Source organism: Chenopodium quinoa, unplaced genomic scaffold, assembly GCF_001683475.1.
Source record: "Chenopodium quinoa cultivar QQ74 unplaced genomic scaffold, ASM168347v1, whole genome shotgun sequence".
Taxonomy (NCBI): domain Eukaryota; kingdom Viridiplantae; phylum Streptophyta; class Magnoliopsida; order Caryophyllales; family Amaranthaceae; genus Chenopodium; species Chenopodium quinoa.
The window spans coordinates 620,307-764,485 of NW_018744583.1; the positions used below are offsets into that span (position 1 = coordinate 620,307).

The 144,179-nt window shown below is 41.4% G+C and overlaps 3 protein-coding genes and 2 long non-coding RNA genes across 9 annotated transcripts; 4 read left to right on the forward strand and 1 right to left on the reverse strand.

The window, feature by feature from the left end:
* The first annotated feature begins 16,143 nt into the window (after positions 1-16,143).
* Positions 16,144-21,874, forward strand: LOC110699493 (kinesin-like protein KIN-14Q). Of its 5 annotated transcripts, none has more exons than XM_021876984.1 (16): positions 16,144-16,849; positions 17,048-17,101; positions 17,220-17,321; positions 17,409-17,614; positions 17,707-17,917; positions 17,996-18,072; positions 18,151-18,250; positions 18,352-18,450; positions 18,554-18,730; positions 18,840-19,125; positions 19,744-19,905; positions 19,995-20,210; positions 20,311-20,348; positions 20,465-20,628; positions 20,710-20,835; positions 20,971-21,874. In XM_021876984.1, the coding sequence occupies exons 1-16, from the start codon at positions 16,768-16,770 to the stop codon at positions 21,751-21,753; spliced, it is 2,883 nt and encodes a 960-aa protein (XP_021732676.1). In that variant the 5' UTR covers positions 16,144-16,767; the 3' UTR covers positions 21,754-21,874. The 5 variants fall into 5 exon arrangements, with proteins under 5 accessions (XP_021732676.1, XP_021732677.1, XP_021732678.1 ...); XM_021876985.1 differs by having other exon boundaries at positions 17,241-17,321; XM_021876986.1 differs by having other exon boundaries at positions 17,069-17,101.
* A 31,291-nt stretch (positions 21,875-53,165) lies between these two features.
* On the forward strand, positions 53,166-55,982 carry LOC110699507. The gene is made up of 4 exons (XM_021876998.1): positions 53,166-53,316; positions 54,046-54,368; positions 54,448-54,510; positions 55,318-55,982. Exons 1-4 carry the CDS (start codon positions 53,304-53,306, stop codon positions 55,399-55,401), a joined length of 483 nt encoding a protein of 160 aa, XP_021732690.1. The 5' UTR covers positions 53,166-53,303; the 3' UTR covers positions 55,402-55,982.
* Positions 55,983-68,773: 12,791 nt separating this feature from the next.
* On the forward strand, positions 68,774-70,908 carry LOC110699495. Its single transcript, XR_002506909.1, has 4 exons — positions 68,774-69,508; positions 69,601-69,694; positions 69,780-70,295; positions 70,455-70,908. It is a non-coding gene; the product is annotated as an uncharacterized LOC110699495 (long non-coding RNA).
* A 2,130-nt stretch (positions 70,909-73,038) lies between these two features.
* LOC110699494 (glutathione S-transferase U22-like) lies at positions 73,039-75,942 on the reverse strand. The gene is made up of 2 exons (XM_021876989.1): positions 75,641-75,942; positions 73,039-73,742 (listed from the first exon to the last, which is right to left on the reverse strand). Exons 1-2 carry the CDS (start codon positions 75,815-75,817, stop codon positions 73,452-73,454), a joined length of 468 nt encoding a protein of 155 aa, XP_021732681.1. The 5' UTR covers positions 75,818-75,942; the 3' UTR covers positions 73,039-73,451.
* Positions 75,943-107,647: 31,705 nt separating this feature from the next.
* Positions 107,648-119,538, forward strand: LOC110699497. Its single transcript, XR_002506910.1, has 3 exons — positions 107,648-107,860; positions 115,629-115,689; positions 119,325-119,538. It is a non-coding gene; the product is annotated as an uncharacterized LOC110699497 (long non-coding RNA).
* Positions 119,539-144,179: the final 24,641 nt, after the last annotated feature.

The window sequence follows — 144,179 nt, forward strand, 5'->3', positions numbered from 1 at the left end:
GCCATTTGTGCCGCAAACTCACTACTTTTTGCCACCTCCTCCTTTTGGAGGTCAGAAAGCTAAGAATGTCCAGCCTTTAGACTGGCAGTTACGATTGCTTCAACTTGGAGAACAGCCAACCACCTTCTCCAAGGAAATTTTACAAGCCGCCCAGCCGGCTAAAGTGAAAAATGTGTTAGTAGGCGCTTATGATGGCACCACTAACCCAAAGGATCACCTGATGGCATTCACAAATCTAATGTACCTTCAAGGATTGGACGATACCACATGGTGTAGATGTTTTCCTACCACTCTGAAGGGAGTCGCCCAACAGTGGTTCGGTAACCTGCCGGCCGGCTGTGTTAACAACTTCAGAACATTGGCTTATTTGTTTGCATCAAACTTATCCATGAATATACCTGCCAAGAAGACGACTCTTAATCTAGGAGCCGTCCAGCAGGGAGAAAAGGAGGGATTACGCTCCTACATAAAGAGATTCAATCTGATGAGGATACAAATACCCAACCTGCCGGATGAAGTAGCCTATACTGATTTCTTCAAGGGATTGAAAGACGGGTCGAACTTCAAATTTGATTTAGTCTGAAAAAGTGTGGCTACTCTCCAAGAGGCAATGATGGAGGCCGAGACCTACATACAGGCACTCGACCTCTGTCACATGAGAAAGCAAGGGGACCAGAAGAGGTCCGAGAAAAAGGAGGGTCGTCCACAGAAGTCGGCCCCAAAGGAAGAGAAAAAGAGAAAAGATGTTTGGATGGCCGACTCCACTAATCAGCCGTCCATTAAGAAGAGAAAGGAATTCACTCCTTCCTCCCCCAAGTATGAGTTCAACAAAGATAATCATACCACTTTCAAAGAAGTTAAGGGTTGATTCTCACTTGAGAAGCTAGCACCTATGAAGGGTGATCCTAGCAAGCGCAACCAAGGCAAGCAGGCGACTATGCAGGGGGAGGCGCGACTGTTCGGGGAAACAAGGATAACATCAGACAACTGGATGTTAACTCTGTTAATCAGGGTGAGACCTCTGGTACCTCGTTTCCTGAGGTTATTATTTCTGAGAAAGATTCAGGTTATGTCCGACGGCCGCATGACGACCCAATTGTCATCGAGTGTAAAGTGGCAAATCAAAGAGTCGGCAGGATACTTATTGATACAGGGAGTTCGTCGGACCTCATCAATCATAAGTGCTTGATCAAGCTCAAGTACAGGCCTGAGAGTATACAGCTTGTCTCCCATCCTCTCATAGGATTTGGAGGGGGAGTCGTCCATCCGATTGGTCAAGTTGACTTGTCCGTCCGTCTAGGTGAGAGAGGTGAGGCCCGCCACATGGTCATTCGTTTCCTGGTTGTGGAAGAGCTCACTGCCTACAACATGATCCTTGGGCGCCCCACCCTTAATGACTCTAAAGCAGTTATCATTCCATCCCTTATGTTGCTCAAGTTTGAGAAGGATGACAAAATAGTCGGTTCCATAAGGGGGGACCAGAGAATGGCCAGAGAATGTTACCTCACTGACATCAAAACAACAGTAACTTCAGACGGCCTAACTGGCAAAGCCATAGAAGAAGCGTTTGCCCAAGAGGTAGGCGGCAGGAAGAGAAAAGCCTCCAAGACTGAGCTCAAGAAAAAGCATAAGCAATAGCAATCACTGGCTGAGGAGCGGCCGGATGAATTCCGCCCTTAGCGAGCTGGAGAGCACGTAGATATCGCCCTCGATGACAGTCGTCTTGACCGAACTGTTAAGGTGGGGACGACTGCTCTGACTGAACTTGGCGATACACAAGATATACACAAGATATTTTTTCATTTGAGGTGCATGAGATGCCAGGTATTAGTCAAGACCTGGCGATACACAAGCTAGCTGTCGACCCTAAAAAGAAGCCGATACGACAGAAGAAAAGGTATCATGGTGAAGAAAGAAACCAGGCGGCCGCCGCCGAGGTAAAGAAGTTACTTGATGCAGGATACATTCGGCAATGTTTCTACCCAGAATGGGTTGCAAATGTTGTGCTACTAAAAAAGCCGAATCAGGCTTTGACTTTTACTCAGGCTTTCACCAGATCCCTCTGTGGAACAAAGATCAAGAGAAAACTGCCTTTATCACAGAGTAGGGACTCTATTGTTGCACGGTCATGCCGTTTGGTCTGAAGAACGCCCCGACAACCTTCCAAAGAATGATAAACACTGTGTTTTTTGAACAAATTGGAAGAAATGTGGAGGCGTTCATTGATGATATGATTGTAAAGTCCAAACTCCAAACAGACCAAGTGCCTCTACTTTTTCCAAGCAATTCAAAAGAAAGCAAAGTTTGAATGAGGGCCAGATGCTGAGTCGGCCTTCCAAAACTTGAAAGAACACCTGCACTCCCTGCCGAGGCTAGTTAGCACTTTGCCAAAAGAAGTACTTTACATGTATCTCACAGTATCAGATCATGCTTTAAGTGTCGTTCTCTTAGCTGAAAGAGACGGCTGCAAACTCCTAGTTTACTTTATTAGTCATGTCATGAAAAATGCAGAGTTGAGGTACCCACTAGTGGATAAATTTGGACTCGCCCTGTACATGGCAGTGAAGAAATTGAAGCCTTATTTCCTGGCACATCCGGTGGTCATATACACAGACCAGCCAATCAAATGGCCCCTGACGACCATGGAGTCGTCAGGACGGATGATAAAGTGGGCAATTGAGATCCAAAGCCTTAAGGTCACGTTCGAGCCCAAAAAAGCTGTGAAAGGGCAAGCCTTTGCAGTCTTTACAGTTGAGATGACACAGCCACCAGAATATGAAGAGATTTATCAACTCTGAAAAGTCTATGTTGATGGGAGTTCCACAACAAATGGTTGTGGGGCAGGTATTGTATGTCAGTTGCCAGAAGACGACAGGTATGAATATGCGCTTCGTTTCAAGTTTCAGGCGTCAAATAACGAAGCTCAGTATGAAGCCCTTCTGGCTGGTATCCGCATGTGCAAAGCAGCCGGGGCAAGAAAGATAGCCGTCTGTTCTGATTCACAACTCATAGTCAGCTAGTACAATGGGGATTATGAAGCTACTCATCCGGCTATGGTCAAGTACCTAGAGGCAGTGAAACAGGCGGCAAGCTCGCTTGAAGATTTCCAATTAACTTAGGTCCCAAGGTCTGAGAATAACTAGGCGGACGTCTTGTCCAAACTGGCATCCTCGGCCTCATGCGACACCCCTAGAACTTTATTTTGGGAAGTAATGGAAAAACGGAGTATTGAGGAAAACAACATTGCAATCCTTGATATAAGTTCAACATGGATGGACCAAATTAGGGCATACCTAACAGACGGAACCTTGCCGGATGATCATCATCAGGCGGCCTCACTGAAAAAGCGAGCGTCCTGTTTTGAAATGATAAAGGGTGAACTCTACAAGAGAGGGTGCCTTCAACCCTTCTTGAAATGTGTTACCCCAGAGAAAGGGCGAGAGGTCCGACTAAAACCTGCACTCTTGATATTGCGCCTCTCACATAGGCGATAGGTCGCTTGCTCAAAGAGTGAGGCGGTAAGGGTACTTCTAGCCGACTCTAGAGGCAGACGCCATGGATCTGGTTAAAAAGTGTGACAAGTGCCAGAGGTTTGGCAAATTGATTCATCGTCCAGCTACAAATCTAACGTCTATCCACAGCCCAATTCCATTTGCCAAGTGGGGAATGGATATTCTAGGACCCTATACGCTTGCATCAGGCGGCAGGAGGTACATCCTGGTAGTAGTCGACTACTTCACCAAATGGGTAGAGGCCGAGGCAGTCAGGGGCATCAAGGCCAAGTATGTAATCTCCTTCATTTGGAGAAATGTGATCACTCGTTTTGGGGTTCCTATCTCCATGGATTTTGACAACGGTCCCCAGTTTGAGACAAGGATAACTCAACACCATGAAATATACCGCCTGAGAATAACTCAACGGTCCCTAGTTTGGATTCCCTCCCAGAACATAGGGGCAATGCTTCCCTACACCATGAAATATACCGCCTGAGAATGACTCAAATCTACAACAGAAGAGTACACAAGCGCCCACTCAAAGTAGGGGACTTTGTACTAAGGAACATGGAATCAGTCGGCAGGGCCAACGAGTTGGGAAAGCTAACTCCTAACTGGGAAGGACCCTACCGAATCTATGAGGAGGTCAGGGACGACCTACCGTCTGGAAAATCAAGAGGGCCGACCCCTGCCTAGGACTTGGAATGTAGACAATCTAAAAAAATATTACTTTTGATGTAATTATTTAAAGTTTATTAATGAAAGTTCCAAGTTTACCTTCTTTTCATATGTTTCAAAAAGGAGTACACTTCGTCTATCCCAAGACAGACGGATACCCTCTAACACATATTTACTAAAGGGCACGCCTGTTTTCCCACCATACGGCTAATCAACCCAGGCACCAAGCCGCTTGATTACGCTTAATTTTTAAATTAATATGACCTGTCCCAATAAATAGCAGGCGCCCGACGACATGCCATTTGGATGAGATTTGTCGTAGAGAGCAGCTCCCATTTGGGTGGAATAATGCTCTATAAACTACTTACACGGCCCCTATACAGCTGTCCCCAAGGACATCGTATCCGTTTTGAGACAAGGATAACTCAACACTTTCATAAGTGTCAGCAGTTGAAATCTGCGTCGGATAGCCGCCTGTATTACTTGGGATAAGTACAGGAGGCGCCCTCTGAGTTAATAGTCAACAAAAGTTGACGAATTAAGGTGATTAGTCGGCCATTGTTGACTGATACCTCTACTACTCAGGATTAGGAGCAACCACGATTGGTTAACATCATAGTTAAACCATAGTTGGTCTTCCATTCTTGGTCTGGAATCGTAAAAGTTTGAGCAATCCGCCTGGTCTTTGGCAAAAAGGCACTCAAACAAACAATCCCACTAAGAAATACTAAATGAATCTGAACAACCTAGAAGGACCTCTCGGTGTCCGACTGGATGTGACAACGACTGATACACCCATCTGAATTGATAGTCGTCCAAACAATAAGCATCCTACTATGTTTCTCGTAAACATACCAAGGAACTTACGACAATTGATAAAACAAAAGCTAGCCGACTGTTCTCTAAGAACTAGGCGACCCCTATGACTAAGTGCATTTCACTCAAGACTAGTTATGTTTGCTACTGGGATCCGACTGTCTATGGCCGACTAGTTACTCTCTTTTCAAGAAGTAACCTAGTCGTCCAAGGGCAAGGGCAGTCGGCATCAGGGTCCAAAAGTTTAGCTAAAAAGCTTAACATGGATACGCCATACAAGCGGCTATTAAGTCACGACATGCAAAATGTTTGGCAAATTCAACAAAAACAAAAGTCAAAAAACAACAGCATATGTAACAGCAAAAGACGACTCAACAGTTGTCAAATCATATCAAATTAAAGCCAGACAAGCTGGCAAAGTTAAGTTAAAACCAGACAAGCTGGAAAAATATTCAGAAGCCCCGGCCCGCTGGCCAGGTAAAGAGATACACAAATACACGGCACGCAGGCCGGATCAAGTTTGCATATAGAAAAGCTTAAACAGTTGGAGGGACCTCGCCTTCAGCAGCCGCCTTCTCTTGTTGGGGAGGGGACACTTGATTGCTCTTAACAGTTTCCTGATCCTGTTCAGGCGCCTTTTTTGAAGATTCCCCTTTAGCCCCAGCAACCGCCACTTCCTCTTCAGAAGAAGAAGAAGACTCGGACTCCTCCTGGTCGTCGCCTCCTCCCATGACCGCCTCGTCATGCTCTCGAGTGCAGGCGAAAAACTGGCTCCCCCATGTTAAGTAGTCGATGTCTGGGTAGAGGCGGTCCTAGGTCATTTTCATGATGGCGCTACAGTCTTCCATCATGTCAGCGACCAGGGCTTTCTTCTCCTCTTCAAACCTCGACTTATACTTTTGGGCCAGCTTCTTTTCCTGGTTGGCCAGGTGCTGCTTCAGGCGGGCGTTGCTGGATTTCAGGCCCTCTTCCGCCTTCACAGCCTTGTCATGGGCGTTGGCCTTCCCCTAGTTCTCGGAGACTTTGAGCTTGAGCTCCTTTATCTTTTCTTTGGCTGCCTCCAAGTCGTCCTTCACTTGCTGATTAGCAGCTGCCTGTGCAAGCAATATGTCATTCGTCAAACTTCATTTTGAAAAATAGAAAACATGGCCTTGTCCATGGTGGAGGCGGCGTGCTCTTTGGCAAACTTTACCTCTTTGTTCTTTTCTTGGATGGGCCGACGGAGACCATGCACCCGCAGTATCGACTAATCAAAAACAAAAGAATAGTCGGTTAGCTAAAGGATCTTCTCTCAAAATTAAGCAAAGAGTTTGTGAGAACTTAAAGATACCTCGGCCAACAAGGTGACGATGCCATCCAGGTTAAGGGTGTCGAACCCTCTAACCGTTTCCTTCTCTTGGGAAGGGACGGCCTGCAGCATAGTCTTTGCTATGGCAGCAATGTCTGGTCGAGGAAAATGAGCACCTGCAAAAAGTGACGGATGGTTAATAGCCGACTGACAAAGTTAAAAAAATTTCCAAAGAATTCGTGAAAATAAAGTTACCATCAGACGCCTTCTCCTTGTTCTTTTCTGTAGGATACCTGTCCTTTTCCTGTTGCTGCTTGGCCTTCTCCTTATTCTTCTCTAAGGGGAAGTTGGCAGCAGGGGACGACCCAGGTTTGGTCGCCACATGCTTTCGAGGACGAAGAGGGGTGCTCGTGTCCCTTCCCGCCTGCTTCTTGGCCTTCTCAGGCGGCAGTTGAGGGGTCGACTGGTCCTACAAGAAAACATCATTCAATCAGTAAGGTTTACTGAAAAACAAAAGACAAGGAGACTGGATTCAATCATGAAGTCTTACCCCAGCCGACTGATTGGCTGGCGACTCCTCGGTTAGGCGCTTGCCCAAAACCGCCGAGTGGTACTGTGCTGCTGCCCTTTTTGAAGCAGAAAATTTCTCCATTGCTTCAGCTGCGTCAAAACAACCAAGAGTTAGAAAACTAAACAAGTGACAAATTCAATACGAAAAACAGGCTGACAGCTACCTTCAGGCATTTCGATACTTTGCCCACACGCGGCCAAGTACGTCCCATCATATAACCAATTGTATTTGGGAACATATTGTTGGGGAAGAAAAACCTTCTTCCCAGATTCAGGGTCCGCCTGAATGTCAACCTTAAACAAGCTAGCGTCTAAAATCTCGCGCTAGGCCTTGGAAGGAACAGGTGGCAGGTCTTTGCCGGCTACGAAGGGTGGATCCCTATTCCACCTGTTGTATTTGGCATTTTTGGCCTTATCAGGGCAAGTGATAATGTAGAAGGTGGTCCGCTAGTCCTTCCACTTGTTCTCCTTACCCTGTGCCATGGCATATCCCCTATGGGATGTCAACTGATACCAGTCGGACCCCGTTTCTTTTGGAGTCTGACTGAGGTAATTCATTTGAGCAAACGCCTCGAAACTGGCGTCTACTTCATGCATTTTGCACCCGGCCACATAGCCGAGTATGTTGAACCAAGAATAGGGGGCCAGTTGCCACAGCCCAATCTGGTATCCGTCTAAAATGGCCTCGACGGCCGGGTGAAGAGGAAATCGAAGGCCGGCCTTAATAGCCGCCTCGTAACAACCAAAACACTGGTCCCCATAGTTGGAACCAGTCGGCCAAACTACAGTATCCTCTCTATCGGGGACCGACACTAAGTACTCGTCCCCCATTACATGCTTGGAGATGAACTCTCCAAATCTCTCCATCATAACCTTCCGCCTCCCTTCAGGCACATGGTGAAAATAAGGGGCGTAGAAGTCTCGGTAGGAAGCCATGGGCTCGGCCCAGTCCTCCCCCATTTTCGCACTCAAAGATTCTCTAGCTGTGTGAATTCTAGAGTATAGCTCTTCAGAGTCCAAAGAGTTCCGGCTCTCATTACTTGTGTCTGACTCGTCACTAGAGTCAGACGAATCATTTGGCTCAGAAGGTCCAGCAGGAGCCGCCTCTGCCTCAGAGGACGACTCCCTAGAATCATTTACTGAAGGAGCCGTCTCTGCTTTAGAGGACGACTCCCCATGGTCATTCAAATTTGGGACTCCAGAAGTGCTAAGGGTACTAGATCTATTTTCAGGAAGGTCATAATGAGTATAAGAGCCGTCTGAGTTAGTTATTCGGCCAGTAGTCCTGATTCTTGCCATGACGTCCTACACAGACATGGAAACAGTCGGATGCTGTGAAAAGGACAAGGGTGGTCCTAGAAAAGTGGAGTCGGCACTCCTAGTCCTGGATTCAGCCGTCCCCAGTGACCGACTTATCAACAACCTAGGTCGTGCCGAGTGTCTTTGAGACACCATACTTTGTAAAATAAAAAAGGAAAAAGATTCAGAGAATGGATGTTTACCTGAAGTTGAAAGTTGAAGTAGACTGAAAGTAGGCGTCCGAGAAGACAGTAAGCGGCGGGGTACGACTGCTCCGTAAAATCACAAAATAGTTGGGGTCCAAGAGATCTCTTTCAGGAAATAATGTGAACAAATGTGAACAAAAGACTTGTTGGCCAGCCCTATTTATAGGGAAAGAAAGTGCAGAAGAACATTCAAATTCAAAAACTTGGGCGGGAAAATACTCGGCCAAGCTATTTTTTGACACCTGTCGCCTCCCCATTGGGCGACGCTTTTCACACGTCACACATGCCAGGTCACGTGCCACTTGTGAGGGGCAAATGATTAGGGGGGTTTTCCCTCTAATCACCCCTCGCCATGTGGACCAATCATGTCTTGACAAGTGTCACTCAGCTGGACTTATCAGAACCTACCACGTGGCACGCTTCAGCTGGTCCACCACGGACTTCCTACGTTATGCCATGTGGCCCGTCAGCCTTACCTAAACAGGTAGCAGATTAGGCCAAAATCCCAAGAAAGCCTAGTCAGTCCAAGGGTTGGCCAAAAACCCTAGAACCTTGCACGCTTCCCAATGCTATAAATAATGTCATAAATGCTCATTTATGACAGAGACTGTTCACAAGAAACACACGGATTGCACAAATCCCAAGACAATCACTCACCACTCGGTACCGCCTATTAGACCCGTCCTAGCATCCGACACCTATTTACATTCCGCATTACAACTCCTTCATTTGCTAACTTGATCGTTGGAGGCGGAGCTCCCTACCCAAGGAGTCTCTGTTATCTTGTAGGTACAGGTGCGTGGTTCCAGCCTTGAAGTTGTAACTCTCCCAAGGGACATAGAAAACCCTGAAACACCAACCGCAACGAACTTATTTGCTACTCAAAATCTTCCACAATTCGACACCAAAGCAGCAATTTATTCGCATAAAGGCAAAGGTATTCAAATTCCTTCGTTAATTATTCTCTTTTGATTAATTCTAAAGCAAGGATTTTTCTTATCTTAGGTTATTATCGAGATTTCGTTAATTATGTTGAAAATATTGCTGGATTTTGTTGAAATTGTTGTTGGATATATTCGTTGTGTTGGTTGGATTATTATTGCTTGTAGACAGGTACATTGTGGTTTTTTGGAGGCTAAGGGTGGAAATAGCCAGGAGTTGGCTTTGAAAAAGGAGTGAAAACAGAAGAAAAAAAAAGAGAGGTGGGTAGTTATGAGTCCAAGGATTGAGAAGAAGAGAAAAACCGCAAAGTCTGGACAATCGTCCCAAAACACAGAGTCGGACCAACCCAATGTCTTACCCACCTTAAAATTCTTAAACAAAAGCCACTCCTCTATATACTCTGACATGAAAAAACGAAAGTTGCGACCTTCTAGGCACTACCATCGTGGAGACATGATAAAACTTGGGATAAATGATGATTTGTGGATTCTTTTTGACAACCTTCGACTAGGGTCATTTGTAAACTCTTCATTCATGACCTACCAAGAACCCACCTTACAGTTTTTCTCGTCTTTTCAAGTTGACACACTAGAAGACAACGACTTTCGGATATCTTTCCAACTCTTCAACAACCCCCACACTATGTCACTGGCACAGTTCAACCAAGCCCTGGATTTTCACTCAGATGCAGACCTCCTCTACCCGCTCTATGAGAACTTTAGGGAGTATAGTGAGTACGCTTGGTGGCGTTCCATTTTAGGTAAAAATGAGTTCCATACTAGGACTTCCATAGCCAGTGAGATTTGGCACCCTATCCTTAGGATCCTACACCGTTTATTAGGGTATTCTATCATTAGTAAACAGGACCTAGGAAAACTGACTAAGGAAGAGGTCCTTTGCCTGTGGATAGCCACAAAGGGAGAGCATGCACTGAGGTTGAATTTGGGATTCCTCTTTATGCAAACTTTCCAACACATAGCAAAGGGAAAAAAGCCAGGGGAGATACATTGCGGGACGATGGTCACTAGATTGGCCACCAAGTTAGGTTACATTGACCTTCTACATCTATGCACGGCCGTAGGTAGTAGTGGGGATATTTACTCCCACGGCAAACCCAATGCTTTTAGGTGGCTAGTTAGAGGAGCCCACCATTGTTTCCTCCCTAAGCCTCACTTCACCTCCCTTACGCGTCAGTCCTCTAATGTGTGGAGAGTTTTGAGAGATAGCAGGCGAGAGACCGATGTTGATGGGGACGATGACGTAGGGATAGGTAATGAGGAGGAGGTTCAGGAGCAGCAGCAACAGCAGCCGGTTACCCAGCAACTCACAGGTACAGGTACATTTCAGCTATCTAACATAGCTAGACAGTTGCAAGTGATTTATGAGTCACAGCAAGGCCACCATCTGCAATAGCAGGCCCTCTTTGACTCAGCTGTGGATAGGCCCTCTATGATTTATGAGTCACAGCAAGCCACCATCTTTACATAGGTCACTACGGTTGGCCGCCGGGCTTTGACGGTGGTTGGGGCCTTTTCGGCCCCCCTAGTGGCTTCACTTATGACGAGCCGTCACGTCGGCCTGGCTCACCTAGTGAGCCCAGCTCTAGTGGCCAGTAGGCTACGTCCCTTGAGTATATCTCTCTCCCCTGATTTTGTATGCTTATTTTGATGAGTAGGAGATATACTCTTGGTAGGGAGTGACTTGGCTGGGATTCTTACTTGCTTGCCTGCCGGTCTTTCATTGTTTTACTTGTACCTTTATGCTGTTGATTCTACTGAGTTGCATAACTGTTTTCTTTGGTTGATTTTGCCCCTGTTCACTAATATTGTTGATGAGTTTTTTATGTGGTTTTGATGATGATGCTGTTTTGGGGACGCTTCTCTCGGTTTGATGGATACCGGTGAGTCCGCCGCCCCCCCCCCCCCCCCCCCCGTTTTTCCTGTTGATGATTAAGATTACTGGTATTCGCCGACATGGCGATTGACCAGTGCAGGTGTGTATATATGGTTCGATGATTTTTGAGGTAATGTTGATTTTGGAGGAGATCTAGAAATTTTGTCAAGGGTAGATTAGTTTATAGTGAAGCAAAAATAAAAGTTTACAAAAAAAAAAAAAAAAAAAAAAAAAAAAAAGCCAAATGAGAGTAGCATTTTATTTCTTTATTTTTCATTTTTTCAACCTTCATTCAGGCTAACCCTTTTATGTATATAGTTTTTTTTTCTCTTTATTTGGATACTCACCCCTTTTAGGATGCATGCTTTCACTTCGGATATGCTTACTTGGGCGTCATTTCGATGAGATATTTCTTTTTCCTTTTTTTTCTTTCCTTCACTCTATTTTTCGTTGGTGTGCTCTAGGATAGTTGTAGTTTAATGGAAGTTGAATGATTCGAGGATGTTTGCTATTAACACCTAGTGTGTTTGGGGCCGTTGATGTTGATATCTAACGGCCACTTGTTTTTCGATTGGGATATATTTGATTATGCTTACTTCCTCTTGTATTTCCAATTTCTTGGATTTCAAAAAAAAAACTTAATGGTCCTGCGTTCTTGAATGTCTTTATTCCTAAGGATTAAAAGTTTCCGCGTTCTTGGATTTCCATTGGTTGACTCTAAGATATGTCTATGCTAAGGTAGTTGTGCTAGAACTCCTAAGGCCCACCGAACCCAAATTCGCTTGTTTGTGGTAAGAAGGTGTTGCCCTCATTGGGGGATTTGAAGCCCTAAAGGTAGTTTTTGTAACCCGATGTGAGTTTTACTGTTCAAGCCTCCAACACTTATTGTATGAGCGGCATAGGATCCTTACCAAGGCATGCTTAGATCGAGAACTTGATGTCTAGCTACCCGAGATCGCGACCAAACTAAATCTAGGGAGGACAAAGGCATTTTCTTCAATGATTATTTTGCTTTTCTAGGTTTAGCTTTTCTTTTGTTGCTTCCTTGTAATTTCATTTGCATATCCCCCTTGCTAGCCATGTTGAGCCTACACCTCCTTGTTTGTAGCATATTACAAACCCTATGGCCCTTCTATTTCATTTTCTTCACCCGTAGAATTGTGAAGTTTGAGCCATGAAAGTTTGTTGTGATTTTGGTTTGATAAGTTGGAAGGTGATGGTTTGATATGAAAAGTAAGGTTGTTTTCGATATTTTTGGTGTTTATTAAAAGCAAATGTGAATTTAAGAAAAAGTCGTCCATAGTTATAAAAGGCAAGGACAAAGTAATAAAGGTTGATAAAAGCATGAGCTAAAAAAAATAATAAAAAAAATAAAAAATAAAAAATGAAAATAAAAAAATTTGAAAATTTGCAAAAAGATTTTGATGTAGTGTCCTCCCTAGTTTGCGCTTTGAGGACAATACTCAATTCAAGCTTGGGGGAGAGGTTCTACGGATTTTATTTATAGTTTTGTGAGATTGTGTTGAATAAGCTTGGGGGAGATGTATTTTTGCTTGAAAATTGGTGATATTCTACGTTATTTTCGGGAATTGGCGCCATTCTTTGCTTCACAATTAGGATTTACCACCAAATTTTCATATATTTCCTCACCTTTACCTCCTAGCCTACATTACAACCCCTTTTAAAGTCCTTTTGACTTGGATTAGTTGAGTCACTAGTCGGTGGAGGGAGCTAGATTTCAAGCATATGGAGAGAGCATGACTTGGTAAGATGTCGGGTCACCCTTGTTTCATTTGTTTCGGCTCCTTCGTGGAGTCATGAGATGCTACCTTGGAGGGTGGATTTGAATCTAAATGAGGGAACGCGGTAAGAATGTATGGAATGCGGGTGGAGTGGAGCATGTTAGAGTTCTCTATGCTTAGCATAACTTATCTTTCAATCAACCATTGGCATCCAAAAACGTGCTTACTCTTAGTGCTTAGAAAGATTGTCATCCATCTATGCTTATCTTTTCAATATGCTCTTCATTTCCATGTTTTGTTCCGTGTTTGTAGTTGATTTTCTTCTTTATTTGCTCCTTTGTTTGGGTTTGTTTTTAGCATGTTGCCAAGAGTTGTGGGTTAAACTCTTTGGAAACCCCCACGAGAGCATACTCGTCCTCATTGGCGACTTTGAGGTTTAAATGGCTTGTTGTTTATGCTAAAAACAACCGTGATTCCTACGAAAGTTAGTTAGTGTAAATTCCTTTCCCTCCTTTTCTATTTTTCTTGTGTTTGAATAATTGTTTCTTATTTTTCTTTGCCCTTAGCTTTGCTCGAGGACGAGCAAAGGTTTAGCTTGGGGGAATTTGATGAGTGACATTTATGTCGCTCTTAGGGTAGTCTTTTCTAGTAGTTTTAGTAATAATTCGGTCCATTTTAGTATGTTTTTGCTATGATCCGCCTAGTGGGAGTATTCTACCTTTGTGATGCGTAATGTGTATTCATGTGGTTTAGGTAGTCTATACTCCCCTCCCCTTTCGTTTTATTACTCTTTGCCTTCCTGTTCCATGATTGTAGGTGGACGCCGTTGATTCGGAGATGGAAGGAACAAGGGCAAAACGGGAAGAATTCCACACCAGACAAATGGCACGGGCGCGCCACCTATAAGCGCGGGCGCGCTGATGAGCTGGATCAACCATTAAATACCCACATTGGAGCGGGCGCGCATTTCAAGGAGTGGCCGCGCCATCATTTAATTGATGCGGATTCAAATCCCGAATTCAGTCCAATCAACAAAAGGGAGGCAAAACGGCTAAATTGGGACAACATTCTATCATTAGGATATTTTTTAGCATAGAAACCTTGGAGGAGAGCTTTTTAGGAATTTTTCTAGGTTATTATTTTAGCCACTTTTGTATTGAACAATCTTGAGTGTTTTTAGTGTAATTTCATTGCCCATCAACATTAGTTTTACTGTTAGTGTTGGAGAAGTATCTTGCAACATTGATGTATGGTCAAGCTTGGAGATTGGATGATGTATGGTTCTTTATTTGGATTTCAATGAACGTTTTGGTATATTTCTCTATTTTCTCTTGTTTTTATGATTAAAGTTTCTACCTTTGTTAGTTTAGTTGATAAAAACCTTGTCTTTCTTACTATTTCATTGGTTATAATGTTGCTTAGTATGATTGTAGTTGTAGTTATGGATAGTGAGTAGTTTCTTGTTGCTAGGGGTTTGGTGAAGATATGCTTTGAGTTTGATGTATGTTAGGCTAGGTTAATTTGGAATATTTGTGATTAAATCTTCCTTGTGCTTATACTTATTAGCCACTCCATGTTTATGGCCATATGCATATTGTGGTTGAGTGACTTGAACTAAATCATGACGATAGTGTGATTTAAGAATAGTCATTAGGTGATTGATTATTGCATGACCTTAGTTTGTATGCCTTATGACGATAGTGTAAGTGTATGCTAGCTAGGATAGCTCTTAATCCCGATAGGTGATTAGAGAGTATTCTTGACATTGCCTTGTATGAGTTGCTTGGGTTACATGTAAACCTATTTTCCGATGCCTAACTTCGTTGAATTCATAGCATGTTTGATCCTTCCCCCTAGTGCTTGTTTTAATTGTTATTCTATCCCCTTCAGTCATTACTTTACCCACCATACTTCTAGATCGAACTAGATTAACATTAGGAGATAAATAGCGGTGCTTAATTGTTTCCTTGTGTTCGACCCTTAACTTGCCTCTATACTCTTTTAGTTGCATGTTTAGGACTAGAAATATCATTTGATAGAGGTGTCTTAGTAACGACCTAAAATACCGCCTGTCAAATTGGCGCCTTTGCCGGGGAAACGGTTTCCATTGTGTGTTTATTTTCTTGTTAAGACTAGTTCTTTTCCGCTCTTTTTTTTTTCCATATCTTGTCAGTGCTCACTTTATTCTTAGCTTTGTATATGCACAGGAGGCTTAATTGCTCTAAGCCTTTGATGTCCTTAGACCTCGAGCTAGAGCGTACTCTGGCCCAATTGAGGATACAAGCAAGGGAGAGAGGTGAAGACCCACTTCAAGAGGAAGTGAGAAGTTCCCCTACCCCATCTTCACCCACTTCAAGTGAGGAACGTGAACCATCCATAGGCTCAATTCCCAACCTATTTGCCAATAACCATAATCAACAAAGCATGGCTGATCAAAGAAACATGGGTGATCAAAGGTCACTAAAGCAACTTGGTGTAGGGTTTCGTAGTGACTCGACACTACGCGGAAGGAAACCCAACAAGACCCGCCCCTTAATTAAAGCAATTAAACATGCATAAAAAACTTAATCAAACAAGATTAAGGACAAGAATTATACCTTTGACGCGTGCTTCGCTCCTAAAGAGCTCTTACTTCAAAATCCCGGAAAGACGAGATCTCCGACGGATCGTATCCTCGACCCGACCCGAGCGTCCTAAGTCTTGAAGGTTAGTCAAGACCCGGACAAAATAACTATGAGTTTTACGAATCAAAGGTTTACTCTTTTCTTAGAGTTGCCTTTTTAATTCCACTTAAGGTTGTTTCAAATCCCAATACCAAGCTTGGTATTTATAGGGAAATGATCCCTTGATTTTTCATCCTCCACCAATGTGGGAGAATGTATTTTGCTAATTAATTTATTTCTAAAATAAATTATTAAACAAAACTAATCACAATGCAACAAGTGTCAAATAGAGAGAGAAGGTTAGGTGAGGACCATGAACCTTGGGGGGGGGGACCATTGCCTTGATCCCCAAGGCATGCTCTAAGCCAATTGGTCCCCACTCCCTCAAACCGCCACATACAAGGGGCATGCTTGGCTGCTGCCACCTAGCACGCCAGCTAGCATGGTGCTGGCCAGCCCAGCCAGCTAGCATGGTGCTGCCCAGCAGCCTCGCATGCTTGGTGCTAGGCCATGCTAGGCGCTGGTGCTGGCCAGTGCTAGGCACTGCTGCTGCTCGCAGCCTAGCACTGCCTATCGCACCATGCACACTCTCTCTCGCATCGCATCGCTAGCACAGCCAGCATGCGTGCTGCTAGCGAGCCACACATGATGGCCGCACTGACCCTCGCATCATGCGCACACGCCTCCTACCCACACGCACTAGCTGGTCGCATATGTGCAAGCCTTGCACCTCAATAAATTTTTGGGCCGGACCAGGCCTAACCCAATTTCGAACCAAAAAATTCTGTCCAAAACCCGCCCAAAATCAAGCCGGACTAACTTTGATCACCTCTAGCCAAGAGCCCAAGTGATGCACTCAAATAAACCAATGCTACACATTTTTCCCCTTAAAAAAAAAAAAAAAAAAAAAAAAAAAAAAAACATCTCCGGTTTTAAGCAATGCAATGCTGCATTCACTGATTTTGAAATTTAAACATCAACAACGGTCATTTTTCACTAAAACAGTAAAACAACGAAATGCAATATTCTGCTTTAAACGTAATAATAATCATTAATAAAATTCACCCCTAAAACTTTCCCTCTCAATCAAATCAAATTAAATTTAAAGCATTTCTTCTTTATTTATCTTTTTCAGTTCAAATTAATCTAGCGCAAACTTCCATAGTTTCAACAACAATGGAGGACCACAATCAATGGCATGATCCACTTCTTCTTACTGATGTCTCTCGTCAACAACAAACCCTAATTTTTTCTCACGGTGAGCAATTCCCTGATAATTTTTTTTCCAATTTAACCCTAATTTTGATGAATTTTCTCAATCTGGGTTTTCCGAATTTATTAGTTTGTTATGAACCCTAAAATGCGGAAATCAGGATGTGTATAGAATAATTTATTTCTCCCCGCTAAACCCTAATTTTGTTGAATTTTTAGTCTGGGTTTGTTTCATTTATTGTAGATATTTCTTCGATTAATACAGATTCTCAATCAAAAGAGATGGAAAATTCAGAAGGTAATCACAGGAAATTTCAGATTATTAAGTAAATGTTACAGTATTTCATGAACCCTATATGTTTGATAATTTGCCTGACTGAGATTTCAACTTGATTGAAATGATGATTTTGAATTAAGCGTGAAATTTGATGTTCTAGGATCTACTGGGTTGCATCAAAGCTTGGAAATTATTAGTCCGCAGCGATTTACTGATCTGATTAAGGGTGATACAAACAATGGTAATGTAGGAATTTCCATTGTCTGTTTACAATTTACATGTGTGATGAGATTAGCCTCGGAACTTTGATTTTTGGTGATAACTGCAGGTAGGTCGATGTTGGGGTTTTCGTTAACGGCGCCTGATTTGGTTGTCTGTGCTGGTTCACCTGATATCCTGAAGCAGAGTTCTGCTGAGGAGAGGGCAGCTAACATTGTGTTGTCACTAGAGGAGGGTATAAATGGAGTTGAAGCAGAAGCTTCTCGGGGTAGCCATGAGTCTCCGAAGTTTTCATCATTTTGGCACTCGGCTGAAGTAATTATCTCACACTCATGGATTACTCTAGTAGTTAGATATGACGCGACACTTGGGTGTTAATTTGTGGTTTGACAAATGGTTTTGCACAGGATATATATGGGTCTGAGTCAACTGGAGGTATCAAGAAGTTGCAAGGAGAATATGATAATCAGAAGAAGCAGTTACTTGAAGCAAGGAAAGCTATAGAAGAGCTGAAGAAAGAGAATGAGGTCAAGAGCAATGAGTGCCAAAAGGCCTTAAAATCCCTGCATGATCTCCAAAATGAGCTCATGCGCAAGTCAATGCACGTTGGCTCATTAGGTAATCGAGTGTTCTATATGCTGTCTATTCTGCAAATGCACTTGGTTTGCACATTGATGAACTTTCATTATAATGCAGCATTTGCGGTCGAAGGACAAGTCAAAGAAAAGAGCAAATGGCTCTCCTCCTTGAGTGTCTTAAAGAGACATTTAAAGGTACTGATATCGATTTTATTGACCAAGTTTTATATATGGTCTGCTGAAATCTTAAGAGAATATTTTCCTTTATTTCAGATTCTGAAATTGGATCAAATTAAACTATCAGAAGAAGCAAAGAAATACAAGGATTGTCTTGGAGATATGGATGACTTGAAATCTGTTATGCAAGCCACATGTAACAATACTAGTGCTCTATCTACTGACAATTTGTACTGATGGTTTTGTAACAATAATTACTGATAGTTTTGTACTTTATTTTTTCCTCTTTGTTCATAGTAACTCAGCAGGTTTCATATCATGATGAGCTGAAGAGGAAAATCAGTGAAGGGGAAAAACAAAGAAAAGAACTTTATAACAAAGTTCTGGAGTTAAAAGGTCTATCATTGTGCCGAAATCTAGTAGTGACAAGACTAAGGAAACTTTATTGCTTAACTTTAAGTTGTTGAGAACTTAATCCTACCCTGTGCTCTGCTTGCAGGTAATATACGTGTTTTCTGTCGCTGCAGGCCTATGAACCCTGAGGAAATATCCATGGGAGATAAGGCAGCCATTGATTTTGAATCTGCTAGAGATGGAGAACTCACCATTAAGTCAAATGGTCATCCACGTAAGACATTCAAGTTTGATGCTGTTTTTGGTCCGCAAGCAGGCCAAGGTAGTTTGATCTTTAATAATCACCTTTTCTCTATATCAATCATTCAACTGTGATTGTTATTCATTGAATCTAATCCTCTACTATTTACCATCTATTATTCCTTTACCAGCTGATGTATTCGAGGATACTGCACCATTTGCAACCTCAGTTTTAGATGGATACAATGTCTGTATCTTTGCTTATGGGCAGACTGGGACTGGAAAAACATTCACAATGGAGGGCACGGAGGATGCTCGTGGTGTCAATTATAGGACTCTTGCTGAACTGTTTGAAATTATGAGTGAGAGACAGAAGCTATTTCAGTATGAAATATGTGTGAGTGTATTGGAGGTATACAATGAGCAAATAAGAGATTTGTTAGCCTCTGGAACTCAGCCTAGTGTAGCTTCAAAGAGGTAGGATGTTTAATATTCAGAAACTTTCAATAGATATAAGGTCAGAAATTGTTGATCATGTGGGATTCATGGTCCATCAAATATCACTATATAACTCGTAAATCATACGTGAGTTAATTATATATGTTTATAGTATGAGTGTACAGTGCCTTCAACTCAAGCAATTTACCCTGAATGGCACCTCACACGGATTTAACAACATATTTCTTGAGCCTCCAAGAGTGTGGCCCATAATCTTCTAAAGGTTACTCCAAACTTCAAGCAATTTGTAGGAGCTAGTTAGTCAACAAGATACTTTCCCTCTGATTTGATTATAATGATTTTTGGTTATAAAATACATGAAGTATATAAAACGTTGTATGCTGCTTCCACTTTCGACCATTCTGTATTTAGTAGATTTCACCATGTTATCGCTACCTGATTAGCTGCTCTAGTTAATTTATGAATGGCTTGTACTTCCTTCCTTTTAATTTTGACTTTTATTGCTTCGTCTGAATCATCATTAGGCATTACTATTGATAGAACTTTTTATGAGTGTTATTTACTGATTATCATGTTTGTGATAAAGGTATGATGTCGTACTAAGAATGGATATGTAATTGTGTATTGATTTTCTAGGCTTGAGATAAGGCAGGCCAGTGAAGGTGTCCTTCATGTTCCTGGATTGATTGAAGCACATGTAAGCAACATTAGAGAGGCTTGGGATGTTTTACAAACTGGAAGTAATGCCAGGGCAGTTGGCTCTACTAATGCAAATGAGCACAGTAGCCGGTCTCACTGGTTCGCTTCCGAGTTCATGCTATTTTACCCTCTTTCTTTCTTGCTTTTGACACCATCAATGTACATCATGCTTTTAACATTTGTTGCAGCATACACTGTGTAATGGTAAAGGGACACAATTTGCTGACTGGAGAATGCACTAGAAGCAAGTTGTGGTTGGTTGACCTAGCAGGCAGTGAACGGATAGCCAAAACTGAAGCTCAAGGTGAACGACTGAAGGAAGCACAAAATATTAATAAATCTCTTTCGGCTCTTGGAGATGTCATATCTGCTTTGGCAAATAAGAGTCAACATGTACCATTCAGGTGCATTGTCAATCATTTATGTGAATGTTGTCCTTGCAGATTGTCTATATACATCATAATATCAATGTGGTCCTGTTTTAACATTCATATTACTCCGCAGGAACTCCAAGCTTACCCATCTACTTCAAGATTCTCTAGGTAATATGAGATTTTGTATTATTTTTTATTGTTTTTGTTTTGACCATTAATGTATGAGCTATGGAGAAAACTGGAATCCCTCAATTTGAAATGGATCCTTCAAATTTTATTTGTAGGTGGAGACTCCAAGGCGCTTATGTTTTTACAGATCAGTCCCAATGAAAATGACTTAAGTGAGACTATATGCTCTCTTAACTTTGCTAGCAGGGTAAAGGGAGTTGAGTTAGGTCCAGCAAAGAAGCAATTGGATAATATTGAATTTCTCAGATACAAGCAATTGGTAATAATGATTCCACACTTCAGCTTTCTTTTTAATTATTAATATCATCTTTTAGTTCAACAAGTTTTAATTTGCTTGTAGGCTGAGAAGACCAAGCAAGAGGCAAAATTGAAGGATTTGCAGATTAAGAAGATGGAGGAAACAATCCACAATATGGAGTCGAAGATCAAAGACAAGGACCAGAAGAACAAGAACCTTCAAGAAAAGGTATTTTTTCTTGTATAGGAGAAAGTAAATTCCATTGAACAGTAGCAGTAAATGTATCTTATTGGCCTAATAGATCATTTTTGTATATTTGAGAATTTTAAACCGTTACTAAGAGTAAGAAGTCTTATATTTCAGCTGAAGGAACTTGAGGCACAGCTTTTGGTAGAGAGAAAGTTGGCACGACAACATGTAGACACAAAAATTGCTGAGCAGCAACAACAACAAATGCGGCAGCAGTTTGAAGACCAAAATAGTGCACCGAATAGACCTCCTCTAGTAGCTAAAACACTGGGAACTCTGAAGAATGCCAATGACCTCACAAGTGATTCACCAAGTCTTCCTCGTTTATTTTCTGATCATAACAACCACAAAACACCATCATCTTTTCTTCTGGCGGATAGCTTTCTCCCGGAGAAAGAAAATAATCCTGAGATAGGTGAGCTACTAATGCAGCCGAAAAAAACAGGCAGAGCTTCTCTTTGCCCGACTGCACAGCGGATTCCTGTAGCATCAAATCCAAGAAGAAATTCTTTAATTCCGTTACCCAGCACACCAATGACACTCGATCACCCTTCAACGTTGCCATTTCCACCACCTTTAGAAAACGAGAAAGAAGAGAGAAATGAGGTAGATAAGTGTTTGTTAGAGCCTGCTATATGCAGCCCCGTAGCTTGTAAGAGTGGCGTAAAAAAGTTGAATAGTGTACTGAGGCGAAGTCTTCAGAAAAAAGGGAAATCTCCCATGCAGCAACAGCTTAAGAAAGGAGGCGTAAATGTAGGACTTGAGAAGGTTAGAGTCTCAATTGGAAGTCGGGGAAGATTGGGACAGAGGGTGTTGTTGGGCAATGGTAGAAGAATGGCTACAAGGGAAGCTAAGAAGCAGAGTCAAAGGGAGAAGGAGAGGGGATGGAACTTTTGAATGGTTAAAATCTTTGTTTATATAATTTCTTGTTGATGATGCTTTTCATCTTAATTGATTATGTACACTTGTAACAGATTTCTTTGTGTATATAACATGATACTGGTTTGAGTTTATTTCATTCTAAGCTTTTCATCTCTTCTATTTCGCTAAAAAAAAAAATTCATAAGTTTAAAATTTTGTCAGGGGATTTTTGATCATCTCAGGTAGCTTGTTGCTTCCAAGAAACTGTTTTAAATTCATTTTCGTCATGGGACTTTAAATTACATCTCAGGATCCTTTAACTATCATTTTTTTTAGAGAAGAGAGAAAGAGAGGTGGTACCCATGCTTGATCCCTGGACCTAGACTTCAGAGCTTTCATTCTTTAACCATCCTTTAACTATCATAATTCAAGCTGTAATGCCATATGATAGTAACATTACCTAGAATACTACCGTCATGTGCGTGTGTTTTTTTTTTTTTGGTTTCCTTTTCTTATTGGTGTCTACTTCGCATTATATACTACTGTCTTTCATAGTATATACTGCTGAATAGATTATTTGTTAAATACGGGTTTGGATCGCCTTCCTTACCGACAGATAAAAGACAGTTTTTCAATTGTCGGTAAATAATGGTTTATACGACCACGAAATTGTCAATAATAAGGGTTTTAAGGGTTACTTATTTAACATTTGGGTTCCCTAATTATCAATTAAGGGGTTACCTGTGCAATTATATTGAAAGTTACAAAAGAAATGGTATAGGGGTTACTATGTTTACTTTTAGTAGATCACTAATAAATCTTTGATAAATTGGTAATTTTATAAACACAATATAGATGTGTTGGTATAATTTAGAAATTACTACCTTGTGATTCATTGTTGGCAGGTAGCCAAGTATGTTTTCCTCCATGTTTTTTTTTTTTTTTTTTTTTTTTTTTTGACAACAGCCTTCATGTGTTTTTATTACTCTCAATTTTCATATTCATATGTGAGTCTCCAATCTTTTTAAAAATAAAGAAACAAATTGATATAGGAGGATGTTAGTTAAATCTGTTTTTAGGTGGGAAAGTTAGTTAATTTTGCTGTGTTGTTATTTTTGCTATTTTGTCTTTTTCGAGTTTGTTGGAGAAGAATCTTTTCTGTTAGAAAAGTGGTGGCTTAGTGCAATGTGCTGAGGCATATTAAAACTAATTAAGTTGTAATTGAAATCATAATATCAATTACATTGAATCCAACCTCCTTCTCTCTCTATTTTGTTATTCTTCTCCTTCTTCCTCTATTCTTTGAACTTTCTCCCTCTATTTTCCGGAAACCTCATTCGATTTTTGCATTCAGAAATCAGATAAGGAACTTCAACCTTATCAGTGGTATCGGAGCCTACTGTCTCTCCTCTAGTTGATTCTGGCACCCACTTTAACGACTAGAGTGACTAAGATGGAAGCTCAACTAGCTGCCTTGGAAAAGAAATTTGAATCTTAGACTTCAGCCTCAACGCAAAAGTTTGATGTGCTGATGAGGATGATGCAACAACTCTAGGAAAGCATGGTAGTGAATCAAGAAAACAGGTCACCTCTGACTGGTGATCGTTTTAAGTAGCCAAAACTTGGGTATACTCCTAAACTTGATTTCCCTAAGTTTGATGGTAGCAACCCTAGGATTTGGATTAAAAAAATGCTATAAATACTTTGTGCTTTGCAAAATTCCTGATGATCGGAAAGTGGATTTAGCTTCACTCAATATGATAGACAAAGCTGAAAATTGGGTGTCTAGTTACTTGGCCAATAAGATTGTTGTTGATTGGAATGATTTTGTGATAGATGTGACTAGCAGATTTAAGGATGACAAGGGTTTGAATGTTGTTGAGGAATTTAATAAGTTACAGCGGACTAGTAGCATTGAATCTTACGTTGATGAGTTTGAATACCTCTGATTTATTATGCTACAAAATTATTATGTATTGCTTGAGAAGTATCTGTTAGAAAGCTTCATTGGAGGGTTGAAACTTGGACTTCGACCCTTTATAAAGGCTCTTAAACCCCAATCTATAGCCTCTGTTGTTGAGTATGCTCGTTTGCAGGATGAATTTATAACTGCCAATTTTTAGAAGCAGTCTAAACCTTACAATATACCCACAAAATCACTCCAACCCTTAACAAATACACAAACCTTACCTCCATTGCTTCCTACTCCCCTATTAAAGCCTTTCTCTAACCCTAAACCAAATACCAAACCATTTAGAAACCATAAATATGTTCCTACAGATGTCAGAGCTGAGAAAATAGCTAAAGGTTTATGCTATTATTATGATGCTCCCTATGATAGGAACCATACTTGTCAATTCGAAGAGCCACAATTGTTTGCAGTTGAAATACCAGGTTTAGATGTTGTAGATGCAACAATAGTGGAGTTGGAGGAACAGGATGAGAATCCAGGCTTGGATCCTTGCATCTCTTTGAGTGCTCTCACTGGAACTCATAACTATCACACTATGAGAGTAAAGGCTCTGGTGCATAATACTATTTTGCATACTCTTATTGATTTAGGAAGTACTCACAATTTCCTAGATATTCAATTAGCTCAGGAGTTGGGTTGTAAAATGGATACTATTGAAGGACAACTATTTTGGTAGCTGATATTAATCATTTAGTATGTCAATCAGTTTGTAAAGGGTTTACTTGGAGAATTGGGAATCATGAGTTCACTTTTGATGTCATACTCATACCCTTAGGAAGCTGTGACATGGTACTTGGCATACAATGCTTGAGTACTTTGGGTTCCATCTCTTGGAATTTCAAATAACTCACTATGAAATTCAAGGTGAATTAGGGAGAGGTGGAATTGAAAGGCATGCCTTCTCAAAAACTTAAAGTAGTGAAGGAAGGGCCTGTAGTCAAGATGATGAGTGAGGCAACTCAGATTTGTTTGTTGCATGTTACTGGTATTAATGATGTACCTAACCCTTCTTGTCTGATTCAATTGTCACATGAACATGAGGAACATGAAGAAATGAAAGCCCTAAAATAGCAGTTTGCTGTAGTTTTTGAGGAACCTACTACACTACCTCCAAGTAGGGGTATCTTTGATCATAGGATCAACATAGAGCCTGATAGCATTGCAGTCAACATCAGGCCTTACAAGTATCCTCTCAGACAGAAAGATGTCATTGAATAGCTAGTTCATGAGATGTTGGAGAGAGGGGTCATACAGATTAGCTCAAGTCCTTTTGCTTCTCCAGTTGTGTTGGTAGGCAAGAAGGATGGAACATGGAGGCTCTGTGTGGATTACAGGGAATTGAACAAAAGGACTATAAAGAATAAGTTCCCTATCCTTGTCTTAGATGAAATCATTGATGAGCTATCTGGTGCAATGGTGTTTAACAAGCTGGATTTGAGAGCTGGGTATCATCAACTTAGAATTCACCCTAATGATGTGTTTAAAACTGCATTTAAAACTCATCAAGGGCATTATGAATTCTTAGTCATGCCTTTTAGTTTGACAAGTGCTCCATCCTCTTTTTAAAGTTAGATGAATGCTGTTTTTCAACCACTTTTGAGAAAATGTGTCCTGGTCTTCTTTGATGACATTTTGGTTTACAACAAAAATCTAGCAGATCATTGGCAGCATCTCTCTGAAGTTTTCAAGATCATGGTTCAACACTCTTTGTATGCAAAATTGAGTAAATGTTCATTTGTGACAGCTAGAGTGGAGTATTTGGGCCATTTTATTTTTTGACAAGGGGGTGGAAATAGGTCCCAGCTAGGTAAATGCAATCAATTCATGGCATTCCCCTTCTTCAGTTAAAGATCTCAAAAGCTTCTTGGGGTTAGCTGGATATTACAAGAAGTTTGTGAAAGGGTATGCTATTCTTAGCAAACCTTTAATTGATTTGCTTAAAAAAGGAGCTTTTTAATGGTATGATACAACTCAAGGTGCTTTTAAGCAGTTAAAGGTTGCTCTGGTAAGTGCTTCAGTCTTAGCCTTGCTTGACTTCTCTAAGCAGTATTGGTAGAAACAGATGCTTCCAAAACTGGAATTAGGGCAGTTCTTATGCAGGATAATCATCCTTGCTTTTTTCAGTAGAGCTTTGGGTTCTAAATGGCAAAAATTGTCAGTTTATGAAAAAGAGTTGCTAATGGTGTTTGCAGTCCAAAAATAGGAGCAATACCTAACAAGAGCTCATTTTATTGTCAAAACTGATCAGAAAAGCTTGAAATGGATTTTACAGCAGAAAATCTCAACTCCTTTCCAGCAATTTTGGCTCTCCAAGCTGATGGGATTCAATTGTGAGATCCAGTTCAAGTTTGGAAAAGAGAACATAGTGGTTGATGCACTATCAAGGGTAAAGGCTCAGAAAATTTTGTTCTGGCTATGTCTGTCATTGAATCTAATTTGACTCAGCAAATTAGTGCTATTTATGCCCTGGATACAAACATTGTTGCTTTGGTGCAAAAACTAGATCAAGGTTACATAATTCCCGGGTTTACATACCAGGATAGAATATTAAAAAGGCATCGCAAAATTGTGATAGGTTCAGATGAGAACTTGAAAAGGAAGCTACTTAATTGGCAACATTCTTCTTTAGAAGCTGGTCATTCAGGCAAGGACCAAACTGGGAAGACAATGCAAGGTATTTTCTATTGGAGAGGTATGATGAAAGATGTGAGTCAGTTTGTAAGAAAATGTGTGATCTATCAAGCATCTAAGTATGACACTTCAGCAGTCTGGTGCCTTGCAACCTCTACCTATTCTTGAGAGTGTGTGGACTGATATTTCAATGGATTTCATTTATGGTTTATCTAAGTTAATGGGTAAAAATGTAATATTTGTGGTAGTTGACAAACTGAGTAAATATGCTTATTTCATGACATTGAAACACCCTTATACTACAGTTGAAGTTGCTCAGGTCTATCTGGATTTTGTGTTCAAGTTACATGGTTGGTCAAAGAGTATAGTAAGTGATCAAGATTCTATATTTCTCAGCCAGTTCTGAAAAGGGTTATTTTCCCATCATGGTTCAAAGTTTTTGCTGTCATCTGCTTACCATCCAGAAACAGATGGCCAGAAAGAGGTGGTGAACAGATGCTTGAAAGCTTACTTGAGGTGTTTTTCTAGTGAGAAACGTAAAGGTTGGTGCAAATACCTGCCTATGGCAGAGTGGTGGTATAATACAGACTTTTATAGTGCAGCCAAACTCACACCATTTGAGGTGGTTTACAACTAGGCACCTCCTTTACATCTTCCTTACTTACCAGGAGAGTGTAGCAATGTTGTGGTTGATAGAAGCATTTAGAAAAGGGAAGAAATGCTCAAGCTATTGAAAGAAAATTTGAGTAAGTCTCAGCATAGAATAAAAGTGCAGGCTGACAGAAAAAGGTACGAGAGAGAGTTCTAGGTGGGCAATTGGGTCTGGTTGAAGCTGCAACATTAAAGACAACAATCAGTCTCTCATAGAAGCAACAAAAAGATTGCACCAAAGTATTTTGGAACCTTTAGGGTAACTGCATTCATTGGGAAGGTGGCATACATGTTACAATTTCCTAGCTCAGCTAAGAAACATGACATTTTTCATGTATCCCAGCTAAAAGCATTCAGAGGCAGCCTACCTCCAGTTGCTATGGTTCCTATCTTAGAAGATTCTCCAGAATGCACTCCTTTGGTGCCCTCTATAGTGGTGGCTCAGCGCACAGTTCAGTTTGCAGCTGGACATGTGAGGCAATCTTTGGTGAAATGGTAGGGCAAACCTTCCTATGAGACTTCTTGGATGTCTGAGCAGGAATTTGAAGCTCTTTTCCTTGGGTTTAGTGTCCCTGAGACTTGAAGACAAGTTTGTTAAAGGGAAAGGGTATGATATAAGAGGATGTTAGTTAAATCTATTTTTAGGCGGAAAAGTTAGATAATGTTGCTGAGTTGCTATCTTTGCTATTTTTTCTTTTTCGAGTTTGTTGGAGAAGAATCTTTTTTGTTAGAAAAGCGGTGGCTTAGTGTAATGTGCTGAGGCATATTAAAGCTAATTAAATTGTAATTGAAATCATAATATCAATTACATTGAATCCAACCTCCTTCTCTCTCTAACTTTCTCTCCCTTCTCTCTCTATTTTGTTATTCTTCTCCTTCTTCCTCTATTCTCTGAACTTTCTCCCTCTATTTTTCTGGAAATCTCATTCGATTTTTGCATTCCGATTTCAGATAACGAACTTCGACCTTATCACAAATCCTTATAATGATTGATATTGTCTTGGACTTTATTCAACCCTATTGCAATTGAAAAAAAAAAAACATGAAATTAAATGGACAGAATCCACAATAACACAACACAAAGACCACACGTCCAGATCCAAGCACCCAACACGTTCATTATTAGCCATATAACGCACACTTCATTTCTGCACTACTACATAAATGGGCAAAGGGACCTATGATAAAAGAGCTATTGGTTAATACAACGGATCTCTTTAATATAAAAGATCTGATATTAGAGATAACGGGTCTCTTATATATCAAAGAGCCCTCCAATAGTTTATAAAGGATGGAGAAACTAAAATATGAGACTAGTGGTTTTACTTAACAGGTCTCTTATGTGTGTAAAGGCCCACCACTTAAGCAACTTTTTTTGGGATAACAGCAAAACCTTACTTCTTTCTCTTGTCCTTTCCCATTACCACCCCCATTCACGCCGCTCTCTAGCTTTTTCTCTTTCACTCTCCTCTCCTCTCATCTTATATTTCTCCAAGAGCAAAATCAAGCTACTGCCATGCACCTCCTGTTGGGTTTTGCGGTGTTCAACACCGCGCGGAAACAAAACCCGATAACCGCATCGCATGCATGATAATTACAACATAAATAAAAGCATGCAAAATAAACATAAACATAAGATAAGAGAGAGAAAGAATGTTCACCATTGTAGCGTGCTTTGCTTAACCGTTGAGCTCGGACTTAAAAGCTTTAAGTTCCGCAAGTGCGAGAACCTCCAACGGCTCACACCCTCGCTACCGAACCGTAACCGGTCCTTACCCTGAAGCTTAGTCGGGGCTAGACCAAAAATAACTTAGAGTTTATGAACAAAGGTTTTCTCGGTTTTGGAGATCCCTTAAAGTTCACCAACTCAAGTGCCTTTTCCCAAGGCCAAATGATTGGTATTTATAGGGAATAGTGCCCACGAATTCCCATCATCTTTCAATGTAAGATAGTTGGTAAAAAGGAAAAATTGAATTGAATTTAATTATAAATTAAATTAAAAGCCATGAAACAAAATCAAATGACAAGTGTTATCACACAAAGAGGGAGTAGGTGGGAGGACCACCTTAGCCTTGAAGAGCAAGGCAAGGGGCTGCCCCCACTTTCCTCGGTCAGCTTGGGCAGCTGCTCGGCCTTAGGCAGCAAGGCCAGCCTTGCGCCATAAGGCTAGGCCTGCTGGTCCATAGCCGCAAGCCCATGCCTAGCAGCAGCCAGACCATTTGCCTACCGCAAGCACGCAGCAGCACGCACAGGCCCAACAGTAGTGGCGTGGCCATAGTAGTAGCACGCAAGCGTCAGCCTTACTGCTGCCTCGTTATGCTGGTTGGACCTTATGATGGCTGCGGTGGCTTGGTGGTTTGGTGCTTGCGGCCCCTAGCCACTTGCCTTTGATCCGAGGCGTGGCTAGGGCTCGTGCTATCCTTGTAATTTTAGCATGATATGTCATTTGATTATTTTTCTTGTCTTCGTCGATTCTTAAAATTGACTCGACGTACTACGCTCGGTTTCGACGTTGTAAGCTTGGAATCCAACGTCTTAGTTTTTAAAATCTCTATCGACATATTTAATCCTTCGGATTCATTCGTCGCTTCGGTTCGGTTACACGATTGGGTGTGAACCGAAGGGTTTAGTCAAGATTAAGATGTAATATTAATTATTCATTAATATTACTGATCAATAGCGGCCTCCAGCTAGGCATTCTGATCACTTGACCTCATTGAATAATTAGCTTTCTAATTAATTCCGAACCCTCTATCGGAATAATACACTTGATCAAAGGACACTATTCCTTTCAATCTCCCACTTGTCCTTCCGGACAAGTGTATTGATTGTGTATAACCTGTTACCTATGTCACTTAATGTCTCTTCATGAACTATAAGGTAAGATTCATTGTCATCCTAATTATGTCCAATAGTGTTTCTCGATTTCTGAGTTCGACTGTCAATAAGCAGATGATTTCTAAAACCATCTAAGCACGGCGATGCATTTTCACAGTCTCGATCTTCGAGAGGCCTTGTAAACAATAAAGACATGTTCCCCACTGTTAATAAAGGGACATTCCCAGTCTTGCATTGTCAGCAACCTTTACTAAGAGGCCCTAGCCGCCCAACTGCTGCCTTTATAATCCCCTTGTATGGCAGACGTTTGACAACATCAAAGCGGACTAGTACTGAAACAAGAGAACTAACAATACGTACTCATGGTCTAGGAAAGAGGATCCGATAGCCATAATGAGTAATATACTTATGACGATTGTTAAATCTCCTACAGTATTCTCATAGGTCGATGCGGTATAGTTCCAAACTCATACCTTTTCAAATGATTTATGATAATTTTTTCCTTGTAGCACAAGAAACGGTGCTATAAATCATACTACACACTAATCTCATGCGGTCATTAGTCGTCCAACTTTCAACTTTCAAATGACCTTGATTAGGGATAATTTCGATATGATATTCAATGTTCACTTGATAGGTGTTTCTTTATCCAAGACATGACCTTGATACCCTATTTTGAATATTCTCAAATCGAATGTACTCACTATTTAATTCTAAACCACAATTAAATAGAAATGGAATAATAATTTACAGAAAAATTAAATTACTCCATAAATGAATGGTTTAACTTAGTGTTTTACATTAAAATCTCCACAACTTAATTAAAACACACAAATAAGGAAATCAAAGTCAATCTCCGATATGAGTGATTCCCATTGCCTTAACGTGCTTGTTGTGTTTCACTTGAGGCAAAGGTTTAGTGGTGGATCGGCTAAATTGTTGTCCGTTCCAATCTTGAAAATTATGATTTCACCATCGGATTTCCAGTCCCTTATCATGTGAAATCTCCTCATGACATGTTTGACTTTCTAATGCTCTCTTGGCTCTCTAGCCTGAGCAATAGCTCCATTATTATCACAGTAGAGGTCTATTGGTCCCTTTATTAAGGGGACAACAACAAGTTCACCAACGAACTTACGAATCCAAACTGCCTCCTTGGCTGCTTCTGAAGCTGCTAAGTATTCGGCTTCAGTTGTAGAATCTACAGTCGTGCTTTGCTTAGCACTCTTCCAATTGAACGCTCCTCCATTAAGATAGAACACGTATCCTGATTGTGACTTGAAGTCGTCTCTGTTAGTTTGGAAGCTTGCGTCGGTATAACATTCAACAACCAAATCCTTAGTCCCACCATAGACCAAAAATTTATCCTTGTTCCTTTTCAAGTACTTTAGGATATTCTTGGCTGAAGTCCAATGCGCCTCTCTTGGGTCTAATTGGTATTGACTTGTAGCACTAAAGGCATACAATACATCCGGCCTAGTACATATCATGGCATACATGATCAATCCAATAAGCGAAGCATATGGAATCTAGCTCATCCTCTCTCGCTCATCAGGTGTTTTCGGACACTGTTTCTTGCTGAGAGTTAAGCCAGGTGACATAGGTAGGTGGCCTCTTTTGGCTTCCTCCATATCAAATCGTGCCAGTACCTTATCGATATAAGTACTTTGGCTTTATCCAATCATCCTTTTAGATCTTGATGCCCAATATGTATTGTGCCTCTCCCAAGTCCTTCATTGAAAAACACTTTCCACGCAAAGCGGAATGCTGTTTCCAATGAGTAATATGTCATCGACATAAAAGACAAGGAATGCGATGTCACTCCCACTGACCTTCTTGTAAACACAAGAATCATCTGGATTCTTGATAAAATCAAACTCACTAATGGCTTCATCGAATCGCAGATTCCAACTTCTACTTGCCTGCTTGAGTCCATAAATGGACTTCTTAAGCTTGCATACCTTCCCAGCTTTGTTTGGATCTACAAAACCTTCCGAGTGTGTCATGTACACATTTTCTTCCAAAATCCCATTAAGGAAGGTGATTTTGACGTCCATTTGCCATATCTCATGATCATAATATGCGGAAATTGCTAGGATAATCCGGACGGACTTAAGCATGGTGACTGGCGAAAAGGTTTCATCATAATCAACGCCGTGAATTTTCCTGTAACCTTTTTCCACCAATCTAGCTTTGTATACATGTACATTTCCATATGTGTCGGTTTTTAACTTGAAAATCCATTTGCAATCGATAGGTGTGTAACCTTCGAGCAATTCAACCAAGTTCCAAACTTGGTTTTCAAACATGGAGTCCACTCGGATTTCATGACTTCTTGTCATGTTGCAGAGTCGAGGCTTGTCATAGCTTGTTTTATGTCGCTGGCTCATCTTCATCCATAACTAGGATGTCTTGATTCTCGGTTAAGACAACACCGAGGTATCTGTCTGGTTGAGATCTTGGCCTTTGCGACCAACGCAGGATAATAGGTTGAGCATTTGGTTTGTCATTCGCATCCCCAAATCTTAAGAAAATACAACCGTGGAGGTTTCTTCGTCCATAATTCATATGGAATCTTTTCGACAGCTTTTGACGAAGCGCGATTCAGTGTAAGTGCCGCGGTTAGAAGTGCGTGTCCCCAGAAAGAGATAGAAGATCCGCTAAGGTCCATCATTGATCGAACCATGTCTAACAGAGTTCGATTTCTCCTTTCGGACACTCCATTCCACTATGGAGTTCCGGGAGGTGTCAATTATGAGAGAATTCCATGTTCTTTCAGATGATTGTAGAATTCGAAGCTCAAATACTCGCCACCTTGATCCGATCGAAGTGCTTTGATTTTCTTGCCAAGCTGATTTTCCACTTCACTCTGAAATTCTTTGAATTTCTCAAAAGATTCAGATTTGTGCGACATAAGGTAAACATAGCCATATCTACTAAAGTCGTCCATGAATGTGATAAAATGGCGATAACCATTTCTTATGGTTGTGCTCATTGCTCCACATACATCCGTGTGTATAAGACCCAATAAGTCACTAGCCCTCTCTCCCAACTTGGAGAATGGCTACTTTATCATATTTCCTAGTAAGCATCCTTCGCAGTTTTCAAACGACTCTAAGTCGAATGAATCAAGAATCTTTTCATGAAGAAGTTTCTTGATGCGTTTGACGTTAATATGGTCAAGACGATAATGCCACAAGTAGGTTTGATTCGACTCAACGGTCTTAGCTCTTTTAGTGGTATCATTAACATTATAAACCTGTTTGTCTAGTGAAAGCACATAAAGACTATTTTCGGAATGTGCCGTACCATATAAAACATTATCAAGATAAAACGAACAACTATTGTCTTTTATCCGAAATTCAAGACCCTTGGCGTCCAACGCCGAAATTGAAATAATGTTTCTGGTAATGTTTGGAACGTGATAATAATTTTCAAGTTCTAAAACAAGCCTAGAGGGCAAAGACAAACTAAGTGTCCCAACGGATACAACCACAATCCTTGCTCCATTGTCGACCCGAAGTTCCACTTCTCCCATTAATAGCCTTCTACTTTTCCTTAGTCCCTGAGCATTGGAACAAAGGTGTGAGTTATTCGGTATCTAATACCCATGAAGCTTTGCTAGTAAAGTTAAGGTCTATAACATATATACCTGATCTAGAAGGAACGGTGTCGTTCTTCTTATCCTTCTTGAATTTGAGGCAATCCCTTTTCCAATGTCCCTTCTTCTTGTAGTAGAAACATTCGGAATTGGATTAAGAAGAGGCTACCTTCTTTTCCTTCTTACCCTTGGTAGCTTTTGACTTAGGCGAAAGGTCTTCTTACCCTTCCCCTTAAAGCCTTTCTTCTTGCCCGAGCGCTTGAATGTCTTTCCCTTCTTGACCATAAGCATATCATGCTTCCCTTCATCCTTGAGCGTTTGCTCGGCTTTCTTCAACATTCCATGAAGCTCGATGATGGTATTCTCCATGCTGTGCATATTATAGTTCATCTTGAACTGATCATAGCCTTTGTGTAGCAAGTGGAGAATAATGTCAATTTCCATCTTGGTTAAATACCCAGCATCAAGCCTTTCCATGTTCTCAAATAATCCAATCATTTTAAGTACATGTGGGCTGACCGACTCTCCTTTCTTGAGCTTGCTCTCAAGGATTTGCCTATGGGTCTCAAATCGCTCAGTTTGGGCCTGCTCTTGGAACATGTTCTGAATTTCAGAAATGATCTCAATAGTCGTCTCCTTTCCAAAGAAGGTCTTTTCGAGATCCGGAGACATTGTGGCCAACATGATGCATTTGACATCCTGATTTGCAGCGTGCCATTGGTTTAGGGCAGCCTGAGTGACCTCCTCATTAGGAGCATCGGGCATTTCCTCATCAAGGTATTCCTTTTGCTCTTGCATGAGAACTATACGCAAGTTCCTTTGCCAATCAAGGAAGTTTTTCCCATTCAACTTCTCTTTATCAAGAATAGAATAGAGTGAAAATTGGTTGTTGTTGGTATTAGTTGCAGACATGTTTCTTTAATTGAAAGAATTTGCAATGAAAAACCATTCATAAAACCAATAAGTTTGAAATTTAAAGCATACATGCAAATTTTTAATCTTATTAAGCTTTTTATCCACACATTTAAAATTGTCCATTTTAGGCGAGAATAAAACGATTCCAAGAAAATCACAAAGTGATTAAGCATGCTTTGGCCTGTCTTAACACTTGATATTTTAAGGTAAGCAATCCAATTGTTGATAGCTCTAAGCTACTCTTGGTTCGATAAAACGTTGCATCTAATGCTTTCTTGACGTTTATCTCCATTGCCACGATACCTAAGGACTCCATACTGATATCGTTGAGTTTAACCAAAACTCACGTTTATATGATGCCTTGCTTTAGCAAGCGCACTAACATACCTTAATTCCCTAGGAAAGTAGTAATCCTTGCTTTGGAAAAGCCCATTACTATTCTCATTAGTTCCGTAAGTGTCATTTTGGAATGGCAGATTTAACTCAATATTCTTTAGGACTTAGGGTTTCCATGCTTGTTGATTTAAGTGAACTAAACTAATCATCCAAAATTCGAAATCCTAAACATGCATCTAACATCGCAATTATATATTAGCATAAGCATAAATATACATATAAAACATAAATATGAAAGGAATGGTGTCCTTCCAACAAGTGTATTATTCCGATAGAGGGTTCAAAATTATTGGATAGCTAATTCTCCAGTAAGGTCAAGTGATCGGAATGCCTAGGTGGAGGCCGCTTCCGATTAGTAATATTAATGTACAATTAATATTACAGCTTAATCTTGACTGAACCCTTCGAGTCGAACCCAATTGAACAATCGATCCGAGACGACGAATCAATCCGAAGGATTTGATGAGTCATCAGAGTTTTACGAACAAAGACGTCGGATATCGAGCTTAGAGTGTCGAGATCGAGCGCCGCATGTCAAGTCGAATTTGGAACTCAAGGACTTTAATCAACACAAAAATGATTAAATCCAAAAATTAGTTCAATATGGAATTTAGCAATCAAAGTTCCAGCCAAATGCTGGCAAGCAGGTATGCAAGCTTAAGAAGTCCATTTATGGACTAAAGCAGGCAAGCAGAAGCTGGAATCTACGATTTGATGAAGCCATTAGTAAGTTTGGTTTTATCAATAATCCAGATGAGTCTTGTATCTACAAGAAGGTCAGTGGGAGTTGTTTCGGGGTTTTCTGATGTCCTGCAGGAGAGTTACAATTCCGAGACTGGAACCGGACGCCTGTACCTGCAAAATAACGGAGACTCCTGGTGGTGGGAGCTCCGCCTCCAACGGTCAAGTTAGTACTTGATTAAGGAGTAATTAATGCGGAAATTAAAGTGATTGGGTCTCTCTAGGTGAGAGTGTTTAATGTAGGTAATCTGCTTTGTTAGCGAGATCAGCCGGTTATTACTGTGTGTAATTAATGTGTTTTTTCGTAATCCCCCTTAATGAGGATTAAGGGAGGTATTTATAACCTTGGGAAACGTGCCCATCCTAGGTTTAGGTTAACCTAGGGCTGATTGGGCTTTCCTCGGAAGTTGGGCCTGGGTGGCCGGTTTCTCCATTAGGCATGGAGTATGCCACATATCATGAAATAATAGGTCCAAGGTGGACGAATAAGCGCGTGCCACGTGGCAAGCCCTGACAGTTCCAACTGGGGGACACTTGGCAGGACCTGATTGGCCCACGTGGCGCATTCCGATTGGTGGGAGAAAAATCCCCTAATCATTTGCCCCTCACAGGTGGCACGTGACTGGTCACGTGTTACCTGTGACAGGTGTCGCACTGTAACAGGCGACGACCTTCTACAGGTGTCACTCGGCGAAAGGCCGAGAGATTCTCCCGCCCAAATTATGAATTCTGAAAGTGACCCTTCGCCTTCTCACTTCGCCTATATAAGGGAGGATTGTCTTGAGTCATTTTCACACTTGAGAACTTTGAGAGAGAACATTCGGACCCCTGAACTTGCTCTGACATTTTGGACCTTTTCTGCCTACCGCCTGTTCTGACAAGCCGACTGCACAGGATTTTCAGCACTTCATCAATCGTCACTCGTTCAGGTAACTGTCGGTTCTCTTACTCTTAATTTTCTTTTTATTTTTTTGAAATGGCACCACGGAAGCACACGACACGACCTAGGTTAGTGATCAGCCGGTCACCGGGAACGGCTGAATCTAGGACTAGGAGTGCCGCCTGCCCCTTTCCGGACCCATCTTTGCCCTTTATACAAAGTCCGACTGTATCTGTGTCTATGCAGAGCAGGATGGCCAGAACGAAAAAGACTGCTAGGATCTCAAATTCAGACGGCTCCTCCCACAGGGTGCCGCTTAGTGAAACATCTGACCAGGCGCCAGATGTGGAAGTGAAATAAGGCGGCCTGAAAGCCGGCAATTCTGAGGGAGGAGTCATAGTGACCCCTTCCCATTTAACAGTTAACAATTCTGCTCCTTTTCAAAGAGAGGAGGCGGGCCCCTCCGGGAGAGGGGAGGAGTCGTCCTCTTCGGACTCGTTAGAGGACGATTCCGAGTCAAGCTCTTCTGGCCATGCTTCTTTGGACACAGAAGAGAAAAACAGCCGCCTGCAAGAGGCGAGACTTTCTCACGCAGTTGAGAAGGGGGACAATTGGGCGGAGCCATCCGCCTCTTACCGAGAGCTAAATACCCCCTACTACTGCACGGTACCTCGGGGCCGGATCACAGCCATGCAAGAGAAAGTGGAGAGCTTTATTGCAAACCACACCATGGGCCCCGACTTTCTAGTGTTTGTGCCGGATCCAGAAGACACAGTCGTCTGGCCGGCTGGTACCAGTTATGATAGCGCCTGCTTTGGCTGCTACGAGGCGGCCATCAAGGCAGGGTTGCGCTTCCCATTACATCCGGCTGTTCAGCGGATCTTGGATGGGTATGAGTTGGGGTTATGGCAGTTAGCCCCAAACTCCTGGGTCAACGTACTCGGCTATGTGGCCGGGTGCGAACTGCACGGGGTGGAGCCGAGCTTCGAGGCTTTCGCCCATATGAACTATCTCAGCCGGACCCCTAAGACAGGCGGTACCGGCTGGTATCAATTGACAAGCCACAGGGGCTACCTCATGACGAGAGGTAAAGCAAACAAGTGGAAGGACTGACGGAGCACCTTCCTCATCATTGAGAGTTCAGACACTGAGCTGAACAAGCGCTTCAATAGGTGGAACAGGAATCCGCCCCTTCTTGCAGGCGCCCGTAGCATGCCGCCTGTTCCCCCCAAGGCTAAGAAAGAGATCCTTGATAAAGGACTCTTTAAAGTAGAGTCGAGGGTCGACTCTACTTCAGGGGTACGAGAGCAAGTACCCCTGCACTGCGTCCCGAGCTTCAAATGGCTCTACGACGAGTACTTTTTGGCCGCCTGTGGCCTCAGCAGTCGGTGCTCAAGAGGTAGTCGGCCTGTCGAATACTCTGTTGTTCCATACATTTCTTGTTATGACTTTTATTAACTTTGCTGTTTGTTTTTGCAGCTGACGCCATGAGCAAAATCACCGCCTCCAAGACTGCGGCGGCCATGTTGCGGGCCTCCATCATGCAACAAGCTTCAACCGACTCCCCCAAGAAGGGGGCACCCTTGGTGAGCTCCGAACCTTTCACCCTCTTTTTGGAGTTGTGTTTATGCATATACTGACTTTTTTTTTTTTTTTAGACGGGTGCTCCAAGAGCTTCATCTTCCCAACAGCCGGACCCCAAGGCCCAGAGGACGACTGTTGCGAGCTCTCCTGGTTCTGCCAGGAAACAGGTGGCGGCTGAGAAACAGCCGACCACTTCTTCTAAAACTCCAGCTGGGCCGCCTAGAAGTATGAAGTTGTCCTTGTAAATTTTAGACTTGCTCCCTTTTTTACTAGGTCTAATCCGTTTGTTTATGCTTGATGCAGCCGGTCCTCAGGATCCTGACTTGGTAGAGATGGCCAAGTCTATGATCAGGGCAGTTCCTCCAGCTGAAAGGGAGGCGGTCAGGGGTGTCGGCACCCTTGACCTAGACGGGATTGCAGGGGTCCTTGCTGAGGTATACTTAGCATATTTTTTAGTATTTGATTTCCAGGACGCCTGTTTTCTTTTTGTTTGGAAACTGACGCCTGTTCCTTTGTACTTAGGCCCTGCTCCGAGTGAACGGCCTTCGCAAGCCGCTTGACCGGAAGAACAAAGAGGTAAAGGCTGCAAAAGCTATGGCCGCCTCTGACTGTGATAAGGCAATGTTTCAAATTGCCCAAAATGAAGTTCTGACCATTGATATTCTTTATTATCAGGCGCAGGCTACCGCCGCTTTTCGGGCTCAGTTAGAGGCGGCCCAGAAGAGGAATGGCGAGCTGGAGGCGACCATCACCAATCTCAAGGCCGAGCTGAAACCTCTTCGCCTAAAAATGTACTCATACGAAGCCTTGGAGAAATCCTTGGCCAACGTAAAGGAACGCCTGGTGACCCAGGAGAAGAGTCTTACTCAGGAGCTCTCGGAAAAGGCCGAGCAAGAGAAGAAAGAGTTGGTCTGGGAGATGATGGAAGACTCCGCTCAAATCCAGCGCATGACTTGGGGCCGCCTCTTCCCCAATGCCGACTTTGCCTCTTGGGAAAAAACGTACCGCCAGTGTTCTGATACATATAATCAAGAGATCCTGGCGGCTGCTGAGGAAGAGGCGTTGGAGGAAGCGTTGGAGGAGGAGGAGCCGGTAGTGGCGCTTGTGCCGCTTGGGGGTAATGCATCAAAAAAGGATGCAGCTGAAGCCGAGTCCAGCAAGAAGAGTGCTGACCTGGCGGCAGCTGCTAATATTGAAGATCTGCCCCCTTCTTAAGCTTTATGTATTCTTTCCACGGTCTGCGTGCCGTTTGTTTTGTATTTACCCGGCCAGGGGGCCGGGGCTTTGAATATTTTGCCGGTTTTTAATGACCGGCTTCTTTTTAATGAATTTTTGTTTTGCTTCAAATTTGTCTAAGTATTGAATATTCTAATATCCAATTGTTCACTAGACCGACTGTTTTACATGGCCGATAGTTGCAGACAGGTACGGATAGTTAGTCGCCAATGCAGACAGGAAAGTGGTCTGACCAAGTAAACATGAGTATTACCTAGTCGCCAAGGAACTGAGTAGTAGAGATAACAAGCGGCGGGTACCGGTTGTTTCCCTTTATTCGCCAATGTTTGTTGGCTTTTAACTCATAATTTGTTAACCTAGCAGGAGTAGTGGTTGAGAGCCCCTGTTTGCTAAAAACAGGCGGACGACTCATACCTTTTAGGCTCCATACTAAGTTTGAGGGAGTGACTATAAGTTAACATAGGAGTTACTTAGTCTCCGTCACACTCTAGATTGAGTAGTAGAGGTACCAGGCGGCGGAGGCCGGCTGATCCCCTTGATTCGCCAATGTTTGTTGGCTATTAACTCAATAGGTTACCTAGTAGGAATAGGGGTTTGAGTGCCCCTGTTTGCCAAAAAACAGGCGGTCTACTCAAACGTTTTAGGTTCCATACCAAATTTGAGGGAGTGACTATGAGTTAACGTTGGAGTTACTCAGTCGCCGTCACTCTTGCTTGAGAAGTAGAGGTACCAGGCGGCGGAGGCCGGCTAGACCCCTTGATTCGCCAATGTTTGTTGGCTATTAACTCAAGAGGTACCCCCTGCATTTATCCCAAGTAATACAGGCGGTCATCTGACTCAGATGTCAACTGCTACCACTGGTTTGGTTAGTGATAGAGTTATCCTTGTCTCAAAAACGGCTACGTGGTTGCCCTTGGGGACAGTCGTATAGGTGCCGTGTAATTAGTTTATAGAGCAATGTTCCACCCAAAAGGGAGCTGCTCTCTGCGACGAATTTCATCCGGAGGGATGCCGCCGGACGCCTGCTATGATGTTGGGACAGGTCGTATTAGTCTTAAAGATTTGATCAGTTGGCTTGGCGCCTGGTCTGATCATCCGGCCTGTGGCCTTGATTAGTTCTTGGTGAACGTAGGTGCTAAGTAAGAGGAGGGTAGCCGCCTGTTAGGAACAGGGTCGGCCAGACCCTAATCTTTTTTAGCTAAGTATAAGGGGGGTGGCTGTGTGTTTGGAACCAGTCGGCCCTCTTCTATGGAGAGTAGCCGACTATATGTCCAGACACCATGCCCATATGGTGAGAAAATGGAGAGTAGCCGTTTGTGAAGGTACAGACGGCATGCCCCTCTGAAGATAGAGTGAAAAACTCAATGGAGAGTAGCCGACTGTAAAGGTACAGACGACATGCCCTCTGAAAATAGAGTAAAATACTCAATGGAGAGTAGCCGACTATAAAGGTACAGACGGCATACCCCTCTGAAAATAGAGTAAAATACTCAATGGAGAGTAGCCGACTGTAAAGGTACAGACGGCATGCCCCTCTTAAGTAAGAATAAAAATTAAACATGGAGAGTAGCCGACTATTTGTTAGTAGGCGTGCCCCTTTTAGTACAAAATTGAATAGTAAGTGCAAACTTTTATTAAGTAGCTCTTGACTATTTACATCATTCAAAAGAAATATTTCTTAAGATTATCTACATTCCAAGTTCGAGGCAACGGTTGTCCGTCTGGTGTTTCCAGACGGTAGGTACCGTCCCTGACTTCCTCACAGATTCGGTAGGGTCCTTCCCAGTTGGGAGTTAGTTTGCAAGACTCATTAGCCCTACCAACTGCTTCCATTTTTCTAAGTACAAAGTCCCCTACTTTGAGTGGACGCCTGTGTACTTTTTTGTTGTATGATCTAGTCATTCTCAGGCGATAGATTTCATGGCGCAAGACAGCATTGCCCCTCTTTTCAGGAAGTGAGTCTAATGCCAGGCGCATGGCTTCCCAGTTTGTCTCTTCGTCATATAGCATTACTCGAAGAGTCGGCTCGCAGTGTTCTATTGGAAGAACAGCTTCCGCACCGTAAGTTAGGAGGAATGGAGTTTCTCCAGTCGCCCCTTTTTCAGTCGTCCTAATGGCCCAGAGAACATGTGGTAGTTCATCCGCCCATAGGCCGCCTGCTCGTTCAATCTTTTTCTTGAGACCGTCCGAGATGATTTTATTAAAGGCTTCTACCTGGCCGTTTGCTTGTGGACGGCCGACAGATGCAAAGTAGTTTGCAATTCCTTGGTCACCCAACCAGCTTTTGAGAACAGGCGTCTCAAATTGGGGACCATTATCAAAAACCATAGACATGGGAACCCCGAACCGAGTGATGACATTTTTCCAAATGAATGAAATTACATCTTTCGTCTTGATTCCCTTTACAGCCTCCGCCTCTACCCATTTAGTGAAGTAGTCAACGGCAACAAGTATGTACCTCCTTCCGCCTGTAGCAGGCGTATATGGACCCAGAATGTCCATGCCCCACTTAGCAAACGGTAGTGGGCTATGAATGGTAGTGAGGTCAGTAGCCGGACGGTGAATTAGTTTGCCAAACCTTTGGCACTTGTCACATTTTTTCACCATATCCATTGCATCTGCTTCCAAAGTAGGCCAAAAGTAGCCCTGCCTTCTTGCCCTTTGAGCAAGCGTCCTACCGCCTATATGAGAAGCACAGTAACCAGAGTGAAGATCGTCTAGTATCTCTCGTCCCTTTTCTGGAGTAACACACTTTAAGAAGGGTTGAAGGTACCCCCTTTTGTGAAGTTCTCCCTTTATCATTTCAAAACAGGTGGCTCGTTTTTTCAGTGCTGCCGCCTGTTGAGGATCATCCGGAAGTGTACCGTTTGTCAGATATGCCCTGATTGAATCCATCCAGGTTGAGCTTCTATCTAGGATTCCAATAGGGTTTTCCTCGATGCTTCTCTTCTCCATTACTTCCCAAAAAACAGTTCGAGGAGTATCAGAGGAGGCAGATGATGCTAATTTTGACAGTGCATCCGCCTGGTTGTTTTCTGATCTCGGCACTTGGATCAGATGGAAATCCTCAAGGGAGCCGACTGCTTGTCGGACCGCCTGTAAATACTTGATCATGGCCGGATGGGTTGCTTCGTATTCGCCATTGTACTGACTCACTATCAATTGTGAATCGGAACAGGCGTCTATTTTTCTTGCCCCTGCCGCCTTGCACATGCGGATCCCGGCTAGTAAAGCTTCATATTCTGCCTCATTGTTTGAAGCCTGAAAACTGAAGCGTAGAGCATACTCGTACCTGTCGCCCTCTGGCGACTGACATATGACGCCTGCTCCACAACCATTTGAAGTAGAGCTTCCGTCCACATATACCTTCCATACTTGGTCTGGAACTTGAGAGTCAGGAGGACGAGTCATCTCTACAATAAAGTCAGCAAAGGCTTGCCCCTTCACTGCTTTTCTAGGCTCGAAAGTAACTTCGAGGCTCTGTATTTCTATGGCCCATTTGATCATTCGGCCTGACGACTCCATGATGGTAAGTGGCCGCTTGATAGGTTGGTCTGTATACACGGCGACTGCATGTGCCAAAAAGTAGGGCTTCAATTTTTTAACAGCCATGAAGAGTGCAAGACCAAATTTCTCCACTAGGGGATACCTCAACTCGGCATTTTTCAGTACGTGACTGACAAAGTAGACCGGGAGCTGACAGCCGTCTCTTTCAGCAAGGAGAACAGCGCTTAACGCATGATCAGAGACGGCCAGGTACATGTAGAGTACTTCTTTGGGCAAAGGGCTGACCAGCCTCGGCAAGGAATGCAAGTGAACTTTCAATTTCTGGAAGGCGGCCTCAGCATCCGGCCCCCATTCAAACCTTGCCTTTTTCTTAATTGCCTGGAAAAAGTATAGGCATTTGTCGCCTGATCGGCTTAGAAATCTTCCCAAGGCAGCCAGACAACCTGTTAACTTCTGAACCTCTCGGATGGTACGAGGCGACTGCATGTCAATGACCGCCTGCACCTTCTCAGGGTTCGCCTCTATTCCACTCTGATTGATAAGGAATCCGAGAAATTTTCCAAACTCAACTCCAAATACACATTTCTTGGGATTGAGCATGACATGGTGCCGGCTGAGTGTGGCGAAAGTTTCTCGAAGGTCCGACAGATGATCTTTCTGAAGTTTAGTCTTGACAATCATATCATCAATGTATGCCTCGACGTTTCTCCCAATCTGATCAAAGAACACAGTGTTTATCATTCGCTGGAAGGTAGCCGGGGCATTCTTAAGACCAAATGGCATGACCGTGTAACAGTATAACCCCTGATCAGTGACGAAGGCCGTCTTCTCCTGATCTTTCTTCCATAAAGGAATTTGATGGAAACCAGAATAGGCGTCCGTAAAGCTCATCAAAGCATGGCCGGCTGTTGAGTCGACCAGGTTATCAATTTTAGGCAGAGGGTAACTGTCTTTGGGGCACGCCTTGTTTAAGTCTGTGTAGTCTACACACATTCGCCAGGTGCCATTCGGCTTTTTAACAAGCACCACATTTGCAACCCAGTCTGGGAAGTAACATTGTCGAATGAACCCTGCATCAAGTAATTTTTTAACTTCGGCGGCTGCCGCCTGACTTCTTTCTTCGCCATGGTTCCGCTTCTTCTGCCGTACCGGCTTCTTTTTCGGATCCACGGCCAGTTTATGTACCGCCAGATCAGGACTAATGCCTGGCATTTCATGGACTTCGAATGCAAAGATGTCCTTGTATTCTTTCAATAGTTTGTGAAAGTCGTCACCTAGGACTCTCAAAGCAGTCGTCCCAACTTTGACTGTTCGGTCAGGACACGAGTCGTCTAGGATCAGATCCGTATGCTCACCAGCCGGCTGAGGGCGGAATTCATCCGACCGCTCCTCTTCCAATGATTGCTATTTTATGTCCTTTCGTGCGGCCCCTGTCTGGGATGCCTTTCTCTTCTTGCCGCCTGCTTCTTGAACAGGCGCACTCTCCTTGACATTGTCAAGGTCTGTTTTTTCACCGCTTGACCCAGTGGCCATAACAGTGGGCTTGACATCCGAGAGATAGCACTCTCGGGCCATCCTCTGATCTCCCCTTAGGGAGCCGACTGTTCCATTATCCCTCTCAAACTTGAGCAACATAAGAGAAGTGATAACAATCTCAGGAAATAAATATTTGGACGGCCGTTCTTGGTGAACGGAATTTACATCTAACCGCCTGATATTGTCTTTGTTGCCCCTAATAGTGGGGCTGCCTCCTGAGAAGCCGCCTGCAATGGTGTAGACGACTGCATCATCTGTATCGGAGCTGTCGGCCTGTTGATTTTTTTGGCCGACTGCTTTTTTGAGGAAGTGTTCCCCGTAGATTTCTTGACATAAGTGTCAAGATCACCTTGCTCAGCCAGGCGGTCCAGATACCGCATGAGACTGATGCAGTCATTGGTGTGATGACCAACATCATCATGATAAGCACAGAATTTATCTTGGTTCCGGTTGTTTGCAGAACCCTTCATGGGGACCGGCTTCTCAATTGAGATCCGTCCCTTGATTTCTTTTAGGATAAACTGGTTATCTTTGTTAAACGCATACTTTGGGGAGTATGGTTTGAATTCTTTTTTCTTTTTCTGGGCCGGCTGTTTAGAGGAATCAGCCGCCCAAACCTCTTTTCTCTTCTCATCTTTGTTTGACGACTGTTTCTGTCGTCCTTCTCTTTTGTCGAACCTTTTCCCGTCCGACTGTTTTACCGTACAAAGTTCAGTCGCCTGTATATAGGCTTCTGCTTCAATCAAGGCCTCTTGAAGAGTCGCCACCCTCTTTCGAACCAAATCAAATTTGAAGGTAGACCCATCTTTGAGACCTCTGAAAAAGTCAGTATAGGCTACCTCATCCGGTAACCCTTGAATCTGTATTCTCATCAGGTTAAACCGCCTGATGTAAGAACGAAGCCCCTCCTTCTCGCCCTGCTGAATTGTTCCTAAATCAAGGGTCGTTTTCTTCGCAGGGATGTTCATGGCGAAGTTGGAGGTGAATAAGTAAGCAAGCGTCCTGAAGCTATTTACACAACTAGTCGGCAGGTTGCCGAACCATTGTTGTGCGATTCCTTTGAGAGTCGCTGGGAAACACTTGCACCAAGTGGGATCATCCAACCCTTGAAGGTACATCAGGTTGGTGAATGCCATCAGATGGTCTTCTGGGTTAGTAGTGCCGTCATAGGCGCCTACTAGTACATTTTTCACTTTGGCCGGCTGAGCGGCTTCAGTAATTTCCTTGGAGAAGGCCGACGGCTGTTCACCAAGTCTAAGCAACCGTAGCTGCCAGTCCATAGGTTGGACGTTTTTTTGCTGCAGGTCCACCAAACGGAGGTGGCTGCAAAAAATACTGTTGTTGCGGCACAAATGGTAAGTTTGGTACCGCCTGGTCGCTATGAAAGCCGGACTGACGGGAGGTGCCGCCTGACTGACTCTCATGATACGACTGAGTATGCCTCATCGAGGCATTTTGCAGACTGTCTTGAAAGTTTGAAGTAGAGGTCGACTCTGACAATCGGTCACTCTTCTTCTGCTCTAGCAGTAGCCGAGCGTCTGTGAATGTTTGCTTCGACCCGTCCGCCTGAATATGACGAACAGGTTTCCTATTTCCTGTAGGAAAACGGAATTTTGTGAAATCAAGGGCAGGTGGCTCCCGCTTCCTAGATTTAGGATGAGGAGTCGCCTCTCGCCCTTGAACTGGCTTCCTCTTCAGTGAAGTGAAGGGTTTCTTAGCCGACTGCTCCTTGACTGGAGCAGGCGGCTTCTTGTTGATCAACTCTTGAATCTCTCCCTTGAAGTTCCTCATGAAGGTCATGAGTTCGTTCCTTGTGATGGGAGCAGACCCATCAGTCGGCTTTTACCGAACAGGCGGTGCGCCTGCTGGCTCACTTCCAGTTTGAAGATGTTCCCGTTCCCTCCTTTCGGTATGACGGGTACGTTGGGCCCTTAGGGTCCCGTCTGAAGCTGTGTGAGCTTCAACTTCAAATTCACTCTCGGTATCATGGTCCGACTGAACTTGAGGGTCGTCTAGGGGACGCCTCTCTTCAGGAGTCGGTACAGACTTGGATGCTATCTCAGAAGTACTCTCCCCACAGACGGCGCCAAATGTTTCGGGGTTTTCTGATGTCCTGCAGGAGAGTTACAATTCCGAGACTGGAACCGGACGCCTGTACCTGCAAAATAACGGAGACTCCTGGTGGTGGGAGCTCCGCCTCCAACGGTCAAGTTAGTACTTGATTAAGGAGTAATTAATGCGGAAATTAAAGTGATTGGGTCTCTCTAGGTGAGAGTGTTTAATGTAGGTAATCTGCTTTGTTAGCGAGATCAGCCGGTTATTACTGTGTATAATTAATGTGTTTTTTCGTAATCCCCCTTAATGAGGATTAAGGGAGGTATTTATAACCTTGGGAAACGTGCCCATCCTAGGTTTAGGTTAACCTAGGGCTGATTGGGCTTCCCTCGGAAGTTGGGCCTGGGTGGCCGGTTTCTCCATTAGGCATGGAGTATGCCACATGTCATGACATAATAGGTCCAAGGTGGACGAATAAGCGCATGCCACGTGGCAAGCCCTGACAGTTCCAACTGGGGGACACTTGGCAGGACCTGATTGGCCCACGTGGCGCATTCCGATTGGTGGGAGCAAAATCCCCTAATCAGGAGTGACATCGCATTCCTAGTCTTATATGTCAATGACATATTACTCATTGGAAACAGAACTAAACTGTAAGAGTCCGTAAAGGGCTGGCTGGGAAAGTGTTTTTCATAGAAGGACTTAGGAGAGGCACAATACATAGTGGGCATCAAGATCTATAGGGATAGATCTAAGAGGATGATTGGATTGAGCCAAATTACCTATATAGATAAGGTACTGGAACGATTCAACATGGAAGGGGCATGTCCCATGGCATAACTCTGAGCAAGAAACAGTGTCCACAGACACCTGATGAGCGAGAGAGAATGAGTCAGATTCCATATGCTTCGCTTATTGGATCGATCATGTATGCCATGATATGTACTAGGCCGGATGTATCGTATGCCTTGAGTGCTACGAGCCGATACCAATCAGACCCAGGAGAGGCGCATTGGACTGTGGCCAAGAATATCCTAAAGTACCTAAAAAGGAACAAGGATAAATTCCTGGTCTATGGTGGCTGTAATGAGTTGGTTGTTGAAGGTTATACTTACGCGAGCTTCCAGACTGACAGAGACGACTCCAAGTCGCAGTCGGGGTACATATTCTGCCTCAACGGAGGAGCGTTTAGTTGGAAGAGTGCTAAGCAGAGCACCACTGCAGATTCTACAACTGAAGACGGATACTTGGCAGCTTCGGAAGCGGCTAAGGAGGCAGTTTGGATTTGTAAGTTCATTGGTGAACTTGGTGTTGTACCCTCAATCAAGGGTCCAATAGACCTCTATTGTGATAACAATGGAGCTATTGCTTAGGCCAGGGAGCCAAGGGAACATCAGAAGGTCAAACATGTCAAGCGGCGATTTCACATGATAAGGGAATGGAAATCTGAAGGTGAAATCAGAATTTGTAAGATTAGAATGGACGACAATGTAGCCGATCCTCTGAATAAACCTTTGTCTCAAGTGAAGCACAACAAGCACGTTGAGGCAATGGGAATCAAGCATATTGGAGATTGGCTTTGATTTCCCTGTATAGATGTTTTAATTAAACTCGATGCCTTAATGTAAAACACTATGTTGGACCATTCAATTTTGGAGCAATTAAATTTTTTGCAAATTTATGATTACTCCATATCTATTTAATTGTGGTTTAGAATTAAATAATGAGTCCATTCAATTTTGAGAATATTCAAAACAGGGTATCAAGACCATATCTTGGATAAAGAAACACTTGTTAAGTGAACATTGAATATTTTAATCGAGAATTGTCCCTAATCGAGGTCATTTAAACGATGGACGATTAACGACCACTTGAGATTAGTGTGTAGTATGATTTATAGCACTGTTTCTTGTGCTACAAGGACATGATAGTCATAAATCATTTGCACAGGTACTAGTTTCGAACTATACCGGATAGACCTATGAGAATACTTTAAGAGATATCAAATCGTCATAAGTATATTTCTCATTATTGCTATTGGAACCTTTTTCCTCGACCATGAGTATTGTAAGTTCTCTTGTTTGACTACTAGTCGTTTTGATGTTGTCAAACGTCTGCCGTAAATCAGGATTATAACAGCAGCACTCAGGCGATTAGGTCCTCTTAGTAAGGGAAGCTTACAGTACAAGACTGGGAATGTCCCCCTATTAACAATAGGGAATATGTCTTTGTTGTTTACAAGGCCTCTCGATGAGCGAGACTGTGAAAATGTATGCCCGTGCTCAGATGGATTTTAGAAATCATCTGATTATTGACAGTCAAACTCGGGAATCGAGAAACACTTCTGGACGTAATAAGGATGACGAAGAATCTTACCTTATAGTTCATGAAAAGACATAAAGCGACATAGGAAAAGGGCTATACACAATTTGCACACTTGTCTGGAAGGACAAGACCCATCGCAATGCTAGTCGCAAGCCTAGCATGATAGGCGTGCTAGGCCCATGCATGCTAGCTAACCACCGTAAGCATCGCAACCTTGCGTGTGTGCTAGCACGTCATGCGCCCAAGCATCGCAAGGCTAGGCCTTGAGTATGCTTGGCGCTGGCGTAAGGCATGGCCTAGCACTGCTCGTCGCACCATCGGAGCCACGCACCATTGTATAGCAGCATGCTAGGCGTGGTGCGCTATGCATGATGCTAGGCAACGGCACGCACCAGCCCTAGGCATGCTGCGCAGCATGCGTGCTAGGCATCGCATGGCAGCAGCCCTATGCCTCGCACATCGCAAGCACCAAGCATCAGCCAGCAGCGTGCTGGGATGTGCGTGTGGTGCGTATGCCTCGCATAACAGTGCCCAGCAAGCTCGCAATGCCTCGCATAGCAGCAGCGCCCAGCATGCGTGGCTCGCTAGCAGCATGCATGCTCTGGCTGGCTGCGCATGCGGGCTGGCTGTGCATGTGGGGTGCTAGTTGTGCTGGCTGGCTGCCCAGCCTTGGTGCTAGGCGCCAGCTGGCAGCCTTGGCAGGCTGCCAGCCAACCACATGGAGGGGAGTGCCGGCTTGCTAGTGGGGACCAAAGGGTGTGAGCCTTGCCTTGGGCACCAAGGCTATGGTCCCCCCCTTGGAAATGGTCCTCACCTAATCTCTCATCCTACTTGTGCCACTTTTAACTTATTGATTGCTTTGCAATTTTATTTTTGTATTAATTAAAATAAAATGGGAAAATTGCAGACCTCCCACATTGATTGAGTGTGGGAATTCAAGGTTCATTTCCCTATTAATACCAAGGTTTTGGGATTTGGGAAGAACACTTGAGTGGAACTAAAAAGGCATCTCCTTAGAAAAAGTGAGAAAACCTTAAATTCGTACAACTCTAGTTTTTATTGGTCGGGTCCCAACTAACCTTCGGGACTTGGATCGTTCGTGTCGGGTTCGTGGGTACGAGCCGTCGGAGACCTTCGCATTTGCGGGGTTCAAGTAAGAGCTCGGGATTCGAGCGAAGCACGCGCCAAGGGTAAGAATGTCTTTTCTTCTCTCTCTTAATTGTTGTTTAATTAGTGATTGTATGCTTAGTCGCTTTAATTAGTGTGCGGGTCTTGGGTGGGTTTCCCTTCCGCGTAGAGTCGGACTCTACAAAAATCAACAAAATAAAGATGCATTTGGCAGCTAGCATGACCCCTTGAAACTTGAGTCTTCAAATCTTCAAGGGCCTTCGTTGCATCTTCTTGGCTTCGTCTTTTTAGAAACGCCGTCTTCGAGACATCACCACCAATTATGCAACTACTAGAATAAGCTAGGACTAGTCTAAATAATTTAAGTACAAAAATACTTAACGGCATGCAGTCCGTATTTAGATTTACAAAAATACAAAACGGAACGCAGTCCGTATTTACTATCCTAATCGGGTCCCACTAGTTGCCGTTTTGTAAAATCTGCATTAGAATATCTATTCCATTAATCCATTCACTAACGTGAATGGCCCATGCATTTTACAAATAATTCAAGCAACAATTCAAAACGAGCGCAAAACTAGTTACTAACTTAGGTGGTTAATCCAATTAACGTGCCTAATAAAAACTAGTCAAAGTTGTTATCCAATTATGTGAATTAATGCAATAATAAAAGCTCAAACGATTAAAGAAGCTCCTACTAAATTCCACATCCCACTTAATTAAAATTAATCCAATTAAAATTAAATAAGCCGGTTAACTAAAATTTTGTCAAATAATATTTTGTAAGTGTCGGGAAAAACCGAGGCCTAGCCTCGTTTTAATTAAAAAAACAAAAAACCGCAAAATTAATAGATCCTTACAGCCGAGTGCCTAGCATCCAAGCCAAAAGGCTCGTCTTGCTAGGCACCAAGCCCCGGCTCCCATGCGTGGGTGCTGCCCCGCACAGCCACAGATGCGCCAAGCCACTTGCTAGAGGCTGACAGCATCGCTCGCGCGTTATGCTGGTCCTAGAAACGTGCTTGCAACGCACGCTAGTGTTGGCCGCGCAGGCCATGCGGCTTTGCGGGTTGGTGCTGCCTAGTAGCCACACGTCGCACCACACGCAAGCAAGCCATGCCGCACCAAGCTGGTGCTGCTCGCACACACCAATGCAGCTTAGTTGGGGCTAGATCACACCCTCGCTACTGAACCATAAGCGGTCCCTACCCCGAAGCTTAGTTAGGGCTAGATCAAAAATAACTTAGAGTTTACGAACAAAGGTTTTCTCGCTTTTGGAGATCCATTAAGTTACACCAACTTAAGTGCCTTTTCTAAATGCCAAATAATTGGTATTTATAAGGAATAGTGCCCAAGAGTTCCCATCATCTTTCAATGTGGGATAGTTGGTAAATAGAATTTAATTTAACTATAAAATAAATTAAAAGCCATGATGAAACAATAATCAAATGACAAGTGTCATAACACACAGAGGGACCTTGCGACGGATTTTCACCGAAAGTCAACAAAAGCGCCGACAGAACAAAATCCGTCGGAATAGACCTTTCTGACGAAATTTCCGACGGAATATCGCAAAATTCCTACAAAATGTCTTTCGACAATGCGTTCTGATGGAATTCCGTCGAAAATGGGCATTTCCGACGGATTTTTTCCGTCGTTGATTGACTGTTTTCTTGTAGTGTGAAACAATAATCAAATGACAAGTGTCATCACACATAGAGGGAGTAGGTGGGAGGACCACCTTGGCCTTGGAGAACAAGGCAAGGGGTTGTCCCCACCTTCCTCGGTCAGCTCGGGCAGCTGCCCGACCTTGGGCAGCAAGGCCAACCTTGCGCCACAAGACTAGGTCTGGTGTCCCATAGTCGCAAGCCCACGCCTAGTAGCAGCCAAGCCATGCACCTACCGCAAGCACGCACAGGCCCAACAGTAGTGGCGTGGCCATAGTAGTAGCACGCAAGCGCCAGCCTTGTTGCTGGCCTCTCTATGCTGGCGCACCAGTCTTCCTAGCAAGCCCGCACGCAACGGCCAGCCTAGCTGGGCCTTGCGATGGCTGTGGTGCTTGGTGCTTTGGTGCTTGCGGCCCTTAGCCACTTGACTTTGATCCGAGAAGTGGCTAGGGCTCGTGCTATCCTAGTAATTTTTGCACGATACGTCATTTGATTATTTTTCTTGTCTTCGTCGATTCCTAAATTCGACTCAACGTACGTCGCTCTAAGCTCAGAATCCGACGTATTAGTTTGTAAAATCTCTATCGACATATTTAATCCTTTGGATTAATTCGTCGCTTCGGTTCGGTTACACGATTGGGTGTGATCCGAAGGGTTTAGTCAAGATTAAGCTGTAACATTAATTTTTCATTAATATTACTAATCGAAAGCGGCCTTTAGCTAGGCATTCCGATCACTTGACCTCACTGAATAATTAGCTTTCTAATTAATTCCGAACCCTCTATTGGAATAATACACTTGATTGAAGGACACCATTCATTTCACCTCCTTAATGCCGGCTTTGCTTCCTCCTTCTTCTTAACACCGCCGTTGCTGCCTCCTCATTTTATTTTATCACCATCAATAAAGCATAAATTAAGGCTTTCAAGTTCAGTTTTGACCATGAAAACTCCAGATCTGGAGAATTTATGGTTAATTTGGCTGAAAACCCAAAATTAAATTGTTTAAAAAGGTAAATTTCCATATTTATTGTATTTTAAATAATTTTACAGGTTTTCGGTTGGGTGACTGATTTTTTCATGGTGCTTTTGGGTTTAGGTTTAGTAGTTTTGAGATTTTTTCGTGGGTGGCTGGGGTTTTTTTTTACGGGTGGTCTGGTGGTGTTGCTGGTATTTTTCTTGGTTTTTTTTGTGTATTTGAATGTTGAATTGAGTGAATTTATTTTTGGTTTAACTATAATCTATGGGTATATTTTCTATCTTCTTTGCAATCTTACTATTTGTTGAAATGCCTCTGTGAGAATTTTGATTTTTTTTTTAAATAAAATTGTAATTCAAAGGATATGAAACTGGCGATGAAGACGATGACAATAGTGGTGCTCCAAGTGTATCGACGAAGATAATGGCGAAACGTTGTTTAGTTCGAAGATAAGTTTCTCTCCTCCTATTGATCGTATGTTTTTCAATTAACTTTTATATTTACGCTTTAAATTTGTGTGCATATCTCATTTACTTTGTTTTTTTCTTTATTGAATGTGAATCTTTTGTTTTTTAGTGGAATTCTCAATTATAATCATTATGTATTTTAAATTTGTTTTGTCAGATCTACTTGATGTCATCACAAAACACAAAACTCCAAACCAAGGAGTAAGTCTCAAGCCTACACCGTGCTGTTTATAGCACAGGGGCATTTTAGGTATTTTACACTTTAGTGAGTGTATTCTAAAATTTAATACGTATCGAAATACACATATAAAAGGTGAATTTATTACCCGTTTGAATTCTATTTCTCCGTTTCATTTTCTTGCAGCTTTTCGTTTTCCCGCTTTCTGTAGAGGAAATCAATCCTCCATTGCAGTGGTATCTTCTTCTCCATATTCGTGGACGACAAAATTCGGCTTGTAAGGAGGAAGGCTTGGTAGTTCCAATGAAGGGAAAAGGTAAGTGTGAATTGGAATTTGGTAAATTAAGGTTTTTGCGAGAATGGAGTTGCGACAATGAAGTGTTAAATTTTAACTAAATTATTAAGTAAATGATGGATTGTGAATTGAGGGTTTTCAGTTGTGATTGAATCATGAATGGAATTGGTAATGAATTATTGTATAATATCGTGAAATTAGGGTTAGTATAAATTCAAATTTTAAAATAACGAAGTAAATGGGTAAGGATTGGTGAATATCGAAGTAAATTGGTTAAGGATTATTGAATTATGAATCATTATCGTGAAATTAGGGGTTTTATTGAAATGTTGGTATATTGAACTTGTAATTGGGGTATTGTTTCCCAGTATGTGTTCATTGTTGCTCTTTTTCAATTGTTTTTCTTTACTCTTCAAATTATGTAATTTTATTAATTAGATATGCAATTAAGAGGTAGAATGTGTGAAGTAGAAATTGCTGAATAGGTTGATATACTGGATTGCATGGGCTGAAATGCGAGGTATATTAATTTTCTGAGTTTGTTAAGTTTGTAAGTGATTAATTCAATGCATGAAGAAATGTGTGTATACAAGTGGTGTTTGTGTATACAAATGAAGTTTCTGAAGGTTTGTTGCGTTACTTGGAATAGGTGTATTGAGTTTGTGTAGTTGTATTTAGTTTATGATGCATTAGTTATATGTGTTGCTGAAGTTTACATTGTATTGAAATTAGTTATTTATTGCTGTTCAGGTAATGGGAAGGGAAGAAAGGTTATTGCTGGTAAAGTGTACCGTGGAATAACTGGTAAAGGTAAAGGTGTAAGTGGTGGTAAAGGTAAAGGTAATAGTGTGAGGGGTGATAAAGGGAAAGGTGGTCTGGGAGTAGGGGGTGCTAAAAGGAAAATAGTATATGAGCCAGAGTATTCATCGTGTTCATCAACTTCAGAATCATCATATGGATCAATGTCGGATGATGATTTTGAGTATTACCCTGAATCAAAAGGGGAAGTTGAATGCGAATACAGCGCTGTGTCTAGTGAAGAGGTTACTGATTGCTACAGTAGTGGTGAAGAGGTAATAAATGTTATTGGTATATGAGTGGTTGTGTAATGTAATATGGTTTAATATGTTTTTGTAATGTTTGGTATTGCAGGTGAGAAAGGCTGAACGCAAAGCGAAGGCCGGGAAACGGAAAGTTGTTCCGAAGGTTTTTGTGGTGAGTGGGTAGTTTGTATGAATGTTTGAATGGCATCCATAAATTGCATATGTGTTGGTTATTATGTTAAATTCTATGCTGATATCATTTTTTAGGCAATGAATGTGACCTGCCCTGTGGAGACTTTGGGTAGGATTTTAGGTAACTTTGAGGACAAGAAGCGTCTTGTTAGGGAAATGGGTTTTGGGGGCTTATTTTATCTTAAGGGCCTGCCACGACAATTGGCGTTTTGGTTGTGTACTAGAGTAGATGTGTCAAGAAGATGCTTGTTGTCTGTGGATGGACAAGTGTTTCCATTGGACCCAGTTCAGGTGCATTGGGTCTTGGGGATTCCATATGGTCCACGAGTTTTACCGACGAAGGTATAGTAGTGGACCCAGAGTTGGGGGATAGATTATGGAATACATATAGCACAACAATAGCATGCGAGACTAGAGGCATTACTAGGAAGACTTTGGTTGAATATTTGGAGGGTCCTTGTGTAGATGATAAGAAATTCAAGATGGTTTTTTTGATGTATATGTTGAATGTAATGTGTTCATCAACATGCCACCGTTTAAAGAAGCAATTTCTTCACGGTGTATCAGTGGCAGATAATGCAGCTCAGTATAATTGGTGTGAGTTTGTTCTGGCTAATGAAAGCATTAGGACAGTTTAGTAGAAGGTTTTATGGTGATAATTTTAATTTTAATGCTAGTAGTGGTGGATGTACTTTGTTTTTGGCGGTAAGTGTGAAATAAATTGCCTTGATTGTTAAGTAAATGTAACCAGATAGGAACTAATTACCTATGTATATGGTAACTACAGGTGTTTTATTTAGACCAACTTAATCAAGCTCCCCTTGAGTGGGGTGAGTTCCAAGAATCAAAGTTTGGTCGAGGAACGAGATGAACAAGGCAATATCTGTTAATCAGTTTGAAACTGGTGATTTTGGAGCCCGTGGAGTAAGTGTTTACAAAGGGGTAGTGTTTTCATTGGTTAGATACATAATGTTATTTTGTGTCCATTGATTAAAGGGAAATTTGTCAGAAACAACCTTTTAAAATGTCCACTTTATTTAAAACAACCTTTTACAAAAAAAATTTGTAACTTCAGACCACATTATAAATTTTTTTTTGTCAAAGACAACCTAATGCTACTTTCCGGCGTTGACTTTATCTTTTTCCGTTGTTGACCACAAGTGTGCAGGGACATGACCTCTTATATATATTGCTTAATACACCCCTTTTTCCTCCAATTAACTCTAATTAAAACCTCTACTTCTCTCTCATTCCTCTTTTTCGATCAATAGGAAAAAAATTCTAGGGTAAATTCCTCTAAAACTAAATAAAGTCAACACCGGAAAAAATAGGGAAAAGTAGCATTAGGTTGTCTTTGACAAAAAAAATTTATAATGTGGTTTGAAGTTACAAAAAAAATTTAAAAGGTAGTTTTAAATAAAGTGGACACTTTAAAAGGTTGTTTTTGACAAATTTTCCTTGATTAAATAAATAATATATTTCTTAAATGTAATGTGTGGTAATGTGTGGATGTGAAGTATGGGCGGGGGCACCCGTTAAAAGCTGAAGACATATTGCCTACTAGGAGGAAAAGATCAAACGATTGTGTTGATGTAAGTGCTTTGTTACGTACCTGTACATGCTTGAAATGCAGAATGTAATTAAAACTATTGAGTTTAATAATTTGGTGGTCATGTTAGGTGCTGAATGTGTTGAAGAGTGTATTGAACTAGGAAGGTGTATTGGAAGAAGAACCGGCAGACATAGATGAAGGTGAATTGGAGAGGATTACCTAAAATGTGAAGAGGAGAAGAATTGCTACTACGGATTGTCCATTTGGTAGGCAGAAAAACTTAGTAGAAGGTACTTAGTAGTGCTATAGGTTTGATTTATTTTGAAAAATGGCGTATTAGAATTGATTATTACAATTGTGACAACCTGCTTATTAAAATGGCTTTCAAATTTGTATGTGCAGGGAGTGTAGAGGATCATAAGGATGTGGACACGGCTGATGAGATGGATGTGGACGTGGCTGATGCAGGGTTAAGGTCAACGAGTTCCAACAGGCTGTTGATGAGGAGCTGAATCAGGACAGTGGTGTAAAGGAGATGAATTCTGATTCACTTGAAAAACAATTTCATCAGATTTAGAGTGAAGAGGTTAACTCAAATTCTGATATAGACGTTCATGCATTACTGTGGAGTGTCAATGAATCTGTAGATGCTCCAATGATTCGTAATGCATCTGTACCCAATCAACCATACACTGTAATTGATAATGGATTGGACCACCTTAGGTTTCTGGTGGTAAATATAGGGGATCAAAGTATAGGTTGGTAAAGTTATTTTTTCTGAGTCAAATGTTTTGATGGAATGATCTCTGCACATGTGAATATAGGGGATCTAGGGTACCTCATTTGAATGCAGTAGTACCTCAGGTGAATGCAGAGGTACCTGAGATAAATGTAGAGGAAATTCAGGATAATAGAGGAGTTGTTGTGAATGCAGAGGTACCTGAGATAAATGTAGAGGAAATTCAAGATAATAGAGGAGTTGTTGTTGATGAGAAGGGGGGGAGGAAAAAGGAGAGGGAGAAGGGTGATGGGCGGAGATTGGAGAAGGAGAGCAAAAGGAAGATGGAGAGTGTTTCGGGGTTTTCTGATGTCCTGCGGGAGAGTTACAATTCCGAGACTGGAACCGGACGCCTGTACCTGCAAAACAACGGAGACTCTTGGTGGTGGGAGCTCCGCCTCCAACGGTCAAGTTAGTACCTGATTAAGGAGTAATTAATGCGGAAATTAAAGTGATTGGGTCTCTCTAGGTGAGAGTGTTTAATGTGTGTAATCTGCGTTTTTAACGTGTTCAGCATGTAATCTCCCTTAATGAGGATTAAGGGAGGTATTTATAACCTCGGGAAACGTGCCAATCTAGGTTTAGGTTAACCTTGGGCTGATTGGGCTTCCCTCGGAAGTTGGGCCTAGGTGACCGGTTATCCCAGGTGTCATGGGAAGGACACGTGCCGTGTCGTAATTGGTCCAAGGTGGACGGATCATTGCTTGACACGTGGCAGGCTCCTATTGGCCCATGTGACGGACACATGGCGGAACCTGGTTGGTCCACTTGTCAGATGGTGATTGGTGGGAGCAAAATCCCCTAATCATTTGCCCCTCACAGGTGGCACGTGACTGGTCACGTGTTACCTGTGACAGGTGTCGCACTGTAATAGGCGACGGCCTGCTACAGGTGTCACTCGGCGAAAGGCTGAGAGATTCTCCCGCCCAAATTATGAATTTTGGAAGTGACCCTTCGCCTTCTCACTTTGCCTATATAAAGGAGTGTTGACTTCGGTCATTTTCACACTTGAGAACTTTGTGAGAGAACATTCGGACCCCTGAACTTGCTCTGACATTTTGGACCCTTTCTGCCTACCGCCTGCTCTGACAAGCCGACTGCACAGGATTTTCAGAACTCCATCAACGTCACTCGTTCAGGTAACCGTCAGTTCTCTTACTCTTAATTTTTCTCTTTACTTTATTCTTTTTTGAAATGGCACCACGGAAGCACACGACACGACCTAGGTTAGTGATCAGCCGGTCACCGGGGACGGCTGAATCTAGGACTAAGAGTGTCGCTTGCCCTTTTCTGGACCCATCTTTGCCCTTTATACAAAGTCCGACTGTATCTGTGTCTATGCAGAGCATGATGGCCAGGACAAAAAAAACTGTCAGGATCTCAAACTCAGACGGCTCCTCCCACAGGGTGCCGATTAGTGAAACATCTGACCAGGCGCCAGATGTGGAGGTGAAACAAAGCGGCTTGAAAGCCGACAGTTCTGAGGGAGGAGTCAAAGTGACCCCTTCCCATTTTACAGTTGACAATTCTTCATTCTCTCCTGCTCCTTTTAAGGGAGAGGAGGCGGGCCCCTCCGGGAGAGGGGAAGAGTCGTCCTCTTCGGACTCGTCAGAGGACGATTCCGAGTCTAGCACTTCTGGCCATGCTTCTTTGGACACAGAAGAGAAAAACAGTCGCCTGCAAGAGGCGAGGCTTTCTCACGCAGTTGAGAAGGGGGACGATTAGGCGGAGCCATCCGCCTCTCACCGAGAGCAAAATACCCCCTACTACTGCACGGTACCTCGGAGCCGGATCACAGCCATGCAAGAGAAAGTGGAGAGCTTTATCGCAAACCACACAATGGGCCCCAGCGTTTTAGTGTTTGTGCCGGATCCAGAAGACACAGTCGTCTGGCCGGCTGGTACCAGTTATGATAGCGCCTGTTTTGGCTGCTACGAGGCGACCATCAAGGCTTGGCTGCGCTTCCCACTACATCCGGCTGTTCAGCGAATCTTGGATGGGTATGAGTTGGGGTTATGGCAGTTAGCCCCGAACTCCTGGGTCAACGTACTCGGCTATGTGGCCGGGTGCGAACTATACGGAGTGGAGCCGAGCTTCGAGGCTTTCGCCCACATGAACTACCTCAGCCGGACCCCTAAGGCAGGCGGTACCGGCTGGTATCAATTGACGAGCCACGGGGGCTACCTCATGACGAGAGGTAAAGCAAACAAATGGAAGGACTGGCGGAGCACCTTCCTCATCATTGAGAGTTCACACACAGAGCTGAACAAGCGCTTCAACAGGTGGAACAGGAATCCGCCCCTTCTTGCAGGCGGCCGCAGCATGCCGCCTGTTTCCCCCGAGGCTAAGAAAGAGATCCTAGATAAAGGACTCTTCAAAGTAGAGGCGAAGGTGAACTCTACTTCAGGGGTACGAGAGCAAGTACCCCTGCACTGCGTCCCGAGCTTCAAATGGCTCTACGACGAGTACTTTTTGGCCGCCTGTGGCCTCAGCAGTCGGTGCTCAAGAGGTAGCCGGCCTGTCGAGTACTCTGTTGTTCCATGCATTTCTTGTTATGACTTTTATTAACTTTGCTATTTGTTTTTGCAGCGGACGCCATGAGCAAAATTACCGCCTCCAAGACTGCGGCGGCCATGTTGCGGGCCTCCATCATGCAACAGTCTTCAACCGACTCCCCCAACAAGGGGGCACCCTTGGTGGGCTTCGAACCTTTCACCCTCTTTTTGGAGTTGTGTTTATGCATATACTGACTCTTTTGTTCTTTTTTAGACGGGCGCTCCAAGAGCTTCTTCTTCCCAACAGCCGGACCCCAAGGCCCAGAGGACGACTGTTACGAGCTCTCCTGGTTCTGCCAGGAAACATGCGGCGGTTGAGAAACGGCCGACCACTTCTTCTAAAACTCCAGCTGGGCCACCTAGAAGTATGAAATTATCCTTGTAAATTTTAGACTTGCTCCCTTCTTTACTAGGTCTAATCCGTTTGTTTATGCTTGATGCAGCCGGCCCTCCTGACATGGTCGAGGTGGCCAAGTCTATGATCAACGCCGTTCCTCCAGCTGAAAGGGAGGCGGTCAGGGGTGTCGGCACCCTTGACCTAGACGGGATTGCAGGGGTCCTTGCTGAGGTATACTTAGCATATTTTTGAGTATTTGAATTCCAGGACGCCTGTTTTCTTTTTTGTTTGGAAACTGACGCCTGTTCCCCTTTTTACTTAGGCCCTGCTCCGAGTGAACGGCCTTCGCAAGCCGCTTGACCGGAAGAACAAAGAGGTAAAGGCTGCAAAAGCTATGGCCGCCTCTGACTGTGATAAGGCAATGTTTCAAATTGCCCAAAATGAAGTTCTGACCATTGATATTCTTTATTATCAGGCGCAGGCTACCGCCGCTATCCGGGCTCAGTTAGAGGCGGCCCAGAAGAGGAATAGCGAGCTGGAGGCGACCATCAACAGCCTCAAGGCCGAGCTGAGACCTCTTCGCCAAAAGATGTCCTCATACGAAACCTTGGAGAAATCCTTGGCGAGCGTAAAGGTACGCCTGGTGACCCAGGAGAAGAGTCTTACTCAGGAGCTCTCGGAAAAGGCCGAGCAAGAAAAGAAAGAGCTGGTCCGGGAGATGATGGAAGACTCTGCTCAAATCCAGCGCATGACTTGGGGCCGCCTCTTCCCCAATGTCGACTTTGCCTCATGGGAAAAAACGTACCGCCAGTGTTCTGATAGATATAATCAAGAGATCCTGGCGGCTGCTGAGGAAGAGGCGTTGGAGGACGCGTTGGAGGAGGAGGAGCAGCCGGTAGTGGCGCTTGTGCCGCTTGGGGGTAATGCATCAAAGAAGGATGCAGCTGAAGCCGAGTCCAGCAAGAAGAGTGCTGACCAGGCGGCAGCTGCTGATATTGAAGATCTGCCCCCTTCTTAAGCTTTATGTCTTCTTTCCACGGCCTGCGTGCCGTTTGTTTGTATTTACCCGGCCAGGGGGCCGGGGCTCTGATTATTTTGCCGGTCTTTAATGACCGGCTTCTTTTTAATGAATATTTTTGTTTTGCTTCAAATTTGTTTAAGTATTGAATATTCTGATATCCAATTGTACACTATACCGACTGTTTTACATGGCCGATAGTTGCACACAGGTACGGATAGTTAGTCACGCCGCCTATGCCCCTGAACGACTGGTTGTCTGTTTCCAAGCTAGACGATCAGTCGGCCATTTATACAATCGGTATTCGAACCATTTTAAAGACTGGATCGCCTTTAGGCAGGCGGTCCTGTCATTTGTAAAATTAACCAAGTAGGAAAGTGGTTTGACCAAGTAAACATGATTGTTACCTAGTCGTCAAGCGGTTGGTACCGGTTGTTCCCCATTATTAGCCAATGTTTGTTGGCTTTTAACTCATAGGTTGTTAACCTAGCAGGAGTAGTGGTTGAGAGCCCCTGTTTGCTAAAAACAGGCGGACGACTCATACCTTTTAGGCTCCATACTAAGTTTGAGAGAGTGACTATAAGTTAACTTTGGAGTTACTCAGTCGCCGTCACTCCTGCTTGAGTAGTAAAGGTATCAGGCGGCGGAGGCCGGCTGATCCTTTTTATTCGCCAATGTTTGTTGGCTATTAACTCAAGACGTACCCCCTGCATTTATCCCAAGTAATACAGGCGGTCATCTGACTCAGATGTCAACTGCTACCACTGGTTTGGTTAGTGATAGAGTTATCCTTGTCTCAAAAACGGCTACGTGGTTGCCCTTGGAGACAGTCGTATAGGTGTCGTGTAATTAGTTTATAGAGCAATGTTCCACCCAAAAGGGAGCTGCTCTCTGCGACGAATTTCATCCGGAGGGATGCCGCCGGACGCCTGCTATGATGTTGGGACAGGTCGTATTAGTTTTGAAGATTGGATCAGTTGGCTTGGCGCCTGGTCTGATCATTCGGCCTGTGGCCTTGGTTAGTTCTTGGTGAACGTAGGTGCTAAGTAAAAGGAGGGTAGCCGCCTGTTTAGGCACAGGGTCGGCCAGGCCCTGATCATTTTTAGTTAAGTATAAGGGGGGAAGCTGTGTGTTTGGAACCAGTCGGCCCTCTTCTATGGAAAGTAGCCGACTATATGTCCAGACGGCGTGCCCCTATGGTGAGTAAAATATTCAATGGAGAGTAGCCAAATGTAAAGGTACAGGCGGTATGCCCCTCTAAAGATAGAGTAAAATACTCAATGGAGAGTAGCCGACTGTAAAGGTACAGACGGCATGCCCCTCTGAAGATAGAGTAAAATACTCAATGGAGAGTAGCCGACTGTAAAGGTACAGGCGGCATGCCCCTCTGAAGATAGAGTAAAATACCCAATGGAGAGTAGCCGACTATAAAGGTACAGACGGCATGCCCCTCTGAAGATAGAGTAAAATACTCAATGGAGAGTAGCCGACTGTAAAGGTACAGGCGGCATGCCCCTCTGAAGAGAGTAAAATACTCAATGGAGAGTAGCCGACTGTAAATGTATAGGCGGCCTGCCCCTCTTAAGTAAGAATAAAAATTAAACATGGAGAGTAGCCGACTGTTTGTTAGTAGGCGTGCCCCTCTTAGTACAAAATTGAATATTAAGTATGCAAACTTTTATTAAGTAGCCCTTGACTATTTACATCATTCAAAAGAAATATTTCTTAAGATTATCTACATTCCAAGTTCGAGGCAACGATTGTCCGTCTGGTGTTCCCAGACGGTAGGTACCGTCCCTGACCTCTTCACAGATTCGATAGGGTCCTTCCCAGTTGAGAGTTAGTTTGCCAGACTCATTAGCCCTACCAACTGCTTCCATTTTTCTAAGTACAAAGTCCCCCACTTTGAGTGGACGCCTGTGTACTTTTTTGTTGTATGATCTAGTCATTCTCAGGCGGTAAATTTCATGGCGCAAGACAGCATTGCCCCTCCTTTCAGGAAGTGAGTCTAATGTCAGGCGCATGGCTTCCCAGTTTGCCTCTTCGTCATATAGCATTACTCGAAGAGTCGGCTCGTAGTGTGCTATTGGAAGAACAGCTTCCGCACCATAAGTTAGGAGGAATGAAGTTTCTCCAGTCGCCCCTTTTTCAGTCGTCCTAATGGCCCAGAGAACATGTGGTAATTCATCCGCCCATAGGCCGCCTGCACGTTGAATCTTTTTCTTGAGACCGTCTGAGATGATTTTATTAAAGGCTTCTACCTGGTCGTTTGCTTGTGGACGGCCGACAGATGCAAAGTAGTGTGCAATTCCTTGGTCACCCAACCAGCTTTTGAGAACAGGCGTCTCAAATTGGGGACCATTATCAAAAACCATAGACATGGGAATCCCGAACCGAGTGATGACATTTTTCCAAATGAATGAAATTACATCCTTCGTCTTGATTCCCTTTACAGCCTCCGCCTCTACCCATTTAGTGAAGTAGTCGACGGAAACAAGTATGTATCTCCTTCCGCCTGTAGCAGGCGTATATGGACCCAGAATATCCATGCCCCACTTAGCAAACGGTAGTGGGCTATGAATGGTAGTGAGGTCAGTAGCCGGACGGTGAATTAGCTTGCCAAACCTTTGGCACTTGTCACATTTTTTCACCATCTCCATTGCATCTCCTTCTAAAGTAGGCCAAAAGTAGCCCTGCCGCCTTGCCCGTTGAGCAAGCGTCCTACCGCCTATATGGGAAGCACAGTAACCAGAGTGAAGATCGTCCAGTATCTCTCGCCCCTTTTCTGGAGTAACACACTTTAAGAAGGGTTGAAGGTACCCCCTTTTGTGAAGTTCTCCCTTTATTATTTCAAAACTGGTTGCTCGTTTTTTCAGTGCTGCCGCCTGTTGATGATCATCCGGCAGGGTACCATTTGTCAGATATGCCCTGATTGGATCCATCCAGGTTGAGCTTCTGTCTAAGATTCCAATAGGTTCTTCCTCAATGCTTCTCCTCTCCATTACTTCCCAAAAAACAGTTCGAGGAGTATCACAGGAGGCGGATGATGCTAATTTTGACAGTGCATCCGCCTGGTTGTTTTCTGATCTCGGCACTTGGGTCAGATTGAAATCCTCAAGGGAGCCGACTGCTTGTCGGACCGCCTGTAAATACTTGATCATGGTCGGATGGGTTGCTTCGTATTCGCCATTGTACTGACTCACTATCAATTGTGAATCGGACAGGCGTCTATTTTTCTTGCCCCTGCCGCCTTGCACATGCGGATTCGGCTAGTAAAGCTTCATATTCTGCCTCATTGTTTGAGGCCTGAAAACTGAAGCGTAGAGCATACTCGTACTTGTCGCCCTCTGGCGACTGACATATGACGCCTGCTCCACAACCATTTGAAGTAGAGCTTCCGTCCACATATACCTTCCAGACATGGTCTGTAACATGAGAGTCCGGAGGACGAGTCATCTCAACAATAAAGTCAGCAAAGGCTTGCCCCTTCACTGCTTTTCTAGGCTCGAAAGTAACTTCGAGGCTCTGAATTTCTATGGCCCATTTGATCATTCGGCCTGACGACTCCATGATGGTCAGTGGCCGCTTGATAGGTTGGTCTGTATACACGACGACTGCATGTGCCAAAAAGTAGGGCTTCAATTTTTTAACAGCCATGAAGAGTACAAGACCAAATTTCTCTACTAAGGGATACCTCAACTCGGCATTTTTCAGTACGTGACTGACAAAGTAGACCGGGAGCTGACAGCCGTCTCTTTCAGCAAGGAGAACAGCGCTTAACGCATGATCAGAGACGGCCAGGTACATGTAGAGTACTTCTTTGGGCAAAGGGCTGACCAGCCTCGGCAAGGAATGCAAGTGAACTTTCAATTTCTGGAAGGCGGCCTCAGCATCCGGCCCCCATTCAAACCTTGCCTTTTTCTTAATTGCCTAGAAAAAGTATAGGCATTGGTCGCCTGATCGGCTTAGAAATCTTCCCAAGGCCGCCAGACAACCTGTTAACTTCTGAACCTCTCGGATGGTACGAGGCGACTGCATGTCAATGACCGCCTGCACCTTCTCAGGGTTCGCCTCTATTCCTCTCTGATTGATAAGGAATCCGAGAAATTTCCCAGACTCAACTCCAAAGACACATTTCTTGGGATTGAGCATGACATGGTGCCGCCTGAGTGTGGCGAAAGTTTCTCGGAGGTCCGACAGATGATCTTTCTGAAGTTTAGACTTGACAATCATATCATCAATATATGCCTCGACATTTCTCCCAATTTGATCAAAGAACACAGTGTTTATCATTCGCTGGAAAGTGGCCGGGGCGTTCTTAAGACCAAACGGCATGACCGTGTAACAGTATAACCCCTGATCAGTGACGAAGGCCGTCTTCTCCTGATCTTTCTTCCATAAAGGAATTTGATGGAAACCAGAGTAGGCGTCCATAAAGCTCATCAAAGCATGGTCGGCTGTTGAGTCGACGAGGTTATCAATTTTAGGCAGAGGGTACTGTCTTTGGGGCACGCCTTGTTTAAGTCTGTGTAGTCTACACACATTCGCCAGGTGCCATTCGGCTTTTTAACAAGCACCACATTTGCAACCCAGTCTGGGAAGTAACATTGCCGAATGAACCCTGCATCAAGTAATTTTTTAACTTCGGCGGTTGCCGCCTGACTTCTTTCTTCGCCATGGTTCCGCTTCTTCTGCCTTACCGGCTTCTTTTTCGGATCCACAGCCAGTTTATGTACCGCCAGGTCAGGACTAATGCCTGGCATTTCGTGGACTTCGAATGCAAAGATGTCCTTGTATTCTTTCAATAGTTTGTGAAAGTCGTCACCCAGGACTCTCAGAGCAGTCGTCCCAACTTTGACTGTTCGCTCAGGACGTGAATCGTCTAAGATCAAGTCCGTATGCTCACCAGCCGGCTGAGGGCGGAATTCATCCGACCGCTGCTCTGCCAATGATTGCTATTTTCTGTCTTTTCTTGCGGCCCCTGTCTGGGATGCCTTTCTCTTCTTGCCACCTGCTTCTTGAACAGGCGCACTCTCCTTGACATTGTCAAGGTCTATTTTTCCACCACTCGACCCAGTGGCCATAACAGTGGGCTTGACATCCGAGAGATAGCACTCTCGGGCCATCCTCTGATCTCCCCTTAGGGACTCGACTGTTCCATTATCCCTCTCAAACTTGAGCAACATAAGAGATGGGATTATAACAGCCTTGGAATTATTCAGGGTTGGTCGTCCCAGAATCATGTTGTAGGCCGAGAGTTCTTTTACTACCAGGAACCGGACTACCATGTGTCGTCCTTCCCCTTTTTCGCCCAGGCGGATGGGTAAATCCACTCGTCCCACTGGGTAGACGACTCCTCCTCCAAACCCTACTAAAGGGTGGGATGCCGGATGTATGCAATCAGTCTGATATTTTAGTTTCGACAGACATTTGCTACTGATGAGATCTGAGGAGCTTCCGGTATCTATGAGGATTTGGCCAACTCTCGGGTTGGCCACTTTACATTCAATAACGATAGGGTCGTCATGCGGCCCTCTTACCCCTCCTAGATCTTCTTCAGTGATGACAATCTCAGGAAATGAATATTTGGAGGGTCGTTCTTGGTGACTGGAATTTACATCTAACCGCCTGATATTGTCTTTGTTGCCCCTAATAGTGGGGCCGCCTCCTGAGAAGCCGCCTGCAATGGTGTAGACGACTGCATCATCTGTATCGGAGCTGTCGGCCTGTTGATTCTTTTTGGCCGACTGCTTTTTCGAGGAAGTGTTCCCCGTAGATTTCTTGACATAAGTGTCAAGATCACCTTGCTCAGCCAGGCGGTCCAGATACCGCATGAGACTGATGCATTCATTGGTGTGATGACCAACATCTTCATGATAATCACAAAATTTTTCTTGGTTCCTACTGTTTGCAGAACCCTTCATGGGGACCGGCTTCTCAATTGAGATCCGTCCCTTGATTTCCTTTAGGATAAATTGGCTATCCTTGTTAAACACATACTTTGGGGAGTATGGTTTGAATTCTTTTTTCTTTTTCTGGGCCGGCTGTTTAGAGGAATCAGCCACCCAGACCTCTTTTCTCTTCTTGTCTTTGTTTGACGACTGTTTCTGTCGTCCTTCTCTTTTGTCGGACCTTTTCCCGTCCGACTGTTTTTATTGTACTACAAAGATCAGTCGCCTGTATATAGGCTTCCGCTTCAATCAAGGCCTCTTGAAGAGTCGCCACCCTCTTTCGGCCAAATCAAATTTGAAGGTCGACCCGTCTTTGAGACCTCTGAAAAAGTCAGTATAGGCTACTTCATCCGGTAACCCTTGAATCTGTATTCTCATCAGGTTAAACCGCCTGATGTAAGAACGAAGCCCCTCCTTCTCGCCTTGCTGAATTGTTCCTAAATCAAGGGTCGTCTTCTTTGCAGGGATGTTCATGGCGAAGTTGGAGGTGAATAAGTAAGCAAGCGTCTTGAAGTTATTTACACAACCAGGCGGCAGGTTGCCGAACCATTGTTGTGCGATTCCTTTGAGAGTCGCTGGGAAACACTTGCACCAAGTGGGATCATCCAACCCTTGAAGGTACATCAGGTTGGTGAATGCCATCAGATGGTCTTCTGGGTTAGTAGTGCCGTCATAGGCGCCTACTAATACGTTTTTCACTTTGGCCGGCTGAGCGGCTTCAGTAATTTCCTTGGAGAAGGCCGACGGCTGTTCACCAAGTCTAAGCAACCGTAGCTGCCAGTCCATAGGTTGGACATTTTTTGCTGCATGTCCACCAAACGGAGGTGGCTGTAAAAAATACTGTTGTTGCGGTACAAACGGTAAGTTTGGTACCGCCTGGTCGCTATGAAAGCCGGACTGACGGGAGGTGCCGCCTGACTGGCTCTTACGATACGACTGAGTATGCCTCATTGAGGTATTTCGCAGACTGTCTTGGAAGTTTGAAGTAGAGGCCGACTCTGAAAATCGGTCGCTCTTCTTCTGCTCTAGCAGTAGCCGAGCGTCTGTGTATGTTTTCCTCGACCCGTCCGCCTGAATATGACGAACAGGTTTCCTATTTCCTGGAGTAGGGAAACGGTATTTTGTGAAATCAAGGGCAGGTGGCTCCCACTTCCTAGATTTAGGATGAGGGGTCGCCTCTCGCCCTTGAACTGGTTTCCTCTTCAGTGAAGTGGAGGGTTTCTTAGCCGACTGCTCCTTGTCCAGAGCAGGCGGCTTCTTGTTGATCAACTCTTGAATTTCTCCCTTGAAGTCCCTCATGAAGGTCATGAGTTCGTTCCTTGTGATGGGAGCAGACCCATCAGTCGGCTGCTGCCGAACAGGCGGTGCGCCTGCTGGCTCACTTCTAGTTTGAAGATGTTCCCGTTCTCTCCTTTCGGTATGACGGGTACGTCGGGCCCTTAGGGTCCCGTCTGAAGCTGTGTGAGCTTCAACTTCAAATTCATTCTCAGTATCGTGGTCCGACTGAACTTGAGGGTCGTCTAGGGGACGCCTCTCTTCAGGAGTCGGTACAAACGTGGATGCCATCTCAGAAGTACTCTCCCCACAGAAGGCGCCAAATGTTTCGGGGTTTTCTGATGTCCTGCGGGAGAGTTACAATTCCGAGACTGGAACTGGACGCCTGTACCTGCAAAACAACGGAGACTCCTGGTGGTGGGAGCTCCGCCTCCAACGGTCAAGTTAGTACCTGATTAAGGAGTAATTAATGCGGAAATTAAAGTGATTGGGTCTCTCTAGGTGAGAGTGTTTAATGTGTGTAATCTGCGTTTTTAACGTGTTCAACATGTAATCTCCCTTAATGAGGATTAAGGGAGGTATTTATAACCTCGGGAAACGTGTCAATCTAGGTTTAGGTTAACCTTGGGTTGATTGGGCTTCCCTCGGAAGTTAGGCCTAGGTGACCGGTTATCCCAGGTGTCATGGGAAGGACACGTGTCGTGTCGTAATTGGTCCAAGGTGGACGGATCATTGCTTGACACGTGGCAGGCTCCTATTGGCCCATGTGACGGACACATGGCGGAACCTGATTGGTCCACTTGTCAGATGGTGATTGGTGGGAGCAAAATCCCCTAATCAGAGAGGTTAAGAGAATTGGAGAGGAGAAAGGAGAGGGAGAGGGGAACAGAAATGCAAAGGAGAAGGGAGAGGGAGGGGGGGATAGAATTGAAGACGGCAAGGGGAACGGTCCCGTTCAAGAGAATTCATTTAATGGAGAGAAGAGTAATGCAAAGGAGATGGAAGAGGAGAAAGGGAACGGTAATGTGCCTGTGAATGTAGGACATGGTTTTGATGGTGAGGATAGAATTGGAGACGGCAAGGGGAACGGTCCCATTCAAGAGAGTTCATTTAATGGAGAGAAGAGTAATGCAGAGGAGATGGAAGAGGAGAAAGGGAATTGTAATGTGCTTGTGAATGTAGGACATGGTTCTGATGGTGAGGATAGAATTAGAGACGGGAAGGGGAATGGTCCTGTTCAAGAGAATTCATTTAATGGAGAGAAGAGTAATGTAGAGGAGATGGAAGAGAAGAAAGGGAATGGTAATGTGCCTGTGAATGTAGGACATGGTTCTGATGGTGAGGGAAAAGAGATTTCCTATGATTCTTAAGATGAACCGGTTACCCCAGTAGAGCTGTGTACTTGCAAGTGGATTATGTTAACATCTGGAGGCCAAAGTACATTCGTAGGTTTCGAGAACCGTTGCTCTAGTTTTTCATGGATAATGCGTCGCGAAGACTCTGGAGTCTAGAGTGAGTCCCTAGTAAAACTGGAGTCAACTTACTAATACAGAATTGTTCACATTGACATGCAATATTCACTTATTTCATTCTGTTTTGTATAGGACTGATCACACTATGCTTAGTTTTGATGGCGATCGTGTGAAGCTGAATTTATGTAGGATGGTTGCAAGTTGTGTTGGACAGGTTTGTGATCAGGTAAGCCTTAAATTGAAATAATACTAGGAGTTTAATTATCGATTAGAATTATTGGGTTATTTCTTCCGTTCATAATTTTATGCAGTATGTTAGAGTTGCTTCTAAAATATATGAGAAGGTGTGGGAGAAGCAATTTGCTGGTAAGAGTAGGCGATTCATGCTAGATCTGTCATTTGGATTAAGTACAAGTTCCTTCTTCGTGGCAGCTTATTGGGAGCCAAGTATTATTATTAGCAGCCATGCTATTTGTAAGGTAGTTAGTCGAATTTAATTGTTGTGCTGGTGTGCAGATTATGGTCCTGAATGCTAACGGACACCTAGATAGAGTTGCTAAGATTTTGAAAGCTTACTGCAAAAAACATGAGGGAAATGCCCCCTAGTAGAGTCAATGTGGTATTACTCGTGTTTGACATATATGAATTTGCAATTGTTGTTGAGGGTTGCTAAATGGTTTCTGTTTTTTGGTTTCTTAATAAAGGTCTTTGTCCCGGTTGTTCGTGATGGGCATTGGTGGTGTGTTGCATTCTCGATGAACAGGGAGGAGGTTATTGTCATTGACTCAATTGAGACTAAAAACGCATGTGAAAGCAAGAGTCTTGAGGTTTACCAATTGAAAACTTTTGTGGTTGTATTTTTACCAAGTGAAAGCAAGAGACTAAAAATGAGATTTCAAATTAATTTTCAATGCACTAACTTTAGCTTCCACCACACAATTTGTTGCTGTTAGATTTCTGACTTTAGTTTTTCCATTTACATCCAGAAACAGCTGTGGAGTCCACATGATCATAGCAATAAAAGGGAATACTGGCAAATTCCTTAAAGTTATGCCTCCTGTAAGACAAATCCTCGTTTTGTGTACACAAGCTGTATGTTGTGTCTGATTTCGTGACTTTCTTATTGTATTCGAGGTTGCTGATATGTTGTTGTAGAGATCATGGGTCCTATGTGAAGATCTACTGTCGGAATTTAATCAATTACGCGAGAATGTCCTTGACCTCATCAAACCGCTAGTTTTGTAATCCTATCTTTGTCTACCACTTTGGCCATTTATTTATGAACTTACATATCTATTTTGCCTCTTGGCCACCATGTACATGTTCATATCGATGTTCATATTGGCCACCATCGGGAATAGTTGATTTTTTTTACTTCCCCAACTCCAAATGTAAGAAATTTATCTTTTGTTCCAAGTACATATATACATATTTAAAGCATAACTGAATTTGTGTCTCAATTATTTTAGAAATATAAAGCATAATTGAATAAGAGCAAACACAAATACTACTAGTAACACTTTCTCTTATTATATTATAAGTCATCATACACCTTAATTTACTACCTCTAGACTTAAGTTCCTACTTTCTTCATCATTAATAAAACAGCTAATAGTTCGTACCGGTACATTAGGTGACCCTAGTTCTAAGTAAACTCTTACATACTCAAAATGCAGGACTTACTTTAAACATTTTACTTTAACCTAAATAATTTAAACTCCAGACCAACTTCTTCCTTCCCAGACCAACTTCTTCTTTCCCAGCATTCTGTGGTGTTTCATCCTCATTTGTTGTAGTAGGCTTCATTAAAAGCTATGTTGTCCCTTCTTTTAAAGCCTCTAGGTTCTATGTGGGCCCATACAATAACTTCATCTACGAGTCCCTCCTCTGCTACAGTCTTTTAATCATTTAGATCTTCTCCGTTGTACCAAAGTCGAATGCGTTGCTCATCCACGTTGTGCTTAACTCCCCACTTCATGTACACGTCTTTGATGCAAGTTTCATTTCGCATCACAAACCTATTACTTTTGCGTCCTCCTGCCACAGTGCAAATGCAAATTATAGGGAATATTTCAAACACTTAACTTTGAGCCCCGCTGTGATCATGCACTTAAGTATGGTGGCGTCCATAGGGAAAGAAGCTAGAGCAAAAGAGTCGCCAACAAGTTTTAGGAACTTGTAAACCGTTCACAGGTGTAAAGGTTACACCCCATTCACGATCACAGAGATCGCTAACTCCATAATGGTTTGGAACCATGACTGAATATTCAGGGATGATGGTACGAATCCAACCTAAAAGAGATTGAACCCACCCTAAATCGGCCTCTACTTAATTCTTATGATATTCATGTGCGATTTCCTATCAACATACATACAACAAATTAGCCCTAAACCTATTTATTCTATGTTGGTTGATTATTAATACACAAATAAATCTATTATTGATGATCACTTAAATTAAAATCACATTAGCCTAAAATCAAATTATTAATTATCTTATTAGGCGTGATTCAAGTACAAATTCCCTTTAAACCTGCAGAAAAAGGCGTGATCAAGCAATAACAATAATATATCAAACAACATAACAATATCGACACAACAAGATCACCAAGAATCATCATCTTAATTCCTCTCTATAAGCTATAAATTTCTCTCTCTCTCTTTCTACATGTGCCTCTGAGTGCTAGTAGGTACGTTATGGGGGAGTTCAACAGGAAGGGGCTTCCCAGTCTACACATCATATACTATATTAGTTATCCACTACAACTTACTTTGCAACAAATATTGAATGTAGTAACTTAGTATATAGCAAATTAGTTTTATTTTTAGTTCTTATTTTTAGTAACTTAGTATATAGCAAATATTGAATGCACTAATTCATGACGATACATTCCTATCCATTATGATATTTGTTGTTACCTTATCATATGCTAGCACTAATTCATGACGATACATTCCTATCTCAAACGTGGTATCTTCTGGTGATATTAGCTGACCCCTCCAGAACAATCGTAAGTCCTTTGGCCACACACCCACTTTCTTGGCATACTCGTAGAAAAAACTATGAAAGCGGTTGTCTACGCTCATCTCTATCGGCTGCCCATAATCGTCAACATCCCCCCTTTTACCAAAAGGTCACACTTCGTGGTTAGGAGCTTCCCTTGAACGACCACACAATCATCCCACTTGTCAATTAGGTCCAGTGATTCATCGGATTCATTATCTGAGGAAGCCATTAAAGATATGTGGGTTTTTGGTTTGCTATAAACATTGGTTGAGTGGAGTTTGAGTGGAGTTCTATAATACAACTACTTTGGTTGTGTGTGTGTTTTACTGGTTGCTGTAATTTATAGGGAAGGAAAGGGAATACCTTGCTATGTTTCCAAATTGCAAGTTTTTTTGGTTGGTGGGAGTTAAATATGATTAATGCTTTACATAAATTAAATGCATAGGCTATATCCATTATGATATGGATTAATTGCCAAACTCTATGTTAGATATGTCTTTTCATGATATTTTATTGTTTTACAGTTTTAAGTGAAGGTAACTAAATCACAAACATTATTCTAATTTGACCGAATCCTAACGAGTAATATTTGTTTCTTCTAATTTCGTTTCAGCATATGCATATTTCGTGTACTACAAGCATAACAAATAAAAATTGCATCTACTATCATAAAAATTAAAACATGAACACATTGCTAGCACCATGAAAATACTTTAGACTAAACAACATAAAGAAACAAAACAACAGTGCTTGATATGAACTACAGAGTTGGAGGTACAACCAGCTACCACTCATCTTCACTCTCCGAGTTCTTGTACTCATCAGACTCACGACCAGAATCAGAGCTACCCCTTTCACGGTCTAATAACTTCATTCCATAATTTTCATAGGCATCTTGAGTATTTTCCGTATATGCGGGAGGGAATTCATTGGTTTGATACGGAAGATTATTCACAATACGACTACATAGAGTGGGTTATACCCCGTTCAAACTGCACATAAGGGTTACGAATTCTTTATATTCAACCGCATTTTCATTGAACAAATTGCAAAAGTCTTCATCAGCAAGCTGTATCCAAGTAACAACACCCTTTGGTTTCTTCTTCTCTGGTTCTTCTTCACTGGTTTCTTCATCAATTTCATTTCCTTCTTCCTTAAGCGTGTCTAAATGTAGAGTTGCAAACTCTCTTCTGAACGTAACCAATGCCCAAGAATAATTACCATGTTCCTCTTCAAGTTTGTCTAACACGGAGTTCCACTCTTCTAGCTTCATGAACATGTGCAAAAAAGCAGATAAGTGCCTATAAGTTCATAATATTTGCACCTAAAAACATAAGTACGCAAAGTGGAGAGTTGAAATGAGAAACTTATCGTGTAAAGATTGAGCATGTAATACAACATGCAATATGCCTCCTTCCTAAATTTTAACGTGTTTCTTATCTTAAAAGGTTTGAGGAATGGGTATTCGGGATGGAAATCAATGTCCGCCACTACGAGATACAGCGGCGAGTTGGTGGTTGTACATTTGCCTTCTATTCCTAGCTTTCAATGTAAGGTAGCCTAGGTCAGCTTGGAGAATATCAGGGCCGTCTTTGATTCTTTGTTCTAGTTCAGCTAGATCAACAATGGATTTTGGTTGGGAACAGGTGGGGATAGAAAATGATAGCTGCACTTTTGTAGTGGGTTTTCCATTTGTGGGATTTGAAGTGCTGGAAAATCGGAGGAAGGAAGAACACGGGAGTCGGGGGTCCATATATATAGTTGGTTTGCAACAAAAATTTGAATCGGGCCGCCATTTGTAAAAAAAGATACTTTCACTGGCGGGAACACGAAAAAATAAAAAAACTAAGCCAAATTTTAAAAACAAAATATATGGAGTATTCCACAGACTACGTCATTCATACAAACACCCATTGACATACTAAAACTTTAACTTGACATATTAATTCGGCAAAATAAAAAGCACTACATAAACTGCATCACATGACATTATACTTGCAACTAACAACAGTACAACATAAAACAAAGGACAACCTAATATAAAGACACATATAGAAGTCAAGGAGATGACGTTCAACAAAATACTAGTATAGTCCGGTTTATACAATGACATACTAAATATTTTGAATGACTTGAACATAACCCAAAATGAAGTCATTGAGGACAATACATACTACTACACTTGGCTGATATGATGACATACTAAATAATTTGTATGACTTGAACATAACCCAAAATGAAGTCATTCAGGAAATTTGAGACCACTAAAAAATATGTTTGGTATAACCATAAAAAAAAAATACTATGTTCATATTAACTACTCCGTACTACCTCCATTTCTTATTAACTACAAAGGAGTTTTTTTTTTTTTTTTTTTTTTTTTATTGCAATTAATAAGAAACAAAGATAGTAATAACTATTTAAGTTAAAATATGTTTGGTATAACCACAAAAAAACTACTCAGATTATTTTCTCAAATAAATAAATAAATAAATAAAGGTCAAGTTCCAAGTTCTTATCCATGACCAGTGGACCACCAAATTCAATGTGGCTCTAATAAGACACTAAGACAGTTAGCCTTGGTAACACGTTGTTCCTACTTCCAATATTGAGCTACACACTTCACTAAAATATCCTCACATGAAACAGACTTGTAAATTATCACCGGTCACACACTCACACAACACATTGTTATTCTATCAAAAAATTATCACTGAGTATGTGATTGTTTCATCCTTTCTTTAATGAATTTAATAATTGAACTTTTACGCTATACAAACTCTTGAATAAACCTGATTCATATTTGTTTATTTTAAACAACTAATATCAGGATTACAATTTTCTATGTCTCATAAATAATACTTACTTCCTTATTGTAACCAATAAGAAACGGGGGTAGTATATGATAAAACAAATTAATTGCATGCAAGATATATTTGTAATTCAAGGCAACAAATTTTATTTTATTTTAAAAAAAAATAAATTTAAATACGGTAAGATAAGGGGTGGGCACCCACCCTATCACAAAAATGAGGGACTGGATGAGGAATTGAATCCCCAATCACTTGAGGGGAGATGGAGGGACTAACCATGTATCTATCAATCTCCTCATTCCTCAAGCAACAAAGTAAAATACAAGCATGAAATTAAGAAAAAAGAAGGCACCTTTTTTTCAACAAAATCAACCCAAAAACGAGACACGGCCTTCTGATAAGGATCATACGGCAACAAAGGGTTGTTCTTATTCCAAACCTCATCAATGTACTCAACAATAATAAGAGATTCACTAACGGGTTTGTTGTTATGAACGAGAACCGGAATTTTCTTATGAATCGGGTTCATTTTAAGTAGCAATTCACTCTTGTTTCTTAAATCTTCATCTTTATATTCATACTAGATAAAACCCGTGCGATGCACGTTTTGTTTGTATTTTTTAAAACAAATATTTTTTGTATTATGTGATTAAATTTGTTATTTTATTTGTTGTATATAGTATATTATTTAATATTTTTATTTTAAAAGAAATTATGAATTATCTCTCATTGGCTATATATGTAGATAAAATTCCTAATTTCAAAAGATAATATATTATATTTAATTAATTTAATGTTTAAAATCTCATTCGTTAATTTTTCTTATGTGGCATTTGAATTATTTAATTTTAAAAGAATTTACAAATCTCTTATTTGATTGGCTAACACCAAAATTTATTATCCTACATGGTGCGTTAAGAAAATTTTATCCTACGTGGCTCTCTAAGAACTGAAAAAAAAGAAAAAAAAAAAAAAAAAAAAAAAAAAAAAAAAAAAAAAAAAAAACTCCCCTTTATATTTATTTATATATATATATATATATATATATATATATATATATATATATATATTAGATTTCAGTCATTTTTCAGCTAATGCTACCCTTACTCGCTACCCTTATGGGCTTGGCCAATAATCCAATAATACCAATTCATTTGCCATTTTTTTTAAGAGAATTAAATAATTTAGAGGTGTTTTTTTTTTCAAAAAATTTTATGTTGTAGTAAAAGTTATGGGAAGGAAAGGGTGTATATATATAGGGGTTATGGAATGGGTAAGTGGAGAAAAGTGTGGAAATTATTGGTCATCGATAGTTCTCGTGGTTTAGGATTTTCTGTTGGTGTGTGGTCATGGGTGACGACATAGTAGGTTGTTTTTTGTAAGAATGTAAAATCCATGTGACAGTTCTCATTTCAGTCATTTTTCCCTTTATATTCCCTCTGTTTTATAATTACTGATACGGTTTTTATTTTCGTCCGTCCCACAATAATTGACACGTTTCTAAATATAGCACAAACCATAAATTTATAATTATTTTCTTCTTCTCTTCCATAGCCCATTGATTTTTGAGAAACAATTTCAACCATATAAAGAAAATCAACAAGAATCTTGTTACAAACAAATGTATTAAATGGTTTCACTCTAAGTTTTCTTAAACTATGTGTCCATCTCAACGTCTCAGATATTTTGGGATGGAAGGAGTACAACTCAATTAAATTGACTTCGGATTCATTCAGTATCGCTGTAGTTTTCTGTTTTTTGTTTTCCAAAATCATATGATATATATGTCATATAATCAATGAAAATCTAGGGGATACATAGAGGTACAGCGGTACCCGATTCCACCAAAAATAAATAAAAGGATGACAAAGAGATTGCTTCTTGTATCGTATAACAAGTTCGTTAAAAGTTTGGAAGTTGTTTCTTTAATTATTCTTGCATCGGTCTCAATCAACTTAGGTTTATTCTCTTCACCTTATTTTTATTACTCCCTCCATTTCCTAATAATTACAGTAATAGGTATTGCACAATGTTTTAGGGGATTTATTCTATATCTAGTACACCTTATTTTTTCTTATTTCCAATCAAATCTAAAAAATAAGTTCAGATTAATTAAATCGAAAAAAATAGGTTTCATTCATACTTTGTCGGTTTTTTTTATCGTAAAATCCTTTTTTCATAGAGGAAAAATTATGAAAATTACATAATATTAAAATACATCCTATTACGAATATCGTCCATTTTATATACTTTTTTCTTATAGACTAGTGTAAATATAAGGTTAGAGTTTGGTCAAATCAAACAATCAATTCACACCAGATAAATTAAGATTTCATCAGCTCATATCAGATAATAAAAAATAAGGCAAACTAAACATAACCTTATATGGTGGGGAACTGGGGATCTAAGAGGAAATATTAAACTCCCTCCACGTTTTTTTTAAATGTGTCACTACTTGAGATTTGCACTATTCATATGTTGTCATTGACTTAATTGTTTTACTACTATATAATTTGTAAACATGATCTATAACATATTCTTGGATTTCTTACAATGTCTACTTTCATAATACAATGTATGTTTTATTTAAGTTTTACTAATATCTAATTAAAGTTATTTATGGTCAAAGTCGTGCCTCGACAAGTGTGAAAACTCGATCAAGTAATGCTTACAAAATCAGAGGGAATAATATAATGTATATTTATCGGGATATATTTCCTATTTAATTCTTATTTTGGAGAGAAATGATAAAAAAAAAATAGTGTAAGAAAGGTTAGTGAGAAAATACAATAATAAAATATTTGTGCAAGTAGGGTTAGTGGGGAAAAGAAATAGTATAATAATAGTGCGCTGAGGGTTATCAAATTAGGAAGGTTTGTAATTAATACAAAACGGATAAAAAAAGAAAAGTTTTGCAATTTTTGCGAAATAGAGAAGTATAGAGTAGTTTTTTTTTTTACTATATTATTCTTTTTATTATTAAGCCAGACCAGATTGTATCACCAAATTTTAGATTAGATCACCCTAGACCATATTTTCTTATTTTAATTTGATTATTTTAATATATATGTTACTTTGTATTTGTTCATATTTGATATAATTATGAAAATTAGATATTTGAAAATTACACTTTGGGATTAATAATCTAACAATATCATATTAGGTATGAATAAGTGGCAAAGGACACAATAAGTAGTTTATTTATTACAGAGGACATAATAAGTAATCTAATATAATTTTTTATGTTAATTTGTTCAATTAATTATATGACCTATGGTTGCTTATAAATCAAGATTTTGTAATTTTGAATTATTAAGAATTGAACGTGGAAATAAATAGTTACCTCTAACTCCAATTCGAATCAATTGTTAATTGTTTTCTGATTGAGATGGTTAGTATTAGTTGATTATAAAGAGATTGAGATAAAGTATTATCGCCTTGCCTATTAGAAATGGTGGAGCCAATATAAAAAGAAATAAATAAATTAAATTAAATTTTGTATAAAAGAAAAGAAAAAGAAATGACATGAATAACCATTGATGATGAACTCGTACTAAGTTTATTGTAAATTCATAAATTATAAGATATAAAAAAGCACCATTTTAACCTTCACTGCTTTGCGTCGAGAGCCTAGGACCTAAAATGAAATAATAAAAATAAGAAAATACATAGTAGAAGAAATAAAGTGATGAGTTAGAAAAATTTCAAGCAAATGGATGAAAGTTGGGATTGAAATTAAGGTTACTTATAGTAATAATGAAAGGATATGGTATTGCCCAGGCCAGTCGTGGCGCAAGAGTGTGTATTGGACGCAGAAGGCATGCGATAATCACCAAGCTGTAATGGCTTGCAAACTTCCAATAATTACGACACTTACCGCAACTCCGTGCGTAAGGTGCACAGTTGTGCACAGATGTATCGTTGTGCCCGATCTCCATACTTGGCAGCATCAGTTTTTTCAATCTTTAAGAGTAAGGATTTTCTTGAAGGCTGGGATCTGATAGCAATTGGGCTTTCGGGGATTTTTTGAGTTGGACTAATTAGGCTTTAGAAGGTTAGATGATGAGATGTGATAATTTCTTATTCCTACACCCTAGTGTAGGTAAAGATACCTACACCCCTACCTACCTCCCTCCCAAACAAAGGTTTTTGTATTTTTTGTTAAAAAAGAAAATAAAAAAAATAGATATCACCATTGATATCTTCTAAAAGCTTCATTTTATAGTTTCTCTCTGAAAAACATTCATCCTTCATTTTTGCTTCCAAATTTTTTTATCATCTCCATTTTCTCTTTCCAAAAACCTTCATCTTCAATTTTTAAGAAATTTTTACTTTTACTACCTCCAAATAACCACTTTTGGTTTTTACCACCTTCATAAAAAAAAGTTTTATTTTACCTCCACATAAAAAAATTAAAGTTGGCTTGTACCACCAATCACCCCCAACTAACGGATTCTGTCCATAAATCCGTTAATGGGGCCACCATTTACACGTGTCACCATTTTATTGGGTGTAAAAAAGAAAAATAAAAAAAAATTTAATAAAATCAAAACCATCCAACCCAGCCACCGTCGTCGGCATTCCTTCCGTAACCCTTTCCCTTCCGACCCCTCCCATCGAATTCCAACCCCAGCTCGCCCTAGCCCTAACACCGGATTTCGACCCCTTTTCCACCTACCGAATTCCGAACATCCTAAAACCCTAGCCACCGCCAAATTTTGACCTCCTCCCTAGCCACCACCTAATTCCGACCCATTCCCTAGCCACCACCAAATTCCGACCCCTCCATAGCCCCACACGAAATTCCGACCAACCGAGGTGGGGTTGATTTTGTTCCCCACTGATTGGCATGAAAGATCGGGGGAGATGAAGAGGAAATGTCAAAAAGGTGGGCCCTACTAACGGATTCATGGATGGAATCCGTTAGTTGGTGGTAAAATCCAATTTTTGGAAATTTTGTTGGTGGTAAAATACAACTTTCTTTTATGGAGGTGGTAAAAGCCATTAAGTGGTAAAAGTCAAAATTTTATAATTTTTATTTACTCTCCAAAAGCCTTCATATTTTCCATCATAGAAGTTTCATCATCATCTATTTATGTCACTCATTACCGGAGCTTCATTGTTGACGCAAATCCGTTGATGAGGTACTAATTTCTTTCTATTATTTTTTCATTCCCATTACTTGATATACTTGTTAAATAATGATTAGATTAACCTAATTTTTTCCCTAATTGATTGTCAAATCATAGAAGGAAGATCTAAAAAAGCTGGTAAGTGTTATTGGATTAATTTTTTTTTTTATAAACTTTATTGTGGATGAATATAATTATAGCTTAATTATGTATAGTATACTATATTTTGTGTTAAGTTAATTTATGGTGTGATATTTTATTATAAAATTGTTAGATATAAAAATATTGAAAATTGTGTAAAATTGTCCTAATTTTCTAGACAGTTTGATCTATTTTGTTGGATTATTGAAATGTAAATTTAGTTTACCGTGAAAAATAATTTTTGATAAATGTTAATTTCATTATGATAGATATACATTAGCGTATTAGTAAATTGTCATTCGCATATCCATAGACGAGCATTAAATTTTCAGATAAATGTTCATATTATTGTAATCTTCATCACATATTTTCTCTAGAACTAAAGAATTTGGGTAAGAGTTTGTAATTTATTTTACTTTATATATATATATATATATATATATATATATATATATTGTTTAGGGTAAAAATACCCTGTCCACGTGGACCAATCGCGTGCTGACATTTGTCAGCATCAGAGAGGTTGTGAGTGAACCAACCCCCATGGTGACACGTGGCACTCCAACCCATGAAAGGGGAATTGATCCCCTTATTCTATAAATAGAGGAAAATCCTCATTTATTGCATATTCAAAATTATACACACAAAACCCGAGCAATATTAATTGCAGAATTCTCTCGGAATCCGAGAGAAAAACCTTTACATTATGCATTTTTATACATCCATATACGTTCTAACTTGATCTTCGGAGGCGGAATTCCGCCCAATCGGAGTTTTTAGTGGTTTTGCAGGTACAAACGGTCGACGCACATTCTTGGAATTGTAACTCTCCCGAAGGACTCCAAAAACCCCGAAACATTTGGCGCCGTCTGTGGGGAGAGTACTTCTGAGATGGCTTCACAGCAGTCTGTACCGCCTGTTGATGAGAACCGGCCTTTGGCCGAAGTAGAAGTCTATATAGACCAAGAGAGTGGTGACGACTTCGAAGTCGACACCTATGTGGCCCCAAACGGGTCACTCAGAATAAGGCGCACTCGTTCCAAGGAAACAAAGGAACGGGGCGAAAACAAAACAAGTCCAAGCAACCCAACCGTCAAGCCGACTAGGTTACCCAAGGCGGCGGAGGGTGCTACTCCCGTTACTAGAGACGAACTCATGAATTTCATGACGAGTTTCAAAGGGGAAATCAAGGACCTGATAAACAAGTCAACTGGCACCAACAAGGGTCAGTCGGCCAAGAAGCCTTCTCCCTCAGGGAAGAAGCACGTTAAGGATCGTGTGCCTACTCCTCACCCTAAACCAAAGGAGGCGGATGGGCCCATAATCGATCTTTTAAAGCTCCGTTTCCCTGAATTAGGGAAAAGGAAGGCCATCCGGCAAGTTCAGCCAGATTTATAAAAAAGGACTTACTCGAATGCTTGGATGTTAATCCAGCAGATTCGAAGTCAACAGTTGTCTGAGTCGGCCTCAACGTCGACTTACCCAGATAGTTTCCAGAATACTTCAATGAAGTATTCGGAAACAAATCAAGAGAGTTAGTCACGCGGCTTATCCGTACATACTGGCCCTCAGATTATCCAGCCGGCTCCGTATGTGCCCCAACAGCCATACATGCCATATGGATCACCATACATGCAGCCAGCCCTCTTCGGGGGTCAGGCAGCACTGAATGTCCAGCCTATGGATTAGCAGCTCCGGCTGCTAAACCTTGGGGAACAGCCGTTGGCGTTCTCCTGGGAAATAACTGAGGCGGCTTAGCCGACAAAGGTTAAGAATGTGTTAGTCGGTACCTATGACGGTACCACCAACCCGGAAGACCACCTAATGGCTTACACTAACCTCATGTACTTACAGGGGTTGGATGACGCTGCCTGGTGCTGATGCTTCCGGGCGACATTGAGAGGCATAGCCCAACAATGGTTTGGCAATCTGCCAGCTGGTTGCATCAATAACTTCAAGACACTTGCATACTTGTTCGTGTCCAACTTCTCTATGAACATCCCAGCCAAAAAGACAAGTCTTGATTTGGGGGCTATTCAGCAGGGAGATGGAGAAGGGCTAAGATCCTATGTCAGGCGGTTCAATTTGATGAGAATTCAGATTCAGGGGCAGTCTGACGAAGTAGCCTACACAGACTTCTTCAAGGGTCTGAAGGACGGGTCAACTTTCAAACTCGACTTAGTCAGAAATAGGATGGCTACCCTCCAAGAAACTTTGATGGAAGCCGAAGCCTATATACAGGCGACGGAGATTTGTGCTATCAAGCAGCCGTTGGACCCTAAAAAGTCCAACAAAAAAGAGAGCCGGTTAAAAGAAAAGAAGTCTGGGTGGCAGAAAATTCTAGTCAGCCGTCCCAGAAGAAAAAGAAAGAGTTGAAGTCGTACGTCCCCAAGTACGAGTTCAACAAGGACTGCTCCTCCATCCTCATGGAGATTAAAGACCGGTTGACCATTGAGAAACTAGCTCCAATGAAAAGTCCCATCAAAAGCCTACATATTCCGTAGAGGGAGATTTGGGGGTGCTACAACGTTAGCAGTTAATTCATAACCTGGTTATGATGCCTACGCCCGGCCAATGGTCTCCTGCATCCTATCAAACAACGATGACATCTACCAAAAGGGTAACTCGCACCGGGTAAACGAATGTTCTAGGTTGGTCCTAGCTGGCACCGTCTGCTTATCAAACTTAGAGAATATCTCTACTTATTTAGATAAGGTCAATGACCGTCTGTCTATCCATCCGGATGCTTGTTCGGACGGCTGCCTGCTTAGGGTTGGGCAATATCAAGCAAACAACCGTCCAGGGGCAGGTAAAGCCAATGCATCCGGCATACCGCATGTGCTGAGTCGAATTGAATAAAGAAAAAAATTTGTATGAGCTTACCAGAAAAATTATAAAAATTGAAGCAAATTATATCAAAGGCAAACATGGGCAAAACCGACTTAGTCGGCAAATTCTATTAATCAAATATCATTGTCAACCGGAACTACGTCCGAGGAAAAGAAGAATAAATACTCAGCTCGGAGGTCGAAGATAGAAAAAGAAAAACAATCAAGATTCACTATTGCTGGGGAGGCTAAGACGTCTAGCTCTAGCCGGATGGAGGAGCATCTTGGGTTAGCTGAGGTTAAGCTTCATTAGCCTCACCGGGCGCTTGTTCTTCCACCTGCTCCTCCTTATCTTCCTCGACAATGCCAGCTCAATCCTCGAAGGGAGCCGGCTTCTCAAGCCCAAAGGTTTGAGCGTCGTACACCTCGGTGGCGTACTTGTACCTTAGCTCGAAAAACTCCCATTCGGTGACCGGGTGGATGAGGGTCAAGGCCGCGAGCCTCGCAGTCTCGCTCATTTTCAGCAACCAGCCTGTCCTGCTCGGCTTCTAACTTGGGCTTGTGGTCAGCTTGCGTCTAGGCCAGCTCGTTCTTCAGCCGGGAGACGTCTGCCATCAGTTGGGTGTTCTCCTTGTCGGCATCCCCCGACGCTTTGACATCGGCCTGGAGGTTCTTAACTTGCAGCTCAAAGTCAGCCGCCTTCTTGTTGGTCGCGTCAGCAGCCGCAGTGAGCTCCTTGATTGTCTCCTCCTGTTTCATCTCCCGGCTTTTAGTTTGTATTTCATACATTAAAGTGTTGTATTGAGTAACGTCAATAAGGTCAGCCGCCCGCCTATTGGCATCTCTTACCTCCTCTTGCTTCATCCTCAAGGGAACCTTAAGGCCGTCTACTCTTAACATCACCTGAAAAACCAGCCGGAAAAGGGTTAGCCTCTCAATTATGGTACAACCGGCAAAAGAGTAAATTGTACAAAAGCACCCCAACCGGCCAATTACCTCAGCAAGCAGCGAGTTGATGCGGTCAATGTCGACCTGGTGCACACCCGACACCGCTCCTTTTCGGACCGGGTGAGGGTCCTTACCATCCTCTTAGCATATTGTTGGAGGTCAGGCCAACGAGAAGAGGCATCTGCATCAACAGATTTTTTTGTTAAGTATTGAGCATAGGCGGTACCTATATTCTGCCGGCTGCCTGAAGTGGCCAGGGGGGATCAAAGGTAAAAGCCATACCTTCATTTTCAAGCTAAGAGGTCATCCCACCCCTAGTCGCATTGGAACCGGTCGCTACAGCAAGCTGCTGGCTTGAGGGGGTTTCAGGCTCCCTCGTCTCAACCTCAGCCGGCCTTGTGTTTAGGCTAAGGTATTTCAGGCTTTTGCCTTCTGAGGTGGGCCTTTCAGGCACAGACGACCTTTCGGAAAAGGGAGGGGCAGCCAGAGTCCTCCTGGATTTGGAAGGAGACTGGGAGGGTTCCTCGCCCGGTCTTTTTAGCATCTTGGTTAGGGAGCGAGGAACATTCATGCTCCCCGTCTGAAAAAGAAACAAAGAAACTGGTTAATATCACAATTGACATCAAACTATACAGACGGTAATATCAGCCAAAGCTTACCCCATCATCCTTGGCCGCCAGTTAGGCCCTCTTCTTCTCTAACTGATCCTTCCGGATCTGAGCAGCCGATTTAGCGGGTGTCTTCTCTGGAAGCACCATCTCTAATCCTTTCTCTACAAAGAAGAAAATCAAAGTCAAAATCCATTAAAGCATGATACAGACGGCATAAAGTGCTGGTCATCAGTCAACATATGTCTGCTAAACATTGTGCTAAGGCCACAGGCGGAAAGGAACGCCTCGTCCTTTAGCCAGTCCAAATGAGGGACCCAGTTCTTAGGGACAATGACTTCAGTCCCATCATCCAAAGGCATAGAGGTCTTCTTGAAGAGCCCCGTCTCCATTATTTACATCTAAGCCTCTTCCGATACTTTAGGAAGGGCGCATTTCTTTCCAAGGAGAGCCGGGTGCTTGTTGTAGTGACGCAATCGGTGGTTTAGACGCAATGATTGGGAAGAAACCAAGAAAAACTTGCTCTTCCAGCTGCTCCACTTTGACGGCTTGTCAAGCGTTATCATGTATTCTGGATGCGTGGTCAACGTATACCTCGCATTCCAGCCGCCTGGGCCACGGCTGAGGTAGTGCATATGTGAAAATGCCTCCCAGCTAGGCGTTATGTCCTGCATCTCGCAGGTAGCAATGTATCCTAATATATTCACCCAGGAATTCGGTGTTAACTGCCAAACGCCAAGGTCGTAGCCTTTTAGAATGGGTTTTATTATATTATGGAGGGGGAACCGGAGGCCGGCTTTGAATGCCGCCTCATAAAAGCCAAAATAGTAGTCGTCATGATCAAGGTTGTCATCCCAGACGAGGGTTGCCTCAACAGGCGGCACCACAATTTCCCATCCTACCCCAACCGGGCGCTTTTGTAAAAATCCGGGTAAGGTAGCGTTTAGAGTGACCACATCCCTGGCGGTCATGTGCGCCTCTGTGGGATTATTGATTGAAGGCCATTTATACGCCTCCTCATCCCCTTGGGGGGCATTCGGTTCCAAGGAAGACTCTGTAGAGTCTGATTGTTGGACGGTCTCTTCACCGCCTATATCCTCGAACTCCTCTAAAATATCATCACTGGGCGTGCCAGGTACACCCGGATAGTCATAATGAACAAGGTCAGCCGGAGCTTTGGCTGAGCCTTCTGATTGGTAGTCGGGGTCTACAGTCGTCTGTCTCGTCCGAGCCATTCTTTCCTGCACATGAACAGAGATGGTTGGATTCGAAGAAGAGTAAGGGTGGTCCAAACACCCCCAAACGGCATCCCCAGTCCTAGACTCAATCGTATCCAGTGATCAACTGACAACTGTCCTAGGCCGTGGCGTGTTTGTGTTGGGTGAGTCCATTATTCTTTACAAGCTATATAATCGGAAAAACTCAAAAAATTTGCAAGGGGTAGAGGTGGTATCTCGAAGAAGTTTTGAGTTTGGGGGAGGTTGACTATCTGGATCAGCAGCCGGAACTCTCTTTGTTGCTTGCTAGATACCCAGACGGTTGCCCGGATGTACCCACTTGGAGAGCAACTGAAAATTGTAGAAAAACACATGCGTTCCTCTGAAGTTTTGCTTCAAAAATACCCCAGACGGTTGACCGGCTGTGGGTGTATTGAAAGCTAGGAGGATGTCAACGGACCCTCAGGCGGTCTTAATATGTTTTGAATGAAAAAGCAGTCAGACAGTAACCGGTTGAGTGAAGAAAAGGAAGACAGTTGTGCAAGAACTAGCAACCGGTATCAGAGCGCTCTTTTTCTCTCAAAAAAATTTCTCAAAAATTGCAAAGTGTGAGAATGACAGGAGGGGGTCTCTACTTATAGAGAGCCCCAGAAGGCGAACCGTCATCTTCCAAATTCAAATTAAAAAAAAAAAGAGAGAGAGAGAAGGAGACGAAACGTCACCTACTCAGAGCATAACACCTGTCAAAGGTGCCACGTGGCAAGCCGCGTCACACCTGTGAGGGGAAAATGTTTAGGGTATAAATACCCTGTCCACGTGGACCAATCGCGTGCTGACACGTGTCAGCATCAGAGAGGTTCTGAGAGAACCAACCCCCCATATATATATATATACATATATATATATATATATATATATATATATATATATATATATATGTATCTATGTATCGGGGTTTTTGGAGTCCCTCGGGAGAGTTACCCGCCTTTTTCAATTTCATTAAGGGTATTTTTGTAATTTCGATAGTTGAATGACTGACAAGCCCTAAATTGGCTACACAATCTAGGCTAAGTAAAACACATTTATAAAAAACACCTCACTCAAACAAGTACAATGGCAAGCAAGGGTTCGGTCCACGGAGAACGGGAATCAATCGCTAAATAATCTTAACGCTCAAGCTAAATCGAAATGAAGGTGTAAGTGGTGATTAACTAACAAACTACAGTTAAGGATTGAATTTAAGGGATTAAAACACTAGGGGAATGGGATTCACTCAACCAATAGTAATTAGGCAAATAGGGAGGAACAAGGATAATGGAATAGCAAAGACCACATGCAAGACCAACTTCAAACGATATAAAAACAACTCAAATCACTAATCTTAGATCCCTCATTAACTTAGCAACAAAAGATACATAATCATATTGTAATATGTAATGAAATATTCAACTCACATTTCCATGTCGAACCAAACATTTCATGCCATCAAGTTCAATAATCTAGGTTAATTACTCCTATCATGAAGAACTAACAAGAAATCCCATATAATCCATTTTAATCACAATCCATTATCAAAATCACTCCCAAACTCACCTAATCACCATTAGGTTGGGCTTCACCCAACCCCTAGTTAAGGAATTACTCACACATCATAGTGAAAAGCACAAAATCAAAATCTAGGGTTCTATCTTGCTCAACAATCATCAAAGAGAAATTCACCAAAAATAGTGCTAAACACTCAACTAATCATATATAGGGACTAAGATATTCAAATAACCATGCAAAATAAAACAAACAAGAGATTAAGAGTAAAGAGAGAGAAGAAATGTTACTAAATGAGAAACTTCAAAAATCTTGATTGCAATACTTTTCAAACTTGGAATAATCTTCAAATCAATTACAAAGTGTTTAAATTTGATTAAGAACTAAACAAAATCTAAGAAAAATGTTTAAACCCTAAAGCACTATTACTAAGCCTTTCTCTCTCTACCTCCCTTCTCATAAATGAGGCAATCAATCTATTTATATTAGTCGAAAACAAAAGGGGCGAAGAAAACAAGAACTGCTCTGAAACAGTTCGGCACGGACGTGCCAAACACTTGCACGGCTGTGCGGCATGGTCAGAAGAGTTGGAAACTGGAGCAGGGGCCTCGCACAGACGTGCCAGATACGGCACGGACGTGCAGCTTAGGAAGAAATTTTGACGTGCACAGCAGCTAGCTTGCACGGGCGTGCCTCCATCATGCATGGCCGTGCAGCTTCCAGCACGGGTATGCCAATTTCTGCACGTCCGTGCAGACTTCACAGAAGGTATTGCCAATCTTCAAACTTCCTTGCACGGTCGTGCCAAGCATTGCACGACCGTGCAGAGCCCTAGGAGGTCTTCAAATGAAATTCAAGCCTAGCCAAAGATACCTCAAGGCCATGGCTTCTTACCCAACCATCGGGATGTCTCGTGAGGGTCCAAGCATTACCTGAAAGTGCATCAAAACATTAGCAAAACCCGCGAAGCATGACAAATATGAAGAAAGTGCAAAAACTGAGCGGTAAGTGAGGAAAATAGCTAGAATATGGCAATAAGTGAGCACTAAATCACCCTAAAACCGCGCACTAAAGTACGTTGTCAAATCCCCCCAAGCTGGACTTTTGCTAGTCCTCGAGCAAAGCATAGACAATAGAGATGAGGCAAGCACTACGAAGACTACATAACGTGGCAAGGCATTAGAATCACATCAAATCTCAAAAATGGGAAGCATGCTCGATTCGGACTCACAAGAATAGATAAACGCCAAAGAATACTAGCCCTCTCTTCAAATTAACGAAGGAAAACACGACCTAGGATGCCCATGGTTGAAAGAAACAAATCTAGACTAAGCATACAGAACTAGTGATTCATTCTCCACCCTAGCCCCATCTAAAATGGTCCATGTTCTCCCCAGTAGTATCAAATCACCCCTTTAGCTAGCTCCTCATGATTCTACGAAGGAACCGGAAATAGATTCAAATATTTTGAGGAAATAACGAAGATATCCCGACATCTCAATTATGCATGATCTCTCTATAGGGTTGAAATTCATCTCCCCCCCGGTCTATTGAACACACACCTTTAAAGTCCAAGGGTCCTTTAAAGGTTGAAATGAGTTGGCAAAGGGTAAAGGTAGGAGAATTTTAATTTAAATTATTGGAGGCATATCTTAAGTGAAGCAAAAGAGTCGTCACCCTCAAAACAAAACTCAAGAAACGCACTAAATCTCAATTGAATAAGCTTTAATATGTCACACTACCATTTTTTTTTTTAATTTTTTTTTTTTGGAATAAGATACAAATCGACATTCACATAGCAATCTTTATTTTCTTTTCTTTTTTTAAAGCTTTCTTACATTGCATTTTTACATTCAAATTCAGCTCTCAACTTTTTGCTAGTTCCAAATCATCAAAACACAATTCTTGCTTATAGATAATTCGCTAAAACAACAGCCTCACGAGCCAAACGCTTCACTAACTAGAGGGTCAGTAAAACTTTGTCCATTAGGGTTGTAATGTGGGTAGACAAGAATGGGAAATATAAGGCTCAAATTGGCTAGCAAGTAGGTTAATGCAAAATAGAAAATCAATTTGTAACTAAATAAAAGAAGTAAAACGAAGATGAGAAAATGCCCTTTTCCTCCTCTAAAGGTGTTAAGTCACGGTCTTGGGGGCTAAAAGTCAACACAAAGATCAATACATGCGTAATCTAGGATCCAAAAGTGCCACACAACAAGAATGATGAAGGCTGGAATAATTAAAACCTCACAAGGGATGAAGAAAGTTAGGCAATTACCAACCAAAAGGGTTCAAATCCACCATAGGGAGAAACTCCATCTTACCACAAACCCGTGGACTAAGGTTTCAAATGATCTCAAAAGTTCTAACCTAGCTACCTTAGCTAATCTCGTCTTTTTCAACCAAGAGCACTCTCAACCCGTGCAATCCATCATTGACACAAGAAACAACAAGCATTCTAAGGCACAATCATCGTAAGAATTGAGTCCAAATACATGAGCAAAAATCCAAAACCAAATACATCATCTTGCCTTATCATGCTCAAAACTAAGGAAAATCAAAACAAAGGAAAATAGGAAGAAATCAAAAGGTTCACAAAAGAGGCATATAAATCCAAATAAATCCCAATCGACAAACAATGATCGTGATATCAACATCAACGATCATAGGTTCCTTAGATACAATCAAACATCCTCGAACCATTCAACTCCACCCTAAAACTATCCTAGACTAAGCACACCAAAGAAATAAAAACTAAAAGAAAGATCTTACCAAATTCTTTTGAAGGCACAACCAAGCAACCATATCATTTGAGGATTCTCCAAATGTCGCTTTTATGAATCTTCAAATCTACACAAGTGAGATGAAAACAAACAAAAACGAACACTAAACAAAGAAAAGGGTTAGAAAGGGAAAAGAAAAATAAAGGCTAACACTCTATTTTGTTGCCCCTTTTTTTTCTTTTTTTTCTTTTTTTTTTTTTTGCATTTTTCTGAATTTTGTTATTATTTTTTTTTACAAGAAACAACAACTATGGAGCAACAATTCGCCCCCCCCCCCAAGCTAGTATAAACATTGTCCTCAATGTTAGACATCAAAGACTAATAAAGGATAAGGAGAGGGAGAGAGGGAGAGAGGGGTATATCTCAATGGATAGGGCCACCGCCTTGGGAGCTTGATCCCGGGTAGAATTGGCGGTAAACGAAATGGAAGTCCGTGAGCTCACCATGATGACGATCGAAGCTATCCCTCATGATAGTGAAGGCAACCGTCATGTCTTCATTAGACCTTCTAACGCTCTCGTTGGACAACCGTAGTCCCTCAAAATCCACGCAGAGGCCTTGAAAACCTTGCTATAACTCGTCAAAGCACTGCTCATAATTAAATGAGCTACTCCCGGCCTCCGGCATTAGAACATCAAACCCTTGCCCAAATTGTTGCTGGCCTTGTCGCAGGCCTTGCTGTTGTTGGGGTTGCTCCTCCCCTCGACCCTGTTCCTCACCATCATCACCATCATCATCATCATCATCATCATCATCATCATCATCATCATCACCATCATCGCTGTTACCTTCGAAATCAGGAGCAAAGAGCTAATTTTCGGGCTCGTAGACGATTGTCTTCTCGGGATTTGGGAGATATGCATACAACTTGCCTCCCATGAGCCACAAGAAACGATCCTCCTTCTAGGTCTCCTCCAACCAATGCATGGCTTTGAGGGCCCTCATGTCAAGTCGGGTTGGCCCCGGTAAGATCTCTTCACCTGAAAAGTCAAGGTCAAAGAAAACAGCAATAATGGTAATCATACCCCCAATTGATTGCCCCACCCCCCTTGGCAACATCCTCTAGGTGGCCAACCAACCAAGCCCCTAAGTCAAGCCTCCCATCTCCCTCACTAAGGTGCCATAGGAAAAGAAGCTCCCTAGTAGAGACGACTCCGGAACTATCCCCCTAGCGAAGATGGTAAGGGCTATGAGCCTTTGAGCAAGGCGGAAAGCTGGGTTTACAGTTGAAGTGGCCTTATCCGACCTATTATTCCTATTGGTTTTACCCGTGATCTTTTGCCAAAAGGCACCGGGAAAGAAGTTTTTGGATGTCTTATCCTTAGGCTCAAACTTGCCACCCGATCGCCACCCAAAAGACGTGTTCACTTGCTATATAGTCATTTTATGGGGTTGGTTCATCAAATGAAAAGTCATATAGCGCGGGGAGTGGTTGGTGTCACGGTGCACATATAAAGAGGATAAAAACTCAAGTGTAAGTCTTCTATATGTGCTTGCATGTAAGTCTAACCAACTCTCCATCCTAGCATATGAAATAGTTGCCTCATATCCCCTTCAACCCCTAGAGCATTCCCTACCGAAGGGTCATAAAATCTTGTGGGCCTCATTCTCCGCTTGCTTACCCTAAGAAAATTGGTCATAAAGTCCAGATTACTAAATTCAATCCCTAGGGTATCCACCCGTGGTGGAGCAACGGAAGGGGTAGGTTGGGTATGGGTTCTTTTGTTAGCGTTAGAGGCATTCTTTCGACGAGACATGATGAAATGGGTGAAAAACTAAGGCCAAAAGAAAACAAATTCCAACAATAATCAACACAAACACCAAGCAAATGACAAAAACCCTAGACAACAATCAATTTCTATCACAAACACCTATAATCCAATAATTTGAAACAAGGTTAGCAAATATATATGAATATCAAAAATCAAGCGAGTAAAGAGATTGAAGTGAGTATACCAATGCTTAATGTGAGTGAAAAACCCGAAAATGAACTCCAACAACGCTCCTTTGCGCTTGCTAGACCTTCTTGCTTCACCAATTCCTCCAAAGATGCAAACTTTGAAAACCCCCAAATTTGAAATTTGAAAGTTAGGGTTTGAAAAAGATGACTAGAAATTCGAATTTGAGAGGAAAAAGGTGAAGTAGATTGATGAATATTGATGGGAATGATGATAGAAGGAGATTTGAAGAAGAAAGGTTGAAGATTTGTAGAGTTTTGATGAAGAATTGAAGGCTTCAAAGGGGGATTCGAATGGGGAGAGAGATAGAGTGTGAAAGAGGAGTGAGAAGAAGAAGTGGATAAAAGTGAATAAAAGGATTGCCCCCTTTTTATTTCAGGATTTGCAAGCTGCCCGTATGGCACGGACGTGCAAGACCTTGCATGGACGTGCCATCTGCCCAGAAAAATATTGCACGGGCGTGCTTAATGTTGCACGCCCGTGCATCCTTCACAGAATGCCTTCGCCAACTTTCTTATATCCTTGCACGGTCGTGCCACCATCCTGCACGGCCGTGCATCCTTCAGCACGGACGTGCCAAATCCTGCACGCCCGTGCAGCCTTCTCAGAAGACTTCAAACACAATTCACACGAATTTGCACGGCCGTGCCAAATTTTGCACGCCCGTGCAGCCTTCACAGAAGTTTTCCATTTTTCCTATCCCCTTTTTTTTAACCCCCTTTTTTTTCTTTATTGTTATTAACTCTTTCTCCCCCCTCCTCCCTTGTTTTTTTCATCCTTTCTCTCTCTTTTTTTCAATCAAAACAAATACTCGGGTTGCCTCCCGGAAGCGCTTTTTTAACGTCACTAGCTTGACGTACTTCACACTCAAAAGGTGTGATTACATTGCAACACTTCAATTAAACCAACATGAGCACCCTCATAGTAGAGCTTGAGGCGATGCCCATTAACCTTGAATGACCTCGTTCCATTCAAATCATTGAGTTCAACGGCTCCATGGGGATAGACCTCTTTTATGGTGAAAGGTCCACTCCATCTAGACATGAGTTAACCGAGAAATAATTTGATTATTGAATTGTAAAGCAACACCTTATCACCAACATTGAAGGTCTTCTTTTCAATTTGCCGGTCATGCCACTCCTTTGACCGGGTTTTGTACAAGCTTGCTCAATCATATGCATCCATCCTTAGTTCCTCTAACTCATGCAAATCTAGCCACCTTTGTTCACCCACACTTGCCAAATCAAAGTTGATCTTTTTGATAGCCCATTGAGCACGGTGTTCAAGTTCAACTGGAAGGTGACAAGACTTACCATATACAAGCCGATAAGGGGTAGTACCGATGGGGGTTTTGAAAGCGGTTCTATAGGCCCAAAGGGCATCATCTAGCTTGTCCGACCAATCTTTCCCATTTCTAGCCACTGTTTTCTCAAGAATCACCTTGATTTGGCGATTGAAAACCTCCGCTTGCCCACTTGTTTTTGGGTGATAAGTCGTATCGAAGCGTTGATGGACCCCATTCCTTCTCAATATCTTTTGAAACGCATTGTGGACAAAATGAGAACCATTGTCACTTACAACCGCTCTTGGGACCCCAAATCTAAATATGACTTTTTTGAACAATTTCATCACAACTTTGTGGTCATTTGTTGGAGAGGCGATTGCTTCCACCCACCTCGAAACATTATCGACCGCCACAAGTATATAATGGTTCCCATGAGATTAGGGAAAAGGTCCCATGAAATCGATGCCCCACACATCAAACACCTCAAGCTCAAGAATTGGTTGTTGAGGCATTTCATTTCTCTTCGAAATATTACCGGCTCTTTGGCAACAGTCACACATTTTCACAAAACCCCATGAATCTTTGAAGATATGAGGCCACCACAACCCGCTTTGTAGCACTTTCAAGGCTGTTTTGTTGGCACCCATGTGTCCTCCACAAGGATCGGAGTGACACATCTTCAAAACACTTTTTACTTCATCATTTGGCACACATCTACGGAGTAAACCATCTACTCCTCTTTTGAAAGGATCGGATCATCCCATATGTAGTGCCTTGCTTCCCTTTTTAACTTCTTCTTTTGGTTTCTTGAACCATTTGGAGGAAACTCCCCACAAGGAAAATAGTTCACCAAATCCGCAAACCAAGGAAGATCTTTCTCAGTTAACAAGTAAAGCACATCATCTTTCAAATCATCACAAATTGGGACCCCATCATCATTGTCTAGCATGTTCTCCAACCGGGAGAGGTGATCCACTACAACATTTTCCGCCCCTTCTTATCCCGAATTTCAAGATTAAATTGTTGCAAAGACAACTTCCAACGGAGGAGGCGTGGTTTGGATTCCTTCTTGGCTACAAGATACTTAATAGCCGCATGGTCAGTGTAAACAATAGTTTTGGAACCAATGAGTTAGTTCCAAAACTTCTCAAAAGCATAGACTACAGCTAGAAATTCCTTCTCTGTTGTTGTATAGTTGCGTTGTGCTTCATTCAAAGTTTTTGACATATAATAGATCACATGAAGTCTCTTGTCAATCCTTTGCCCAAGCACAACCCCTATGGCCACATCACTAGAGTCACACATAAGTTCAAAGGGCAAATCCCATCTTGGCCCTTGCACAATAGGAGTAGAAATCAAAGCTTGCTTTAACTTGTTGAAAGCATTGAGGCACTCTTCATTAAACACAAAATCAGCCTCCTTTTGAAGAAGAGCATTAAGGGGCCTATAAATTAGTGAGAAGTCTTTGATAAACCTTCTATAAAACCTCGCATGCCCAAGAAATGATCTTACTCCCTTCACATTGATAGGGGGTGGTAGCTTCTCGATTACTTCAACCTTGGCTTTGTCAACCCCAATTCCTCTGTTGGAGATCTTATGCCCAAGGACAATTCCTTCCTCAACCATAAAGTGGCACTTCTCCCAATTCAAGACCAAATTGACTTTTTCGCATCTTGCCAAGCACTTGCCCAAATTTGTCAAGCAATCCTCAAATGAAAGGCCACTAACTGAAAATTCATCCATGAATACCTCCATTTCCTCTTTAAGCATGTCACCAAATATGCTCATCATGCATCTTTGAAAAGTCCCGGGTGCATTGCATAGACCAAATGGCATTCTCCTGTAAGCAAAAGTTCCATAAGGACAAGTAAAGGTTATTTTCTCTTGGTCATCTGGGTTTATGGGAATTTGGAAGAAACCCGAATAACCGACGAGAAAGCAATAATACTTGTTCCTAGTTAGTCTTTCAAGCATTTGATCTATAAAGGGGAGGGGGAAATGATCCTTTTTGGTAGATGCATTTAGACGTCAATAGTCTATACACATCCGCCAACCGGTCACCGTCCTAGTTAAGATGAGATCACCTTCCTCATTCTCAACTATGGTCATACCCCCTTTCTTAGGAACAACATGCACGGGGGAAACCCACCTTGAGCTCAAAATGAGGAAGATGATGCCGGCATCTAGGAGCTTGGTGATTTCCTTCTTCACCACCTCCCCCATTTGAGGGTTGAGTTTTCTTTGCCTCTCTATGGATGGCTTTGCACCCTCCTCCAATGTTAAGTGATGCATGCAAATAGCGGGACTAATACCCTTGAGATTATCAAGGGTATAGCCCAAGGCATTTTGGTGGTTTCTTAACCCACCACATAACATTCGAGTTTGGTGTTCATTCAAAGATGCATTCACAATAACGGGAAATGTGGAATTGGGTCCAAGAAGTTCATACCTAAGGTGTGATGGTAGAGGTTTTAGCTCTACCATAGGCACACCCTTACCTTCCCTTGTAGTGGCAATATCCATAGCATGTTTTGGTGTGATTCCCATGCAAGCTTGCTCAACATTTCCTTCAACATTCTTATCAAGAAACTCTTCATACAACGCCATTTCTTTGCTTTGATCACCTATCTTTTCCTTGTTTAACAAGACATTCTCAAGGGCATTGTTAGTAGAGAGCAAGTGCTCTTGCATAGAATTAACAATACAATCAATGGTGTCAATTTTCATGCATTTCTCTAAAGTAGAACTAGGATATTTCATCCTTGCATTCAAATCAAACTCAAGAACCTCTTCACCTAATTTGAGTGTAATTTTAGCACTTTTCACATTAATCAAAGTACCGGAAGTAGCTAGAAAAGGTCTCCCTAGAATGATAGGAATATGCACATCCTCATCCATGTCAAGCACAACAAAATCAACCGGTATAACAAACTTTCCAACCCTTAGAGGAACATCCTCTACCTTGCCCTTAGGGAATTTGATTGATCTATCCGCTAATTGGAGGGTAATGTTGGTAGGAAAAAGCTCCCCTATATCAAGTCTTTGGTAAACCTTATATGGCATAAGGCTAACACTGGCTCCTAAGTCACATAAAGCATTATCAATTTGCATTCGATTTATGGCACAAGGAATGGAAAAGTTACCCGGATCTCCTAACTTTGGAGGCATCTTGTTCATTATGATTGCACTACAACTTTTGGTGAGGTTCACCGTTTCAAAAACATCACAACTTCTCCTTCCACTCACAATATCCTTTAGAAACCTAGCATAATTGGGCATTTTTTTTATGGCATCGGTAAAGGGTATTGAGAGGAGGACTTGTTTCAAGGTCTCTAGGAACTTACCAAATTGCACATCTAGCATGTGTATCACAAACTTATGAGGATATGGAAGTTTTTGCAATTGTGTTGGTTCCTTCTCTTTCTCTTTTTGAACTCTCTTATCTTTTTCAATCTTTCTCTCATTTTCAACTCCAACTTCTTTCTCAACTTCATCGTTTTTTTCGTTTTCACAACTTCTCTCATATTCTTGCTTAAACTCACTCTCAAGGAAGGGCTCATTCATGGTCACTCTCTCATTGGTTTTCTTTGGCTCATTCTCCTTCAACAACTTCCCACTCCTAGTAGAAATGGCATTCACCGACATCTTGGGGTCAAGCCCTTGGGGTAGAAGTTTAGAAGTGATAGTTCCTTCTTTAATGGCATTGGCTAATTGGGAGATTTGGGTTTCTAGCATTTTTTTATGAGTCATAACCTCATTGAACTTCTTGTCACTAGTGGCCATGAAGGTATTAAACATTTTAGCTTGGCTTTCCATCATCTCTTCTAGGCTAGACTTTTGTGGAGGTGCTTGAGTGTAATAGTTGTCTTGTTGTGCTCTAGGACCTCTCACATTGGAATTAGCATTTTGGTTGTTAAAGCCTCTATTACCATTATTATTCCAATTTTTCCTGTTATTAGAGCTCCCCCCTTGGTGGTATTGGCCTTTATTCCCATAATTCCATTGATTATTATGGTTATGGTTACCATAACCACCTTGTTGGTTGTAGTTACCTTGGGGATTTTCGTCCCTTTAGTTCCTACCACCCCATTGGTTTTGGTTGTGGTAATCATAATCATTTCCTCTTTGATTGAAAGAATTTCCCCCTTTCCCTCTTTGATTAGGTGGTAAATACCTTTGATTGTCATTCCTAAGTCTATTATAGTAAGACAAAGCATTGACATGTTCATTTTCAAGTTCATTACCATCCTCATATTGGGGTTGGGGTTGAGAATCATAAGTGCAAGAGGAGGTGTCATGATCATATGATCCACAATTTTCACAAAATAAACACCCATTTGGCATGTTATTAGATGTAGAAGTAGAAGGATTGGAACTCATACCTCTCCCCTTAGATTGGGAGGGACGATCTTGGTGTGAAGAGGAGGACTCAAGCTTCGCCTTGATTGATGTCATCTCCTTGCCAAGGTTGGCGATTTGAGATGTTAAATTATTGATGGCGTTGAGGTGATCAACAGAGTAAACCGAACTCCCTCCTTTGCTCGAGGACTCCCTCTCTCCTTCTTGCCAATCCATGTGGTGTCTTACCACATCTTCAATGATCTCAATCACTTGCTCTTCGATTTTATTCATGATTGGCCTACCGGCTCCCGCATCCAAGCTTGTTTTGACTTGAGGACTCAAGCCTCCATAGAAGATTTGTAAAACTTGGTATGTCGGGATCCCATGGTGAGGGAACTCTCTTTGGTACTCTTTGTACCTCTCCCAAGCTTCATAGATAGTCTCACTAGCCCTTTGCCGAAACCCTTGGATTAACGCCCTTGCTTCGGCGGTTTTCTTTTGAGAGTAAAATCTCCCTAAGAAAGTCGTGGTGACCTCATCCCAAGTTCTCAAGGAATTGGGTCTCACATCCTTTTCAAGCCATTCAAGAGCCCTTCCTATTAAGGAGAAAGGAAATAGCTTTAGTCTCACAAACTCTTGAGTGACCCCATTCACCTTGATCGTGTTGCAATATTTCTCAAACTCGTTCAAATGTGCAAGAGGGCTCTTGTGTTTTGCTCCACTAAATTGCCTCCTCTCAATTAAGTTGATCATTGCTGGCCGAATCTCAAATTGTTGGCCGGGGTGTTTGGGGAAGCAATCCCACTTGAAGCTCTATAAGCTCCCGGAGTTCCCAACTCCTTCAAAGGTCTTTGAGGTGGTGGTTGTGGATCACCCATTGGGTTTTTTTGAGGTTCCGGGTCGAACTCTCTTCTTGGGGAAGTGGAGGACCGAGAACGGGATCTCCTTCTTCTCCTAAGAGTTTGCTCAATCTCGGGATCGTAATGCACCAACTCACAATGTTGAGTCCTACGCATACACACTCAACAAACACAATTAGTAGCAAGGCTACAAGTGTAGCCAAAAAGAAAACAACTCTTTTTGTGCTTTTTTTTTTAATGAATTAGACTCAAGCAATCAAATAGCAATCAACAACACTGTTCCCCGGCAACGGCGCCATTTTTGACAAGCCCTAAATTGGCTGCACAATCTAGGCTAAGTCAAACACATTTATAAAAAACACCTCACTCAAACAAGTTTAATGGCAATCAAGGGTTCGGTCCACGGAGAACGAGAATCAATCGCTAAATAATCTTAACGCTCAAGCTAAATCAAAATCAAGGTGTAAGTGGTGACTAACTAACAAACTACAACTAAGGATTGAATTCAAGGGATTAAAACACTAGGGGAATGGGATTCACTCAACCAATAGCAATTAGGCAAATAGGGAGAAACAAGGATAATGGAATAACAAAGACCACATGCAAGACTAACTTCAAACGATATGAAACCAACTCAAATCACTAAGCTTAGATCCCTCATTAACTTAGCAACAAAAGATACATAATCATATTGTAATAGGTAATGAAACATTCAACTCACATTTCCATGTCGAACCAAACATTTCGTGCCATCAAGTTCAATAATCTAGGTTAATTACTCTTATCATGAAGAATTAACAAGTAATCCCATATAATCCATTTTAATCACAATCCATTATCAAAATCACTCCCAAACTCACCTAATCACCATTAGGTTAGGCTTCACCCAACCCGTAGTTAAGGAACTACTCACACATCATAGTGAAAAGCACAAAATCAAAATCTAGGGTTCTATCTTGCTCAACAATCATCAAAGAGAAATACACCAAAAATAGTGTTAAACACTCAACTAATCATATATAGGGACTAAGAGATTCAAATAACCATGCAAAATATAACAAACAAGAGATTAAGAGTAAAGAGAGTAAGAAATGTTGCTAAATGAGAAACTTCAAAAATCTTGATTGCAATGCTTTTCAAACTTGGAATAATCTTCAAATCAATTACAAAGTGTTTAAATCTGATTAAGAACTAAACAAAATCTAAGAAAAATGTTTAAACCCTAAAGCACTATTACTAAGCCTTTCTCTCTCTACCTCCCTCCTCATAAATGAGGAAATCAATCTATTTATATTAGTCCAAAACAAAAGTGGCGGAGAGAACAAGAACTGCTCCGAAACAGTTCGACACGGACGTGCCAAACACTTGCATGGCCATGCAGCATGGTCAGAAGAGCTGGAAACTGGAGCAGGGGCTTGGCACGGACGTGCCACTGTGTGGCACGGACGTGCCACTGTGTGGCACGGACGTGCAGCTGAGGCACAAACTTCGACATGCTCAGCAGCTAGCTTTCACGGGCGTCCCTCCATCATGCATGGTCGTGCAGCTTCCAGCACGGGTGTGCCAATTTCTGCACGTCCGTGCAGACTTCACAAAAGGTTTTGCCGATCTTCAAACTTCCTTGCACGGCCGTGCAGAGCCCCAGGAGGTCTTCAAATGAAATTCAAGCCTAGCCAAAGATACCTCAAGGCCATGGCTTCTTACCCAACCATCAGGGTTTCTCGTGAGGGTCCAAGCATTACCTGAAAGTGCATCAAAACACTAACAAAACCCGCGAAGCATGACAAATATGAAGAAAGTGCGAAAACAGAGCGATAAGTGAGCAAAATAGCTAGAATATGGCAATAAGTGACCACTAAATCACCCTAAAACCGCGCACTAAAGTTCGTTGTCAAATCGACCTCCCTAGTTTTTTCCAGGCGCCGCTTCATTTTCTCTCTCTACCTTCAAATTCTCTCAAAGGCGATTTTTCGCAATCTGCACTTTTCTCTTGCGTTCATTGATTTGTCAAATTCTTCGATTTTGATCTTCAATTACCTCGTATTCTTCGATTTTTGTCATTCATTGAGGTAATTTTCTTGTGTTTCTGATTTTATTTTATTTTCGTTGTTTATTTTGATTTCATTGTTTATTTCATTACGATTTTCGCGATTTAGGGTTTTTTATTATAATTTTCTAATAGATAATTGTGCATTTTTGCTTATTTTGATTGTGATTTTGTTGCGATTTTTGTTGAGTTTTGTCACAAATTGATGTCCATATTTGATTTTGATTGTAAATTTGTGATTTGGTTGTGTATTCTTGTGATTTGTTTGTATATTTGTGATTTCAATTACTGAAATTGCGGTTTTATAAATTTGAGTCTGAAATTAGGATTTTGGTTGTTTTAGTTTGAGCAATTTTGTTACAATTTTTCTGAGATTTTGTTACGGTTTTTGTTAAGATTTCTCGGAATTTTTGGTCCTAGGTAGAAAATTTAACTTCACTTTTATTGTATATTTTGTTTTACTAGATTTTAGATTGATATTATAGAAATCAATATGATTTTTTATATTGTTTTTGTTTTCTCGATTTAGAGTGTTATGGCACATCTATTTACTTTTAACTTTATATTCTTGACTTTAATCTTATGTCTCTCTTGATTTTGTGGTTTGATTTGTTGGTACTGTATTTTGTATGTGTATAATTGTGTATTGGTAGCATATTTTGTAGGTGCTTAAAGTTGTCTAGAGTGGAGTGAATTTGGAGTTGTGTATGAGGGTCGATAAGTAGACTACTCACTGTATTGGTGGGTGCATTTGGATGGGTTTGATTTACATGTGCAACTAGTGTAGAGGGTACAAAGAAGGTGCTCTCATATTCTTAGTACTCTAATGTACTAGCAAGTTTTGTATAGAGGGTACAAAGAAGGTGCTCTCATATTCTTAGTACTCTAATGTACTAGCAAGTTTTGTATAGAGGGTATATCAAGTTGTTGTCATACTCTCAGTTGGTTGCATAGTGTGGATGATATATATCTCTGATCAATATTCGGTTTTAGAAAATGGTCGAAATTGACCTCTGTCAGTACCATTTGGCCTCTCACAAATTATTCCCTGTTTCGGTATCTTATACTTCGTATATTTTCGATCTTTGCAATTAATTATATCACACTATTTGGTTAAATTTGCGTGATCGCATATCTCTTTTTCTTGAAAATGAGTGGAATGTTTATTGATGGATTGTTTTGCAAAGAAAAGTCTGGGATTGGCTTATAAGGCTGTCATGTTTTGCAAAGAGAAGTCTGGGATTTCCATGTTAAAAGTCTGGGAATGTATATTTAGCATTTCATTTTGCAAAGTCTTTCATGTAAGGTTGTAAAAGTAAATGAGTGTAAGGATATAAGGCTTAATTGAGTGCTATATGAATCCTTACACTAGCTTATAGCCTTATATACATACTTTTATAGATTAATTTGTTTACTTTTAAGAGTTTGGTTTACTTTTTAATAATTTTCCTTTACTACAAATGTAGCTCAATTCTTTATGTTACTTTGCTTTACAACAAAAGTGTGCATTTTTTTTTTACTTTAATTTACTTTTTATTTATTTCGAATGTTTATATTAATATATGCTAGCCTACTAGCTCAATTAGTAGAGTATTGTGCAAATGCACAAAGGATGTGGGTTCGAATCCCACGTAGGTTAATTTATTAGTTGAAACTATATCTATATTTGTTTAATTAGTTTTATACCATAAAAGTAATTTAATTTACTTTTTACACTGATTTACTTACTTTTAATTTGAAAACCTTTACTTTAACCTCAACTCATATACGTGTCTTTTGGTTGGTTACTACTCATTTTTAGAGCGATATAAAAGGAAATGACTCGTTCTATGCTCATTTATCACTTTCAATGACTTCACTATATAAATGCAATTGAATTTTTTTGATTTTTTTCTTAATTTACTTTTGGTATTGTATTGTTTACTTTTAATTTGAAAACCCTTACAATGAGCTCTATACTACTTATTTCTTATAACTTCACAAAGTCACTCCATGATTTATCCGAGTATGTTGCTAGAGTTTTTAGGCCTGTTGAGGTTACAAGTGCTGCTACCTCTGGGGCTTGTCGTCTCCCTGTTGCCTGGGCTATAAAAATCAATTTTGATGCCCACTTGGCTACTAGAAACCAGGTGGGGTTGGGTGTATTGTTGCTACTACTGTAAAGCACTTGAGAGCAAGGTGGAGCGTGGAGCAGGTTGAAATTGCTGCTGCGAGGCTAGGTGTGTTGCTAGCAGGTTAGTTGGGGTATGCGAAGGTTGAGCTTGAATGCCATGCTTCCAATGTTGGTTATCTTGAAGAGTTAATTGGTTATGGTTGCAATTTGTTATCTTGAAAATTCCATGTGTTACTGACTCGTGCCAAATATAGTGCGCGATCGATTTATTGGGTGTGACTTAATTATGACAAACAATAAAGGCAACATATACTTTATATAAATTTTTATTTACTTTTGAGATTTATTAATTTACTTTTGATTTCTTTTTTTTTTTCTTTTTTCTTTACTTTGAATGTTCAATAATATTTTTTACTAGCCTACAAGCTCAATAGGTAGAGCATTGTGCTAGTGCACAATAGATGTGGGTTCGAATCCCACGTAGGTTCTTCTTACGCTTCGAACCATTAGATTATATATATTATTTTTTTATATTTAATTTTGAGTTTTTCAAATTTACTTTTGAATAAATATTATTTACTTTAATGTTGATATTATTTATTTACTTTTTTGATATTTTAGTTTACTTTTTAGCATTTTGTATTTACTTTAGATTAATTATGATTTACTTTTGACATATGTTACTCTACTTTTGATTTCTTTTCATAGTTATTTTAATTTACTTGAGAGATATATTAGTTTACTTTTTCAGATTTTCTATTTACTTTTGAGATTTTATTTTTTTTACTTTAGTGTAGTTTTTCCTTCATCATTGATCCATCAAACTGAGTGATAGGAATGAGAGCAGGTGTGTCCACTATAGGATCGAGTTAACCTCATGTTACAAAGATAATAAAAAACAACCTCTTTTGTTTGTACACCTTAGAGCTAATTTGATTTACTTTTGAGATGTTTTGAATTACTTTAGAGTGTCTAATATTTACTTTTAGAGATAACCTATGTAGGAATCGAACCTACACCTCTATGCATCCGCATAGTGCTCTACCACTTGAGCTAATAGGTTTACTTTAAAATCTTTTTTATTTGCTTTAGATTAGATTTAATTTACTTTAGAGTATTTTTATTAGCTTAGTATTTATTTTCATCAAGCTGACACCTTCCTTTAAATCTGATGCAACACAAAACACAAAAAATGAAAACCAAGTCTTTCTAGAGCGTAGCCATGCATTTGCCATTTTAGAACAACTACAAAACACCCCATAGTGCCTCCCTTTAAGCTAATAATATTAGCAATTTATCATTCTTTATTAAGCCAACAATAAGGTAATTAAAACTTGATTGATAAAGACAAATAAATAAAGCAGCACATATATACATATCCAGGGACAAATGCAGACATAAGAGCATTTTAGTAGTTGATGGGATCACTCTTTAGGAAGGATATTTTCCCAAACACCACACCATGACAAAACAACATAGGCGACAATCATAGCACTAAGTAAAAATCAAACTCACTAGATTGAGTAGAACTGCAGTAGATACAGTAGAGCAAAACTATAGCAACATATTATAGATAATAGCAAAATAAGACTTCCAACTAATAGCAATTTCATAGATACGACTCTCATTAGCACAATAATGAGCACAACTAGTTGATGAAAAAATTGTGAAGATGATTTATAGTTACGAAGCACTACTAGTTGGAGCAAAACTATACAAGTAGGTGAAATATACTTATAGTTTTTTATTTTATTTTTTTGAAGGAACCCACAAAGGGGACTAAATAGTTAAATCAGAGCAAGCTACATCAATAATACGGGGTGGGATTACATTATTCCACACTCTTTGACTGATCTCCCAAAGTTGGAAGTGAGCCAATTCGTGTGCCACTCTATTCCCACCGCGCTTAACAAAAGACCATTTAACGCAAACAAACATTGAAGACATCTCTAAAATATCCTCTAAAACTAAATGCAATGAGCTTGATCCTACTGACTTGTTTCTCAAAGCTTGAATGACAGCAAGGCAATCTCCTTCCACAATAATACTTCTCCAGCCCAAGTCATATGCAAATTTCAAACCCCATATGATAGCCATAGCTTCAGCTAAATTTGTCTCCCATCACTCGATGCCCTTCACCACTGAACAGCCCTGAACCGAGCCATTACAGTCACGCAACACTGCCCCCAGACCAGTCCCTAACTCCCCTACAACACCAGCATCAACATTCAGCTTTCCCCACCCCTTATTAGGTGGTGACCAGGCTATAAGAAGGGGCATACCAGCACCCCCCTTTTGATTTACTCGTATCATATTTCTATCTGCTTATTACAAGGGGTAAAAATTCTCAACCATAAACTCATTGATTATCTACTTTTTGAGCAATTTAATCTACTACAAAAAATATTTAGTTTACTTTTAGTGGAATTATATTCAATTCCACTTATAATTTTACAGATTCTAGAATAAAAATTCAACCTACACAAAAATCCACTCTCCTCTCATCAATCTTGCTGCCAGCTTATCCACACCACAACAACAACACAAAGTAGTCCACAAGCAGCTATCTTCCTACTTCTTGGCCTCCTCAAAACTAAGACAACAGCAACAACGTCTACCATAATGTTATTATAAATCGATTAAACTTCTACCATTATCTTGGCAAAAAAAATCTAGCACATTCAACGCTCATTCCATCTCACTTCGATTTGCAATAGATTAATTCCAAAATCTACATTCCCTTTGATTTTGATAGCTCATATATTATATATCACAATGTCAGTTTTTCAATTTACTATAAAATATAATTGATTTACTTCTACTTTGTTTCTATCTACATTTGCAATTGATTAAATAATAAGATTCATTGAGGCATTTTGTCAAACACTTACTGTGCATTAAGAAATCAACAACAATAATTGAATAATAAAAATTAATTCAATGTAAAGTAAAAAAAAATAGACAAATTCAGCATGAAAATCTCACTAGTGTTTAGAATCGAGCTCCAAATCATAAGCTAAAAACATTCAAAAAAATCATATAGATTCAATTGTTAAAAACTTATAGTACGAATTCACTCAGTTCACATAGACTTGTTTACAAACTCACAAAAATTCATATAAATTTGAATGACAGTACTTTCAGATCTAGGTGTTTAGAAATTCTAGCAACAAAATTAATCGTACAATCATTCATAACCTCAAAAGCTCGAATTTCACTATAAAGAATCCTAAATTGACAAAATAATTAACGATAAACCATAGATAGTGAAATTGAAATTCGTGATTCAAAAAAGAGGAAAACAAACATCTAACCTCAGAAGCTGCTTCAATGGAGTAGAGAAAGCTCGAAATCCGCTTCAATGGAGTAGAAGTAGGGTAATCGCTGCGCTTGAGGAGAGAAAAATGACCGAAAGTGCGCTTGATTGTGAATTAATCTGGGCCGCTCATCAAGCGCGCATCTAAGTTAGATCCAACGACCCTAATTAATTCCTATTATACAAGAGGTTCTCATTATAACTCGATATATATATATATATATATATATATATATATATATATATATATATATATATATATATATATATATATATATATATATATATATATATATATATATATATATATATATACTAGATCTGATTGTTATAGTTATAGTTGAATCATGTTAATGATTGGAATCCTCTGATTTTGTGCTACATTAATGCACGATATGTGGTTTATATTATTAAGTTGTTGGCCTAAATATTTGAACATTATGTACAATTTGTTCTACTCTATATTAATTATTTTAGTTCTTATGATTATTTTGACCTTAATTTAGTTAATAATGAAACTTTCTTTTTGATATGTATTCATTGTCATTTTGATAAACTCTCATTATATATGATTAGAATATATACTCATTCACATATTTATAGATGCCATTCGAATTTTGATAATTGTTCATTTGCATTGTAATATATATACATTCTCGTATTGATTAATAGTGATCACTTGTATTTTAATGCTCGTTCATTTTATTGTCAAAATTAGATTTGTTTATGATCACCATCACTTGGATATTGGTGCTACATACTTGTAAATTTCTTTTTGATACATGTTTATATAGATGCATATAAATTGTTCATTTTCGCTTTGATATGTATGTTTAACTATTATATAATATTCCTTTATAAGTTATACGATGCCCTATATATTAAATTTAGTTAAGACTAATTAACTCATGTTAGTGTACATAAGTGTACAAATAATAATAATTCGTTTATATTCAATATAATTAACATTCATTTTAAGATAACTAGATGTTCATTTCAAAGAATTAACTTATGCTCATTTAAAATGAAAATATATGTTCATTATGAAACAAAATCATGCTCAAAATTTAAACTTTGCACCTAACACATGTAATTGATAAAAATATTTTGCTGATTATAGCGGGACAATAATTTACTATTACTACAACTGATTTCATTAAATCATCTTGATTATTATTTTATTTTATATATATATATATACCGTGAGAACTAACCGAATAATAAAAATTAGGAACTAATTTAGACCGTCAGTTCTAACACAAAAGGTGCGTTATCTAACGGCCCATATTAAATAAGACGAATTGAATTAGTTTCACGGAGTTCTAACCACAAATAAACATTATTCAAGTTTCCCCAATTCAATCAATAGCTCCAATATCAGAAAAAGTTGCTACAATTTACATACTTCTTCGATATTGTGCCGAATCCGTTGCAAAATTTCTCGACGTTAGAGGTAAGCATTGAAAATTTCGTATAAATCAATGTTTAGGGTTTAATACTTAATTCGCCTAATCAGATTATATATCCTATCAATTTGCAGCATATATTTGCAAATTCGTCAACAATTTGGTGCGTTTGTCAGCTTAGCTTAGTGATTATAACTGTTTTATGGTGAATTTTGAAGCTATCTATGAATCATCGCTAATTATTTAGTCAATTTAGGGTTCATTGTAGTGAAATTCGAGCTTTTATTTATAATTTCTGATTTTATAAATGGTTGTAGTGATTGATTTTGTTGCTAAAATTCCTAAAAAACTAGTTCTAAAAGCACTGGCTTTCAAGTTTATTGGTGAGTTTGTCAACAAATCTATGTGAATTGAGTGAATTCGTATGATGAGTTTTTAACAATTAAATCTATATGATTTTTTGAATATTTTTAGCTTATTTGTGTTGAAATTTGGAGCTCAATTCTAGTTTTGATTTTTTTTTTTTTTTTTTTTTTTTTTTTTTTTTTTTTTTTTTTTTTGTTTTGCTGTTTACAGAGGAGAAATTGAGAGAGGAAAAACTGAGGAGTGTTGATTGAGTAGTAAAATGTAACTAGAGCTTGATTCTAACCACTAGTAAATTACTATGTATTGAAGCTGAAACTTAACCATAATTTAACTTATGCTTATGTTTCTTATTTATATATCAATTTCAAAAGTAGATTGAAACCTATTAAAAGTATACCAATTATATTTTACGGATTTTTCACGAAATACCACTGAGTTATTTCGTAATTCACCATATAGCACACAAAATTTTATAATACACCAAATACCACTAAGTTTTAGGTAAATGTCACAACATACCATTTCCGTTAACGGTGTTAGTCATTAACGTTAATTATGCCACGTGGCAGCTTGTAATTGGTGATTATTAATGTTTATTTATTTAATTAACTAACTTTAAAAAAAAATTAAAAAAAATACCACCACCAACTCAACCACTGATGCCACCAGCCCACTTACAGCCCACTTCCCGGCCGGCCGGCGACCATCCCCTTCCCCTCCTCTTTCCCGTCGCGACCACCCACCCATTTAAACCCAAAACCCGACCAAAACCCACCCATGGAGCTTGCGTAATTGATGAATTTGATGAATGGTGATGTCGTCTTGTTGCTGCTGGTGATGATCTTCAAGTTCGTCGTCTAAATCCATGGCGGAAGAATCCATTGAAGCCGATAACTCGAGTAATTACCCTCAACAACAAACCTTCTTCCAAAACACGAATACACTCCACAAATCACAGTAACAAGAAAAGCAAGATGACAAATTGAACAAAAGCACAGCAATCGCCCACCATGATGAGTATCCATATGACCATTACCATTGATCGTATAATTCCCTCTACTCTTATAATGCAAAGCACAATTATTCGCAATCAAATCTGAAAAAACGAAAACCCCATTTGCACAAACCAAGTCCCCTTCAAGATTAACCCTAACCCACGACCCAATTTAGGAATTCCAAAATTTGGGGAAACCAATTCAATCATAGTAGAAAACACACAAATTGCAATCGGAACAAGCATTAAATCATAATAACGATTCTCAATTCCATCTAAATCCTTCAAATGGAGATGAAAAAGTAGAAATTCTTCGAGAAAAGAGGATAGAAGAATCAAATTGAGTAAAGGAAAAGGGAAATTGAGCGATTTAGAGAAGATTGAGAAGACCAAGAAGAGAAAACATGAAGAATAGGGAAAAAATCACGAGTGCCATTGATAATAGCCCCATTGTAGTTTGATGCTTTTCTGGGAATTGGAGCTTGATATTCTGCAATGGTCAATCAAGAAATGGAGATGGAAGAAAGTTGAGAGATTGGTATTTGGTGGTGGCAGCAAGTTTTTTTTTTTGTTTTTTTTAATTATTTTTTGTTATTTTTTTTTATTAATTTTTGTCATTTTTTTGGTTTTTTTTAATTAATTAAATAATTTATAAAGGAATCAATCATAAGCTGCCACGTGGAATTATTAGCCTTAATGACTAACGGTGTTAACGTCCGTTAGTCATTAATGGTATGTTGTGACATTTACCAAAAACTCAGTGGTATTTGGTGTATTAAAAAATTTTGTGTGGTATATGGTGAATTACGAAAGAACTCAGTGGTATTTGGTGAAAAATCCGTATATTTTATTAAAAAAAATTGAAAAATCTAAAACTATAATTTATAATATATGAGCAATCAGAGAAATGAAGATTGTGTTTGCTCTTATCAGAGAAGAAAAGTGAAACTAAACTTTAGTTTCAGTTTACTCTGTTGCATTGTTATTTTGTCTACTTAAGTTTTTTAAATGAATTTTTGTTGTTGTTTTGTGTGATTGAATTAACTGAAGTTCACATGTTGATTGGTAAACCCTACTAATTCGGCTAGGCTGTTGATATAGCAAAGTCTTTGGGATTTTGAGTAGTGCAGGCCAGCTAGCTCGTTGGATTGTGCAAGTTAGCTAGTTTTGGGTAATAGTTTGTTTAGCTATACTATTTTCCTTATCAATTATAAATGCCTTGCTTTTAAAGTAAACTTAGCATAATTTGGCTTATAGTTTGTTTAGCTAGCTTGTCAGATGCATGTACCAAGTTATTCATGTCATTTATTTTTGGGATTTTGTACTGGAGTAATTGGCGAATTTTATAGCTTCAAAAATTGAAGTAAATGAAAAACACTCAAAAGAAAATAAAAAACACTAAAAGGTAAATGAAAACACTCATAGTCCTTACTGATGAAATAGGACTTGCTCTCTCTTCTGATGTCACAATAATTAAAACAATAAAAGAGCCATTTTTTGTGTTTTTTTTTTTCAATGTAGCTAATCTTGCTTTGTTCCCTTCTTATATGATATCATCAAATTGATCAAGCACTTGTAGCAGCGCATTTTTGAACCTACTACCTTCTGTCCGATCGTTAAATTAAAGACATGTGTTTTTCTTCTTTGTGTTCTTCTATGGTTTTTTCTCATATATAGAGAAAAGGCAATATTGTTGTACATAAAGTAGCTAGATTAAGCAAGTCCTTTGATCATGAAAGTGTGGATGGAGGAAGTACTTGTAGAGGTACTTAGTGTTGTAATTGCTGACTGTGCTTCTTTGCCTTAATAATATTGCTGCTGTTTTTGGTAAAAAAAAAAAAAAAGAAGTTATAAGAAAATATAATATATGGAGCTTATAGTAAAGGTTTTTAAATTAAAAGTAGATAAAATAATACCAAAAGCAAATTAAAAAGAATATCAAAAAAATTCTATGTATAATGAAATAATTGAAAGTGAGAAATGAGAAATGAGCTTCTTTTGTCCTATGGTAGTCTTGTGTTTCTTATTTTCCTACATTATCAACGTTACTTATTTACATCTGATCAAAGCTCTACTTTATCAAAATACATTTGTTTGTGCCCTTATTACCCAATAAAGCTTGCTGATAAGATAGTGTCTTTAATTTACAAAGATTGTGTTACTGCTAACACTGATGTTGATAAGCCTAAAGTTATGATGATGGTTGTACGAATGGTAAACTCGAGTTGAATTGTGTTGTTCCTAGTAATCCTGACTCTTCATTTGATGAAAGATGTTTGATTTATCCTAATTCTAATGCTGGTAATTGTGAAGCAGAAAGAAATATGGGTGGGGATAAATAAATCAAATGTCTCTAAAAGTAAATAAAAAATAATATAAAGTTAATAAAACAAGCTATAAAGTAAACCTATTATCTCAAATAGAGCACTATGCGGATGCATAGAGGTGTAGGTTTGATTCTTACATATGTTATCTCTAAAGTAAATATAAAATACTCTAAATTTATTCAAAATACCTCAAAAGTAAATCAAAATCTTTCAAAAGTAAGTAGAAAAACTAGAAAAGTAAATGAATATATCTCTAAAGTAAATCAAAATAACTGCGAAAGCATAATAAATTATCTTGAAACTTTGTTATAGCACAAAATCCCAGAGTCATTGACTTTCATATCCTTACAAGATGAGTCAAATTATAAGAAACAAATATAATATGTTCGATATGATGTAGAGATTTTCAAATTAAAAGTAAATAAAACTATATCAAAAGTAAACAAAAAAAAAAAAGAAAAAAAAAAAAAAAAAGAAAAAGGAGAAATTTAATAAAACATTACGACTTCTGATCTTCAGATTACAAACATAAACCTACGTGGGATTTGAACCCACATTTTTTGTGCACTTACATAATGCTCTACCTATTGAGCAAGTAGGCTATTATAGAGTAAGAATAATTCGTTAACACAATCAATCATTTTTAGTTTCTTTACAGCAGCCCACAATCATACGTAGAGTAGAATAGGCTTATCAGGCTTACTCATAGAAAAGGCTAAGCATTTTCGTACTTAATTATTAAGCATAAATAAAGGAGATAAGATTTATAGTTGAGCCTTTGTATATCATGCTCATAAAAATAATAAATATACATGAAATGGCTCCAATTGTAGCATTTATAGTATTTTTTTTTTTGAATCAAACGGGGAACGGGAATTATATTAAATCAATCTCCGCCAAAGATTGAAAACTTTGGGGAAAATCTTCCGTACAAACACGTTCACAATTATCATCGGTTTCCCATCGAGCTACTAAATGAGCAACCATGTTTCACGCCCGCTTAACATGAGAACAACTAAAAGAGACAAAAGCATTTCTCCAATCACTAACAGCTTCAAAGAATAGAAATATTGGGGCTGCACCCTCCTGTTTCTGATTGATAGCCTGCACAACGTTCACAGCATCATACTCTAACACAACCTTTGAGTACCCCCTTCTTGCAGCCAGTTCCAGCCCATAGACCGTACCAGCAGCCTCAGCAAGCTCAGGAGGCCATCTGCAGCAGCGTCTTTTCACAGCAGTCAGCAGCAGCTTCCTCGCTTTATCTCTGATTACCACCCCTAGGCTCACACCATTCTCACCAAGCACATGCACATCTACATTGTTCTTTACATGATCAGATCATGGAGGGAGCCACTTACACAAAGCAGGACTCGCCCCACTGACAATGCACCCTCCTACTTTAGCATTATACACCACATAATCCTCGCAGAAGGATACAAAACCAGCAGCCATAGCCACCCCATTACCAGCAGCATTGTCATCAAAAATTTCTTCTTTTCTGCAATGCCAAGCTTCCCAAGCAAGTGAAGCACACACCCTAAGTTGGGCTTTGTCAATTTTCCCAGCCATCCACTAAAAGAACTCCTTGAAAAGGTAGAGTAAGAGGAAATCATTCTCCTTTATTTTAAATACAATAACCTCCTTATCTGTATCATGAAACTGATGTAGAATGTTCTCATGATCAACAAAACTGAGGCTCAATAACTAGCTGGCAGAATTCAAGTAGGATTCATCCCAAAAGCTATTGCAAACAAGGCTAACCAATAATCATAGTCATAAACTGAAATCAGAAATCTAGGTTAGACCATTTACTTGGTCAAAGGTGGGGGTGCATCCAGATTCTCTATATAAGACTCAGGCATTAGAGCTACTAATACACGCATAAAAAATACAACACCAACAAATCAAACCATCAAAATAAAGAAAGGCGTAAGATTAAAGTAAATAGATATACCATTAAACTATAAAATGAAAAAACACAAAAAATAAATAAAATTCAGATTGATTTCTATGATCTCAACCGAAAACCTAGTTACAAATAATCGACTATAAAGTTTAAATTTAATACTCTACCTTGGACTAAAAACTCGCAAGAATACTCAACAAAATCGCAACAAAATTGCAAATTGCTCAAACTAAAAATAACGAAAACCCTAATTTCATACTTGAAATCTTAAAAAATCAAAAAAATTACCTCTTCAGAAACAAGCATGTCAATCGAATTTTCCCAATTGAAAACGGCATAACCAAATTTTCGCAAAAACCCTAATTTTCGCAATCAAAATCGCAAAAACATGTTTCAAAATCAAGAAAAATTCAAAATTAAACCGAAATTTACATACCTTAACATATTATCGGGAAAAATTGATGAGCATAAGCAAAGAAATTAAAGAGCGAAGAAATGGAAGAGCGAAGAAAAAATATCGCCTCTTTAGAGAATTGGGAGGAAGAGATAGAAAATCTAAAGAAGAGAAAAAAGAAAATGAAGCGACGCATGAATCAAAAGGGAGGTCATTCAACCGAAGAAATTACAAAAATACCCATAATAAGATTGAAAAGGCGGGTGAAACGTGAACCTTTTGATTGAGAGCGATCAACGGTCACGATGAGTTATTAGTTCCTACTATAGACATTGGTTCTCACATGATCTATATATATATATATATATATATATATATATATATATATATATATATATATATATATGGTTGTGTTCCAATGAGAAGGATCTTAAAATGAGAAGAATGAGAAGGAATCTTGATCGTACAAATGAATCCAACGATTCACATTTTACCCGTGTAAAATGCACATTCAGCAAAAAATATTTGCAAATTTAATACAAAAGTTATGCACATTTAATTAAAAAATAATGCACATTCATTTTTACTTTTCGTTTTCTCTTTTCACCGCAAAACTCTTTCTCTTTCCTCCATCAAAGCTTATTTGAAGTTCTAATTTCAGATATGATTAAGTTATTGTGGTTATGAGCGACAAACCCCGTAACTAAAATATGCGTCTTTTGTAAAGAGCTCGATCTGCACATCTTCGTTAACAATTATGCACATAACATTTAAAATATGCACATTTTTTACTAGAATAATGCACATATAGCTTAAAAATTTTGCACAATATTAATTAAATTTCACTCTTTGCTTCAATGTCTTATATTCTAGCTATTGTCCACGACTCACAAACTGAAGTTATGGATTTTTTTTTTTTTTTTTTTTTTTCAAATATGAGAACAAAGGTCTTGAAATGAGATGATCATGGAGAAGAGAGAGAGAGAAAAGATGGGGAAAAGAGAGGATCAGAGATGAGAGAGAAAAAATTGGGGGATTTTATTTTTGGATCTTCTAAACAGAGAAAAAAAAAAGGGAAGATTGATGAATGTGGAAGAAAGAGAGGGAAACGAACGAGGGAAAGAGGAGGGAATTGTAGAAAAGAAATTTTTATGTTATTTACAGTTTTAATTTGCCATTAATGAAACATGCAATAAGGGTCATTAAACCATTTTATTTGTACGCATTAGATCACTTCTCATCCTTCTCATTATAAGGGCCTTCTCATTTGACCATATATATATATATATATATATATATATATATATATATATATATATATATATATATATATATATAGGGGAGGGATCCGGTAAGAACCCCTCCTTATATAAGAACCCTAGTTATATAAGAACCAATCTCAACCGTAGGATTAAGTAATTTTGGACGGTTAAGATTAAAACAAGTATCCTTCCTCAAACACCTAACCCACCGTCCAAAATTTTCTCTCTCCTCAAACTTTCAAACCTATTGTCTTTCTCTCTCCTCAAATCCCAAATTCGAACACAAATTCCTGCAATTTTTTGTTCAAATTTTACATAAACAACCTAAATTGCTCAAATTAGGTACTTTCTTTTTTCGATTTTGTTCAAATTTTCATGAAAAACGCATGATATTCAAGTAGATTTTTCGATTTTGTTTTTGCGATTTTATTTTTTGCGATTTTTATGATTTGATTTTTGCGATGTGATTTATGCGATTTTAAGATTTGATTCATGAATTCCGCATGAGACAAGTCGATTTTGCATTTTTCTGATTTGATTTTCATTTATTTTCGGCAATTTAGGGTTCAAAATTTGGCGATTTAAGAGTTCAAACTACAGCGATTTTAAGGCTGGAAATATTAGGTAATTTCAGTGTTACTCTTGATTATTATTGTTTGATTTTTTTTCGTCATTTTACCATTTTTTGTGCGATTTGTGTGTGGTTTTGTTGGGCGTTTTTTGAGCCATTTTTTAAATTGCTGTTGGTTCTTTGTTGGTGCTGTGATCTGGCAAAGCTTGCTGTGTCTTTGTCTGGATGGTGTCTTTTGTTCTATGTTGTTGCTTGGTTGGTGCTGGAATTTTGGAGTTAAGTGTGGTGGTTGTTTTTATCTGGTTTTCAATTTCTGTCTGGAATGATAGTGAAATTGGGTGAATATCGGAATTCAGGACAAAACTACGCGTTGGATTGGTGTGTTCATGTTCATGTAATGCTTAATGTTTTGTTTCTGCTTAATGAGAATTTGAACTAAGCTTTTAACAATGTGACAAAAGTTGCAATTGCAAATTTGCAATAGTGATCTTATATATAATAGGACTATTTGGTGATTATTATTGTTAGTGTTGATCATTAGCAATTTAGGGTGTTTAGCTTTTGACCTTTCTGTGGTCTTAAGGTCTGTTTTATGTGATGGATCCTTCAGGTTGAATAAATAGGTTGAGTGAATACCTAAATGCAAGTGAGCTTTGCTATTTGAAGGGCACATTTTTGTAATTAAGTGCAGTGTAATAGTTGTACTTTGTAAACTACATGTTAAATTGGTTCAAATGTTCCTAAACGATGAGTCTACTTATATGGTTCCCTAATCGGAGAGGAAAAAGGAAATACATTTGCTGTCCTAGTGCTCATATGATTTCAGCAGTCTGTTTGGGTTTCCGTTTTAGACTAGGAGTCCGTTTAGCTTTAGCATCAGATTTTGTTAATGTGGAGAATTGAATATGATGCTGTCAGACTGGCTATGTATTAGTGTTTGAAATTACTTAAGTTGCATTTATTGTATTTTCATATTGGAGGAAACTGTTGAACTGATCATTCTTGAGCATTTGAATTTGGGTTTTTATTGACATAGAAATGGTATTTGAGTGGTTCTTGTACTGGGTGCCAGGCAGTGGGCATCCATAATTAGATTCTTAGATTTGAGGGGTAATTTTTTTATCTGCAAACTGAAGGACAAACCAGTGAAGTGAAAATTTGAATAATTGAGGATTTACTTTTAGTAATGTGGACAAGTTCCCTGTCTTTATTAGTGATCACTGGTTGCTTATCCCTGGTAATATGGATAACTGTAATAATTGAGTACTAAGTGAAGATACAAATGCTCTGGACCATAAACTGGTGCCATTGCCTTAATTGTGAGAGAAGCAAAAAATGCTATAAAAGTTGTTGTTTTTGCTGCTGAACCCTCTTTGTAATAGAGTTCGTGTAAAAGATACGTGTTGATTCAAGGGTTTTTTTCACTGTTTTCTAGGTTTCTCTTCAATTTTTTGGATCACAAGCTGAAAGACCATGCTTCCTAAAAAGAAACTTTAGGAATCAGGTAGAAAAAATTTAGAACATAGGAAAAAATATTTAGAACATATGAAAAAAGTTTAGAACATAGGTAAAAGAATATTTAGAACATTGGAAAAAAAACTTTAGAACATAGGTAGAAAAAATTTAAAACATAGGAAAAAAATTAGAACATACGTTGAAAAAATTTAGAACATAGGAAAAAAAAAAACTTTAGAACATAAGTAGACTAAATTTAGTACATAGAAAAAAAAATTAGAACATTAGTAAAAGAATATTTAGAACATAGGAAAAAAAAAAACTTTAGAACATAAGTAGTAAAAATTTAGAACATAGGGAAAAAAATCTTTAGAACATAAGTAGACTAAATTTAGTACATAGGTAAAAGAATATTTAGAAATAGGAAAAAAAAAAACTTTAGAACATAGGTGTAGAATATATGAACAACTTTAGAACATAGGATAAATTTGGAACATAAGAAAGTGATTTGCAATATAGTAAAAATTTAGAACATAGGAAATTAGAACATTGGGAAAAAAATAAGAGCATAGAAAATAAGTTTAGAACATGTACTAAACATTTAGAACACAAGAAAGTAATTTAGAACATAGGGTGAAAAAATTTAGAACATAAGGTGAAAAAGTTTAGAACATAAGATAAAGTTTAGAACATAGACTAGTAAAGTAATTTAGAACATAGATAGAAAAAATTTAGAACGTACGGAAAAAAAAAAATTAGAAAATAGGTAGAAAAAATTTATAACATAGGATAAAATTTAAAGCATTCGGAAAAAAATTAGAACATAGGAAATAAATTTAGAATACAGACAAAAAATTTTAAGATAGGATATATATTTAGAACATGGACAAAAAAATTTAGAACATAAACAATAAAATGTAGAGCATAGGAAAATAATTTAGAACATACATATATTATTTGTCTTTAGACGAGCACATAGTTCAACAGCATGTTTGCCATATGGGTGTCTTTAGCCGAGACCTGAAGCAACATAGTGAATTATTTGTCTAAAAAGGGAGTGAAGAGCATTCATATCTAGTTAAATGGTTAAGTAATGAAGTATTATTGTAATTTGAATTCATCTAAATAGGTAAGGAAATCCCAACTCTCAAGTTGATAAGAATACAAAAGAAAAAAAAAAACAAAAACAGTATGATTTTAAACCTGTAAGATTCTAAACTTTTTTAAGCCCATGATCTGATCAGCATTAAAATAGCAATGAAACATAACATGAAAGGAAATGAAAGGGAGGGCATTAGCTTCTTATCTTCATTTCTGAATATTATGATAACTCAAAGAATTTAGAACATAGGTATAAGAATATTTAGAACATAGGTAAATTTGGTGGTGGTTGTTGGCTATGATTGGTGGCTATGATTGGTGGCAGAGGAATGAGAAGGTTGGTGATGCTGGGAGAGGTGGAGGGTTTTGCGTGAGGGAGCAGCAGGGGGTAGGCCGAATTGGGGTGGCTATGAATAAGGGGTGTGGATTGGAGATGCGGTGTAGGATAAGAGAGGGAGTGGTGAAGGTTTAGCGGCTGCAGGGGAGAACATAGAAAAAAATTTAGAGCATAGGTTTAGAACATAAGATTAATTTAGATCATAGGAAAAAATTAAAAGCCCATATTTAGAACATAAGAAAAAATTTAGAATATAGGAAAAAAAACTTTAGAACATAGGTAGAAAAAATTTAGAACATAGAAAAAAAAAAAACTTAGAACATAAGTAGACTAAATTTAGAACATAGGAAAAAAAAAAATTAGAACATAGGTAAAAGAATATTTAGAACATAGGAAAAAAAAAACTTTAGAACATAGGTAGAAAAAATTTAGAACATAGGAAAAAATTAGAATATAGAAAAAAATTAGAACATAGATAAAATATTATAACGTAGGTTTAAAACCATACAACTTAGGGGTGTACAAAAATTGGCCCGGACCTGAACCGGACCGGACCTGACCCGGACCTGTTGATTTAGGTCCGGTCCCGGTTCTTAAAAATCCAGGTTCCCGGTCCCGGTCCGGACCCGGTCCAAACCCGGGGTTTTCAGGTCCGGACCTGAAACCCGGGAAATCGTAATTAAAAAAAAAAAAAAAAAAAAAAAAACAAGAAAATATCTGATTCTCTCAGCCTCCCCCTCAATCTCTTTCATATTTTTAAGTTCTAACCCTAACTCCCTAAGCCCAAACTCTCAGCCTCCCTCAATCTCAACTTCTCAACGCGGCTGTCCGGCTGTCCCAACTCGCTCCGGCCACCGCCCACTGCCGACACCTCCCTCATTCTCTCAGGCGATGCACACCGATAATATCTGGTAAGTATTTGCTTATAATTTTGGTATTTTTAATTCGAAATAATAAATTAAGTGTGAGAATTTATATGTTTATTCTTGTTTCAAATTTTCAATTGCTTTTAATGATTGTTTGATGTTTGCATGTTGAATTTCTTATTTTTAGTTCATCTCTTTCGAATTTCTGTTTTTTTTTTTTTTGGTTTTTTTGAGTTTAGGGTTCATAAGAATTAAGAAGTTTAGGGTTTAGGGTTCAAGTGCGAAATTTAGTTCGAAATTTTGTGTTTATTATGATTATTAAGATTAATTTAGTGCGAAAATTTGTGTGGTAGGGTGGGTTGGGGTGGGGTTATGGTGGGGTTACGGTGGTACGGTTCTGGTGTGTGGGGGTTAAGGGTTAAGGGGTGGCAGTGGGGTGGGGTGGGGTGGGTTGGGGTGGTGAGCTGGGGTTTTTGGGATGGCTGGATGGAAAATTGTGAATGTTGATGGGGTTGTCGGGAGTGGAGATGGGGTTTTCGTGGTGGCTGGTAGGGTCACCGAGAGTGGAGATGGGTTTTCGGGGTGGCTGGGTGGTGTTTTATATTGGAGGGGGTTTTGGAGTGGTTGAAAGGAGTCAGGGCAATGTTGGTTCTGTTTCGGAGCGTGTAGGGGTTTTTTGTGGATTGAGAAATTGGGTTGGATTGGTGTTTGGCTCGATTCATTTGGAGCAAGGTTAAATGTGTACTGTTGGTTCCGATTGTGATTTCCTCCTTTTCAAAGGTGAGAAGGATGGAGTAGCAAACTCACGGGGTCTTTTGTTGGATTGAATGTTCTGGGGTTGAGGTTGGTCGATGGTTTTGAAAAAACTCTTGAGATTCACTGTGGTTCTAAATTTTTCAGTTCTCTTTAGGCCAATATTCATGTTTGAGAGATTCTGGGCAAGCAATATAGCAGATTTACATAACCCACTCTTGTCAACCAAAAAAGGAACAGACATATAAGGATTCAAAGAGAAAGTATCTGCTTATGGCCAACTCTATTACACCTAGAGCACAAAATAAACAAATTCTCATATCTGAAATTAATCCATTTACACTCAAGATTGTCCAAGGTCCAAGTAACAACCAGATAATAATGGTTCCAAAACATGAATTTAAAGTTTTACTCTAACTAAGCATCTAATTGATCGTGGAGTGGGGTCATCAATACACAGAATGTTTCCAGCCAGAGTAAGCATTGGTTTAACGTCATTAATCTCACATAAGTTCAGAGTTACCTCATCGAGATGAACCCAAATAGCTTCCTCGTCAAATTTTATATCTCTGATTGACTCACCCTGTTTATATCTTAATATGACTTTGTTTATACATATTTGTGTAATATTTTTGTATTGAAGATGGTTCAAGCGTTACTTTGCACACAAGATTGGCTTAGAGCTAAGGAAGTGCCAATTGTTGATGTGGAAGAAAATTTGAAAGAGTTAGAGGAAATAGAGAAAGGTAGTAATAATTTTATGTATTTGAAATTTTGTTACACCAAATTTATTATTTCATTGTTATCAATCATTAATATATTCTATATTGTATTTTATTTAGAGGTGCAACGTGGTGAATCTAACGATGTAGACGATGAAGTTGTTTTCGTGGACTCATTAGTGTGAATCACGCGATCAAAGGGAAAACAACTCGTTGGAGAATTTATGTATTCCTAGTACTTGAGAGTTGAGACTTAAGAGAATTCATGTAATTTTATGAGTTTTCGTGGACTTATTTGTATTTTCGGTGGACTCATTTGTATTTTTGGTGTTTGAGAATCGGGACTTTATAGACTTTATGTAGTTTTGTAATTGATAATTTTGGTTTGTATGTAATTATTAAATTATGCAACAGGTCTAAAAATCACAAAACAGGTCCATATGCAGGTCCATATGCAGGTCCAACAGGTTTTGTATTAAAAAAAAAAAAAAACGAAAAAGACACAAAACAGGTCCATTCAGGTCCAAACCCGGACCGGACCTGATTTTTCAAGTCTGGCCCGGAACCGGACCTGTTAATTCAGGTCCGGTCCCCGGTCCTCATAATTACCCAATTCAGGTCCCCGGTCCAAACAGGTCCGGTCCAGGTCCGGTCCGGTTTTGGACCGGTGTACACCCCTTGATACAACGTAGGAAAAAAGTTAGAACATATCTAGAAAAAAAAAATCTAGAACATAGTTAGACAACTTAAACTAATTTAGAACCTAGGGATAAAACATTAGAACATAGAGTTATTGTAAGTTTTGTACCATTTTTTTAATTGTTAGTTTGCTAAAACCTATTAGCTCAAATGGTAGAGCACTATGCAAATGCATAAGGATGTAGGTTCGATTCCTACATAGGTTATCTCTAAATGGAAACTATGTTACAATTAAACTCTTATACAAAACTTTCATTTTCACAAATGAACCTACGTGGGATTCGAATCCACATCTTTGTGCTTTTGCACAATGCTCTACCATTTGAGCTAGTAGGCTAATGTTTATAAAACATCATTTAATTTGCACAATGTTCTAAATACTATCTCCATTAATAGTTATTTGCAACGATTTGACATAAAGTAGAGAGGAAAAATGTTCCATCATTGCAAATAACTGTTAGCGGAGGTAGTATTTTTTTTCTATGTTCTAAATTTGTTATATTTATGTTTTAAATTTTTTTCCTATATTCTAAATATTTTATTTTTGTTGATGTTTAAATTTTTTTTGTTGATGTTAATATTTTTTTTTGCTTATGTTCTAAATTTTTGTCCTATGTTCTAAATTTTTTTCCCCTATGTTCTAAATGTTTCATGCTTATGTATAATAGTCTCACTAGCAAACGAAAAAGGTAGCAGGCTTAAATACACGCTGAGCATACTCTATATAATCAGCAAGCATCTTTAAGTAATTTTAAGCAACCTGAATAGGATCAGACACAGGTCCTTGATGCAAACGTTCGTTTCTACAGAACCAAGATGCCTAAGCCAGCATATACAAAACTGCTAAGCTCCTTTTTGCCAATCCTATCAGTCACCCACATGAGATGCTAAAAAAACTAGAGGTTGGAAAATCAACTAACAGCCCCACATACTCACTCTGAGCCCATATTACAACAACACCATGGTACTCAAAAATAGCATGTAAAATAGTCTCACTAGCAGCCCCACATCCCTGGCACACGCTATCAGCAGCAATATGGGGATGGTAAACCTCTTTTTCATAGCAATACTACCCTTACAAGCCCCCAAGACGAAGTGTCGTAGTTTAAGTAGTCTTTCCATACCCCAAACCAGCTTCCATAAGCCTTCCTCCTTGTTTCCATGGAGTGTATACCACGCTTGACTTTAGTTCAGATGGTGAAGGACTGTTCCACTTTGTTACAGCTAAACTCTCGTCTCGATATTGTACAAATGAACCTATGTGGGATTCGAACCTGTTTAGGGTGAAAATACCTAAGACGCGTGGCCCAATAAATGCTTGACACGTGTCAATCTTTCAGCAGTCTGCAAAGGCCCATTTCCTTTGCAGACACGTGTCCCTTATACCCTTATTGAGGTACAGTTCTCCCTTACTATAAATAGAAAGGGTAGACCTCATTTATGAGGGACGGACATTAATTGCAACCACAAAAAACCAAACAAAGCCTAAACCTACTGAAACGCTCTCGTACCGAGAAGCTTTTACAGTTCTTATTCCACTTCGAAAAGATACTAACTTAATCTTCGGAGGCGGAACTCCCACCCCCCATCCGGAGTCTCCGTTACTTGTGCAGGTACAGGCGCAAGAAGGAAGTCGGCTAGGTGCAAGTACAGGCGTAAGAAGGAAGTATGCTAGGAAATTGTAACTCTCCCGAAGGACACAGAAAACCCCCAAACATCTGGCGCCGTCTGTGGGGAGAGTACTTTCTAGATGACATCTGAGCCTATACTACCTGGTAAAAGCAATATGCCTACTGGGGAGGTTGAGGTCCATTCGGACCAAGATACAGCCGATAACTATGACTTGGAAGCCTACACTGCTGCAGATGGTTCTTTGAGGACCAAGAACACCCGTTCCAAGGATAAGAGAGAACGGGAAGGGAACCAGGCGGCTCCTAGCAAGCCAACTAGGGGGCCGCTTGGGTTAACCTCTACCGCTGGAGACTCCCCAGTCTCCAGAGATGAGCTCATGAATATGATGATGAGCTTCAAAGGAGAGATCAAAGGCCTTCTGGATTCCACAGCCGGCCCCCGTAAGGGTCAGGCGGAAGAAAGGCGTCACGGTAAAAAGACGGCCAAAACAGTCAAGGGTAGAGCATCTACCCCACATCCGAAGTCAGACATGCCAGCTAGGCTCTTTGATTTCTCAAAGATGCACACTCCTATAGATGGAGTCAGAAAGCCCGTCCGGCACATTCAGCCGGATGGAACCAAGAAAGTCTATTCTGATGCCCGGACGCTCATCCAAGATAAAAAGACTCAGCGATCCGAGTCGGCATCAACATCGACCTTTCGAGACAGCTTCAATGTCACCTCAGAAAGGCACTCGAGAACAAACAATGACAGCCGGACGAGCGAGGTTTCCGCTCGATCCGGCCCCCATATGATCCAACCGGCAGTGCATGGAACACCGTATACGCCCTTTGGATCCCCCTATGCACAGGCAGGTATTTTCGGGGGGCAGCATCAGTCGCCCGTCCAGCCTATGGACTGGCAGCTCCGGCTGCTCAACCTTGGGGAACAGCCAACGGCGTTCTCCAGGGAAATTACCGAGATGACCCAGCCGTCTAAAATCAAAAATGTGTTGGTAGGTGCCTACGACGGTACCACCAACCCGGAAGATCACCTTATGGCATACACCAACCTGATGTATTTGCAGGGTTTGGATGATGCCGCATGGTGCCGGTGCTTCCCGGCAACGTTGAAAGGGATTGCTCAACGTTGGTTTGGTAACCTCCCAGCCGGATGCATCAATAATTTCAGGACCTTGGCCTACTGGTTTACGTCCAACTTTTCTATGAACATCCCTGCCAAGAAAACAAGCCTTGATCTAGGGGCAATACAACAGGGAGACAAAGAGGGGCTCCGGTCATATGTCAGGCGGTTTAACCTGATGAGGATCCAAATCAATGGATTGTCTGATGACGTTGCCTATACTGATTTCTTCAAAGGCTTAAAAGATGGATCAACTTTTAAGTTTGACTTGGTTAGGAAGAGGGTCTCCACTCTTCACGAGGCACTCATGAAGGCGGAGGCCTACATTCAGGCAGTGGAATTGTGTGCTGTTAAACTTCCAACGGATTACAAAAGATCCGATAAAAAAGAGAATCGGCCTACCCAGTCGGCCAAAAAGGAAGACAAGAGAAAGGGGGTATGGGCGGCAGACTCATCCGGACAACCTTTCCAGAAAAGGAAGAGGTCGGATCCGTATGTGCCAAAGTACGAGTTCAACAAGGACTGTGCCTCCATTCTCAACGAAGTAAAGGACCGGTTGAATCTTGAAAAACCGTCTCCTATGAAGAGTCCTCTAAGCGCCCGAGATAAGAGCAAATATTGTCTTTTTCACGAGGAAATTGGCCACGACACTGAGGGTTGTTTTAGCCTCAGGCGGCTCTTCGACCGCCTCGCTGATGAGGGGGCTCTCAAATCTTATCTTTCCAAGTCAAGGGGTACACCTAAACAAGCAAGAGGACCACCCCCAAAGAAGCCGGCTACTCAATCGGATACGGATGAGGAAACCATTCTGACCATAGCCGGTGGCTTTGCGGGAGGTGGGCCTACCATCCGGGGTACAAAAGATAACATTCGGAGACTGGTCAACTCGGTGGATGAGGGCCAGTCGTCTGAATATTCATTTCCGGAAGTTAACATCTCCGAGAGAGATAGAGGCGAGGTCAGGCGGCCTCATGATGACCCCATAGTCATCGAGTGCAAAATCGCCAATCAAAGAGTTGGCCGGATCTTGATTGATACCGGGAGCTCATCCGACCTCATCAGCTACCGGTGCTTGGAGAAACTCAAGTATAAGCCCAGTAGCATGCTTCCGGCCTCATACCCTCTTGTAGGTTTTGGGGGAGGAGTAGTACATCCGGTGGGCATGATTGATCTACCCATCCGGTTCGGAGAGAAGGGTAAGGGCCGGCATATGGTTGTCAAGTTTCTTGTAGTAGAAGAGCTGACTGCCTACAATCTGATTATTGGCCGTCCAACCCTTAACCTCTCAAAGGCAGTCATCATCCCATCTCTAATGTTGATAAAGTTTGAAAGGGATGATGGCACAGTCGGTTCCTTGAGTGGGAACCAAAAGATGGCGAGAGAGTGTTACCTCTCGGACATCAAACCAACGCTTGACACAGGCGGTCAAGAGAAAGAAATTGTTGAACTTGACGACTGTGATCAAAGCTTACCAGCTACAAAGCCAGCCGGTAAAAAGAGGAAGGCGGACCAACTGGCGCTTGTGAAGGAGAAACAATAGCAATCACTGTCCGAGAGGACAAACGTTCTTCGCCCTCAGCCGGCAGGAGAAATAATTGATGTTGTTCTTGAAGACAGTCGGCCAGACAGAACCGTCAAGGTTGGAACGGCTGCGTTTGAAAGTTTGGGATCAGGTTTGCTCCTTTTGTTGAAAGAGTTCAAAGATGTGTTTGCCTTTGAAGTAGAAGAGATGCCGGGTGTAAGTCCGGATCTTGCTGTACATAGACTCGCTGTGGATCCTAAGAAGAAGCCGGTCAGGCAAAAGAAACGGAACCATGGCGAGGAAAGGTCCCGGGCGGCAGCAACCGAGGTCAAGAAACTCTTGGATGCTGGATTCATCCGACAATGTTACTACCCGGATTGGGTAGCCAATGTCGTCCTTGTGAAAAAGCCGAATGGAACCTGGCGGATGTGTGTAGATTACACGGACCTCAACAGGGCTTGTCCAAAGGATAGCTACCCGCTTCCAAAGATAGATCATTTGGTAGACTCTACAGCCGGCCATGCCCTGATGAGTTTCATGGACGCCTATTCCGGCTTCCATCAGATACCCTTGTGGAAGAAAGACCAAGAGAAGACGGCTTTCGTCACAGATCAAGGGCTATATTGCTACAAGGTGATGCCGTTTGGGTTGAAGAATGCGCCTGCTACTTTCCAGCGAATGATGAACTCAGTCTTTTATGATCAGATTGGAAGGAACGTGGAGGTGTACATTGATGACATGATTGTCAAATCAAAGCTGCAGGCGAATCATCTAGCCGACCTCCGAGAAACTCTCACCACCCTCAGACGGCATAAAGTGATGTTAAATCCTAAAAAATGCGTCTTTGGAGTTGAGTCCGGGAAGTTTCTTGGATTTTTGATTGATCAGAGAGGCATAGAAGCCAATCCAGACAAAGTACAGGCGGTGATCAACATGCAGTCGTCACGTACCGTCAGGGAGGCTCAAAAGCTTACCGGTTGCCTGGCGGCACTGGGAAGATTCCTCAGCCGGTCAGGTGACAAGTGCCTGTATTTCTTTCAAGCAATCAAAAAGAGGTCAAGGTTTGAATGGGGTGAAGAGGCTGAGGCAGCATTTCAACGGCTGAAGCAACATCTGCATTCTTTGCCAGGATTGGTGAGTCCCCTACCCCAGGAGGCTCTCTACATGTACTTGGCCGTCTCGGATCACTCCTTGAGTGCCGTCCTCCTTGCTGAGAGAGACGGTAATCAGCTCCCGGTATACTTTATAAGCCATGTCCTCCGGAATGCTGAACTTCGTTATCCCATGATCGAAAAATTCGGTCTGGCTTTGTTCAAAGCAGTCAAGCTGCTGAAACCGTATTTTTTAGCACATCCGGTGACCGTTTACACTGATCAGCCGCTCAAAAGGCCTATGACCACTTTAGAGTCATCCGGAAGAATGATTAAATGGGCCGTGGAAATCCAAGGCTTAGAAATCACTTTCGAACCCAGGCGAGCAGTTAAGGGTCAGGCGTTTGCCGACTTCATTGTTGAAATGACAAGGCCAATACAGCCGGATAAAACCGATGAAGTTTGGAGGGTTTATGTAGACGGGAGCTCTACGCTGAATGGCTGTGGAGCGGGTGTAATTATTCACTCTCCGGAGGGGGACAAGTACGAGTACGCTCTACGATTCAAGTTTCAAGCTTCGAATAATGAGGCTGAATACGAGGCCCTGCTAGCCGGTATCCGCATGTGTAAGGCGGTCGGGGCAAGGAAAGTTGATGCCTGCTCAGATTCCCAACTCATCGTTAGCCAGTACAACGGTGACTACGAGGCCACCCATCCGGTGATGATTATGTATCTGCAGGCGGTCAAAGAGGAGGCTGGGGCATTTGATGAATTCAACCTGAGTCAAGTACCCAGATCCGAGAATAATCAGGCGGATGCACTATCCAAACTTGCATCCTCCGCTACATGTGATACGCCTAGATCAGTCTTCTGGGAAGTCATGGAAAAGAGAAGCATTGAACATGACCCCATTGGACTTCTAGATCGAAGCTCCACATGGATGGACCCCATCCGGAATTACTTGGAAGATGGCACTCTACCGGAAACCTCATCCGAAGCAGCTGCTCTTAAAAGACGAGCATTAAGCTTCGCAATGCACAACGGTGAACTATTTCGGAAGGGCTACTTGCAGCCGCTATTCAAGTGTGTTACCCCAGAACGGGGCAAGGAAATACTGGAAGATCTTCACGCCGGCTTCTGTGGATCTCACATTGGCGGGAGGACCCTCGCAAAAAGAACCCGGCGCCAAGGATACTTTTGGCCTACACTTGAGGCGGATGCATTAGATCTGGTGAAAAGATGCGACAAGTGCCAGAGGTTCGGCCGGATGATAAGGCAGCCGGCAACTGATATGACAGCTATTCACAGCCCAATTCCCTTTGCAAAATGGGGCATGGATATTTTGGGGCCATACACTCCTGCCCCAGGCGGCAGAAGATACATTTTGGTGGCTGTTGATTACTTCACCAAGTGGGTTGAGGCCGAGGCGGTAAAGGGCATCAAAACTAAGGATGTCATCTCCTTCATTTGGAGGAATGTCATCACCCGGTTCAGTGTACCAATGTCAATGGTCTTTGACAATGGCCCCCAGTTCGAAACGCCTGTCCTGAAGACTTGGTTGCAAGATCAAGGGATTTCCCACTACTTTGCATCCGTTGGCCGTCCGCAAGCAAACGGTCAAGTTGAAGCTTTCAACAAGCTCATCTCAAGCGGCATAAAGAAAAAGATCGAGAAGGCAGGCGGGCTTTGGGCAGAAGAGTTAACTCACGTTCTTTGGTCCATCAGAACCACTGAGAAGGGGTCAACCGGTGAAACTCCATTCCTTATGGCATATGGCACAGAGGCGGTTCTTCCCATTGAATTATATGAGCCAACACTTCGAATCATGTTGTATGATGAAGAGGCAAATTGGGAAGCCATGCGCCTGTCTCTGGATACTCTTCCAGAAAGAAGGGGCAACGCCGCCTTGCGTCATGAAATCTACCGCCTTCGAATGACGAGGGCCTACAACAAAAAGGTGCTTAAACGCCCCCTCAAAGTTGGAGATTTTGTATTACGGAAGCTTGAAGCAACCGGTAGGGCATACGAACAAGGGAAACTAACGCCAAACTGGGAGGGACCCTACCGGATTTTTGAAGAAGTTAGAAACGGCACATACCGCCTGGAAACCCCAGACGGAATGCGGCTGCCTCGTACCTGGAATGTAGATAACTTGAAAAAGTACTACTTCTAAGGATTGAAATGTGAAAGCATATAATTTCCATTCATACAATTGTATTTGCACCTGTCTAGTGCAAGAACACAGACGGAAGAACACTTGTTAAAACCACTGCTCCAAAAAGAGCAGTCATCCGGTGACACCCATCCGGGTGAATCACTGAAGAGAACAGCTCCCTTCTGGGTGGAACATTGTTCTAGCGATCCCACAACTCAAACGGCGTTTGTCTAAAACGATTTGCAGCCGTTAGAAATGATCCTTTGCATCTGGGATTCATCCGGCAAGGACCCAAAAGAGGTCCATCCGGAAAAATGAAATTCCTAATGGGCCACCGTAATCACCTAAACAGTTTTACATCCCATCCTATATATAATTGTACCAGACGGGGCAAGGTTAGGTCAGTCACTGACCCCCCATCCGGCTTCCATGAAATGACTGCCTGTCTACTGCTGGGGTAAACAGGTAGCCATTTCAGGGGCATATTGTGGTATCTCTTCTTCATCCGTCTGAAATACTTGTAAAAATGCGTATAAAAAAAATGCATATAAAAAAAAAAAAAAAAAAAAAAAAATTGCAAATAATAGATAGAAAACCCGACTGTGTCGGTTAATAGATTAATTAAAATGTTAGCCGGACCCCTGTCCGGAAAAGATACATCGAAAATACACGGCACGCAGGCCGGTAAAAAAAGAGAAGAAAATATCAATCTTGCTGTTGCTCTTGTTGCTGAGGCTGCTCCAACCCTTGAGCTTGCCCAACCTGGGTCTCAGCCGTCTGCTCCTGCAGCTGCTCCGGCTGGTTTCCCATTGGCACCCCATCCGGCTCTGACCCTAACTCCTTCTCAGCCCACTCGTCGAAAGGAGGAGGGGCAGGAGTGCCGAGTACTCGAGCTTCATAAACTTCAGAAGCATACAAGTAACGGAGGTGGAAATAGTCAAAGTCAGAGTCCGGATGGATGAGGCCCCAAGCCAACTTCATGCGCTCCTCGCAGTCGGCTTCATTCTCTGTTATCAGGCGGCTGAGTTCCTCGTTCAGCTCCTTTTTGTGGGCCGCCTGAATATTAGTGAGTTGGACAGTCAGCTCGCTGTTCTTCTGGCGGAGGTTGGCATTTTCCTTGTCAGCTCCTTCCAGAGCTCTGAGATCAGCCTGGAGGTCCTTAACCTTAAGCTCAAGTTCATCAACTTTCTTTTTGGCCTCATCCCCAGCAAGCACAGCCTCTTTCAGTAATTCCTCCTGTTGCAACTCTCTCTCTTTAGTTGCCAAATCATATTTAATACTGTGAAATTGACTAACGTCAATTAGGTCAAGGGCACGCTTCTGAGCGTCTCTTACCTCCTCTTGCTTTTTACGCAAGGGGACTCGGAGCCCGTCCACTCTCAGCATCACCTATGGTACCAACCGGAAAAGGAGTTAGAACTAATGATGATAATTACTACTCATCCGGCAAAAGCAGAGCTTGAGACAAGCATAGGGCATTCGGGTTATTTACCTCAGCAAGAAGAGAGTTGATGCGATCCAGGTTAACCTGGTGTACAGCCGGCACCGCCTCCTTTTCAGAACGGGTCAGAGTCTTGACCATTCTCTTGGCGTATTGGTTGTAGTCGGGCCGGCTGGTAGAGTCATCTGCAAAGGAAGGGTTATCTGTCAGATACTGGGCATAGGCGCCGCCTATATTCATGCGGCTGCCAGAGGAGCCCCCAGACTGGCTTGCTTGAGTTTTGACTCTCATATGCCCAAGCGGCCAGGGGGGGTCAAAGGCAGAGGTTTTACCTTGTACAGGCTGTGGGGTGCCATCCCCCCCAGCCGCATCTGAGCCAGATCCCATCCGGGTCTGGCCCGCCGAAGCACTCGGCGTTAGCTGCAAACTCTTCCCTGCAGTGGTTGGCCTGGCAGGGTCAGACGTCCTCTTTGCAGGACTAGCTGCTAAAGGTGGACCCGGCAGCCTTGGAGCTTTTGAAGCCGGCTGAGGTATCACACCAGCCGGTCTTTTGTGCATGCTTGCTAGTGATTTTGGCATGCCTTGGGTTCCACCCTGAAAAATGGTCAAAACAAAGCAATCAGTTAAAAACAAAGGCAGATCATATGTCATCCGGTAAGAAATGGAAGAGGTTTTACTCCATTCTTGGCGGCCAGTGCCGCCTTCTTCTCTTCGATTTGCTTCTTTCTCAGCTCAATAGCTGAGAAGGCAGGTGTCTTTTCAGGAGGCACCATTCTTTTAGCTGTACCTGCAAAAAAGGGGAAATTCGAGTTAGAGCGTGTATGCATAATCAGGTGTCAGAATACCGGATGGGTTAATGAACCTACTCTTTTTAAACATTGAACTTAGATTGCAAAGGGACAAGAATGACTCGTCCCTTAACCATTCCGGGAGGGGTACCCAGAACTTTGGGACGATGATTTCACTTCCGTCCTCCATCTGATGGGTCGTTTTGAGGAAGAGACCCGTCTCCATTATTTGGTCCCAGGCCTCAGACGGCACTTTCGGGAGCGCGCATTTTTTGCCCAGTAATGCCGGGTGCTTATTATACCGCCGCAGCCGGTGATTTAGGGAAGTGGAAGGCGAAGAGACGACATAAAATTTGCTCTTCCAGTTGGTCCACTTTGATGGCTTCTCCAAAGTCATCATGTATTCTTGGTTGGTGGTAAGGGTGTACCAGGCATTCCACCCACCCGGAGCCCGGCTGAGGTAATGCATGTGTGAAAAGGCCTCCCAACTGGGGTTTACCTCCTGCAGCTCACACGCGGCAATGTACCCCAAAATATTGATCCAAGAGTTAGGAGTCAATTGCCATACGCCCAAGTCGTACCCCAGCAATATGTCCTTGATGCAGGGGTGAAGGGGGAACCGGAGGCCTGCTTTGAATGCCGCCTCATAACAGCCGAAAAAATCATCGGCATGGTCCAAGTCATCCTCCCATACGACGGTTGCATTAACAGGCGGGACTCTTATTTCCCAGTCCTTCCCAACTGGTTTCCTTTTAAAAAGAAAGGCAGGAAGGGTTGCAGTAAGGGTGACCACGTCTCTTGCTGACATGGTCATGTCAGTCGGATCCCCCTTAGCCGGCCATTTGTAGGCCTCCTCAACAATAGGCTCAGCCTCCTGTGCTGGGGCTTCAGATTCGGACCCAGACCCTTCTCCAGCAGATTCATCGCCGGATCCTTCGGCATTAGAATCAGAGTCTTCTAATATGCTATCACCCGGTGTGCTCGGACCACTCGGGGAATCTTGACGAGTCTCCAAGGTTTCTTCCAAAGGAATTTCACCAGACGGTCCTGCCGTCTGGTCCTCGTTTCTGGGATCAGCCGGATCTTCGGCTGCGTCGTCGGATTTGTAATCCGGGTCAACTGCCGTCCATCTTATCCAAGCCATTCTGTCCTGCACATGAACAGAGACGGTCGGATTCGAGGTAGGTGAAGGTTCGCCCAAATACCCCCAGACGGCAGTCCCAGTCCTAGACTCAGCCGTGCCTGGTGACCGCCTGACAGCAGTCGTAAACTGTGCCGAGTGTATAATTGAAGGGTCCATATCCTATCTATGCAACCGGAAAATTAACAAAAAGAATTGAAAAAGGGTGCAGACGGTACCTTTGGAGGTTGGAATTTGCTGAGATGGTGGCTTGAAACCTACACAGGCGGAAATCTCCGAATGTGTTTGAAGCTGATAAAGAAAAATAGATCAGACATGTTTAATTGGAAGCTCATTTAAAAGCCCCCCAAGCGGAGGAGTCCCGGATGAGGGATAGCAGAGATGGGCTGGAAGTTGCTCAAACAATCCCCATACGGTTAAAAGCCGGATGGGGGCAATTTAATCAACGTTTGAGAAAAAGCCAAGGCTGCTCAAACGACCCCCATACGGTTAAAAGCCGGATGGGGGCAATTTGAAACAGTTTGAGCCAAGGTTGCTCAAACGACCTCCATACGGTTAAAAGCCGGATGGGGGCTATTTGTATGTTTGAGAAAAAGCTCAAGGCTGCTCAAACAACCCCCATACGGTTAGACGCCGGATGGGGGCAATTTAAACAACGTTTGAGAAAAAGCCAAGGCTGCTCAAACGACCCCCATACGGTTAAAAGCCGGATGGGGGCAATTTGAAACAGTTTGAGCCAAGGTTGCTCAAACGACCCCCATACGGTTAAAAGCCGGATGGGGGCTATTTGTATGTTTGAGAAAAAGCTTAAGGCTGCTCAAACAACCCCCATACGGTTAGACGCCGGATGGGGGCAATTTAAACAACGTTTGAGAAAAAGCCAAGGCTGCTCAAACGACCCCCATACGGTTAAAAGCCGGATGGGGGCAATTTGAAACAAAGTTTGAGCCAAGGAAGCTCAAACGACCCCCATACGGGTAAAAGCCGGATGGGGGCTATTTGTATGTTTGAGAAAAAGCCAAGGCTGCTCAAACTACCCCCATACGGTTAAATGCCGGATTGGGGCAATTTGAATGATGTTTGAGAAAAAGCCAAGGCTGCTCAAACTACCCCCATACGGTTAGACGCCGGATGGGGGCAATTAAAACAACGTTTGGGGAAAAGTCGAGGTTGCTCAAACTACCCCCATACGGTTAAATGCCGGATGGGGGCAATTTGAATGATGTTTGAGAAAAAGCCAAGGCTACTCAAACTACCCCCATACGGTTAAATGCCGGATGGGGGCAATTTGAAAGATGTTTGAAAGCAAAGGTTGATCAAACCACCCCCATACGGCTAAAGGCCGGATGAGGGTACTTATGACTAGTCTGCATTAAAACAAAGTTGGCTTAAATGGGTCCCATGCGGCACAATGCCGGATGGTAGTGTATTAAACATTCCAGACGGCAAAACGCCGGATGAGGGAGATTTTTTGGACTTGTCCCAAGCCAGCCCCATGCGGCAAAATGACGGATGAGGGTATTTTACATAATACACCCAGGCGGCAAAATGCCGAGTGAGGTCCTTAATCTAGGGGTAGAGGGAGAAAGCAGACGGTACCTTACTAAATCCGCACTCAGCCGGAAGGCAGACGTCAAGTTCTTGCGAAAATCGGATGCTCGAAAGTCTTGAAAGAAGCAGCCGGTATCAGAGCTTCTCAGGAAATTTTTGAAAATAAAAAGTGCGGAGGAAAGAGGTAGCCACCCTACTTATAGAAAGAGGCAGAAGGCGAACAGTCACTTGCACGAAAATTTGAAATTCAAGAGGGGGAAGGCAGACGAACCGTCACTTACCCCGTGCACCCTACGTCTGTCACAGATGACACGTGAGATTGCCACATCTCATCTGTGAGGGGCAGATGTTTAGGGTGAAAATACCTAAGACACGTGGCCCAATAAATGCTTGACACGTGTCAATCTTTCAGCAGTCTGCAAAGGCCCATTTCCTTTGCAGACACGTGTCCCTTATACCCTTATTGAGGTACAGTTCTCCCTTACTATAAATAGTAAGGGTAGACCTCATTTATGAGGGACAGACATTAATTGCAACCACAAAAAAACCAAACAAAGCCTAAACCTACTGAAACGCTCTCGAACCGAGAAGCTTTTACAGTTCTTATTCCACTTCGAAAAGATACTAACTTAATCTTCGGAGGCGGAACTCCCACCCCCCATCCGGAGTCTCCGTTACTTGTGCAGGTACAGGCGCAAGAAGGAAGTCGGCTAGGTGCAAGTACAGGCGTAAGAAGGAAGTCTGCTAGGAAATTGTAACTCTCCCGAAGGACACAGAAAACCCCCAAACAGTCCCCAGTTTGAGACGCCTTTTCTCAAAACTTGGTTGAGAGATCAAAACATTGCCTACTGCTTTGCATCAGTCGGACGGCCGCAAGCAAACGGCCAGGTTGAAGCATTTAACAAATTCATCTTAGACGGTATAAAGAAGAAGATTGAAAAAGCAGGCGACCTATGGGCAGACAAACTACCACATGTTCTCTAGGCCATAAGGACGATTGAAAAAGGAGCGACTGGAGAAACACCTTTCCTCCTAACATATGGGGCAGAAGCTATCCTACCCATTGAGCACAATGAGCCGACTCTCCGAGTTATGCTGTATGATGAAGATGCAAATTGGGAAGCAATGTGCCTGGCATTGGATCGCCTCCCAGAACGTAGGGGCAATGCTGCCCTACGCCATGAAATATACCGCCTGAGAATGACTCGAATCTACAACATAAGAGTACACAAGCGCCCACTCAAAGTAGGGGACTTTGTACTAAGGAAGATGGAATCAGTTGGCAGGGCCAACGAGTTGGGAAAGCTAACTCCTAACTGGGAAGGACCCTACCGAATCTATGAGGAGGTCAGGGACGGAACCTACCGTCTGGAAACTCTAGAAGGCCGACCCCTGCCTAGGACTTGGAATGTAGACAATCTGAAAAAATATTACTTTTGATGTAATTATTTAAAGTTTATTAATGAAAGTTCCAAGTTTACCTTCTTTTCATATGTTTCAAAAAGAATTACATTCCGCCTGTCCCAAGACAGACGGATACCCTCCAACACATATTTACTAAAGGGCATGCCTGTTTGCCCACCATACGGCTAATCAACCCAGGCACCAAGCCGCTTGATTACGCTTAATTTTTAAATTAATACGACCTGTCCTAATAAATAGCAGGCGACCAACGACATGCCATTTGGATGAGATTCGTCGCAGAGAGCAGCTCCCATTTGGGTGGAATAATGCTCTATAAACTACTTACACGACCCCTATACGGCTGTCCCCAAGGACAACGTATCCGTTTTGAGACAAGGATAACTCAACACTTTCATAAGTGTCAGCAGTTGACATCTGCGTCAGATAGTCGCCTGTATTACTTGGGATAAGTACAGGAGGCGCCCTCTAAGTTAATAGTCAACAAAAATTGACGAATCAAGGGGATTAGTCGGCCATTGACGACTGATACCTTTACTACGCAGGATTAGAAGCAGCCACGATTGGTTAACACCATAGTTAAACCATAGTTGTTCTTCCATACTTGGTCCGGAATCCTAAAAGTTTGAGCAGTCCGCCTGGTCTTTGGTAAAAAGGCCCTCAAACAAACATTCCCACTAAGAAATACTAAACGAATCTGAACAATCTAGAAGGACCTCTCGGTGTTCGACTGGATGTGACAACGACTGATACACCCATCTGAATTGATAGTCGTCCAAACAACAAGCATCCTACTATGTTTCTCGTAAACATACCAAAGAACTTACGACAATCAATAAAACAGCGACTAACCGACTGTTCTCTAAGAACTAGGCGACCCCTGTGACTTGAAATGCATTCTAAGTTGGTTAATTCAGTCGGTACCTTACCACTGTGACTAAGTACATTTCACTCAAGACTGGTTATGTTTGCTACTGATCCGACTGTCTATGGCCGACTAGGTACTCTCTTTTCAAGAAGTAACCTAGTCGTCCAGGGGCAAGGGCAGTCGCAATCAGGATCCAACAGTTTAGCTAAAAATTTTAACATGGATACGCCATATAAGCGGCTATCAAGTCAAGACATGCAAATTTTTTGGCAAAAACAACAAGAACCAAAGTCAAAAGACAACAACATATGTAACAGCAAAAGATGACTCAACAGTCGCCAAATCATATCAAATTAAAGCCAGAAAAGCTGGCAAAGTTAAGTTAAAACCAGACAAGCTGGCAAAATATTCAGAAGCCCCGGCCCCCTGGCCGGGTAAAGATACACATATACACGGCACGCAGGCCGAATGAAATTTTTTAGCACACAGGCCGAATCAGGTTTAAATAAATAAAATCTTAAACAGTTAGAGGGACCTCGCTTTCAGCAGCCGCCTTCTCTTGGCGGGGACGGGACACTTGATTACTCTGAACAGTTTCCTGCTCCTGTTCAGGCGCCCTTTTGGAAGACTCCCTCTTAGTCGCAGCAGCCGCTACCTCCTCTTTTTAGAAGAAGATGAAGAAGACTCGGACTCCTCCTGGTCACCGCCTCCTCCCATGACCGCTTCATCATGCTCCCCATAGCAGGCGGCTAGGGGTGTAAAAAAACTGGACCGGACCTGAAACCGGACCTGAACCGACCTGATTCGGACTGGACCTGACCCGGACCTTGAAAATCAAGGTTCCCGGTTCCGATCCGGACCCGGTCTAAAACCGGGGCTTTCAGTTCCGGACCTGAAACCCGGTTTTTTTATAAAAAAAAAGAAAAAAAAACACAAAAACTACAAACGCTGCTCACTTCCATTTTATTTTTTATTTTTCTAACCCTAACTCAGTAACTCTGCCTCTACGCTGCGCCTCGCTGCCTCCTCCCTCATTCTCACTCTCTCACGCACGTAGTTAGGCTCAGGCAAGAGGCGACACCTCCCTTCCTTCCTCACTCTCAGGCGACAACGCGATGCCCACCTAAGGCTTGCTACATCAACCACCGCAAATCTTCGGTAAGGTTTTTCATGTTTAATTATTCTTTATTCTTTTGTTCTTGTCCGAAATTCCGAATTATGGTGTATTGGTGTTCAATTGTTCATGTTCTTGTTTAATTTATATACATAATTCGAATTTATATATGTTTAATTTTATTTATATACATAATTCGATTTATATATGTGTAATTCGAATAAGATATACATAATTCGAATTATATATGTTTAATTTTTGGAAGTATGCTTAAATTTGTATATGTTTAATTTTATTTATGTCGGTCGAATTTTTGTTCATTTTGGCCGAATTTTATATATGTTCAGAATTTATATTTAAATTTATATACGTATTCAAATTTATATATGTTTAATTTTATTTATGTGGGTTGAATTGTGGATTTATATATGCTTTGCTATCCCAACAACGTCAATACGCCATAGTGTTTGTGTACCTTCCCTGCCTCTGGATGATTGCTGCGTTGAAGTTTGACTATATTGTTGGTTGAGTTTTGTTACAATTTCTACTTTCTGGAATTTGTTTGGGAATACACAAGTTAACAGGAAGTTATTATCTTTGTTATCTTTTCTTATCAGACGTGACTTAAGTCATTTCAGTATGCTAAGTTGATGCTTCGTGGGAATAGTATGTAAAGAATAAAGTATAATCAGTTGTATTCCTTTAATTATTTATTGTCAACTATTTTTTTTTATGTAGAGAAGATAAGTTTTGCTTCTTTAAAGGGGAAAATGCCTTTATAGACACTATCTTTTTGCTTACTTTTCCAGCTCAAAGGAGGAATTGAAGCTTTGTGTGTGTTGTTTCTATTCAGGTTCCTGTGTTGGATGTGTTAATATTCTCACTACAGTTGACTAATCAAAGTGGAATTGTTTTTTTAATTACGTGTGTTCTTGGGGCATTCTTTAATCACGCAATTAAAGGCAAAACAACTCGTTGGAGAATTTATGTATTTCTAGTACTTGAGACTCAAGAGACTTTATGGAATGTAACTAATATTATGAGTTTTTGTGGACTCATTTGTATTTTCGGTAGACTCTCATTTGTATTTTCGGTGGACTCATTTGTATTTTTGGTGTTTGGAAATTGGGACTTTAGATACTTTATGTAGTTTTGTGATTGATAATTTTGGTTTGTATGTAATTATTAAATTATGCAACAAGTCTAAAAATCACAAAACAGGTCCATATGCAGGTCCAATAGGTTATTTAATAATAAAAAAAAACGAAAAAAACCACAAAATAGGTCCATACAGGTCCAAACCCGGACCGGACCTGATTTTTTAGGTCTGGCCCGGAACTGCACCTGTTAAATCAAGTCCGGTCCCCTGTCTTCAAAATAACCCAATTCAGGTCGCCGGTCTAAATAGGTCTGGTCCGGTTTTGGACCGGTGTACACCCCTACAGGCGGCAAACTGGTCCTCCCATGTAGAGTAGTCGGTGTTTGGATAGAGGTTGGTCCAGGTCATTTTCATGATGGCATTACAGTCCTCCATCATGTTAGCAACTAAAGCCTTCTTCTCTTCTTCAAACCTCGACTTATATTTTTGGGCCAGCTGCTTGACCTGGTTGACCAGGCGCTGCTTCAGGCGGTCATTACCCTTCTTCAAGTCCTCCGCCGCCTTCACAGCCTTGTCATGGGCCTCGGCCTTCTCCTTAAGCTGATCAATTTGGAGTCGGAGCTTCGTGATCCTATTTTTGGCCGCCTCCAAATCAGCTTTGACTTGCTGATTAGCTGTCGCCTGCGAAAACAATATATCATTCGTCAGGACTTCATTTTGAAAGATAGAAACATAGTCTTGTCTATGGTGGAGGCGGCGTGCTCTTTGGCAATTTTTACCTCTTTGTTCTTTTCTTGGATGGGCCGACGGAGACTATCCATCCGCAATATCGACTGATCAAAAACAAAAGAACAGTCGGTCAGCTAAAGGATCGTTTCTCGAAATGAAGTAAAGAGTTTGTAAGAACTTAAATATACCTCGGCCAACAGGGCGACGATGCCATCCAGGTTAAGGGTGCCGAACCCTCTAACCGTTTCCTTCTCTTGAGAAGGGACGACCTGCAGCATAGTCTTTGCTATGGTGGCAATGTCTGGCCGAGGGGGATGAGCGCCTGCAAAAAGTGGCGGATGGTTAACAGCCGACTGACAAAGTTAAAGAAATTTTCAAAGAAGTCGTGAAAATGAGGTTACCTTTAGAAGCCCCTTCCTTGCTTCTCTCCTGTGGCCGCTTGTCCCTCTTCTCTTACGGCAGCTTGACCTTGTCCTTGTTCTTTTCAAAAGGGAGGTTGGCGGCAGGGGACGACCCAGATTTGGTCGCCACATGCTTTCGAGGACGAAGAGGGGTGCTCGTGTCCCCTCCCGCATGCTTCCTGGCCTTCTCAGGAGGCGGTTGAGGGGTCAACTGGTCCTACAAGCAAACATCATAGTCAGTCAGTAGGGTTTACTGAAAAATGAAAGACAAGGAAATTACCTGGAATCATGAAAATCTCACCCCAGCCGACTGATTGGCGGGCGACTCTCCTGTTGGGCGCTTGCCCAAAACTGCCGAGCGGTATTGAGCGGCTGACCTTTTTGAGGCAGTGACCTTCTCCATTGCTTCAGCTGCATTAAACAACCAAGAGTTAGAAAACTAAAAAAGTGACAAAGTCAATACAAAAAGCAGGCGGTCAGCTACCTTCAGGCATCTCTGTACTAAGGCCACAGGCGGCCAAGTATGTCCCATCATACAACCAAGTGTGTTTAGGAACGTATTTTTGGGGAACAAAGATCTTTTTCCCCAATTTAGGGTCCGCCTGAATATCAACTTTGAACAAGTCAGCGTCCAGAATTTCACGCTTGGCTTTGGGAGGAACAGGCGACAGGTCCTTGCCGGCTAAGAAGGGTGGATCCCTATTCCACCTATTATACTTAACATTTTTGGCCTTGTTAGGGCATTGAATAATGTAGAAGGTGGACCGCCAGTCCTTCCACTTGTTCTCCTTGCCCTAGGCCATCACATAGCTCCTATGGGATGTCAGTTGATACCAGCCGGACCCCGTTGCTTTTGGAGTCCGACTGAGGTAATTCATTTGAGCAAACGCCTCGAAACTGGCGTCTACTTTATGCATTTTGCACCCGGCCACATATCCGAGTATGTTGAACCAAGAATTGGGGCCAGCTGCCACATCCCAATCTGGTACCCGTCTAAAATGGCCTCAACGGCCGGGTGAAGAGGAAATCAAAGGCCGGCTTTAATAGCCGCCTCGTAGCAACCGAAACACTGAGGCCCATAGCTGGCACCAGACGGCCAAACTACAGTGTCCTCTACATCAGGGACCGACACAAGGTAGTCGTTCCCCATTACATGCTTGGAGATAAATTCTCCAATTTTCTCCTTCATGATCTTCCGCCTCCCCTCAGGCACATGATGAAAATAAGGGGCGTAGGCGTCTCGGTTGGAAGCCATGGGCTCGGCCCAGTTCTCCCCCATCGACACACTTAAAGATTCTCTAGCTGCGTGAATCCTAGAATACTGCTCTTCAGAGTCGAGAGAGTTCTGGCTCTCGCTACTAGCGTCCGACTCGTCACTAGAGTCCGACGAGTCATTTGGTTGTGAAGGTTTGGCAGGAGCCACCTCTGCTTCAGAAGGCGACTCCTCAGTTTCGTTTAGGGGATGAGAGGGTTCAGCAGGGGTTGCCTCCTTCTCAAGAGACGACTCCCTAGAGTCATTTAAAATTGAGTCGCCAGGTGTGCTTGGGGTACCAGACCTATGATCGGGAAGGTCAATATATGTATAAGAGCCGTCTGAGTTAGTTATTCGGCCAATTCTCGCCATGACGTCCTGCACAGACATGGAAACAGTCGGATGCTATGCAAAGGACAAGAGTGGTCCTAGAAAAGTGGAGTCGGCACTCCTAGTCCTAGATTCAGCCGTCCCTGGTGACCGACTAATCAACAACCTAGGTCGTACCGAGTTTCTTTGAGACACCATACTTTGGCAAAATAAAAAAGAAAAAAGATGCAAAGAGCAGACGTTTACCTGAAGTTTAAAGTTGAGGAAGACTGAAAGTAGGCGTCCGAGAAGAAAGTAAGCGGAAGGGTACGAATGCTCCGAAAAAGTGCAAATACAGTTGGGGTCCGAGAGATCTCTTTCAGAAAATAATGTGAACAAATGTGAACAAAAGACTTGTTGACCAGCCCTATTTATAGGGAAAGAAAGAGTAGGAGGGCATTCAAATTCAAAAACTTCGGCGGGAAAATACTCGGCCAAGCTATCCGTCGACACCTGTCGCCTCCCCACTAGGCGACGCTTTTCACAGGTCACACGTGTCAGGTCACGTGCCACCTGTGAGGGGCAAATGATTAGGGGGATTTTCCCACCACCTCGCCATGTGGACCAATCAGGTCCTGACAAGTGTTACTCAGTTGGACTTATTAGGGCCTGCCATGTGGCACACTTCAGCTGGTCCACCATGGACTTCCTATGCTATGCCATGTGGCCCTTCAGCCTTACCTAAACAGGTAGCAGATTGGGCCCATATCTCAAGAAAGCCTAGTCAATCCTAGGGTTGACCAAAAACCCTAGAATCTGGGACGCTTCCCAATGCTATAAATACTGTCATAAATGCTCATTAATGACAGAGACCGTCCACCAGAAACAAACGAATTTCACAAATCCCAAGATAATTACACACCACAAACCCGTCCAAGCATCCGACACCTATTTACATTCCGCATTACAACTCCTTCATTCACTAACTTGATCGTCGGAGGCGGAGCTCCCAACCCAGGAGTCTCCGTTCTTTTGCAGGTACAGGCGCATGGTTCCAGTCTCGAAGTTGTAACTCTCAAGGGACACAGAAAACCCCGAAACAGACCTAACCATTAATAGATTAACATGCCTTTTGAAACTAAGCCTAAATATCAATTCTCATCTCTCGAATCTCGAATCAATATTGAAAAAATCATATAATTAAACCTGCTCAAATCTAATTGCATAGTATTAAATCAATCAATAGGAAATTAATCAATCATAAATAATTAACAATAATAAATTACCCCTTCGTATTATTCATGGATCCCCACAAACCCTAGAATTAAACTACTCGCGCATAATTAAATCTAAGCTAACCACAGCGATAAAACCATGCATAATAAAACATGGATCCCCAACCATGGATCCCCAACCCGATTGTTTCGATGTCTGTGCATGACGTCATAGCGAGAATCAAGACTACTAGCCGAATAACTAACTCAGACGACTCTTATACATATATTGACCTTCCTGATCTAGGTCTGGTACCCCAAGCACACCTGGCGACTCAATTTTAAATGACTCTGGGGAGTCGCCTCCTAAGAAGGAGGCGGTCCCTGCCGAACCCTCTCAAACCCCAAACGAAACTGAGGAGTCGTCTTCTGAAATAGAGGCGGCACCTACCGAACCTTTACAACCAAATGACTCGTCGGACTCTAGTGATGAGTCGGACGCCAGTAGCGAGAGCCAGAACTCTCTCGACTCTGAAGAGCTGTATTCCAGGATTCACGCAGCTAGAGAATCTTTAAGTGTGTCGATGGGGGAGAACTGGGCCGAGCCCATGGCTTCTAACCGAGACGCCTACGCCCCTTATTTACATCACGTGCCTGAAGGGAGGCGGAAGGTTATGATGGAGAGATTTGGAGAGTTCATCTCCAAACATGTAATGGGGGACGACTACTTAGTGTCGGTCCCCGATAGAGAGGATACAGTAGTTTGGCCGTCTGGTTCCAGCTATGGGGACTAGTGCTTTGGTTGTTACGAGGCGGCTATTAAGGTCGTCCTTCGATTTCCTCTTCACTCGGCCGTTGGGGCCATTTTAGACGGGTACCAAATTGGGCTGTGGCAGCTGGCCCCCAATTCTTGGTTCAACATACTCGGCTATGTGGCCGGGTGCAAAATGCATGAAGTAGACGCTAGTGTCGAGGCGTTTGCTCAAATGAATTACCTCAGTCGGACTCCAAAAGCAACGGGGTCCGGCTGGTATCAGCTGAAATCCCATAGGGGATATGCCATGGCACAGGGTAAGGAGAACAAGTGGAAGGACTGGCGGACCACCTTCTACTTTATCACTTGCCCTGACAAGGCCAAAAATGCCAAATACAACAGGTGGAATAGGGATCCATCCTTCCTAGCCGGCAAAGACCTGCCGCCTGTTCCTTCCAAGGCCAAGCGCGAGATTTTAGACGCTGGCTTGTTTAAGGTTGACATTCAGGCGGACCCTGAATCTGGGAAGAAGGTTTTTGTTCCCCAACAATATGTTCCCAAATAAAATTGGTTGTATGATGGGACGTACTTGGCCGCCTGTGGGCTAAGTACCGAAATGCCTGAAGGTAGCTGTCCGCCTGTTTTTCGTATTGACTTTGTCACTTGTTTAGTTTTCTAACTCTTGGTTGTTTTGACGCAGCTGAAGCAATGGAGAAAGTTTCTGCTTCAAAAAGAGCAGCAGCACAGTACCGCTAGGCAGTTTTGGGTTAGGCAAGCGCCCAACCGAGGAGTCGCCAGCCAATCAGTCGGCTGGGGTAAGACTTCATGATTGAATCCAATCTCCTTGTCTTTTGTTTTTCAGTAAACCCTACTGACTGACTGATGTTTGCTTGTAGGACCAGTCGACCCCTCAACCGCCGCCTGAGAAGGCCAGGAAGCAGGCGGGAGGGGACACGAGCACCCCTCTTCGTCCTTGAAAGCATGTGGCGACCAAACTTGGGTCAC

Excerpts from the sequence above, each read along its gene's own strand:
- LOC110699493 (XM_021876984.1), top strand. The coding sequence starts at position 16,768 with ATGGAGGACCACAATCAATGGCATGATCCACTTCTTCTTACTGATGTC. Across the intron at positions 17,918-17,995 it reads AATGCACGTTGGCTCATTAG|CATTTGCGGTCGAAGGACAA; the intron begins GTAATCGAGTGT and ends ATTATAATGCAG. Across the intron at positions 18,451-18,553 it reads CAAAGTTCTGGAGTTAAAAG|GTAATATACGTGTTTTCTGT; the intron begins GTCTATCATTGT and ends CTCTGCTTGCAG.
- LOC110699507 (XM_021876998.1), top strand. Across the intron at positions 54,369-54,447 it reads GCTACAGTAGTGGTGAAGAG|GTGAGAAAGGCTGAACGCAA; the intron begins GTAATAAATGTT and ends TTGGTATTGCAG. Across the intron at positions 54,511-55,317 it reads TTGTTCCGAAGGTTTTTGTG|GTGTTTTATTTAGACCAACT; the intron begins GTGAGTGGGTAG and ends TGGTAACTACAG.
- LOC110699494 (XM_021876989.1), bottom strand. The coding sequence starts at position 75,817 with ATGAACCCGATTCATAAGAAAATTCCGGTTCTCGTTCATAACAACAAA. Across the intron at positions 73,743-75,640 it reads TTGATTTTGTTGAAAAAAAG|CTAGAAGAGTGGAACTCCGT; the intron begins GTGCCTTCTTTT and ends ATGTTCATGAAG.